Raw genomic sequence first — 144,179 nt, forward strand, 5'->3', positions numbered from 1 at the left:
AATGAAATATTGTCTGTCTCAGAATTGAATTTGTTATTACCATGTGATTGTCAAATGAAATATTGTCTGTCTCAGAATTGAATTTGTTATTACCATGTGACTGTCAAATGAAATATTGTCTTTCTCAGAATTGAATTTGTTATTACCATGTGACTGTCAAATGACATATTGTCCAATTAATTGTTAAATATACTACACAAGCACCCATACATCAATCACCAATGCATCAACACATCAAAGCAGTGGTATCATGTAGATATGATGGGAAAGTCATCTGTGTGATGAGTCAAACTAGTGTTATCAACATGGCTGCTGATGAGAATCATGAGGAGAATTACTAGTTGATTGATCCATTGAAGATGACAACATGCTAACAACAGAACATGCTAAAAAAGGTTGCACACGTTTCTGTGCCGCAAATTACAGCCAAAACAATAAAAGTTAGGCTAAAAAAATAATAGTCTTGGTTCTCAGGGACCACCCACATCATCATAAAGTTTGCCACATATTTCATTTTTATTTCCATTTTTAAAAAAGAAAAAGAATTCCTTAAATATTCCATGTCCAATGGTAGTCAAATACTGTATTCCAGTATTTTACTCATCAAGGAATACATTTATGTAGGTAGGCCCTTTCCAAGGTTGTTTGTACACAACTGTTTATTTGGTTACATACTAGTTTGAACAACCAGCAAAAAAAACCCCAAAAACACACAGCCCCCCTGCACAGTATTTTTAAAAGCCATTGCCCAAGAACCAATTCTTTTATTTTTTTAAGCATTACAAGTTCACTATGGATGCAATGTAGTGATCATGCACAGTATTTTTAAAAGCCATTGCCCAAGAACCAATTCTTTTATTTTTTTAAGCATTACATGTTCACTATGGATGCAATGTAGTGATCATGATTAAAACACAGGACATTTTAGTGAAATTCATGCATATTCATGGACAAACCACTCTTCGAGGATTGAGGGGGAGTTGGTAAATGAATATGCATGAGTTATGTTCATAAATGAATTAAGCCAAAAAGTCCTATGATTAAATAAACATTTCAGCACCATGCATTAAGTGGTACATGAAGTTGACATCATTACTGAGGTATCATCCATCTGGGGCAGGGTATAGAGGTCTAGAGGTATTATTATCATGAATGAGTGAGTGAGTTGGGTTTAACACCGCTTTTAACAGTATCCCAGTTATAATACGGCGTGTCGGCTTCATGTGGGAGGAAACCCGAAGTGATGCAGGTCTCAGACGTTAACCACTTCGGTGAAACCCACAAGCACGGGGTAAGGTGCTGACAAACCTAGAAACATAATCAGGGCGAACCGTGATTCGAACCCACAATCATAGGTTTCTGGCGTGCCCAAGGGATGCAACTCTGCACAGCGAATCACGGCACCTTGCACGACTGGGCCACCCGTGCCTCCTATTATGAAAGGTTACTTAAGGTAACTGATGCTCAGTGTAACAAGGTTATGTTAACAATAGTTTTCATTGTATTTTACAAAGGGACATAAAAGAATCAAACCATGCCACAAGCATTTTAAAAAAATTATTTGTTAACATACACACTTACCGTATTCGAAGTAATAAGCACCCCGCTCTAATAAGCGGCCATGTCGATATTTGCTAATATATTGGCTAGTGAACAATCCCAATCAGCACCCTTTCTGATTGATCTATGTACACAAGACTTATTTATTTGTGTACGCACTCATGTGTTATATGTTCACTTAATTATGTGCAATTAAATTCTGCAAAATATATCGGTCATGTATAATACGCACAGACTTTTCTTTTGTATCATTTCAGCATAAACCATGAAATTTACGATCTTTCAACTCTTTTGTTTTTCTCTCACCAAAATTATATTCTAATAAGAGCCCCCTATTTCTAATTTTGAGAGCATCCTGGGCACTTATTACGTCAAATACGGTACTTGATTTACTCATCATTGTGTGATAACAGCTGATGTTTGTAAACAATGCATGGAAAAACAGGTTTTTAATCCAGGTGAACAAGAAGCCCACCTAACCATCCATCAAATATATGTTCAGAACCACCACCAAACTGCCCATGGATACATTAATAGCTGAGTATTACATAAACTACAGAGGAAAAATTGCCTTTTCAAATTGGCTGATGTGACAGCAATGTTTAAAGACTGGGGTCGAGCCAAGTCCAGGCGTGTTTCAGTCTCAAGAGATCTGGAGTTGTCAGAGATGTTGAAAGGGTAAACATTTACACCAAACAGATAGTCTTCTGCACATCAGCACTCTTAAAATTACAAATCAAACTAAATTGATAAAAATTTTATTCAATATAATTTTCTTCCATGTTTGCAAACATCTAATATTTTTCACTATTACGTGTACTTTTAAATACAGGCATGACTCTCCTTGTGGACATCCACAAGGCTAAACACCTGGCTGCAGGTATGTAGCGCGTCCCCCGAACTGTCTGTCCTCGGACAATTAATCCATGTTACTGACACCATGGTGCTGATGGGTCTTTAATGAGTGCCTAGGGGCTTACTAAGACTGTGCATACCACATGGTATTATACACAATCCTGGGCAAGGGGACTGCGAGGGATTGAGGCCACCGAGCACCAGAGAAGGATAGTGTAAGGGAAAATATGTGAGTTATCAAGGACACTGAAAAACACTAGTCTTAAATTTATCAGTAACCCAGCTCTATGACCTTGAAGGATATTGGGAAAAGTTTGTCAAGGCCATGTGTTTTCTTGATCTTCCTACACATTTTCTTTTATCAAATCTTCTTTCCTTCATCTCAAACTAAAGACTAACATTAAGTGTGTGAAATGATTTTGCAAAATGTCTCATAAAATATACCAGAAAAGAGCCCAGAAAATGTTGTTTTCTGAAAATGAAGAAATCTAGACTTGCCAAAGTATTGTAGACTTTCCTCAGATGATCAGATATTTCATTTCAGGCTTAATCTACACTGAGAGACTACTGAAACTGTTATGAATCATCTTGAAACTCCCACCAGCATGTCATAGGTTTGGCGACCCTTTTGACAATTGACCTTGAAAATGAATGTTTATAAATATGAATGTTGGGAGTATGCATAGTAATGGATATATACCTGTGAGTGAGTTAGCTGTAACACTGCTTGGAACAATATTCAAGTTATATCATGACATGTGAGCCTAATGAGGGAGGAAAGCCGAAAGTGATGCAGGTTTCAGAGTGAGTGAGTGAGTGAGTGAGTGAGTGTTGAGAGAGTGAGTGAGTGACAGAGTGAGAGATGCTTTATGCAGCTACCCTCAATAATCCTGCTCCATATGTCACAGCACAGACATATATACCTACAAGGCCGGGGTCACAGTGACCGGTAAATAATCATGTCTCGGCCAGACAGACCAGTGGTCACTCGCATGAGGCATGACGAGGCCATCAACATATGACACACAATCATCCAGGTCACACATTGAAACCACTTGATCCCCATCATGGGATCATGGGATGGGGAGGGGGGTTCTAGTCATCACAGAATGCCCATAGGGAACAACATGGTTGCCATTTCCAGAGAATTCTATGCATTTAGAAACATCTGACCGAGCAAATCACTATGTATGTTCCTTTCTCTTTTTACTTGATGAAATACACTTAATACATAGTCCCACCAAACATATGTATCTCATGTAAATCACATCTGTTGACACTTAATGAAAACATATAGCTTGAACAGTGTGTTTAAAAATATATAAAAGAAAGTGCATCCCTCACATTTTGTAAAACAGGATGCTTATCTTATAACTAATAGTGACTTCAGCTATGTAACTTACTTCACAATAATAGTTTCATAACAACTTTCTTATCATAATTAACAATGTATCAATAAAACTTTCATGTAGCATTATCCCTCATTGATAGAACCCATACTATACTGAGTGCTACATAAAACTAAAGTTCTTCAAACAAATGACACTTTAATTGACAGTTTATTCATGAAGCAGACAGACATACGTCCTCATCTCCGAAAGAAAGGAAATAAAATACAGGGTTTATCATCTTTGATATTTTAAAACTATTCATTTCAACCATTTGCTGTTCCTTATTTCAAACAAAGCAGTAAACAAAATATTTACACGGAAGCCAGTTTTTGTCTCCAGTTCTTCTAGGAAAGAATTTGACAAATTATAAACAAAAACATACAAGTTTTTCCTTTCTGAATAAACTTTGCACAGGAACCGTTTCCTTTCCTGGTATATGGAAGGTAAGAGCCGTACAAATTGCTGAAATTCTTCTCACTGACCATGTTGGCCCACAAATATTTTGTTCCTGGCTTAAACAGAGAACTTTGCTTCCAAGCACGATTAGCACGAGTGAGCTAATCGTCCTTCAAACACGGCCTCTCACTTGCATTTAGTTAAAAACACCCCCATGAAGAAATGCTGGGAGGTTAAATATGGTCCACATGCCTAGAAGCGGACCTGGTAATGAATTAAAGCTTTAATTACTCTATTGATTGGCCACATGCTAGAGGATATTTAGGCAAACAATTGAGAGTAGCTCTGTCAATATGTGGAGCTTCTATTCAAATGAACAGATGTATAAGCACTTGTGCAGGAACAGTGTGGGGCTGGTCTCGCTGACACTGTGTTTACTGAATGTCAGGTTTGTATACCATGCAGGCATTTTCGGAATTAGTCCGATAATCACTTGTGTTCATTTTGTCTTCAGTAGTCTTAACATGCTGACCCTTTTGAACACCTGGTGTCATCACTGATTTTCAGTGATCCATTCATATAATTTTCACTTCTAATTTGCTATTTACGCCCAATGGAATCTGGGTACATAATCAAGGTTGGTTATTCTCTGACATTGACCTGTGAAGGAAAGGTTTTAATGATCAATGTTGTTTGTAGTCATGTCAGCTTGGCTATGATTTCTATTTTCACATAAGTGTACAACTGCATCAACTGTTAAGTATTACTTAATAAAATAGCTTCATTTGTACATTTCAAATATTCCCTTGCCTGTTTGATCTACCAAAGTGCATTGGTTGTGGTTCAGAATTCAGAATGAGGTGGTTCTCTTTGATGTAACATTTGGTCAGTGTAATTATTGGTTGCACAAAGTAATTGATTTCAAAAACTTTAGGAAGATTTGTAATTTTAAAAAGAAACTAATATACCAAACAAATGTTATTGACCAGATAGGGGTGGTCGGGTAGCCCAGTGGTTAAAGCGGTTGCTCGTCACGCCGAAGATCCGGGTTCAATTCCCGACATGACTACAATGTGTGAAGCCCATTTCTTGTGTCCCCTGCCGTGATATTGCTGGAATATTGCTAAAAGCGGTGTAAAATCAAACTCACTCATTCACTTTAGACCAGATAATGTTTATGAACAAATCCCAGGACCCCAAAGGTATGAGAATGGTTTTGCACTGCTTCCAGTAATTTTACATCTCCAGGAATGGGCTTCACACACTGCATCCATTTGAGGAACTGACACCTAGTCCTGGAAGGATGCTTCACTTTAACCAATGGTGTACCCAAACCCCCCAAATGTCATGTTTGGTCTTTGTAAAGAATGCTTGACCTAGCTGCATGAGATCTGACCTGAAAACTTGGAAAAATGGTAACAAAGTAGCTGTAATGGTAACAAAAGTTATTTATGGTAATAGTTCTTTTAATTTTTCTTTACCCTAAATGCCCGGAACTTTAGCCACTAATTTCTTTGATAGGCATTTAAAAGTTGGAGTACTAAATAGGGATAACAATTTATGGATGAACAACTTCTTTATTACAATTAAGAGCGACGTTTCTGTGTAGGTTCTAACACCGTTATCAAGCTACACCGAAACGTCCCTCTTAATTGTAATAAAGAAGTTGTTCATCCATAAATTCCTATCCTTACTTGAGCCCCTAGTCTCAAACCCAAGTCAAATAAATGTTCCTTCTGTGTGGTAAGGTCAGCCTAAAAAGATAATCCATACACTAACACTAAATTCAAGTGAAAATAAGGTCAAAAGACAACAACTCAGCATAGGCTGATAAACTATGCAGAACATGGGTGTACAAAATGGTAGTACTACCTAGTGTGTGCATAATTAATGTGTGCTTCTGTTATTCTCACAGGTACAAGTGCAAAGTGAGTGATGTGGTTTGTTTATCAGCTCAACCACAGCAATCCGTAAACAATTGAGTCTTGACCAGACAAACCAGTTGTGTATATATAGCGTGAGCAATGATACATACTGTTGGCTTTCAATGCAAGGAGTACAGGCAGAGGCCAAAATGAAGCCGTTTGTCAACTCTCATTACTTCGAAAAAGCAGGCCTTGATGCAAACAAATCAGAAATTAGCTTAAACTGATATCCCATCAATCTCATTAAAACCATCTTTCACTCTGACACAATATCTGTGTGTGTAGATCTGTAGATCTTTCACTCTGACACAATGTCTGTGTGTGTGTGTAGATCTGTAGATCTTTCACTCTGACACAATGTCTGTGTGTGTGTAGATCTGTAGATCTTTCACTCTGACACAATGTCTGTGTGTGTGTGTAGATCTGTAGATCTTTCACTCTGACACAATGTCTGTGTGTGTGTGTGTGTGTGTGTGTGTGTAGGTCCACAGATCTTTTACTCTGACACAATGTGTGTAGATCTGTAGATCTTTCACTCTGACACAATGTCTGTGTGTGTGTAGATATGTAGATCTTTCACTCTGACACAATGTCTGTGTGTGTGTAGATCTTTCACTCTGACACAATGTCTGTGTGTGTGTGTAGATCTATAGATCTTTCACTCTGACACAATGTGTGTGTAGATCTGTAGATCTTTCACTTTGACACAATGTCTGTGTGTGTATGTTTTTGTGCCAAAGCTCATGTCCACTTTCTTAAATGATTAGGTTTACTTTCGTTACCATCTTGATGTGGAAAATTGTAGAAAGGAAAACACACAACACAGATATTCCTTCGATGGTTCTCCCTTTTGGGTTTAGGTACCATGGCACTCAGAAACAACAGGGTGTATAAAAACATTCTCAACAATATATCATTTCTACTTTTGGGGACCCAGAAATCAGATATGCTGGTCTGAAAGCCTTACTCACTCGTACCAAGAATTTTGAGGAGCCTTGACACTCACGGTCTCATCAGAAAGTTAACCTGACTTAAACTATGGCAGTGTTGTCAGATACTCACGAAGGGAGGTATCTGATTGGAGTAAAAGATCTGAACTCAACATGCTCAATTACATTGTTATTCACTGGAATTTATACAAAAGATTACTCAGACGCCAGTTTCATAAATAAATACATTAACATTTATTGCATACATTTGAAAATGCCACAAACTGCTGACACTGAAAGAATTGCACTTGTGGAGATATACAAACAGTAACAACGTAGCTACATGTATTGTATAGCTTTGGCAAAGTTGGCATATTTAGTTTGCATGCATGAAAATATATCATCACAAATACATATGATAAACAACATATAGGTTAAGATCATATCTGGATTTGCAGCATCTGAATTTACATACACTTAAAAGACAAAAACAGCACATTTCACGGTTTGTGTTCTGCACAGATCATTACTAACATAGCAGTACATATCAGGGCAGACCTTGTTACAGGCTGTCATTAAGGGAGATTGTTCCATGGTCAGGGGCCCTGCCATTTCAAGTCTAAATCTAGATGCCCATTTGGTGATTTCTGTCAAACTGAGACATAGCTTGTGTAAGTAGGTTATCATTATCTGCCAGAGCGATGCATATGCATCATAAAATTTTAAGGTTTTGACAGATATGAATCCAACTCGTGAGTCCCACCAATCAGTGTTTGAAATAAAATAAATAGCCAGGCTGCCATCAGGACCCACAGACTTTAGAAGCTGCAAGACCTGACTTAACTAGACATACCCTCATTAAAAAAAACTGCAGCATATTGTGACAAATAAATCAGCAAATAAATTTACTGAAGGCCGTAAGTTCCCATACAAATTTGAAACTATGGGCCAGACACGATATCTACCTGAGCGGACTTACAGGCAGGCACTTATTCCAAACACTGCCGCAAACTGACCAAGCCTAGTTCCCCTTCAAGTTTTGACGATGTAAAGAAAAAATATCCTATTCTCTGAAATGTTGCAAGTTTGTCCATTACTAGTTGTTATTTGGTCAACTTCCATTTTCAGAGGTGTTTTTAGGGGGAAAAATCAAGTAGCCTTATAGTCAAGTAAAATGGTAGCCTAAATTTGTTTCATTTAAGAAGGAGTTTTACCAAATAAAAGCAAATAGCCACAGAATCAACAAACATTAAAAAAAAGGTATCCCAAATTTGTAAACAATTACCCCAATAATGAATTGATTTTTCCTGCCACAAAAAATCCTGTCATCCCTGAAAATGATTTCCTCCTGCGTTTTGGCATATATGGCTAGAATTACCGCAAGAATGGGAATTAATCCTTGGACTTTATGGTTATATATCATTCTCTTGAAAACCTAAACATTCCATTTGTTTCCACATTATGATTGCTAACAATATTAAAAAATGATTTAAGAAAATATATCATGTATAAATCTGATTAGTTATTCATAAAATACAATGTTAATGTTCACACTGGTACTAAATTAATACTGATTTAAATGACACTCAAAATACAATGGTATTTGGTATGGATTAACACATAACCACACATTCTCACAAATATAGTAGGCTTATAAGCTGTAATCATTTTCAGTAAACATCATTGTAATAAATATCAACACCTTCTAGAGACATATTCTCATAATAACAATGCAGGAATGAGAATGGATATTTTTTTTCAGCTGAAACTTTTTTGCAATGGAGCGGGGTCTATAATTTGGGGGTGTTTATGGGGGGAGCCATCAGATTTTAACAAACTTGTGGTCAAATTTTTTGGCGGAAATACGCGAATCTGGAGAAGATTCTTATCCCTGACAATGACAATCTGTCCTAACCAAATTAATATTTATCTAACAATGAACAACATTCTCCACCATGACGATAAATTTTTTAAGTTTTGATTTTCACGACTGGATTTACTTTAAACATGGAACTGTTGTGGAATTGAAAGCAATATTCTTTTATTTCCACTTTTCATTTTCAGAAGTCAACATAATCTGTGATCCATTTCAACAAAAATAAGTTAATATATATGACAATGAACACAAAATTTAGGACACTAGCTTAGTAATTTAGTCAAAATACTCTTATCATTACTTTCCAATCTGAAGTCTGTCATCCATTCTAAAATATTGCCTGGATTATGTATTATATATTATATATTCAGACAGAATAGGTCTGTGATCAGTTTCAGAATGATGGAAAGGTATGTCTGCAAGTGTCACAAGACCGGTCATGACATAATTTCACATAGGCCATCTGTCTGGTATTAGATAAGATTTGTTTCTGTTACTGATTAACCACAGTTTGTATCTATATTGGTCATATCTTAATGTAGGAATGTCAATCAGGGAAGTTCCTCATCTCATCACGATCACCTGAACTATTAGTGGTAAAATAACTATCTGAACTGAACTGCTGCTCATTTTACAAACATTTCTGAAAAGCATTGATAGGAAACACTGACTTACCTATGCCAGTGCTTTCCTAATATACAGCCTAGTGTCTACACACAAGCCACACATTCTCCTAAACCACACCACTCAAACTGTAGCCATGTACATGTAGCTGGAAAACACTTCTAACTATAAGTGCGTAAAACAACACTTGTACTAAGAATGTTCCGTCAACTTATTTCTTTCCCATCTACTTGTCATAGTTAGAAACTTGGAGTAACCAAAGACCATATGCCGATACAGTCTCTGGAGTAACAGAGAACGTATGAGTGGGGTACTGCTTCATAGTGCTACACTTTGTATTGAATTCAAAAATATTGTTGCATAACTTGTTCCCAATTCAATTCACTCATGCGAATGGAATATGTTTGCACTAATTTTAAGTGCTACACTCAGCAACATTACAGACATATCATGTTGGCCAGGGCCCCGTTCCACAAAGCCATCTTAGCGCTAAGGTGATCGTAACTTCCATACTTTAACACTGGCTTACGATAGTCGTGGTGCTAGGATCGGGACAGTGGGACAGTGCCCTGTATGTGTCTGGGTCAGACAAACCAATGAAGAATAGCCGTAGCAGCATTTCACCTTGTCTGTGTACAAAGAAATACACAACCAGTCAGGTCACAACAATCACCCCATCAATAGTGATACAATATATTCTGTCCCAAAAAGGTCTTCATAATTTTACATTTACTCTTCTCATGGATAAGGTACAATTTACATAAATCTGACCAGTAAGAATGTCTGTAGTCAGGGAGCATACAAATCTTGCAGATGGTTAATGGTACTTTGAGTAACATGAACCAATCTTTGTCGAGGTGTGTGAGCTAATATTATGTCATGGCAGCTTAAAATCTTGTAAAATAGTGCCACTGTGCTGTAGCTCACCTGGATATGCAGTCAACAGTTTAAAATGCCAACAAAGACAGACACGTACTAAATGTTGCTGTCAGCATTGACATTAACACTACCAACCACAAATATACTTAATTTCATTCCATATTTAACAAATATTGCAGAGTAATGGCCAAAATTAATTTTTTTCACATGACTGCCATGGCAGTCATACTGAATATCTAATTTGAACCTCTTGACCAAATTGGGTGTCATCATTCGATGAACAAGAATGTGAAGTTTCAGCTTCATTGGTCTAGTGGTGTCTGGGGAGAAGATGTTTACATCGGACACTGGGCAAACATGCCATAACACAAACTCACTTGAATTTCTGACAGGTGAGCTAAATTGGGTAGTGAGTATTTGTTGCCCACAACATCTCTCATAAATATGAACAAAAACATTCAAAGACTTATCATTGCTCTAATATTGCAGATTTGATATTAAATAAACATGACAGTTAAAATAAATGGCAGTTACTATGTATCATTGTCTCTTTTTTTCATTTAAATAAATCTGTAATCTGTTTTGTAGAAGGTATTTTCTTACTAGAAAACTTATAACAGAATGTGGTCATGAAATTATTTATAGCTAATTTTCCAACAGATGAACAGTTGAAGGGAGGCAACTCTTACTAAAAGTTGCCTGTAATAAATGACAGATTCTTTACAATGCTTCCTTTCACCAGCTTCATAAGGCAAAACCACAACACAGTCTTGTGATATCAGAGACTGTTTGCGATTACTGACATAATTTATCATCATTCACGAGTGACCAAACACAAACATGCCATGTCCCGCTGGGTGACAGCCGACCTTGTACCTGAATTCTACATGCATAGCACAAACACTTATAAACTGCATCCCCTTCTTTATCCATACAGCCAACCTTGTACCTGTACATGAATTCTACGTGCATAGCACAAACACTTATAAACTGCATCCCCTTCTTTATCCATACAGCCAACCTTGTACCTGTACATGAATTTTACGTGCATAGCACAAACACTTATAAACTGCATCCCCTTCTTTATCCATACAGCCGACTAAGGCATATCATTACATCACTTCTGTTACATTAAAATTACGTAATTAAAAAAATACATTGTAGCTTATTCACATGAACAGAATATTTATTAGTACCCACTCTCAAAATTATATTCTTGTTTGAGCTTTTTTAGTTGACTATATTAAGTCCACAAGTAAATTGTAGAAGTTTTCAAATTCAACATGGAACAAACACATTGAACACCAACTAAAAACATGTTATTATTATATTACTCTTTGAAAAATATAGTTGAACAAACTTAACAGTTTGAAACCACTTTTTGTCAATCTGCCCTTAGCGACATTCAGCCATTACTCATACATGTAACTGATCAAACACTAGTAACGCACTGCCATTGGTACAAAGTCATACAACAGAACAAACAAGATGATTCATACAAGAACAGTGAAAGTTCATTTTTTTAACAACAATGGTTTCCACTTTAAGTTCATGAAGCAACTTGTCCCACTTGGTTTCATGGTCACCATATGAGAAAGACCGTGGATGATGTCCCAGACGTCACTAGACAGGAAGTGAGGCAACAAACGTTAGTCACCTAGGACACATTGGACTTCATTTTTTTATTTTCCAATTTCTTGCTTTCAGCAATGTCATCTGTCACGGTAGAGGCGTCAGATGACTCCGACTACAAGATGAAAAGAGATTGTGAAACATTCAACAATTTGAAAGCAATTATACACACACACAGAAAAAGAATATACTTAGGACACATTTAACAAAGATTGCAGACATGCTTTGAGTGACACTTAGGATAAAGAAACAAAGATGAGAGAACAGACAAATTGGTGCAGTGTACATGTATGTCACTACCAGTAGCATGGAGGGGCTTGGAGCAAATGAATGTTATTTTATGCCAATCAGCACTAGTTCCGCTTTCTCATGACTTGTTTAATGCCTCGTGCAGCATATTCCGGCTAAATGTCGGCGGCCTGTAAATAATTGAGTCTGGACCAGGCAATCCAGTGATCGATATTGTGAGGAACGATCCACGCCACTGGGGTGGATGAAACACAGTCAACCAAATCACCGAGTCTGATCACCTGGTCCATTTGGTCGCCTCTTACAGCCAGCCTAGGTTGCTGGGGACCTATTCCAACTCATTGGGGTTTCCCATGACTGTCGGTGACGAGCAAACTAGTGGGTGATAGCATGGGCCAACAATCGGCACTGTCAGGTTACAATGTCACAGATTGATTTACCACAGATCCTCCTTTCAGTCAGGCTCTTACAACAAACCCAGAACTGGAACCCAGGATACCCAGAGGGGAAGGGCATTGACAATGTCACATGAAGAAAATCAACCAGATATAAGTTGCTCTTTATGTTTGGAACTACTTCTTACTATACAAACTGTGCATAAACACGTTTAATTTAAAACAAAACAAGGTGTATTTTCATGTTAAAGAGCCATGTGAAACACTGAACATACCAATAGAAAGCAAATAACTTGGTGCTTTCATCACTCATACTGCTTTTGGTACATGAATTTAAGATGCACACATCAAACATACAGGAGCATGCAAAGTAAACACAATCAGTAAACACTCTTTGTTCTTGATGACAATACTAGTGCATTGATTTCTAAGGGGAAAATATGGCTCTACATAAAAACAAGATTTCAAATTGTAACATCTTTCTCCAAATTCAGTTTCTTCTTTTTTATCAAAGTAAACAAAATCAACAAGTAAAAGGCATCTACTAAATAAGAAAATAAAACAATACAGTAATGTAACAATTACCCTCTTAAAGTCCAACATGACAAAATTATATATAGGCCTATCTAAAACCTAAGCGTATCAAATTACCACAACTTGAATGTACATTATTTTCATTTAAGGTATATCAGGTGGCATATGTATTGCAATGTCCTTTAAAATTAGCAGTGAAACACAATATTATTAACCATATGTGTTGAATGATCGTGTGTAATAACTTTCAAATATTTGCACATGAGCATTTTAATGATTTTCTCAATGGTGATTTGTTAATTGAAGACACAGTTCTTCATTGCAAAAACATATTGTCCCAAATTGATAACATTTACATCATCTGAACAATAGGCTGTCTTTATTCAATGAAGTTCCTCTGTAGCTTTGACATTCCATACGTTTTTTCTTAACTTTCTCTCTTAAAATTTCAATGAGTAATATATAGAAATGCCCAATCCAAACTCGGAATTATGAATTTTCTGTCCTGCATGAATGAATGCTGTAAATGCCAAGTCTTTGATAATCTGATATTCCTTATTTAATTGGAGAATCACTAACGGCTCAAGAATTATACCATTCATTCGGGACAAATAATCCATAATTACTCATAGCTCATAGGTTATTCTCTAATTATGACAATATAAAATTTATAAATATAAATACTGCACTAAACAAATATTCTTAACTTTCTTAGGCACAAATCCAATCAGCCAGAAAGCAGTTTATTTCAGATTAATCTATTTAAAATGTCAATTCCTGAAACAAGTTAAAATAAATTCTCTATTCCTTTTTTTAGTTTGAATATTCCTGAGAGAGTAGAAACATAGCATTCACATACATATTTGATTACTCTCCAGTAGAAACACACAACACTTATACTGATAAAGTTAACACACCACACATCAAACCATGCCAAGTTAGTGAAAATGGCTAACTGTAATTACCAAATATGGATAGAGGGTTGAACACTAAACAAATGCCTGGCGCTGGAATAAAGGGACACAACTCTCACGGTAAGTTATAGACAATGGACTCAATATAAGAACAGAGAGAACAACTGACACAATAAGCACTGAATGGCAATAAGTATGTTCATACACTCAAGATAGACCTTAAGTAGAGAGGCACGAAAAAACGAATATGACATAAAACTCTAGGCTGTATGTCCAATTAACGGTTGGGCACAAGTCTTCTGTGGCAACGATATAGTTCATAACCTTCCAATTGCTATTACCGGTATATAATACCCTTTTATCCATCCAGTAGTGTAGCCATTCTACACTACAGTGTATACAGTGAGATAGATGTACAATATACAATACATATGTCTTTCACACAAGTCGCAAATGCATTCCTTTACAAGTAAATGTATCTATGCTTTGAACAGTGGATACATCAGTTGAAGGATATCTAAAATAAAGGGTACAAATAGAATTTATGTGTTATATATTTACATCTCATAGGTAACAGCAACTTCAAATTATTACTTCTACTTGAGATGTTAGCTCTATTATAGCTTTATAACTACTCTCAATCAACTTTAGGCACCAAAGGAAGTTCTTTTTATCAAATATTTGACATTTAACTATGTCATGAACTAAAATAAATCAATTGGATAGAATTAGTTTTCAAGTGCTTATTCTGCCAAGTTTGCGAATTAATGAAACACCAAACAGACTTCGACTACATGACAGATGACACATACAACCAAATATAACAGAGAAAATGGAAACTTCTTGAAAAAGAAGACATCTAAATTAGTTTCATATATATATGGTCTTTGTTCTAATTCCTCAAACTTCTGAAGAGGATGCATATCTATCAAGTGAATGTTGAAAACATATTTCTCAATTTTTTTGGCAACCTAAAGGTTGTATAAGATCTTGATCACCATAAATAGGTACTATTTGCTGATGCAGCATTAAGGAATGCTGTGACTCATATTGACTATTCATGTCACATGGCTTATTGACTGACCTGAGACAGGCTCTTGTCATCTCTCTGCGCGAAGATGACAACAGGCCCTGGTGGCAGATTGCGGAACAGCTGGTAGGCATCCAACAGGGTAAGTTCATGCATCGGCTTTCCATTGACTCGCACCAACAGGTCTCCCTTCCTACAACACATGTATGTACATATTACTTTTATATTATCCTTAAGGAGCATGAGACTTTTTGTCTTAATTTCCGAAACCAATATTTGGTTAGCACATAAAAAATAAATGTAGAATAAAAATAATAACTAAGAACAGATTATTTGCTTCTCCATCATAATTATCAGTACTGAACAAAAAACAGCATGGGATATAGATGTGGGAGCAAGAATAGCTCTTTTACTTGCAATATCATTCAAAGAAGACCTCGAAGCAGCTGACAGACATCTTTCTTTTCCTTAGTTGACCCTACCAACAAACCTATTAGGTATCAACATTGTTTGCAATTATGAAGTTTTTTCATGAGTAAATGTCTATGTAATATCAGTGGTTAAAATTAAGTTTGACTGTCAAGGGGTTCTCATTATAACAGTAATGTTAAAGTATGTTTCATGTATAAGGGAATGAACCCCCTACACACACTTCATTTCTACCACTGAATAATGATGACAGTAGCTGACCTGAGCTGCCCCTCCCTCTCGGCCTGGGAGTTGTGGGTGATGTCCTGAACGTAGATGTTACTGATGCCGCCAATCGTCTTCCGCACCACATTGATGCCCAAACTCAATCCACATTCTGAAAGCATTGAATATTCACACGACAGTGTCACACCATTTCATGTTTCTGCTCTAGGAATACAAGCATGAACTGCAAAATGTTTACTAAAACACAAATTGAATAAAAGAAGAATAAAAAAGTCTTTGTGCAATGGAATTTGTTCAGAATATCAAAATCCTGGGCCCACAAAGTGATTGTAGCACTAAGGTGATCGTAACTCCCATACTTTAACACAGACTTACAACAGTTGTAGAGCTATGATAGCTTTGTGGAACAGAGCCATGGTTTCAAAGTTTCTTTGTTGCAGTTATGCCATTATTAGTTACCACTTGGGCATGAAAAGGTCCCTGGCACCCAATACTTGTCACAAAAATTGACCAAACTGATGACTGGTTGTGAAAATGTTTGCCCTGGCTGATGTGTCAGCCACTGGTTCGTCTATCCAGACTCACTTATTTATAGGACGCCATGATGTGATTGTAAAATTGCTTACTGGGACATAAAACAACATCAATTCATAAATAGTTACATCGTGACGTGACATGCAGCAAGAGGCTGCAAAGCATCCAACGTTCAACACCTCAATTGTAAAGTTTGTAAAAATCACTATATACTGTATGTCTTTGAGCATGGGACAGAAATAAACCTGGCAAGGCTACTAGCCTGAACATTTCACAACAACCTGAAATTCTGAAAACCCAGAGTATATACCAGGACACTGTTTCATAAAGCGACCTGATTGATGATTTAACTCCATGTTGTAACACAGACTCAAGCCATGCGTATTGCTAAGATCGCTTGCTGGGGCAGGCTCAGCCAATATGTACTGGCTTGTGCTAACCTGAAAGCTATATATATTAGATTCCTACCTTTCTGAAGATCCACTTCAAAGATTCGATTGTTACTGCCAATTTCACTTGTTAACTTCAGCACACTACCATTAGACAGGAATCCATTCTCTGAACCCATAGTAGAGCTCACTCGACTTTGAGAATACTCCAGTTTCTGAACGACTGACATAAAGTTTATTCCTTGATTTGTACTTTGTAAAGTTCGGAATTGGGCATTTGCCATTCCTCTATGAGATGAAAGGCCTAGCTCTGTGCTAGTATACTTCTGCTGAGAGACTTCTTGGCCCATATATGAAGTATGAGTTGCCTCTCTTTGCATAAAGTTTGTGTTATGTCCCGATATGGTGAAGTTGGTTCTATCTCCATGTGAGTGCAAAATGGGGGACGTGGGGAACAAATTGGTCCTGATTCCAGGCGTTCTTAGATTATGTGGCAATGTCTGTGTTCGATCTGTAAATGAAAACGGGGACACCAGTCCTGGTGTGAGAATAGATGCCTTGTCCAGGGGGGACAGAGGTGGTAGGCTGCTGTTGGGAAGAATGCCGAAGACTGAGGGGTCAGAGATGCTGTTGCAGGGAGTGTGACGCGGGGAGTGGCCGGGGGTGGAGACAGGACTACCTTCAGGAGACTCTCGGGGGGAGGCGCTCGGTGACAGGTGGGGGCTGGAACAAACAACTAATACTTACTTCAGTGTTGACAAATACACAAAAGACAAGATGACCTGACAGTCAAAATTTTATTCATATTTGATCATAATAACAAAGCTATTTGCCACAAGGTGATTCAAAAGCACTGTCAGATGTGCAATATACACTGAAAAATGAGAGAACAGGGTGAAATGTTTTTTTGTTTGTTGTTTAACGCTGGACTCAGCAATATTCCAGCTACATAGGGAAATGGAAGCACATGTATTTGTACATTCCACACTTACCCAGTGTTGTCAGTGTTTTGTCAGTGTTGTGACACACCAGATAATACTATTTCACTGTAGCTTACATTGTTAACAGAATTTCTTCTACTATATTACCATGTTCCTGTATTTCTTGCCATGAGTATAGATGTGAAATTATTAAAAGTAATCATCTGGCAGACTAGAGAACATTCAACCAAATCTAGTCTTATGGCATAATCTTCAAAAGATCTTGATATCAACAGATTTACCATAATTAGCTTAATTTACTCGAACAAAGCTTCACCAAAGTGTTAAAGGTCTTTGGCCCGTCACTCTGTCTGTTCCTCAAACACTGAGCTGACATATTACTCAAATATGTTCAAAGCAGTGCTAAATGTAACTCACTCACTCACTCACAAAAGATATTTGTGTGACTCACCTAGAGCTTGGTGAGGAGAGCCTGCTCCTATAGACAAGTCTCACCAGGCCCTTCCTGAGAGAGCGGAACTTGGACAGAACATCCTTGTGTGTCAGGCCCTGCAGTGGGGCTCCATTCAGCTCAACAATCTCATCACCTGAATCAACAACATATTAACAAATTCAAATTCAAATTTTATGGAACAAATATATATTACTCAAAAGAAAACAAAGAACATTCAATTCTTTCATATGACTATAGTTTATCTAGCATGCCATGACATATTAACTATAGTAATATGAAAGTAATATGAACGAATTGGGTGTTTTTTTAACTAAGTGAATAACTACAGTAATATGAAAGAATTGGGTGTTCTTTAAAAAGTATATAAGCTAAATATGGAACAAAACCTTTGCTCATTATCACTAATATATCACCATTCTCGACACATATAACTCTGCATCAAAGGTGTTAGCATTTATAGTTGCTTATTTTCAGACTACAATATGAATTTCCTTCTGATATCAAGATATGAAGACACAACAGCAACAGAGACTATAGGACTAGTGCCAAATTTCTAATGCTGTATAAAACCTACATAATAGAGAATATATTGGAAGAATTTCTATTTCTTATGCACATTTTTGTACAATCGACAGTCAGTAATCAAGGAACACTTATAAGCTGAGGTCAAAATAAGGGGCACAACTCTTGAATCCTTCTGAACATTTCTTTGCTCAATTTCTTTTTCTGAAGCCAGGGACACAATTATTACTAAAAGGGAAAAAAAGGTCTATTATTTGCATATCTCTACTAAAAAATATGTTACTTATGATTTGCAATATATTTTATTTATGAACATATTAGATGTGTCTGCAATAATCAAACTCAAATAAATATAAGTATTTCTCAAGTATACTACTCAAAAGAAGTTAAAGAGCACCCAATTAATATGAAAGAATCAGGTGTACTTTCACTTCTTCTGGGTAGTATATGGTACCTCTAACTTTCTACTCTGAATATATGAAAACATAGCAACAGAAAACTCTGATACCTTCTCTGAGCCTGCCATCTTCTGCGATGACACCGTTGGGAAATATCCTCCGTACAATGATCCCCATTCTCCCTCGGGGGGAGTCGGTTCCTCCCACAATGCTAAATCCCAGACCCTTCCCTTTGGCACCTTTGTTCACAGTTAATATCTGCTCTGGACCAAACTTTGGGAATCGATATTTATCAGGTGATTGGGAATTCTGTCCAGGCCTGGAGAACTTCTAGAATAAGAAAATCAAATTAACCTGTCATTATAGGGACAGCATTGGTGTGGTCCCTAGGAAGGGTGATGGCTGATATGAGAGCACCCCGAGGCATGAGGTGAAAGCTGATGGGCTAAACAGATCATTTGCATGTATTTATAGGTCATTTACATGTCTTTTCGGGGCTGTTTGATATGCCCAACACCACATTGCTTGCACTGTCTGTCTGACACACCTATCTGTGATAAAGGGTTTCCATGATAGGCTGTTATTGCAATTGCTAGACCAACAAACTGTGCATTGTAGTGTTAATATTTAAGGACACATGTCATACACATCAAAGTTAATCAAATATGAGATATTTATCATGTTTATTAATTATCAATTTGTTCATTTCTTTCACAAATAAATTCCAACAAAAGACCCATTATGTGATGTATTATACATACGCATAATTTAATTACCATAAATCTATGTTTACATTGCCCATATCATAACTGAATTGCACAACTGATTACTATGGATATTGAGCTAAGTAGGATATACCTTACATGTACATTTTGAAGGGCTTGATTTACCTATACAGAACACGCACCATTGCAACCTATTATTGATAAAGGCTACCTAATATTAATGTCTATGTGCATGTAAAGAAAATTCAAGTTTGTGTCCACACAAAATCGATCTTTGAACACACTCAGTAACATTTATTTACCATACTCATCACTAATCCCTGTGTTAAGCGTAATTTTTCGTGCAGTTTCTTTGGTATGATGTAATCAAACTGGATACTTCAAGATGTGCACATGTTTCTACTACGTTTAACAGCAATGTGTCATTAATTTATGTGACACCGGCAGCTGACCGGTCTTTGTTTTAACTTTGATACATTAATGGGACCAGAGTGCACCCAGGTTTTGTTTGGTGCAACTGGGTTTTCATGTCAATATGCACCCAGTGCAAGTTAAATTAAGTTCCTTTAATCAAGCACTGTGTTCTAACATATCAAATGTGAGAACAATTTTAAATATATAGGTGAATATTAATAATTCTTACATCAAACATTTCCTCCCATTTTAACACAGTCCCTGATGGAGTTTGCGCGATGACCTCTGGCACAGGAGCTGGTGTTTCTGATTGGAAGACAGGACCGGTTGACTGTGGAACAGGGGACAGAACTCTTGGACTTCCTGGAAACTGGGATGACAGCGTTGAGGCTATTGATGCTGATTTACGGATCTGGAATAAAACAGAAAGCAATTTTCTGCATAAATGTGTTTCTGAAACATCTGTCACCATACATATAACATTGTGAAGGAATTAATCAATTGAGACATTTAATATAATTGTTTTTGCCCTCCTAAATCTTTTAAGTGCTCCTAAGCGACACATAGTAGTAACTGAGACCCCCTCTCACCCCAATAGCCAATAAGAGCTCAGAACCAAAGGCCTCGTACAAAACTTGAACTGCAAAAAATGCAGAACCTATAACACTGGCATTGTTTACATGTTACTTCTTTGCCTTTAACTTACAAAAACAAGCAGGAAAACGTATTTAGTATGTATTGCTTGTGAAATAAAGTTCCCCATTTCAGATATAAATCTATTTTTGATGAATATGAAACAGACTGACAAAGACTGACAATCCAATCTCAACAACGATGACAAGCTAGAGGCCTGCACAACATGCCTTGATACGCACCTTCAATTTGACCATAAGATATTTTATATGTCCAAGTCATATTCCACTTACAAAATGACAAATCTGATTCTGCACTAGCACTGCAGGCATAAATGGAAACAGACAAGAACATAACATCTTTTTCTGCCATATCTCTTATTTAAGGACAAAGAAGGATATTTAGTCGAGAAACATTCCGAAGAAAAATCAATGTCTGCAATAGGGAGATCATTTCCTTAAGAACATTTTGTTACTCATTTTTCATACAATGTTCGTGATTTAGGCTCAATACATGCTTGTTGCTTTTTTCACTTCTCAACAAGGGCATTCGTTTTGAGGATTACTCCTAGAGTTGCCCATGTTTCTAAATTTCCCCCAAGCAGTGAATTTAGTCAGTGCTAATAGCATTACTAAACACTGCAAGCTTGAAACTGATTTAATTCAAGAGAATGGTAGAAATGACGACATTTCATTCATAATTCATATACGAATGGACACCCAATGGTTGAAATGCATCTCTTCGTGGACTGAAGGATCATCATTGCAACATAGCCAGTGAAACCCTCAATCTAGAGGCCTCAGATCAACACTACACAGGCCAAACTGATCCAAGAGCAGCATGCCAGGTGTTCCATGCAATTTGATATTTTGATGACATAAACGATAATGCAAAAATGATTGAAAAATCTGCCACATAGGCAGTTTATTCAGACACTGCTATCAGTTACTGTCTACCATAGCAGTCTGTGATAATGCTATCAATTACTGTCTAACATAGTAGACTGTGATAATACTATCAATTCTGTCCATTATAGCAAACTGTGATAATGTTATCAATTAAGGCTGGTACAGGTAACTCATGTACTCGGGTCGGGTGGGTCCTGACTAGGACCCGGGTACCTACAGGACTACCCAGACCCGTGTTTAGTCACATGATATTTTGTTTAATGACAAACTTTATCTAAAACTCTATGGTTACACTATAAGTCACTAATGTTTCCATTTCTTTCTGACAATGCAACCATTCCTTCTGACTTTTATATGTTTGAATAAAGATAAAACTTTAGTGTATATGCATGACCAGATCGTTTTACACGTGTATCTAAATACATTTTGCCAGGGCTAAAGTCAAACTTTTCCATATCGCACAGTTTGTACCTATCTCTAAATGTCTACAGCGGGTATCCGGGTAGAGTCGGGTAATAAGGCGATGGGGACGTGGGTAGTAAATTTGGACTCGTCCCAGCCCTACTATTTATTACTGTCTACCATAGTAGACTGTGATGATGCTATCAATGACTATCAACTATAGTAGACTGTGATGATGCTATCAATGACTATCAACTATAGTAGACTGTGATAATGCTATCAATTACTGTCTACCATAGTAGACTGTGATAATGCTATCAATGACCCTCTACCATAATAGACTGTGATAATGCTATCAATTACTGTCTACCATAGTAGACTGTGATAATGCTATAAATGACTCTCTACCATAATAGACTGTGATAATGCTATTAATTACTGTCTACCATAGTAGGCTGTGATGATGCTATCAATTACTGTCTACCATAGTAGACTGTGATGTTGCTTTCATTGACTGTCTACCATAGTAGACTGTGATGATGCTATCAATGACTATCAACTATAGTAGACTGTGATAATGCTATCAATGACTGTCTACCATAGTAGACTGTGATAATGCTATCAATGACTGTCCATTATAGTAGACTGTGATAATGCTATCAATGACTGTCCATTATAGTAGACTGTGATAATGCTATCAATGACTGTCTACCATAGTAGACTGTGAATATGCTATCAATGACTGTCCAGCACAGCAGACTCTGACAATGCTATCAATGACAGTCCAGCACAGTAGACTGTGATAATGCTATCAATGAATGTCCACTATAGTAGACTTTGATGATGCTATCAATGACTGTCCACTATAGTAGACTGTGATGATGCTATCAATGACTGTCTACCATAGTAGACTGTGATAATGCTATCAATGACTGTCTACCATAGTAGACTGTGATAATGCTATCAATGACTGTCTACCATAGTAGACTGTGATGATGCTATCAATGACTGTCTACCATAGTAGACTGTGATAATGCTATCAATGACTGTCTACCATAGTAGACTGTGATGATGCTATCAATGACTGTCTACCATAGTAGACTGTGATAATGCTATCAATGACTGTCTACCATAGTAGACTGTGATGATACTATCAATGACTGTCTACCATAGTAGACTGTGATGATGCTATCAATGACTGTCTACCATAGTAGACTGTGATAATGCTATCAATGACTGTCTACCATAGTAGACTGTGAATATGCTATCAATGACTGTCTACCATAGTAGACTGCGATGATGCTATCAATGACTGTCTACCATAGTAGACTGTGAATATGCTATCAATGACTGTCTACCATAGTAGACTGCGATGATGCTATCAATGACTGTCTACCATAGTAGACTGTGATAATGCTATCAATGACTGTCCACTATAGTAGACTGTGATAATGCTATCAATGACTGTACACTACAGTAGACTGTGATGATGCTATCAATGACTGTCCACTATAGTAGACTGTGATGATGCTATCAATGACTGTACACTATAGTAGACTGTGATAATGCTATCAATGGCTGTCCACTATAGTAGACTGCGATGATGCTATTAATGACTGTCTACCATAGTAGACTGTGATAATGCTATTAATGACTGTCTACTATAATGTCTGTCTACGATAATGTCTGCGATAATGCTATCAATGACTGTCTACCATAGCAGACTGCGATAATGCTTTCAATGACTGTCTACCATAGTAGACTGTGATCATGCTATTAATTACTGCCCGCCACAGCTTACTGTAATGATGACAATGTGACAATAAGCAACAAAGAACACATAACACTGAACAATCATAATTTTACAGCAGCTTAGTTTATACCACAGGAAGGTTTGTTCTGTTTAATAAATTAGCTATGATTTATCTTATTTTGTTTACCCATGTGTATGAAATAAATTGAGAATACTACACTCATTCTCGTTAGATACCATTTTTACGAAACGAGTGGACTTTCTATGGTATCTGACCGAGCGAAAGCGAGGTCAGATACCATAGAAAGTTCACGAGTTTCGTAAAAATTGTATCTAACGAGAATGAGAGTGGTATTTTATTTATTACCCACGTTAAATATATATTTAAGTGTAAATACATAACAACTTTCGTTCATTGACAGACCAAACTGAAACCGGTTGCAAAATCTGGTTGCGCAAGAATATTGATATATGACCAAATATGGGCATTGTTGACATGTTTATGCATACGCATTAACAACATGCGCCTGCTGTTCTGTTTGCAAACAAACCAGCACCGACGCTCAAGATCCTTTTGGAAGAAAGTCTTCAACTTATGGTAATTCAAGCGCCATGTTGTAAGTACGCAGGACACCGATAAGAAAATTTGAAATGTCACATTAGCGCCGCGCTTTGAATATCGGACCAACAGTCTGTCACACAGCCGGGGTCCTGTCTGTGCAATCAAAATGGTTCGGTTTCCTTGATCTATCAGCTGAATTTATATCATGTTCGTACCATTTTGGAAGAGGGAAATCAGACTGTTCGCCAAAGACATTCATGTTAACTGTACCACCCTTTACTGAAGACGTGAAAATCAACAAACTCAAGTCTGCTTGCATGACAGTGACAACTTCGAACGATCGAAGGGCAAGGTCGCCACCGGAATAAGAAAAGACAACCGCGATCCACTCACAGCGTTTTACGCTAGAGATAGGGAATATTACTGTTCACATTTGGGATGTTTGGGGCCACAAAATCAGAAGTCAGGCACACTTCAACGGAGTTTTCGAATGATTTTTATCGGAACTGTGAACTTTAAGTGATCTGGTCGTGCTGTCGTGTTCGTTCATTGATGAACAACACCTACCGAAACAGCGCCACAAAATACGCTTCAAAGGGGACACCGATGGCACAACCGGATCATCCCAAGTAAGTCTAGATATCTGTCCAGATAGTTTAAACAGACTTCATTTCACCACGCTTATCCTTTTACGTTAAATCAAATTGAAAGTTGCGAAAATGGTCGGGTGCGTCACGCTCAAGGGACGCGCTCGATCGGCAGTCGTACATTGTAAATCGATTTATAGATCTAGCTTGATTATACGTCTGTAGGAGCTCTATGCATAACTTATATAGAATGCAAACCGAATTTGATGCGTGTGACTATCTTGTTTGGTTTAATAAAGTGTTTGTAAATATCTCTCGTTCTCATGAATTTCTTCAGTTCTGCCTTGTAATCGCAAAATGAATGACGTCTCGCGATTTTTTATGAATGAAAAAAGTAGTCCCGGTGTGACCGAGGTCACGGTTGTCCAATCAAAACGAATAAAACGAGGTCAACCTTGTACGACACACGTGTGACGTACGGATTTAGTATCTTACCACCTGTATCTTCACCACGTGGGTAATAAAGGAATATATCTGCTAACCACTATTAAGCCAAATGTAGTACAACTGAATCACTGGATTACTGACAGACCACGCTTTCAAACTCTACAGCTTGTTAAATATAATTAGTTTTGTAAACAGCTTATCCATTTTACTAAGGAAATATTTTATCAAACAAAATGATCTAAGAAAACTCAAGATGTCCATTTATTTTGAGACGTAATTCACATCTAATCTTGGAAATCATTAACTGCAAGATTGACATACTTCCATAAAATTTGAGTTTGGAGATGAAAAAAATGAGAACAGAAATACTTGAGTCAAACTTAACATAAATACCAATTTGCCACAATCTAGTCAAATGATTTGCTTTAATCTTTGCAAGGAGTGTCACCCGTAGACGATATAATTAGTCTTGAAGCTCAAGCAGACTCTACAGATACATATACTTCTGTTGACAGTAATAGCTTTGCTCTTACAATAATAGTCTCCTAGTTCAAAGGACTGGATATCAAAGCACACATCCAAAAAACACCAACCAGGCCCCCCCACCCCCGAAAAGGTCACTGTGTGAATGTTCAATGATTTTATCACTAGCATCCCAGATTGATATATGTCAAAGGTAAACAGATCCGAAACTCACATAGAAACAATGGCTAACCTACACAATGTAACCCATAAACTGTGCTCTATGTGTTGTTCCCAAATTCTGTGGGTGAAATGCTAAATACATAGGCAAATATATTTCAATGTTCTTATTTAAAAGGCAATCACAACATACTGTATTTCATGTAATAAGCACCTTAGGCACTTTCAAAATTGACAAAGGGGAGATTTATTTAAACCACACACTACAAGTTAAATTTGTTGTCAGAGATTGAGTGGCAGGGAACTAACTTACAGTAAACTATGGTTATAACAAACACGCTTAAAACGAACTGACGGATATAACAAACTCACTTTTTGGTCCTGACTACTTGCTGTAGTCATGTTGTATATGTACTGTGAACTACGGTTATAACGAACTAAAATTAGTAGTCCCTTTGAGTTCTTTATAACCGTAGTTTACTGTAATTGGTTCAAATGTCGATGAAATGTTTTTGATAAAATTAATGATACTAGGCAGTTATACATTACTTTTATACCGCTGTGTTTTCTGTAAATAATATTAATATAAGCACTGTCATGTAACTTGTTGACAATAGTATTGTCGCTTTTGAAGATATTTAAACAATGGTATAGAAGTAGGTCAGGGGCACTTATTGAAGGGGAGTGAGTGCGGGGTCTTATTTTTGAGTTAAGAGCAACATAATGAAACATTTTGTACCAAACTTACATTTCATAGATTCCTAAGCATTATGACATTAATTCTTTTGAAAGTATGAAATTAATAAACATATAGTTTTTAATTGGAAATATATTCATTTTGAATAAATATTTGTTTCAAAAGTTCCTTTGGGGGACACAAATCAACTGACAACATTTCTTAAATTGCTTTTTTTCTCATTTAACCCCTGGCATCTTGGCATATCTGAAAACACCATCTGTAAAGCAAGAAAAATAAATCTCGCTTTATGTTGAAAAAAACCTAATCACTTTTAGGCACAGAAAATGTATGAAAACAATGTACAAATGTTCTAAATAGCCCAATCACTGAAGAAAACAGTTTTATAGGACTGCAACATGTCTGTATTCCAGAAGGAATTATGTATGTCCTTGTTGTGTAAAATCAATATACAAGTACATGTGAAAGTGGGTGTTTAAGAGAGGAGGATGAATGACATACTCCAGATTTATAATCTCTTTCATTTGTTCGTCTCCCTTTGCATTCACTTCATCACCTCTGCCCAATGAATTAGGCAATTTCAACCTCTGTGTGTTCTAGCATGGGTTTAGATAATGATCGTGTGGTATGCTATTGGCAAATTCTTTGTCCACTAATAGATTGTCTGCCCCTGTCTGATGTGATCAATGTAAGGTAATGCACCAGGCCTCTGATAATTGACCTAATGGTATCGCAACCATAACATCAATATTGAGCCCTGACAACTGTTGACAACACTGCCAGATTTCTTGGATGTAAATGGATGATAACATTCTGAATGACAAGATCCTGGTCAACCTTATTATGTGCCTTCTGCTTTAAACCTGTCTGGCTCAGAGGAAGTCGAATCCCATGATACCTTATATATTATGCAGAATAATGACCAACTTATAATAAGTCAGTTGAATGGCTTTACTTTGAAAATATGCAGAAAGCCTACTTGCATTTCATGAACACATACTGTGATTATCCTGTATGCCTTCAATTAGCATTAATGAGACCGACCTTTTACATATGACTAAAAACACTATTCCACTGACAATCATTTGTTTGTAAACAAAAGCGACATCACCCTTTACATAAGAGATCTCTGCTAAACGCAAAGTTAATGCTATGATTCCAACTATATCAAGAGCACATGTTCATGAATGAATCTCAAACAATGATAAAACCGCTTGTTCGCAATGAGTCATCCTGTCCCACTGTGGCACCTATTTCAAACACATGCAAAGGCAAGTCAACTGTTGAATGTTGTTTATGCAACAGTCAGCAATATTCCAGTTGGTTCAAAGCAGCCTTTAAATACTGTGTGGGCCAGGGACATCATTGGTTGATAGTTGAGCAACGATAGGATATGCTGACAGACTATCAACAAGGTCACACATTGTGACTTACCGCTCCTCATTATAATTGGCCCCGATCTTAACCACATATCCATTGAATAACTGGTGTATCCTGGCATATCTAAATCCTGTGTAGCTCCAGTTATCCATATATAATAAAGCCATATTAACTGACCTAACTTCATTTATGGCTAAAGTGAATTTTCACAGCTCATAATAACCTTTTCTCATTGTATTTCAGAGATCTTTGAGTGGCATTCATAGATTGGTTATGTAACTCATGACAAGATATTATGAGTGTAGTGACATTTCACGTAGTTTATAACCATGCTATCATATACTTAGGAAAATGTTCATTGAAATGTAGTTACAGTTGTAGTAACAAAAGTAAAGAAGTGTGGTCATCCACACTATCTTGTCATAAGCAGCCTACAATTAGGAGGAATGTTGCAAGTGACCGATGGGTCAACAGGTTGTACCATGGTTGCTTTCAGACACAAACACCTAGCATAAGGACAAATTACCTTGGAGGCCACAACCAGCTGTACCAGTCTGGGTGCTGTTCGCAGACAGTCAACAGCCTCCTGATGCGTCATCCCAATTAGACTCACTCCATTGATCATAAGCAGCTCGTCTCCCCGCTTCAGCCGACCATCTCTGTGAATGTATCACAACACATCTGAATACAGTGAAACCCTGTTAATCTGGACACCCCATCTTCTTGATGGTTACAGTTGGAACTGTCAATACCAAATGACATGGCTATTACTTATAATGTACCTATGACTCTTCAGCTCAAAAACTTGTTAATCAGGACAATTTTTAACAGAGCCTGTATGGTTTACGGAGTTTCATTGTATATTATTTGTAAGATTTACAAGAAATTACCCAGCACACCTGGTATTCCTGAATAATAAGCAGCCATGTCAACAGCTTGGAATCATGTTTATTCATATATCACAAAAAACATTTATTTGACAAGACTTGTGGTTGTATGGCTGTTAACATGTGAATATAACAGGCGTGCAGAACATTCCAGACGGACTGTTTGAGCATTTCAGCGCTAATGCTGATTCAACAGATACATCACAATATTTAATTTACTTCTGTTCTTCAGTTTCAAATATATTCTAGACTAATTGATAATAACAGAGAGAATCAAATAATAAATTACCATGTGGGGACACTTTCAATGTTAAAGACAAACTGTGTCTTTGGTCCATCTTTTGCGATAAGTTAGAGAATGTGTTTTATCAATAAATCCTTTGATCAAATCACACATTTCAAAAGCATCATCATTTTTATGTTTAATATCATTATCAACAATATCATAAACAATATTGCAATCTTCATCATAAACATCATCAACAATACATTTTCACCATCTTCATCATCACAATAAAACATCATCATAAACATTTACAGCTGCAGTTGTTGGAAACAATATCAGAAACATTAATAGACATATGTATCACCATTATCCCGATTGTACACCTGTCAGTGAGAAAGCGCCAAAATGTCCCAGCAACTGTACCCACCTGTGAGCAGCGCCAGACTCTGTTATCCCTGCCACGAAGATGCCAATGTCTCCTTTCTTGGACCCTTTACCACCAGCAATGTGGATGCCCAGACCATTCCCATCCTTCAAGAGGTGTAACTTGGCAATGAGGCGACGCTGAAACATGCAGTTCTTCATGATATTTGCTGACTTTTATACATACAGATGTTCTTGATCAAACATATCTGAGAAGTGTGACATGCAGAACGTGCACTTCTGTATAGAATATTTGCAGATGTCAGAGACACATGATGCTTCTGAAATCCCTGCTTTATGTAAAATAACAAATGGGGTTATGCACGAAATGCCCTTCAAAAGAGTAAACTCTTCCTAAAGGAGATCTTGGTTAACACACTCTGCTTTATGGGCTATACTCCTTCAATGCATATCAATGTAATTGGTCATGTAATTTTTTATTGCCCTTGGAGATAATAGGCACTTATTGTCCAAGCAGCCATAACAAACATAGACATAACATAGGTCACAAGCTGATCCACCGAATGAAGAGAGAGCCACCCTTCCATAGTTGTCTCCAAGCTCTATGAATCATGTGAACCATGGGTTGTGATTAATTAAGTAAAGTCTAATCAATAAGTACACAATACATGAATCTAAATGGAGATTCCTATGTAGGATTTGACTTTTCACAAACAAAAAATGGGGAAAAGAAACTTGCTATTTGTTGTGGCTTTGTTTACAAGTGCTGCCCAAGTGCTGTAGGGCTACAGCATTGTGTAATCTATTACATACAAATGTACAGATGTTTCCAACACACTGCGGTACTGAGTCACTACCACCACATTACATACATTTAATTACTCAGGGGTGAGTCATATCTAGCATAAAACAGTTTTAATAACAGATGCAACTGTTTGAAAATCAAATAATAATAATAATACTGATAATGTGCATATTTATAACGCACCAAATCCACACCCAAAAGCATGCTCAAAGTGCTACATTTTCATCCTATCAATGGATCAGTGAGCAGGCAATTTTCATTTTCAACTCCCTGGGGATCATACAAGCTAAGCTGCTGTGAGGCACTGGAAAGTTAACAGCCTCAGCCTTACGGGTTCCTATTCACTGCTGGGTGAACACAGAGGCATATTTTGAACAAAGTCACTTGCCTGATGGAGACACATGTGCTACAGATAGAGCATATGTTTACGATGCATCATACTTTATGATCCAAGAAAATGTAACTAATTTGTCTCACATTGAATTCACTTCACGAGATGGTACAAATTACTTTGTTTATAGCATAAATCCATTTACTGGTCTTATCCATTTCACTAATTCGTGGAGTGAGTGAATGAGTGAATCTTGTTTTTGCCAAAGTCTGGGCCAGGAAAAACAGTGGTAAGTGTCATGAAGGGTAAAGTCAGGCACAATCAATCAGATCAAACTCTTAATCCGCCTAATCATCAGGAAGAGAATTTATGGATGTCAACTTCTTTATTATGAGGAACACGACATTTCGTAGTTTATGCTTACTCCTTCATCGGGTGAATAAATGCTATGAGGCAAAGAGCATATATGTACCAGTAAGAACAACAAAAGTATTACTTTCTTTTTACTTTTGTTGTTCTTTCAGGTACATATATATGTTCTCTGCTTCATAGCATTTATTCACCTGATGAAGGAGTAAGTATATACTGCGAAACATTGTGTTCTTCATAAAAAAGAAGTTGACAAACAGAGAGCCAGTATTAGAACATAGTTGAGACAAACAGAGAGCCAGTATTGGAACATAGTTGAGACAGAGGGCCAGTATTAGAACACATAGTTAAGACAAACAGAGAGCCAGTATTGGAACATAGTTGAGACAAACAGAGAACCAGTATTGGAACATAGTTGAGACAAACAGAGAACCAGTATTGGAACATAATTGAGACAAACAGAGAACCAGTATTGGAACATAATTGAGACAAAGAGAGAACCAGTATTGGAACATAGTTGAGACAAACAGAGAGCCAGTATTAGAACATGGTTGAGACAAACAGAGAGACAGTACGTATAAGCAATGATAAGAACATAGCTGAGACAAACAGAGAGCCAGTATTAGAACATTTGTTAAGACAAACAGAGAACCAGTATTGGAACATAGTTGAGACAGAGAGCCAGTATTAGAACACATAGTTAAGACAAACAGAGAGCCAGTATTATAACATAATTGAGACAAACAGAGAACCAGTATTGGAACATAATTGAGACAAACAGAGTGACAGTATTAGAACATAGTTGAGACAAACAGAGAGCCAGTATTAGAACATTTGTTAAGACAAACAGAGAGCCAGTATTAGAACATAGTTGAGACAAACAGAGAGCCAGTATTAGAACATAGTTGAGACAGAGAGCCACTATTAGAATAGAGTTGAGACAGAGGGTCAGTTTAAAACATAGAGACAAACGAAGAGCTAGTATTAGCCTAAGGTTTGTCTCAAGCCATGTGCCAGCATTCGACCTTAATGCCAATAATGTCACTGCATGGAACAAATAGTTAATATCGATATCAGGGTTAATAGAGTGTGAACTTCACAGCATTTAATCAGTGATGTTGTATGAACATGGAGGTAATTTGTTTGATGCAAGGTGTAAAGGAAATCATTAATAAAATGAGAATCAATTAACAGTGTACACTCGAAAATCAAGGAAAAAGACATTTCTTTATTTGCAATGATAAAAACTGTATCATCAAATACATACAATATTTGAGATCTTTATATCATGGACTTTATAATCACTGTCTGGACAGCTTGTGTGTTAACTGATAAATAATCCCCTGTGAACATGGTGAATAAGGAGATGTGGTTGCTGTTATCACATGTTAATTCAGTCGTCTAGAAGCCATTGAATTACACATTTTGTCAATGATGCATAACAATGATAGAAGCACATGAGAAGTTCACAGCCCTAATAATGGAAAGGCATTTTACACATGATTGGATGAGCCTAATGGTATTGCAGTGTTCTTTATCCTGGCAACTGGTCATCGGGTGTATGATCATGAAAATACATGGAGAGAGAAATCAAACAGTGTACTTCACAAGTGAGTGAGAACTCCAAATAAGCTGTGTATTTCACAAAGTGACAGTGAGAACTCCACATAAACTGTGCATTTCACAAAGTGACAGTGAGAATTCTACATAAGTTGTGTACTTCACAAAGTGACAGTGAGAACCCCACATAAGTTATGTACTTTACAAAGTGACAGTGAGAACTCGACATAAACTGTGTACTTCACAGAGTGAGTGAGAACTCCACATAAACTGTGTACTTCACAAAGTGACAGTGAGAACTCCATATAAGTTTGTACTTCACAAAGTGACAGTGAGAACTCCATATAAGTTATGTACTTTACAAAGTGACAGTGAGAACTCGACATAAACTGTGTACTTCACAGAGTGAGTGAGAACTCCACATAAACTGTGTACTTCACAAAGTGACAGTGAGAACTCCATATAAGTTTGTACTTCACAAAGTGACAGTGAGAACTCTACATAAGTTGTGTACTTGAAAAAGTGACAGTGAGAACTCCACATAAGCTGTGTACTTGACAAAGTGACAGTAACAACTCCATATAATTTGTCTATTTGTGAAAAATGTGCAAAATAGATCATTACAGAAATAATTTTGACTTTCTTCCGTAGAAATACAAATATGTTTTCAGAAAACAAACATTAATTGTAGAACACTCTACTAAATTTGCCAATATATCTTTTTCACCATACATATGTGTATTTCTTTACAGATCTGTCTCTTATTGATTGAATGCAGGTATCGCATACACATGAACCTCACAGCAGTGAACAATGAACAAAAAGGCGCTATGTCTTGCTTATTGGTAATTATGTGACACGTTACACACTTGGGACAGCATCCTGCTTAACAATATATTTTCAGTCTGTTTTGAAAATAAAGAGTTACATATACTTCATTGTTCATGTTCTGTTTCCCTTGGGAATTTCAGGGCCTAGTTTCCCCTGCTTATTGTAAGGGGGGACTGCAATAAGGATCGGTTATTCACAATTTGTGACCTGGATTATTCTGTGTCATCTTTTCCGCAATGGTGTGGATCGGTGCCCTTGCTTCAAACCACTGGTATGTCCGGTCCAGATTGCTGACACTGCTGTACAACGGTCACTACTCATTTGCTCACTTCATATGCATTACCCACTGAATCTCAAGTCATTCCTAACATTGCTAAGAAACTTTGAATTTCGCAGGAAATGGAAACCACAGCAACCTTTTGACCTAATTTCTAAATAAAATATGTCATCAACACCGATTCAGCTATCTGGGGCTATACTGTTAACTGCTGACCATGATGCCTCAAGCAAACTTGAAACCACTAATGGTCATGAGCCTGTGTGCTTTCAATGAATTGTAATTACAAAATACCTGTTATGGTTATGTTCACTTTAGTAAAGAAGATTATAAGTTTGTTTTGTTTTTTCAAATTTATATAGCACAGGATAAATATTGACATGTCTCAAACTCCACAATTTAGAATAAAGGACCTAGTAGCTCACCTGCATCACTGAAATCCTCACCGTATATAATGCCAACAACAAAAAGTCTCCGAGGCATGATTAATGAGAAGCATATTCAGCTTTTGGAATTTTATCAAAGTAGCAAAATAATGTTTTTAAAGTGTTCAAGCTAATTAAATAAATCTATATCCCTTCATGTGCAATTCACCCAAAATGATACTTGTCCATATGAAATTTCATAAATGTAGTTGTATGGACTATGAGCCAAGACACAAGGTCACAAGGACGCATTGAGGAAGAGAGAACCAATATGATAAAGTGAACATAACATGACCTTATTTGGTCCATGTGAGCTACAACTGGACAGAAACCAATCAGACCCTGCAACTTATACCATGCTTGTTTTGATGCAGCTGGTTCCACACTATGTGGGATACCTTGTGAATATCTGAAACCTCAGTGTTCCCTTAAACACAACTATGGATCATCACAAAAATCTTCAAATTGACTCTTCCTTTAAGTAAAAGCTACAAAGGAAATATGCTGTGTCTATCTCAGATAACAATCATTCACGAAATGCTCAAAATGTATGATGGTTTTTTTTTAGTTGAACACTTTGCCATGTACACTTTGTCTTTTGCTGAACACATCTGTTTTTGTAAGTTATCAATCATCATGTCTTGACACATTCAAAGGACAAAAAATAATTCAGCTTGCTTCAACATGATTAGTTTCACCAAATGTACTTTTTCAAGTTTCTCTGAGGAAATACATTGCTTCGCCTTCAGTATGTGAACCATAGTGTCAGCATGACACTGTCAGCTTTTTTTCTTGTGAATCATGCCTAGCCATGTATCACTTCACAGGCCTTAATTCAGCTCCACCATGGAGTGCCTAAGTCTGAATGGCAATTAGGCTGGTCCTTCCCCACATTCTGGATTTCAGCAGTGGTTGTTTGGCTGCAGTAATGACAGTTGACATACAGGAATAATTTTCTGCAAAATTCTGACATGTTTTCTGCCAGCTGAAGTAACCCAGGTCCCACATCACCAGCCCCATATAATCTTGTTCCAAGAATGGCATGTCAGGCATCAACCAGCACTCAATTCATCAAGGCAGTTCTTACAGCCTTTTCTACAAGATAAACTGCCCAGTTGAAAACTCCCTTATCTGCTTCAGCAGAATGGTGGTGATTAACCAAAATGTCACAGCAATAAACAAAATATATGTCCTGCTTCCTGATGCCCCTTATTTAGATGTTAATACATTGCTCTAATGTTGCTTTACTGAATATTACACAATATCAATAACCACCTTGCATCCCAGGATCAGGTGATCAGGCTCGCTGACTTGGTTGATGCACGTCATTGCGTAGATCGCTGTAGATCAAAGCTTGTGATGTTAATTACTGGATTGTCTGGTCCAGGCTCGCTTATTTACAGACTGACATAGTATGGCTGGAATATTGCTGAGTGCGGTGCTAAACAACAAGTAAGTGAGTGAGTGACTAAGTTGGATTTTACGCCAGCAGTATCACGGCAAGGAATCAGTTTCACACATTGTACCCATGTGGGTAATCAAACCAGGGCCTTCAGCATGATGTGCGAATGCTTTAACCACAAGGCTACCCCCCCTCCCCCGTTAAACAACAAACAAAACACCGCAAAGATACGGGATGGCCCTTACATTTTTGGAGAGTTGGAATTCTACTGGAATTTTCCAGAAAGAAACTGGCTAAAATAAAATAAGTCAAGAATGTATTTATTTTGTTGACTTAAGGATGTACCTCCTCTGCAGGTTTCCAGGCCAGGTACCCCTGATGGTAAATTGGAAAAACGGAAAAAATGTGAAATTGTCAGCTTGATTTGTAAAGAAACTGTGTCAGGAAACTTATCATGATTGGGATCCCTTTCAGCTATTGTAGGCTACAAAAACAAGTAATGCTGCTCACCTTGCCCACTGATGAAGGGGAAGACTTGTTACTCCCACCTTCAGAGTTGCAGCTACAGAGGCTCCCTGAGGAGGGGGATGCACAGTCAGATCGGTTGTATAGTCCAGAGTTCTTCAGAAGGTTACGTTCCACCAATCGTCTGATTGGTGTCACATTGCCATTATGTTGGCGCTGTTGGTACTGTGGCATGGTCAGAGAGTCTGTGCTGCCACCATACATACTACTGTCTGGCACGAGGGTAGATGTGGAACTTTGGCGCTGAAGGTCCATGATTTCATGCCCATTGGTCATATGTCCTTTTACTCTTGGATCAGCAGACCAATTAACCACATCTTCAACAGCAGATGTGCTTTGAGTCCTCTGTCCACAGCCATCATAACAATCAACATTATCAACAGATGCAGCAGGCCTCCGAATGTTGTGGTTCAGCCTACCATTTAGATATCTACTTTGAGGTAAATTCACATAAATTATTTTATCATCTGGAGTTGAGGAATCAGCAAAGACGTCGTCTGAGGAGATGCTAAGCTCATTGTTTGAGGTACACAAATTGCTGTTGAGAAGTATACCACCATTAGCATATCCACCATTGTCACTACTACACTCTGTAGGGAGGCAGGTGAAAGACTGGGAGATTCCATGAGAGTAGGGGCCAGTCACACCTGTAGGTTTTGAGGGCATGTCCTGGAGAGAGGGTGTGTGTCTAATCGGCAGAGGAGGGGGAGGTGCAGGCCTCTTTCTGCGGCGGCGGATAGTCATCACAACACGTCCTGATCGAATTGCATTGCACATCAGTACCCTGAAAAATCATTCAATATTCTTAATCTTTAATGATTTAACAGAATAATCAGTTGAATATTTATTCCAGAAAAAGTTTGTTTGTATCAAGTTACAATTTTCGACACACATGTGTGACTAGGTCTTAAAAATGACAAAACAGCATTTTCTGAATATTTCATCCATACATCTTAATTTCTGTTTAATCAAATAATAATTATGAACACACAATGCATTTTAGCAAGTGTACATATGTCAGAGGGGTACACAAAGTAAGTGATCTAGACTACCATTTGTCGGATTTCCATTATTCTGGAAGCCTCGGTAGCTGAGTGGGTTAGATGGCTGACTTTGTGTGCTGGCAATTAGGTGCCTCACTCTGAAAGTGTGGGTCTGAATCCTGGATGTGACTCAACCCATCAAGTACTAGATTTTGTACTTAACCAAGAAAGTGTTATCCCAAATAAAACATTTGTTAAATAATAATTCCTTTTATGAAACAATACAAAATGTTTATTAACATGAACACAACTGCAGTTCTGTGTATGTAAACAACAATTATGTAGAGTTCACTAAACCTAAACAGAAACAAGTTTCTTTTCTACAAGAAAATCAGCATATATAGCATTTAATATTTTTATATATTTCTTCACAATTTAAGTTGATCTAATTCCTCAATATGTATTCATTGACTTTGTTTTCCCATGGCCTCATCTGCTAGTGACATTTAGGCAGCATGACCTTGACCTCTGACATTTGAGCAATGTTGGCAGCAGTAGGCACTTCCTCATGGTTCTCGTAAGGAGGCGGAAGTTGGGAGATATAACAGATATACTAGTAACCCAGTTGATAGGAACATATATAAATCAGTGGGGAACTCTACTGAACTATTTAGTGATTTAATAGCAAATATACATATCTTAGTATCTTTGATCAACAGTATCTATAGAACATGCAAAGTATCATATTCCAAATGAAATGCTATATGCTCATGAACATATCATAAATACATTCTTCATATGCACCCCATACAACGCTATAGTCATAACCATTCTTAAACTTACAATCAGGATTGGATGTAAATGTCCTAGAATATCTTCAGACTGTGTTCTCAAACATTGGTATTCTTGATATATTGTAATCTTTATATGTTCTAAAAGTATTTTAATTTTTCATATGCATTTTCAAGAATGTTCACTCTGTGCAAAGTGTTAACAACTTAACATGTATGCATTCTTGGTGAAACAATGAATGAATGGATAAGTAGAAGCAATGTTTGAAGGGTAGCTTTGAACATTAATGGATGTGTTGATATGATTGATGTAATCAATTCCTGTGTATCTCCCCTATTGTCCCCAGGTGCCAGAGCTCCTTTGTGTCTAGCAGATGAAAAACAGTTTGTGGGAACCGAGACATCCTAAAACAGTTTTGCTATCTGTGTCCGTCTTCCCTGTCTGTATATCCGCTACAACCCATCACAGCAGTATACTGTTACCAAGACCTTTACCATATGGCATCCCCCATGTGCACTGTACACAGCATAATGGCAGTTGATTTTATCACAAGCTGGTCTTAAATAACTTAAATCCAACTTCTGTTCCACCCTGCAGTTCCTGATGTACAGAAATAGCCTTTAACAATACTCATTTTATGTTGAAAATAGCTCTGGAATCAACTTCATGATTTTAATCGTGGACATTAGTTAAATATGGAATATCTTCCTAACTATATGTGTAAATGGCAAGTCAGTTGCTAGGTGACAATTCTGTCATACTCAGAAAAATAATTTTATCCCCATTGTCTGCTTTTGTGCCTCCTGAATCTATCAGTTCCCTCAATTAGAAGAATATCAATGTGTTCCTTGAAGGACTTTATTTTCAGACATCAGTTGCAGAAAACAGACACATTAACTGAAAGTTTGTTAAAAGACTCTAAGCAGGAATGACGCACAAGAATGTAACTTGTAATGAATGCCTGTCATCAAAATCATTGCAGGTTTCATAAACACTACTTTGTGAAGTCATGTTCAGAATTCAAATGGAATGTACTTTGTGAGGCAACTATTATCTCTCAGTTACTCATAAAAAAAGTAAAAAGCAATCTTATAAGTAACAGAAGTATCACGGAGATGATAAAAAAGCTAATTTTTTTTCTTTAGAGAGAAGAACTCTTACTTTAATTAAAGCCTTATGACTATGACAAGAGGGATGACTTCAACTTTCCAACTGTCAACTTTCCCTTTACTTCGAGCAATATGCCAGAAGCTCCAGCCTTTGGTGTTGACACTTTACAACTTTTTAGGTACAAAAAGCATACTCTTTCTATGAAGATTTCAGAGAGTGTCATACAGCTCTTGCTCAAAAGTTGTTTGATGAAAGTAATAACCTTCAAGGCCTTAGTATAGCTTTCAAAAAGATTTATGGTAGACATGTGGTGGACATTTCAAAATTAGATGCACTAGTGACAAAAATTATGTCTGATGCAATTCCCTATTTTGACTTATACCATATAATTTCTTGGGTTTTTTTCAGATGAACAATTCACATGCCTTTACAAGTGTTTGTGACAGGTGCCACTGATGGGGCATGCTATGCTCAACATTTCACAAACACCTGGTATTATCACTATCCGAGAGCGATTCATACATGTGCTTATGGTATTGGCGGAATCATACAATGAACTCCAATCTAGATTATGTAAGCAGACTGCATCAACAATAATATTAGTAACTTAATGTCTTCTCCATCTCACAATTTTAGATGAATATGAACTAAAGCCTGAGCTAAAGCCAATCATTACACATCAATCTCTGGCATTACTGCCAAGCTGGGAATCATGTCATAATAATGACCACAGGGGCCACAAATAATTGACTAGGAAGCTCTTAGCCACCTATTCACCAAGTATGATATGAAATGAAATAAGATATTGGACAGGATGCCTGGCTATTGAACAAGCCTGTAGGTGTTTCTTGTACTTTAACAAGGCTCACTCACTGTACTGTCTAGTCCAGACACAGTGGTTTACAGGCTGCCATAGTATGGCAGGAGTATCCTGGCTGTGGCAATGGACAACAAACAAAGACTTCTTTGAGTGGGGGTTGATGCCAGTAGAGCAGGATACGGTTATTTTTTAATGAGCACCTGGTGTCATCACTGATGTTCAATTACCCATTCATATAATTTTCATCACTATTTTGTCTTTTACTCCCTATGGTCATGATGGTATCTGTTTCTGCAGATAATTGAGACTCATTTTTCTCTGGCGCGGAATTCTTGAATAATATTGGTGATCAGTGAACAAACAACATATCCATGAGAAAACATTTTGATAATCAACTCTAAACCAAAACCAAAAACAGAAATTCAAACTGTGCTATATCACAAATTTGTTCTCTATTCAACTGATATTTTAAAACAAAATAAAACTGTCATTAAATCATACAATCTAGCGATGTTACAAATTCAACTTATTAGGACATATTTTCCCTAGCATCTAAAGTCAACGAAAGATTAAGAGAGAAATGTGACATTAATCAATCTTTATTTTCATCCATCCAGCAACAAATCCTATAATAAGCTCCAAGCTCGAAATACATTTGACCATAAGTAATGACTCACTTATTTTTGGTGCAAGATATATATCACACATACATATTATGTGCACCTAGATCTCTGTTAACAAAATGTCAGAAGAAATATGATATTAGGCCTGCACAAAACATAACTGTATATCCGGGGACCTGGCTGACTCACCATTAAACCTATGACCAGAATGATTATCAGGTCCATTATTAGTTTGTGGGAAAACATCTTGTATGCTGAGAAATATAATCATAACTATTCCTGTTAAGGTCACTTTAGTGACTTGCAAATTTGAGGTGAAAAGCACTAATTTAGTCATCAAAAATGCCTATGAAGTAAAAAGCATGGCATAGGTCATCATGTCCTGTTCTTGGCAAAAGATTGAAATTATCCGGATGATATAATCTAATTCACAAAGGGGCAGCGGGGTAGCCTTGTGGTGAAAGTATTCGATCGTAACACCAAAGAATCGGGTTCAATTCCCCACATGGGTACAATGTGTGAAGCTCATTTCTGGTGTTCACTGCAGTGACATTGCTGGAATATTGCTAAAAGCAGCACAAAACCATACTCACTTACTCACATACGTCAAGAATATCTCATTCTATTAGCCCTGTGGAGAAGACTACATTTGCGTATACACAATATCAACTGACTTGATTGTTCAATCCCTGAATATCCCCTTTCCTTAGCATTTTAGAACTTCATAGGATCCTTGCATTTATATCTACAATTTCCATGCACAAAGAGTGATGTTGTGTCTCCTCTGCTCTGTAAACTAAAGCTAGCTATGCCATAATCAACATGCTTTCATAACACTTGGGTTATCACTTTGAGAGCTGGTGAAGACAGATGTGCTTCTATACGTATGATACGGCCAAAAATCAACTGTGGATTACTTCTTAAAGTGGTGAAGCATTAAATCAAGCTGATATCCAGGACAGCTGATGAAAGTAAAGGCTTGATTACTACTCAAGTGGAAATTATTTTGCAAAACAACACATTTTGCTTTACAGCTACTGTAAGCATTTCAATCAAGTTTTCACTATCAAAATCCTGGTCAAGTTTTATGGTAGACATTCAGAGGAATTTACTTGTCATCATGACTCTCAATGCTGTCCAATATGACCTTTACAGGGAGATTTCATTCCTCCTTACTCTCTGGCACTTACTTTTATGAACTGGGTGGTCAACATAAAAGACTTGGTTGACCATGTGGCATCGTACCACAATGTTGTGGATCATTGCCCATGATACTGATCACTAGATTGTTTACAAGCCACCATCATATGGCAGGGGTATTGCTGCATGCAGCGTTAGGCAACAGACAAACACTTCAGTGAATTGTGTAAGCGGCAGGCGGTACCGACAAAGCAGGACATGCTCACCCTTATGTCATCACTGAATATCAGTCATCCATAGGGAGGTCAGGTAGCCTAGTGGTTAAAGCATTCGCTCGTCACGCCGAAGACCCGGGTTGAATCCCAACATGGGTACAATGTGTTTAGCCCAATTCTGGTATCCCCCGCCATGATATTGCTGGAATATTGCTAAAAGCGGAGTAAAACCAAACTCACTCAGCCATCCATACATATCATTTTCATTAGTATTTTGCCTTCTACTGCCTATGCTGTTTTGGCATTGATGTTTTGAAATAAAAAAAACACTTGTGCTACCTCTCCCTATGACCATTTATTAATGAGGTTCTTAACACTAAGCTGACATGGTATGTCAGTCCACCAACATATCTGTCATAAACTAACTGTCAGGGACCAATGTGTATTGTGTCAAGTAAAGTGTTTGCATTGCATGCAAAAACAGAAGCAGCTCTTGCTCTAAGTCACAAATGTCACAATGTCAATACAGAAGAGCTGAGGACAATCTAAGGAATTAACTGAGCATGACAAAGGTTTCAGCAATCTGAGTTCCAAGGCTTCAGATACTTGATCAGAAACGCTCCAGATTCATAAAATCTCTTCAGAATTTATTTTGTTCTGAAGCAGACCCAGCTGATCTTGTTGAGATATTTGAAACCATGGATGAGCCTTAGATACACCACTATCGACTAAAAACAATACAACAGTCAAAGCAGTGGAAACACCTAACATCTCCTCTTACTCTTCAAAAACTAGGCAAAGTCTGCTCTGGTTTTCTGGAATTCCAAGGGCGTCCTACCATGGACTACCTTCCAAAAGGTCATGCCATTAATGGCCAATATCATGCTAATCTGCTTAGGCAACTGCATGAGAATATCAAGGCTAAACTCACTGTAAAGGAGTGTTGTTCCACCAGGACAATGCACCTCTGCACAAATCTGCTGTCGCCATGGCTGCAATGCATGACTGTAGCTTAGAACTCATTGAAAATCCTCTGTATTCACAAGACATGACACCATCAGACGGGGGCGCCCCCTCTTCAAACATTGAAGAAAGGACAGTGTCGGAAGTATTATGTAAATTGTGATGATGTCATTTTACCCCGCCCGGAAGGCAGGGTAACTCTGTGGAGCTCATTTGGTGCTCGGAGGGATAAGATTGGCTTCTTTTTGTTTTTAAGACACACTGTTAAACGATAAGAGATTAGATAATTTAAAACCCACATATTTCATTTATAATCACCCTTATCTAACATTGTATGACTAATTTCTGCTGTGGTTGATGTTTAAACCACAAGGAGAAAGTCTTCTACATCATGTTAAGTAAAAGATAAATATATCTTATAAATTCCACAGTCATGGCGCACGACTACAGCACAATATCTGTGCTCACTTTATTGTTTATAATACAGTGAGCTGATATGGTAATATATTATAACTTAAATAGATCTAAAACTCAAAACAGCATTAAACCATACTTTTTCCCTCATACTATACTGAATTCGAACCGATTAGATAACACTGAAGGATCAATTTTAACAAAACATTTCACATAAGGTTCTACTTCATCACTCAATTATTCAACATATTCTCTACAAAAGACATTGTTTTGACTTGTACTGGCATCAACCATATTCTACTTTTGTAGAGGCTATTCAGTTGATATTTTGAGGTGTAATGAAGCGAAAGACGTGACATTTTGGGAAAAGTATGGCAGATATTCCACAGATTCTCAAACAAACAGCAATAACAGCATGTGTCTTTTATTACTTAGATGTGTGTCAACTAGACTTTCAATATATGACCGAAGCTTACTTCGTAACAAGGTTACAAAATTGTTTTTAGGTTATAACTTTTTAAAACATAGTGAGAGGACTTGGGCCTTTTTAAAAACTCCTGCAGCATGCAACCACTAATTGAGGCCAGAATTATATTCCGCCATTAAAAAGAATAAGCAAAATGTTGGTAGCTCCTGAGCAGCTAAAATATTTGTATATATTCATTATAACCTTCACCTATGTGCCTATGCTGTAGTATGCAAGGTATGGCAATACAGAGCTCCACAATAGGTGCCACAATACAATCGATATGTTGCAACAATCTCCTTACATATTTTCTATACTTTCACTGCAGCTACTTTTATTAAAATCCCAAGTGTAACCTGCACTAACAGCTTCAACATAGATTTGTGCTGCTTGTGCAGAATACATCAATAGATTCCATTTGCTGTACTGGAAGTACGTAGATGAGACACTTCATCATATGCATTGTGGTCTTGTGTCAAAAATATGAATGTATTGCAGTAGATTTATCAAGATTCACAATGATAATAATATCCTTTTCATAATAAATAAAACTCCTAAAACGTGATACATGTGTGTGTTCATATCAAATTGATTTCATATTGAAACCTGAATTGATTTTCTGAGGTTCTAGTAATGATTCACATTATCACAAAATCACAATAGTTTTTCATAAACATTAAAAATATCAATAACCATATAGTATTTGAATCTAATCACAATCTACAAAATGCTGAAAGTACAATTCTGTACTTGATATATACATACTACATCTTTTGCACTGTATACAAATGATGTATGACTGAAAGCCAAACTTGCACACAGGATTTTACTGAACATGAACGTGACTTTGGCCTCTGAAACCACACATATGGATATTTATTATCCACGTGGTGAAGATACAGGTGGTAAGATACTAACTCCGTACGTCACACATGTGTCGTACAAGGTTGACCTTGTTTAATACGTTTTGATTAGATAACCGTGACCTCTGTCACACCTGGACTACTTTTTTCATTCATAAAAAATCGCGAGACGTCATTCATTTTGCAACCACAAGGCAGAACTGAAGAAATTAATGAGAACAAGAGATATTTACAAACACTTTATTAAACCAAACAAAATAGTCACACGCATCAAATTCGGTTTGCATAATATATAAGTTATGGATAGAGCTTCTACAGACATTATATAATCGAGCTATATCCATTTACAATGTACGATTACTGATCAATAGAGTGAGGGCCCCCATGAGCGTAACGCACCCGACCACTTTCGCAACTTTCAACTAACGTAAAGGGATAAGCGTGGTGAACTGAAGTATGTTAAAACTATCTGGACAGATATCTAGACTTACTTGGGATGATCCGGTTGTGCCATCAGTGTCCCCTTCGAAGCGTTTTTTGTGGCGCCGTTTGGGGAGGTGTTCATGAATGAACGTACACGACTGCACTACCAAATCACCAAAAGTGAACAGTTCTGATACAAATCATTCGAAAATTCCGTGGAAGTTGCCTGACTTCTGATTTTGTGGCCCCAAACATCCCAAATGTGAACAATAACATTCCCTATCTCTAGCGTGAAACGCTGTGAGTAGGCCTGTGAGTAGGCCTAGATTCCGTAGGTGACCTTGCCCTTCGATCGTTCGAATCTGTCACTGACATGCAAGCAGATTTGAGTTTGTTGATTTTCACGTCTTCAGGATAGGGCGGTACAGTTAACATGAATGTCTTTGGCGAACACTCTGATTTCCCTCTTCAAAAATGGTACGAACATGATATAATCCAGCTGATAGATCAAGCAAACCGAACCATTCTGATTGCACAGACGGGACACCGGCAGTGCGAGTGACCGACTGTTAGTCCGATATTCAAAGCGCAGCGCTAATGTGACTTTTCAAATTTTCATATAGGTGTCCTTCGTACTAACAACATGGCGCTTGAATTACCATAAGTTGGAGAATTTCTTCCAAAAGGATCCTGAGCATCGGTGCTGTTTTGCTTGCAAACACAACTGCAGGGGCATGTTGTTTATGCGTATGCATAAACATGTCAACAATGCCCATATTTGGGCATATATCAATATTCATGCGCAACCAGATTTTGCAACCGGTTTCAGTTTGGTCGGTCAACAAACGAAAGTTGTTATGCATTTACACTTAAATATATATTTAACGTGGGTAATAAATAAAATACCACACTCATTCTCGTTAGATACCATTTTTACGAAACTCTTGAACTTTCTATAGTATCTGACCTCGCTTTCGCTCAGGCAAATACCATAGAAAGTCCACTCGTTTCGTAAATATGGTATCTAACGAGAATGACAGTAGTATTCTCTATTTATCACCCATCATTTGGGTGAGATCAAGCAATGACAATGAAACCGCATCACAATGCTTTGCAGACCATTGTGACATCATCAGTTACCATGACATCACAATCAAATGACATCACTGATATCGGTGTCAACATCAAGATCAATGTTGATTCAGTTCAACAAAAAGAATGATGATTAAAATGATGTAGTGAATAAGTGATGCCACTCAGTTAGCTGGGAGGTCAAGTGTGTTTCCAGACTGGGCTTTTACATGATATTGAGTGGTAAATCAGATGGCCATATTTAATCATATGTACTGATAATGAGCATTAAGACACTCACTGCTTCCTGGACTGGGCTTATGGCTTGTTAACTTGTTTCCATGTAGTAATAATTTTTGAGAGCCAATAGAATACATGAATATCCCAAAACTTTTTTGACTGTATAGCCTAGCTGGTAGCTATGCATTAAATAATCCTGAAAGCGTGAAAGTAAACTCAGCAACATTGTCAATAAAAATTATGTCCTAAGAGAATTTTAACAAGCATGAAATACTCACATCACCCGCCAATATGACATGTCCAGTTGTGTGCAATGCATTAGCTCCTGTGAACTATTTTCACTGGACCTTTTAGTAATGGCCTCATTGCAGCACTAAAAAAGTTATTACTGGTATTGTTTTGCCATCTGCAGATTATGATAGAATATGTAACTGTATTTGTAATGAGTAAGGATGAGACATATGGACGAACAACTTCATTATTACAATTAGGAGCGATGGTTTCAGTGTAGGTTCTAACACCGTTATCAAGCAAGTGAAGTACAGAGTATGGTTGACAAGAACATATAGTGTTTATACAGTTGAGTAGGTTTAAGATCAGTTACACTGTTGTATTTGTAATGAGTTGTGTTTCTGCATGAAGTTAGTCAGTGAATGCAACAACTGTGTCCAAGACACTTTTGGAAGAACATACACTAAAGCAATCCAGAACTTACCAACAAGAAAAGGAAATGTATTCAATACTGTAAGATGACATTATGTGCCAAGTTTTGTTGCCATTGAAACTTGAATTTTTTTATTTTTTTCAAATCCCAAACTATCAAAAGACACCAGTTCACCACTAGACCTATCTATGTGCCAGGTTTGGTGAAGAAATATGGTAGGGTTTTCAAGATCAGCTCCGGAAATGAGGACTACCGCCATTTTCAGTCTAAGTCAAAGTCGTTGCCATGGAAACTTGAAAAATAACGTTTAAAAAAAATCCCAAACTATCAAAAGGCACCAGTTTACCACTAGACCTATCAATGTGCCAAATGTGGTGAAGAAAACTGGTATGGTTTTCAAGATCTGCTCCGGAAATGAGGACTACCGCCATTTTCAGTCTAAATCAAAGTCGTTGCCATGGAAACTCCAAAAATATATTTTTTTTAAATACCAAAGTATCAAAAGGCACCAGTTCACCACTAGATCTATCTATGTGCCAAGTTTGGTGAAGAAATATGGTACGGTTTTCAAGATCTGCCCCGGAAACGAGGACTACCACCATTTTCAGTCTAAATCAAAGTTGTTGCCATGGAAACTCAAAAAATTTTTTTTTTAAAAAATCCCTAACTATCAAAAGGCACCAGTTCACACCTAGACCTATCTATATGCCAAGTTTGGTGAAGAAATATGGTACAGTTTTCAAGATCTGCCGGACTGCCGGACGGAAGGACGGCCGGACAGTACCCATTTCTATATCCCCCTTCCACTTCGTGGCGGGGGATGATAAACATTCTATCAACCTGTTCTGCAATTTCTAAGGTACCAGGCAACTACATATTCTATCTGAAGTTATGATACCAAAATCATAATCTGAATCACCAAAGTGCAACCAAATAGATTCCATCTCAGGAGCCATAACTTTCCATCAAAGGTATGTTTCTAAATGATTACCATAGAGGACACACACCAAGATATAAAGTAGACATTAATCAAGAAAAACAAGGTAAAACATCAGGTAAAACTACATTTCATTTCTTTTTAGCAATTCCTGGGAGATGCTATGATAACCTTTGCCATGTGTTAACAAGATTACTTCCTCAGGTGAAAGCCTAAATGTATTTACTGACAGGAGACATTGCTTCTCTCTTTCTATACTCATGTAAAACAATGCTTGCATTCTCTATTCTGAGTGGTAAAAGAGCTGTGACTTACTCCAGTAGATCACTTAAAAACTTCCCACATCATCATTGGTAACCTGAACAGCCAACAGCCTGTGTAATTTGAATGCCAGGTAAACGGTAGACTTCAACGTCAGGCAAATGATGATCCTTATCTAGTAGTTTTTTTCCTTGCTAGTAATTGTATGGATATTTGTAATCACAAAAATTACAAGTTGTTTTCCAAAGCCGGTAAATTATGAGTCTCCCATCATGCTCGCAGCAACATTTTCATACTTGTCTACTCAGTTCTGAGAGACAATGCAACCTTAATATATGGTTACTGAAGCCCTGTTGCAATTGTTAGGCTTGAACCCAGGGATCGAAATACGAAGCCATTGCAGATACATCATAGTCATAACATTGGCAGTTTTTTCAATGGTTTACTACTAAGACAGTTGAAGTGAAAGTCATTTAGTGGCCGGATGATAATTGAATTAAAGAACACTGAATATCAGAATTTTCAGAAATTGTAAAGAGATATGCACACACACATGTACACTTTCAAACACATATATTTGCAACACACATGGGAATGCATCATGTCATATTTGAGAAAAGGATTACCCAGTAGCGAATAAACATTTGCATGTCACATTGCGTGAATGATGGATGATCTGAAATGTTACAATGGTGAACTCAAATCAAACGTTGATAGAACTAGAAAAGGGCTGGCAGCTGTTACTTGCACAAACAGATGCTAGCTTCCCTTCACCAACTCTCCCGATATGCTAGTAATAGATATCATTAAGTACAACATGTATTTTCAGTCTGATTATCTTTCATTTGGGGAAATACATGCATACTTCAACTTCAATCAAAGTACCTTGGCTCTCACAAACATTATGAAGAACCAAATTCTGACAAAACGTATGGTCTGAAAATCATCACATGACCAAAAACCTGAAAGTCCTGCTCTTCTTTTTACTTAAATAACAAAATTATCTATAATTCCATACTTTCTATAATTCTATAATTTTTACAAACATGTCACACCAACACAAGGGGTAGGTGTGGAACAGGAAGACTGAACTACCTTATAATTGACAATTGTAGAGCACTCAGAATCATACAACTTCAATACTCTGATGTAAAGAGGAACCCAATTTCATTCGACTACAGATTACAAGTTTAGCATAAGATCGATATGTTGGAGTGTATGAGTATATGACGTTAAGCGTGAATTTGACCTACAAAATCAGTGACAAGTATTTCAAAAGCATTCCCAATAGACAGCATATACAGCATCATGTCCCAAGTTAGAATTCAATGTAGTATTGATATAGCATATGTCATTCATTAAAGGTAGGCCACTGTGATCTACAACTGTTGTCATAAGATTGTCATTACTTGTCTTCCACAAGTATTCAAGTCACATACCAACTACATGTACAATATTAGAACTGAACTGTTTTTGTGAAAATGAAATACAGCCTGCCCCAAGGATGACACTGAACTACAGCAAATGCTGATTGAATTAAACAATATCTAATTGTCTTCGGGTAACCTTAAGAATGCCATTCACCATTGATCTTAATGTCTAAAACCAATTTCCTGGGCTATAGAGGAGAGATACTTGATATCACTGATATGTGCAAGCACAACCATGGTTTCAAAATATAAATGCAGTGTCAGTCAATTTCCGACAAAAAACCTTAAGCATTTGCATATGGCTGCTTCAACATACATAAAAAACATCAAACAAGAGTTCTGTACATAAAGCGTAAGATGTGAAAACACTTAAAATAAATCACATTCACCATGATTGTTTCACATTTGTCTGACTGAAAGATAACAGCCTTCAGACAGACCTGAAATGCATGGAGAGAGGACACCACATTAACCCAAGAGGTAATTTCTGCCAAAGAATATCAATAATGTGCTATAATACCATAATATGGAATTCAATACTTCCTGAAATTGAATGAACTATTGAAATTACAGCATGGCCTGTATATTGATTGGTGTAAGTTAGCATGAGAGATTGGCTGGGAGAGTGTGAAGCATGGCTTGCCCTGTCAGGTGGATCCGGGCTCCTCCTGCTTCACTATCTGCTGAGAGGGTAGAACAGCAAATAATTCATCCTTGGGAAGCTTGCTTACATTAGCTTATCATGCGTTAGAGGAGTGGTGTATATGATGGAATTATCCTCTCTATGCCTCTGCTGTGTTTAAGTGCTCCGACCGTTAAAAGCTTCCATAATGCAGACTGAAACAACCATGACATTTTCAAATGTTACAACAGCTTTATTTTCTACTTATCTGTAGCAAGTAGCTTGGAGCAACTCTTCAATGATAACATATCCCTCCAATATTGGTCATGGATAATGTTCAGATCAACTGAGATACTCGTTTCCACAATACTATCAGTGAATGGAGAGAACACGCTATTGTCTTATCCACTTAGTACAGCCACCAAATTTGTTGTATCAAGTTATAAAACAATATTTCATTTTCATGAGTGGCACAGTGAGTGAGTGTGTTATCTAGGCCATAGTCAGCAATATTCCAAAAGCATGGATGTATTGCAGTTGTCTGTCAGGTGTGGATTTGACATACAAATTATCCAGGTCACACATTGAGACCAACCAATCCCTACTTTAGTAGACCCTTAAGAAGATATGGAGTGTTGGGAGTCCCTTTCTGCCTCAGAATATGCACAGGTGAATGTGCATTTCAGCCTCTTAAAAAATGCTTTGTACAGTATTTAAGTTTTGTGTAGGAGGAAAGCCTGAAGTAATGCATTTACAAGACATTTACCACTTTGGGCACAACCAAGAGCATGGTCATGTTACTGACAAATCTAGAAACATTATCATAATCGAACCCACATCCATAGACGTCTGGCACACTTAACTATGCAGAGTGATTACAGCACCTATGACTCCTTGCTACTTGTGCCGCCGCACTTATGAAAATATAAAATGTCTGAGGCTACAAAAGTTCTTATAAAAGCAAATGAAACTGAACTCTTTGAAACTTCAAATTTTCTCTGAAAAAAGGGTCTTTTAAAAATATTCAAGGTGTGAACAAAACCATGCTTTTCCCCCAATTTGCCTGAACAGGCACTTAATTGCCAGAAAACCCAAGATAATCCCTTTAGTTTTTCTCCAGTGTTACTGGACCTTGCCTGCCAGAAGCACTTAGCAGAAAAACCTAGATAAATCCCTGTGGTTTTTCTCCCAAGTGTACTGTATCTAAGAAGTGATGCAGTGCTCTCAATTTGATTCTGAGCCTGCATTTGAATTATTCCTTTAAAAGCAAACTATTCAAATGAAATTCCAACAGGTGCTTGTCTCAGCAAAACCACATAGCCTGCAAACTCATTCAAGAACATGAAAACCTTCCTGATAAAATACAAGTCAAATGTTATCAAGGTTCAGAATTTTATCAGTAATGATGATAATTCTGAACAGATAGATTTCATCAAAGGACATAGCCTCCCCTTCATCATACATATGTGATACAAAGTGGTATACAGCGCTCAGGACACACCAATCATTTCTCTCTTGCTGGGCTTGTCCAGACTTTCAATAAAAGAGTGAGTAGGTTGTTTATCTCATGGCATGTCAGCTCAAGGGGGAAAAGTGACACAGGTCATAGATGTTCACCCTTTAGCAAACAAACAGGTGGGGATGGAAGGATCTGTAATTTGAAACAATGATCAGCAGATCCTGGCACAACGGAGAGAGGGAACTCTGCATAGCAAATTTGAACCCCCTCACAGCTTTAGAATCTGGCCTTATAACCCTTGACTATATGATGATAACACATAGACCTATTGCATATTTATGGTACTGCCATGTTATCATAATGTACATGTTTCGTATCAATATGACATGTTGAGTCACTACATTGCTACATTGCTGAGTCTGGAATTGTTGAGATGGATAGGGCTGGGATATATCTTGTCCTACAGCGAGTTTTATTTACTGAATTTAACGCCACACTCAGCAATAATCTTGCTATATGACGGTGGTCTGTAAATAGTCGAGTTTGGACCAAACAATCCAGTGAATGATATCATGAGTATTGATTGATCTACGTAATTGGGATACGATGACATGTATCAACCAAGTCAGCGATCCTTACCACCCGATCCCATAAGTTGCCTCCTACTACATGCATGGGTTGCTGAAACCAATTCTAACACAAATCTTCTTTGGGCCTTACAGAAGAAGCATATGGGCAGTACGCTGTTGCTGAGATAAATATCACTCCATCATCCTCTGACACAGTAGTATTACTACCCAGGGAAAAGCACTGCTTATAAAAACTAGTGAATGTAAGCAAGGATGACACTGAACTACAGCAAATGCTGATTGAATTAAACAATATCTAATTGTCTTCGGGTAACCTTAAGAATGCCATTCACCATTGATCTTAATGTCTAAAACCAATTTCCTGGGCTATAGAGGAGAGATACTTGATATCACTGATATGTGCAAGCACAACCATGGTTTCAAAATATAAATGCAGTGTCAGTCAATTTCCGACAAAAAACCTTAAGCATTTGCATATGGCTGCTTCAACATACATAAAAAACATCAAACAAGAGTTCTGTACATAAAGCGTAAGATGTGAAAACACTTAAAATAAATCACATTCACCATGATTGTTTCACATTTGTCTGACTGAAAGATAACAGCCTTCAGACAGACCTGAAATGCATGGAGAGAGGACACCACATTAACCCAAGAGGTAATTTCTGCCAAAGAATATCAATAATGTGCTATAATACCATAATATGGAATTCAATACTTCCTGAAATTGAATGAACTATTGAAATTACAGCATGGCCTGTATATTGATTGGTGTAAGTTAGCATGAGAGATTGGCTGGGAGAGTGTGAAGCATGGCTTGCCCTGTCAGGTGGATCCGGGCTCCTCCTGCTTCACTATCTGCTGAGAGGGTAGAACAGCAAATAATTCATCCTTGGGAAGCTTGCTTACATTAGCTTATCATGCGTTAGAGGAGTGGTGTATATGATGGAATTATCCTCTCTATGCCTCTGCTGTGTTTAAGTGCTCCGACCGTTAAAAGCTTCCATAATGCAGACTGAAACAACCATGACATTTTCAAATGTTACAACAGCTTTATTTTCTACTTATCTGTAGCAAGTAGCTTGGAGCAACTCTTCAATGATAACATATCCCTCCAATATTGGTCATGGATAATGTTCAGATCAACTGAGATACTCGTTTCCACAATACTATCAGTGAATGGAGAGAACACGCTATTGTCTTATCCACTTAGTACAGCCACCAAATTTGTTGTATCAAGTTATAAAACAATATTTCATTTTCATGAGTGGCACAGTGAGTGAGTGTGTTATCTAGGCCATAGTCAGCAATATTCCAAAAGCATGGATGTATTGCAGTTGTCTGTCAGGTGTGGATTTGACATACAAATTATCCAGGTCACACATTGAGACCAACCAATCCCTACTTTAGTAGACCCTTAAGAAGATATGGAGTGTTGGGAGTCCCTTTCTGCCTCAGAATATGCACAGGTGAATGTGCATTTCAGCCTCTTAAAAAATGCTTTGTACAGTATTTAAGTTTTGTGTAGGAGGAAAGCCTGAAGTAATGCATTTACAAGACATTTACCACTTTGGGCACAACCAAGAGCATGGTCATGTTACTGACAAATCTAGAAACATTATCATAATCGAACCCACATCCATAGACGTCTGGCACACTTAACTATGCAGAGTGATTACAGCACCTCTGACTCCTTGCTACTTGTGCCGCCGCACTTATGAAAATATAAAATGTCTGAGGCTACAAAAGTTCTTATAAAAGCAAATGAAACTGAACTCTTTGAAACTTCAAATTTTCTCTGAAAAAAGGGTCTTTTAAAAATATTCAAGGTGTGAACAAAACCATGCTTTTCCCCCAATTTGCCTGAACAGGCACTTAATTGCCAGAAAACCCAAGATAATCCCTTTAGTTTTTCTCCAGTGTTACTGGACCTTGCCTGCCAGAAGCACTTAGCAGAAAAACCTAGATAAATCCCTGTGGTTTTTCTCCCAAGTGTACTGTATCTAAGAAGTGATGCAGTGCTCTCAATTTGATTCTGAGCCTGCATTTGAATTATTCCTTTAAAAGCAAACTATTCAAATGAAATTCCAACAGGTGCTTGTCTCAGCAAAACCACATAGCCTGCAAACTCATTCAAGAACATGAAAACCTTCCTGATAAAATACAAGTCAAATGTTATCAAGGTTCAGAATTTTATCAGTAATGATGATAATTCTGAACAGATAGATTTCATCAAAGGACATAGCCTCCCCTTCATCATACATATGTGATACAAAGTGGTATACAGCGCTCAGGACACACCAATCATTTCTCTCTTGCTGGGCTTGTCCAGACTTTCAATAAAAGAGTGAGTAGGTTGTTTATCTCATGGCATGTCAGCTCAAGGGGGAAAAGTGACACAGGTCATAGATGTTCACCCTTTAGCAAACAAACAGGTGGGGATGGAAGGATCTGTAATTTGAAACAATGATCAGCAGATCCTGGCACAACGGAGAGAGGGAACTCTGCATAGCAAATTTGAACCCCCTCACAGCTTTAGAATCTGGCCTTATAACCCTTGACTATATGATGATAACACATAGACCTATTGCATATTTATGGTACTGCCATGTTATCATAATGTACATGTTTCGTATCAATATGACATGTTGAGTCACTACATTGCTACATTGCTGAGTCTGGAATTGTTGAGATGGATAGGGCTGGGATATATCTTGTCCTACAGCGAGTTTTATTTACTGAATTTAACGCCACACTCAGCAATAATCTTGCTATATGACGGTGGTCTGTAAATAGTCGAGTTTGGACCAAACAATCCAGTGAATGATATCATGAGTATTGATTGATCTACGTAATTGGGATACGATGACATGTATCAACCAAGTCAGCGATCCTTACCACCCGATCCCATAAGTTGCCTCCTACTACATGCATGGGTTGCTGAAACCAATTCTAACACAAATCTTCTTTGGGCCTTACAGAAGAAGCATATGGGCAGTACGCTGTTGCTGAGATAAATATCACTCCATCATCCTCTGACACAGTAGTATTACTACCCAGGGAAAAGCACTGCTTATAAAAACTAGTGAATGCAGTCACACACACATTTCCTATCTATTTCACCGTTTTCTGAGTTGTAAATTGCTGGCTTTGTAAACACCGAGTGTTCTAGTGACAGGAACAATTATGGTCTCATATCAGATAAGTTCTTGTGTGTCACTGTAGCCAAAATCTGTGATAGAGAGGGTACACAATTTACCTCAGGGATCTTAATAATAAATCATCTTCTCCACTGCAAAAACGAATTGTAATGACTTTCAAAGTATTTTCTCCTAATTACACACATTAAAAGAAGCTCTCTGTTTTCTGAAGGAGACAACATATGATTTCTTACTCCTTTGCTCCTTCTCAAAGTCATCAGGGAAGAAAGAGAAAGTTTTTATGACCATTTTGGAAAATATGAGGCATGAAAATCTCATTTTTGCAGCTTTACCGTTGATGTAAAATTGCTCCAATGTTTAGAAGGGCTGCATGCTACAGCAAGAAATGCATGTCTGTGAGGTAGACTCATCACCCACAGTGAAATCTGTTGTAATACAAGGGAGGGGCATGCTGGTGGGCTCACGAACAACAAACAAGACAAAGGATTGCTTGCTTTGAAAAAGTCAAATGTTGTCAGAAACAGATAAACCATGGCTGCGGGAAAGAGAACATAATGGTGAGGATACAGCGTGAAAGTTCAACCTCACAATCCAGATGTACATAGTCTGATAGTATTGCATGTTTTGGTGAAGGAGTAGCCAGGCAGGCGATATTGGTGTTGTGGGCTTATGTTATGATGAATACACCCATATCACCATGACAAGTGGCCATGGTTTACAGACTGCCACATTTTCCAGGACTGACCAGGCTGACTCTTGTCCATATTGTCTTAAGAGTTTTCAGAATTGGTAAGGATAAAAATGAATGCCCTATAATAATTCCTGAAAATACCCTAGATTGTCAAAACAACATTCTTCTTTATGAAAGTCACTGGTGTTGGTGAATATGCCATCATACCTCCTGGGGTGTATTTATATTAATGGTGCAATATGATGGTTTCCAAGGATACAAGTGATACAATCAGTTAGGCACGATCTAATGTTTCACCTGCAGAAAGTTAGACAGAAGCACTATTCACCACCAGAAACTAAAACTACACACTTGATGATACCCTTGAAAACTTCAATCAAGAACAACACACTATCAATGTGTACACACATGCTCACAATTAGTATTGAATGACAAACACTGAGGTGTTTCACTCAAGTCAATTTGCACTGTTGGCTACAAATGCACCTTTAATTTGTTATCAATACACTGCTTTCCTTTCATCATCATTATCCTGCATCAGTTCCAGGGCATTGCTGGAATCAGTTACAAAACAATGCCTTATTGTCAAAAAACATGGCAGCACTCATTTCCTGAGATTTTAACAGCAAAACTCAATGCTCCTAACATGAACTCATTTATTTTACATCCATTTTCTTCCTGTCGTGAACTGTCATTTACATACTGACAAGAAACTATCTCCCAAATTTTCTGTGGCAGCAACTTACTCAACCAACAAGAACCATTTGCACTTAATGTTCAGCCTGTTAGTCATGAAGCTACACTTTCTATAAATTATGATTCACTAGAACCTTCAAGCTCTAGAAATCAATCCAAACACAGCAAATGGAAATAAATGCATTTGTAAAGTTTATCATTATCATATGAAAGATAATTACCCAATCAGTCTGACAACACCAATGTAGCTGCTTTAGAAGGACATCCTGAGAAATGCAAACCCCATAAAACCACATTCAAAGTGCCAGCGAAAAACAATTTCTTTTAAGAAATCAATCGAAAAGAGAAGGTCCGAGACACTTAATATGTGGTTAAATACCCCTGCTAAAGCATGTCTTTATACATAATTCACTCAATTCTTCTGCCTTATGATTTTCATTTAAAGACATAAAAGCATGCGGATGACATTGAAGAAAACATGTTCTAATGAGCAAGTTTGGCTCAGTGCTTCTTTGAACAAAGTTACAGATACATAACGCTGCAGCAACAGTTCTAATGATGAAAGGCTAAAGTGATGCAGGTCATTCATAGTGTTTAAAGAAACCAAACAATGTGGTGCTGGATGATCACACACAGGGAGAATCTGTGAAAATGATATAATCAATGAAACTGCAGAAAACACATACTGTATGACACCTTACAAAATGAATGCGTGAGTGAGCGTGTGAGTTGGGTTTAATGCCGCTTTTAACTGTATCCTGACCATTAAGCATTTTATCTAATCCAAAGAATCACATACATGTCATATTTCTTTTGGAGGTGAGTATACATACGACCAGATTATTAACTGAGTATATTTTCTGCTAAGTCAATATATTCTACTAAAATAACACGATCCTTTCACATTACAATAATTCATTTTGAAAGAATTGGTGTTCTTTAACTTCTTTTGACTAGTATAATGACACATACAGTGAGAATTGTTTTGTCTGGACTAACTTCAACCGTCCATGGTATTCTCTGATGCATAAATAAACTGCAACACAATACATATAACAGATCAATATCCTGACAGGCCGGAAGCAGTGAACAAGTGACCTAGTGGTGAACTCTGGACATAACTGGATGAGATAAGCCTATTCCTGTACCTACATCCACAACTCCATTGTGTGTGAACTACGGTACTTGCTCCATGAACTCGGTGATGCATGGCCTCATTGTCATAGCACACCTCCAACTTACTGCAACAGACTTTCACCTCCATCAGCATACCTTCCTTGTTGTCCTCTGTGTACTGTACAATTTAACACATACTTCACTATGGCTTGTAGTCAATTCAATCCATGACATAATAGGCCATTGTTAGTGAAATATTTCCGATTTAGCTATCAAAGGTCATCTTATTGACTTCATAGTCATTGAATGAGTAAGTGTAAGTTCACATCATGTCTGAAATATGGCACTTACATCAACTGCATATAGCTGGTTCTAAACATCATAAGAAATTAAGGTCTGCAAATCTTGCAATGTATGTTTTCTGTTATTGTATGGACTCTTCACTGTGCAGTGCATAACTACATAAAACATAAATCATTCTACAAAGGAACCTATGAGTGTTAAATGAACCCCCTAGTCTCTTAATCTCAGACCTGAGAAGGGATGAGAATAAAATATAGGGGTGACTGTTTTATTAAATACATATGCTCTAAGGTTTGTAAGAAGGACAACAATCATAGTGTTTGCAGTGTTTCTTAAAATGACAAGTCAAATAGTCACTTCCCCACCGGTTAGGGCTTGAACAAGTCCAAATTTAGTACCCGGGTACCTGACCCACTATTTTTGATTACTTGGCGCCAACTGGTACCTGCTGTAGATCTCAAGAACATTGATACAAAATATCCGAGTGGAAATTGTTTTACCGAAGCCCTGGCCAAAACTTTTTAGAAACACATATCAAAAGATCTGATCATGCATACATTGAAGCTGACTGAAGCTTTATCTTTACTCAAGCATATCAAAGTCAGAAGGAATGCAAACATTAGCAACTTGTAGTGTAACCATGAGTTCTGGTGATATTGTCGTTAAACAATACATCACATGACTAACCATGGGTCTGGGTAGTTCTGTGGGTACCTGGGTCACACACAGGAAACACCAAACCCGAGTACCCGAGTTACCCATCCCAGCCCTACTACTGGTACCCATCTACTCTGTAAGTTTGTCATTACTGAAACAAGAAGAAAACGTACATAAACAAGTGAAACTTCGAATCATGAGACCTGCCAACAGAATAATAAAAAAACCAACAATTTCTAACAATGCATACAAAGTTTGTCTAGCAAAATAAGTTTGCGTTGAAGTCTCCCCTTCATGTCTGCTGTGCCAAGAGCTGCAGAAATGTGACTCCCCATGGGTATATTACCCTCCCCTGCCCAGCTGAGTCACACAAAATCTGGCAGTGTACATGTATGCAATCTCAGGCCATGCAATACATATGCCAGCCGATGTCCTACGGAGTTCAAATTAGCATATGGTTCAACATAATCATGAAAAGGACCTCAGTGGCACTATCATCTAGCATATTCATCTTGTACAACAGCGATTGTTGGATTTGAGTAGCTAGATTCAGTTCAACCTCCCAGCAGCTGGAATATCATCTTGCGGGGTTGAAATTCCTTGTAGCACAGTTGATATTACAATGGCATGGTTAAAATATGTTCTCAGCGCCTTAAGGGCACACTTAGAAATGACATATTTTTGAAAATGATAATAAACTGGACAAAACATAAGGAAAATAATGAATATTTGAAAGGCATCCTTCTTGTTGGACCACTTCCAAAGGGCACACATAAGAATCTCTATCAGTGCCCTGTGGCACACATGAAATAAACTACAATTCTATGTTGTCTTCTTTTAAGGATATAAGAAGGTTTGAATAGAATTTGGGTATGAAATGTTCACATAAGAAGTTAAAGGTGAACCTCTACTGCCTCCCACAATTTTTTGTAACTCTTAGAACCCTATATCATACTACTGATTTGATTTATCAATCTTTTCTACTTTTAAATACTTTTTCTAACATGACAGGCAAGCAAGTTTTACCAGTAATACCCCAAGCTTGACATATGACTTTAGTGAGGATGAGGTATTCATAATAGGAGGCCTGGCAGATTGTGTGTCATTGTACCCCAACAGCATGGGTCTTTGCTCATACCATCAACCACTAGTTCACAAAAACATGATCTGGCTGGAATATGGCTAACTGCTGCATTTAAAATTCGCTCACCGACTTACAGCTACAACTGCCCATAGCAATTAAGCTTGTCACCACAATTCATGTTACTGAGTTCAAACCAATCTTTCTCCATACACAGGCTTCCAGATTGGTTCACATTCCAGAAAATGGATTAATAATGTCCCCAACATAATTTTCAAGTATTATATTGACATAAAATAACATTCTATTAAATTTTTGAAAATAAGTAACGTGTTCTAGCACAATTTGAAAGTAGTTTTATATACAACCTGGGATATTCTAGTTGTTATATACTGTCAATCATCAATAGGTTTTCATAAACTGTACATGCAGACCATATTCTAGTCACAATGTGTCTGAAATTGTGCCAATGTGACCACAATTTTCACTCACTCACTCGGATCATTCACATAGACCATATTCTAGTCACAATGTGTCTGAAATAGTGCCAATGTGACCGCAATTTTCATTCACTCACTCGGATCATTCACATAGACCATATTCTAGTCACAATATGTCTGAAATAGTGCCAATGTGACCGCAACTTTCACTCACTCACTCGGATCATTCACATAGACCATATTCTAGTCACAATGTGTCTGAAATAGTGCCAATGTGACTGCAATTTTCACTCACTCACTCGGATCATTCACATAGAACATATTCTAGTCACAATGTGTCTGAAATAGTGCCAATGTGACCGCAATTTTCACTCACTAACTTGGAGGCCCTCATCGCTGATACACAAGCAGTGTTATGTTTGGCTGCAGTATCTGCAGCTAGTCTGACTCCTGTCGCATCTGGTGCCCACCTACCCCTACATCAACTGTCCTGACATTTGAGATTGTTGTGTTTAGCTGGCCTTGCTGCACAACAATCATACATGCAGATGGTGGCTGTCAGAGCCTCAGGTCACAACCCATTCACAATTAATGCCATGTATTGCGCCTTATTTTTCACAGCCTCATAGAAACAGATGCAATATCAAAACTGCTTTAAAATATAAAAAAAATTCAAGAAATTTAGACTGATATAATGTGTGATAGCAATATTCAGTTTAGGAGATTCTTAACAAGCAGTACATCAAATGTTGGTAGATGCCTCTCAACATCTATTTCTAGGTTGTTTTCCTTACAAACACAAAACATTATTTCTAAACTTTTTCTCACAACATATGAAATCAATAGTTTTAAAAGGTTAATTCCACAATCTGTGACAATATCGATGTAAGAGACCTTAAGTGTTAGAAATCCAATGACTCGTCAATGTCAAAGCCTGAAGTCCCCTTTGCATGTTTTTCTGATACCAGGCCAATAATATCAAAGGTTATGGGTCAATTGATCCACATGTACTTAAATCAATGCGGAGCTCTGAGCCAATAATTTGTAACATAATGTTTCTCTGAAATCTCTCCCTAGGAATGTAATCAATCAGGAAAAGGCATAGGAAATGAGGCACCCACATATTCAGCAATTCATCAGACCAATGTTGTTAACATATGACACTGGATTAGACAAGTTGGGCAGTAACATCAAATCAGTGACAGTGCCACTATTTGATGAGTATTTTAATATGTAATTATTCTACCTTGTAGGAACAAACAAGATAACAACACCACACATCTTGACATTAACCCAATTTTGTACCTGACAAGACAATAACGATGATGGAGAACATTCCTTATTATTTCTCTGTGATGAATTACTGTTACTGTTTTTATATATTTGTCACAATAAATAACTGTAACATTGCTGACATGGCACTATTTATTGGCACACCTTTGTCAGGTGTGTGAGTGAATGAAAGAATGGGGTTTAACATTATTTTTATCAGGATCAAGCAACCCCTGAGACACAAATTGTTTGATAGGTATTCCTTAGAAGTTGATGGATGACAAAATAGACATAGTTTATGGATAACAACTTCCTTAATATACTTTTAGCAACATTTCAGTACAGATCCTTATACCATGGTTAAGCAATGTCAGTTTGCCAACCATGAACAATATCATGATTGCCTGCGAATAATCAAGCCAGAGGCAGGGCATGGCAAAGCATTCGCTGATAGATCAATGATCCATACCATTCGGGTATGATGACATACTATCAACCACTTCACACAAACACTATTGTTGGTGTCACAATTTGGTGATTCAGTTATGGCTCATCCTGTTCACACAGGAAGGGTCACTCCTCCTTGTATTATTAATCATTGGTTTGTCTGGCCCAGGCTTGATCACTTACACCCATCAAGACATTGGGGAAAAAGCGGAAAGTGTAATCAATTTTGCAATAATACTACCTTCTGGAAGGAACCCACATCTTCTGTGTGGAACAAACATTTAACCACTTGGCTAATGTTTCAGCACTTTCCGCTAACAATGCTGTCAGCATCATGTCAAACATATTCACTGCATATAATCCTATAATCCTGTACAGACACTCTGATTGCTGATAAAGACAAAGCCCCCAAATTACAATCATACTTTCTAAATAAGCCAACACGAACCAAATTTACCACACACAAAAAATCTGTTTTCAATTTACTGTATTAGGAGCTTCTTCAGATCAAAGGGTCTGCATGAAGACTAAACATCAGTTTAATCTGATTGTACTATTTCTAGACCTGGTTGAACTCTCATTTCAGTAAAAGTTTGCTTTCAACTAATACCTGACACTGATGGGCATTGGCCATACAACCAGTACGGATTAGGCTGTTTTTAAGTGTACTGAATGAGATATGCTCCTGGTGAACTGGATAAACATACCCTGACCACTTCAAGCTGATACTTCTTAAAGTGAGTGAAGTATTGTCATTTTGCACTGAAGTAAGTGATATTCCAGCCAATAATATCACAGCAGCTTGTACATATTTTATTCTAGGCAAAAAAGCTGTAGTAATATCAGTGTTTGAAGATACATAACCAGGCAGGTAAACTCATTGTAACCACTAAATCCCCATTAATATGATCTTCCCACAGGTTTTTCCCTCAATGTAACCGATCACTCTCATGTATGTTGTTGGGAAATAAGGCACATAATTTGAGCAGTTGTATTTGCCCAGCATGCATACAAGTCTCCTCCAAGAAGCCAAATAACATAAATGCCATACATAGTGAATGACTTGTAACATAATCCATCCATCAATGATTAGGAGGCATTGGTCTTCTTACTGTCAATGGCATACTCACATACATGTATATATTTATGAGTTTCTTGATGAAAGTGTGCCTCCACAAGAATGTTCCCTGATTGCTCCTATACACTTAAGTGCCATTCACAAATATTCTATATATTGTGGTAGCAAAACTAAAACTCTACTTAACCAAATAAGTAATCATTTATAGGACATATTCAAATTAGCATTTACTACATATATCTTATAATGGAGTTCCATCAATAACTCGAGTTTATGTTCCTCTGATGAAACACAAGAGTGAAGCCTCATCATGCTCATTAACTCTGAAGTTCTCAGGACCAGCAAGAATACATCAAGTTACTGGTCATTAGAGTCAAGCACAGAGCTGATATCAGATCAGGGTGCCAATAAATAATTCTGTCGGATTGATGAAGCTGCATCAGCCGCAAACAGTACATTAGTAAATTGAAGGTCGAGTTAATGAGGGTTTCAATGTATGAGAACATGCAATTCTGTGACTTTCCCACAGCCTTTCCTTTTTGTACTCACACTGTAGATTTCTGGGCAGAATAGGTAGATCCTCATTATCTCATTCTTGTTGAAGGAGAAAAGGGTACTGAGTGGTCAGACTCTGTGATGTGGCTGATTGGGTCATCATACCCCAATGGGTCTGGACATTAATCTCATATATGGCAAGGATATTTTGAGGCTGTGGTGATAAATAGAATATTGCTGACATATTGCAGCATAAAACAGCAAATTAACAAGTAACCTTTTGAATTATGATCATGCACGTGAACTAAAAGCATTAAACTTTAAACATAAAACATCAAAGCCAGAGAATAACACAGTTATTTGGGGGATGCAATGCATGAGAACATGCAACTCTGTGACTTTCCCACAGACTTTCCTTTCTGCAGATTTCTGGGCAGAATATATAGGTAGGTCCCCAATATCTCATGTGTCAGGGGATTTTATTGTATGAGAACACACCATGCCAACACAGGCCATGAATTTCCATACTGACATGGAAACAAACCCGACAAACATTCCAGCAATCAAGCATGAAACTGAAAGTCATGGCCTTATTCATCCTAAGGTTCTAGAGGTGTTCTGCTATTGTATGATGTTCCTTTGTTTGTTGTTTAACACCACACTCAGCAATATTCCAGCTGAATGACATCGGTCTGTAAATAATCGAGTCTGGACCAAACAATCCAGTGATTCATATCATGAGCATCAATCCATGCAGTTGGGATACAATGACATGCATCAACCAAATCAGCTAGCCTGACGACCCAGTCCAGTTAGTCGCCTCTTATGACAAGCATATGGCAAGCATGGGTTGCTGGAGACCTATTTTATCCCGGATCTTCATGGGTCCTATTATATGTTAATCAAGGGACCCATCAAAGATGTAATTTTGGTAAAGACCAGGAGCTCTTGACCATCATTCTTGATTTTGAACTCTGCGACACTAATCTATGTATGGTGTCACACCAAGGCTTTGTGCAAATGTTGTGTGGTGGACAAACATGCTAACCGCTTATGTACTCAACTGACCCAACACCAATTACTCTAAGACTAAGAGGAATGTACAGATAATGTGTAACTGGTAGCTGTATAAATACCAAAATTACCCATATACAAAATCCAGTGTAAGATTACATCACCAAACTTCTGCTCATATTGATCTGAACTCTACCATGCTTGACAAACTTAAAAATTCATTTTATATGTTTATTTTATATAGTTATTGTTTTAACTGATACAAAATGATTAAAAGTTTAATGTTTAAAATCTTGGTATTTTGTTGTTGGGTCAAGGGGAATGTGACCAATGCTAACAACACTCAGTATTTTATTACCTCAAATATAACAGAGAAGAAATATAATAATTATTACACTAAATCATTGGTAATGACCTTCACATTTTCATAGGGCTCCATCCAAGTTTGTGACAATAAGTCCAAATGGACCAACAGGAGGGAGCTAACTGGATTACAGGCATAGCTCGTACCTCTGGGTCAATGACCACCCCTATGACCACACAATATGGGTTTACTGTATCCTTGACTTCCCTTTACAGAACACCGTTAAATATAGTCATTAAAGAAGTCTGCAACAGAATCTAACATGTTCTACACATGTTTTCAACCACAAATCCCTATGATATATACATGCACCATAACACTGCGTAAGTTCAACTATAATGAACAGGTTACAACCACTTTTAATGGCTTTAACATACAACTGTGATTACTTCCAAAGTAGTCTGTCTTACAGACCCTGATACAAATATATATCAAATACAGCCCATGCAAGTCTATAATGTTTGGCAAGTCTACATCACTGCAGTATCAGGGAAAATGAAGAGAGTTACTGGGCTCCTTTTTATTTTATTTTTATTAAGATAACTGAACAACTGTTTTTTTTATGCAAGATGTGTTCATTTCAGAGACTAGATGTTAGTCTACTTCCAAAGTTCAAGTCATCAAATGGTTTCAGTGACTATGAAGATTTAATTTGTGCTTCAGGACATGGTACAGTGCTTCTTTCTATCCATGAAAGGAATATTCATTCATGGAAGGATTTTAATCCTGGCTAAAACATTCATCCCCTCAGAGAGATAAGAGTAATGTGAGCGGCAGTGTGTAGACTGAGGTTGTAGTAGTGCAACGGCTGATTGAGGAGGGGTGTTGGAAGTCTGAACTTCCTTTCATCAAACAGTTCAGAATCTCACTAGCCTTTGAAGCTCTCAGTGGGATCAACATGATGGATGCAAGATGGACTGGTCATGTAGACAAACACATAAGTAAAATCTCCCAGCTCGGTAATGTGATTGCATGTCTCTTGATGTCCGTGTGGTGATTGCAGGAAGTCACCTGAAGGATAAAGCTCAACATCCAGGCTAATAGCCAGCCCCAGGCTCAGAAGTAGTAATCATTGCCTTCCCTCATCCACTGTATTCTCCATCCCCAACAGTATCCACACCGGAGAGCGGAAGATATAGTGGGTTTGATACCAGTCACGTCATACCAAACAACATTAAAAGATGACACTTGTTGTTACCCTGCTGTCTCTCGGTATTAAAGGGATTAAAGGCATAAAATAAACAAGGACTGGACAACTCATGTCCGAGTCGATCATGATATATCGGTAGGTTAGCACTATAAAATTGGCATTATTTGTGACTAGTACAAGCAGCCACACACACATCGCTAAAAATGCAATAACCTTGAACGCGATGTTTCACCACACCTCATCTTACTACCAGTATATTCATGATGGCTATCCAGAACAAGAACTTGAGATTTGAAGAAACTTCCATAAAAGCTGTACAGTGTTGATGACGATTTGGATTTGGATTTGGAATTGTTCCATGATGATTCATAGAGAAAAAACAATGGTAACGTCCGAAGGTCAGTTGTTTCATAATGTCATCATATTGTTTCAATGTAGACATAAAGTCTATATATTGCTTCATTGGTGAGATAACATAATTCCTTCAGTTTGGAGGTAACCCAAATGTCTCATTCTTGTTCAGTGATTTTCAAACATAAACCTGTATAAAGGTCAATGATTTGGACTCAAGAATTGTAACAAGTCAATGGCAAAAGTCAATACATCTGAAAGTTCCAAAAAGATGAACCATAACAACAAATCGATGCAATAGCATTTGTGATTGGATGAATACATACGATATGGTCAATGAACGTCGCGATGAGAAAAGCGCTTGACTACGTCATCATAGCTCCTGACAGCGTTTCCCTGTGATTCAGAAAGTACAATGCAAAGACATGCATTGCTCAAAATATTATTTACGTCTTTTGAATGCTGTGCATTGTTTAACAAAATTGATACTGTAGGTGGGACTAATCCTTACTATTTACTTTTAACTCATGAAATTATGACATGTGTGATGCCTTGCTTAGCATTTCTATCAGTCCATCTAATTAAACAAACCATCTGTCAATATATAATTTTATCGGTCTATGACTGGTGACCCTTGGTCATCTGAAACAGTTGTAGTTGCTAAATTACTTAATTGGGTTTAGTGTCACCTTGAACATTATTTCAGTCACATCACTGCATGTCAGCTTGAAGGAGAGGAAAGCCCAAAGGTGCACAATGTCCAAGACATTTACAAAATTGAGGATCATAATCAGGTAAACATTGGGTTTCCAAACCATTCTCATTGGATCTTGGCACAGTCTGGACTACCCATTCCTCGGTCATTGTATCAGTTCATCATGAGTGAGCGAGCAAGCATGGTTTTATGCCGCTTTTAACAATATTCCAGCAATATTACAGCGGGGGACACCAGAAATGGGCTTCATAGACTGACCCATGTCAGGAATTGCACCCGGGTCTTCGGCATGAGGAGCGAACACTTTAACCACTAGGCTACCCGACCGCCACTAGTTCATCATGAAGTTCACAAGAGGCAAATATCATAGTGCTACAACAATACACTTTGTCACAATACTTACACATACAATTTATGTATCTGGTGTAAGGATCTTGAGATTTACTTCAGGAAACAGAACTTGATGTTCAGGAGCCAGTCACTGACAAGACATACATCAGAAATGATTAGTTAAATTAAATCAATTAAACTAACACTAGCTTGAAAACAGTAAAGCTGAATTTTATTTATTTCACAATTCATTTTCATGCGAAATAACATACTTCTTATATAAACATATATGGAAATGTTTTGAAGCAATAACAAAACAACAGTTTATAACGCAGGCAATTTTCTGCGAATCCTCACAGCTGTACACAAAATAATTCAATGTCAAAACTCATGTGTTATTATGGCTAAAACATTGTTGAATGTTATTTATTTTGCTGAAAGAATCATATGACAACCGATCCTATAATCAAAGAAGCAGTCAGTTCATCAAGGTCATGACACTATACTGTCAAAGTCAGTTATCAAGGTCTTCAAACTTCTGTCAAAGTCAGTTATCAAGGTCTTCAAACTTCTGTCAAAGTCAGTTATCAAGGTCTTCAAACTTCTGTCAAAGTCAGTCATCAAGGTCATCATACTTCTGTCAAAGTCAGTTATCAAGGTCTTCATACTTCTGTCAAAGTCAGTCTTCAAGGTCATCATACTTCTGTCAAAGTCAATGTGCTATAACCATTATCTGGAGCCTGATTCACCATATTGTTTTCATGGGGGCAGTGACAAGAGAAAACCAAACTGAATTGATCAAAACAGTTCTCATAAAGTCAGATGGAAACACAATCACATTCCCCAGGTGGCACCAACATAAATTCTGGTTCTAAATCTAAGTCCATCAAAATAACTAGATCACACATTAGCTTCAGATATCTGATAAATCGATATTTATGGGCATTGTAACATATTATCTGTGAACATAATGAGCCTGGATTCAGAAATATAGGGTCAAGGGACCCATATTTCTCACAACTTGAGAGTCATGTGTGTCTCATGAATCACTGATTCCTGACAATCAGAAGAACTTGCTGTTTGTTTTGAGATATAAAACCTTTCTATCTGTTACAATTGTTTTTTATGATATTGAAACATAAAACATTCTAATTCAAGTGTTCGCCAAAATAAACAGAGAATTAATGCTGTAAGTCCCTCACCAAGTCTCTGCACTTACAAAAATAATTCACTCAGCAGATATTATCCAGTAACTCAGAAGGTTTATCACATCTGTATCCTGCAACCATCAAAGATTTCTTAAACGAAGAGTCCTTGGAATCCTAAAACACTGGCTTTGGGCTCCCATCAATTTACCTCGAGTCCTTCAATGATCTCCAATAACAAGTTCTGGGACCAGACAATAGGGACAGCCAAGACTACCATGTGTGTATACAAGTTAGTAAGCATTACTACATACATTTTGACATATGTGGTAAAATGCTACCAGTTGTAAAGGAAGTAGTATTTTGTCATGTTTCACATGAATGGCAACGACTGTGGACATATCTTGACAAATTCAGATGACACTGTTCTGAATTTTAACTAAGACCTTTTTCTAAATAAAAGCAACAAAACCCTTTCCATAATCATAACAATTCCTGAAGCCCATTTCACGATTTCGACTGTTATCAGCATGTGTTTACAAATCACTAATAATTATATATATTTGATGTCTAAGTAATGTGCTTCTATCATAAAAAATATAAAAAAATGTTCATAATCACATATCAAAGTACAAGGATCTAAAACAGTAAACAGAGTCAAGTAAGTATTTTTTTCAATAAGATGTGGAAAAGGCTTTCAGCAAACATATTTTCACAAATGAATGAAGATATATGACACCCATTATCTTTTTTTTCCAAAACACTTTTCCTCATATCTTAACCTCATCATTTGGAGTCCAGTTCCTTTTGAAGGTGACTTGAAGCGCTTCTCTGAAAGCACCTTCTGAAATGATGATCTGCATAATGTCAACTACATATTGTCAAAAATCATGTTCATACGGGGTTACCACCTATTACAAATACCACGATCATTCCACTTGGACTAAAAAATACAAAAGGATCTCAAAACACCAGCTTCAAAGAAAGTCAGTATTTTCCATTGTCTAATGCGTTCAGATAAATCTTTTTTCAAAGGTGTAGGAGAAGTCAAGTTCAGGCAATTCCTGCTTGGATCAGCAGGATAAAAGAGCCATGCCCCTTTCAAGTCTTACTCGTTTCAGTGTTATATTTCATGATTTCTTTACTTTAAAATGCTGCCTTCCTATAACTACCATGAATTTGGGTTACATCAGCACACGGTCTCAGCTTATTGATAAACACATATACAAATAAACAAGAGCTTCACAAACAATTAACATTAAATGTGGCACTAGCTAAATAAAAAAAAATTCAATAGTCAAAGAATGCATGGATAAGCATAAAAAGTTATAATATTTTGTAAGGCTTCCTTACATATAAGTACAAAGACTGGTAATAAGGTTCTTGAGACGGTTACATTTCTTGCATACTTTCAGTATGTGGTGACTATTCTTAACTTGCATACCACCAAGTTAATTAGCAAAGAATGAAATAATGGTAATGGAGAGGGTTTTGTTGATGTCATATATAATTCTATTCCCATGAAATATTCTTGATAACTAGTAATGTTCATCGTGCAAAACTGTTGGTATTTGGACATCTTCCTGAAGCAAGAGAGTTAACTGAATTTAAAAGTTCAGTTTCCTCCCTTGCCCAACAAGATTGGAATTCCTGAGCTTGATCATAGCACCACCAGTGGCTATTATGAGTTATTTCTCCCTTCTATGCCTTTCCAATGGACCAATCAGATTCCACCTCTCATATAATTTGCATTTGCTTCAAACAAAATGACGTTGCTCAGTCAAGACGATCTGATCGATCATCAAGATCTATATTGTGATAAACAGGTCTTATATCAAGAAGTGCATCAAATCAAATCTGCATGACTGTTTACCAACTGGATTTTGATTTCATTGTGAGAATTTGATTGGACTGTGCAAAGACCCGTTAGTCCAGTCAAAATATAACTCTATATAATACCAGCCTCGTTTGGCAAGGGTGGAAACTGAAGTTGTTTAGTCAGTTAACTCTCTTGCCTCAGGAAGATAGTATTTGGAAGGAAACCTGTTTGCCTTAATCCTTAAAAACAAGTGAGTGAGTTAGTAGGGTTTCACACAATACACCAGCAATACCATGGAAGAGGACACCAGAAACAGGCTTCACATATTGAACCGAGAGGGAATCAAATCCTAGTATTCAGTGTGACCGGTCCCATAACCCCCACCCCATCCAAAAAGTTGCAAACAAACAAATCGTGTTTCCAAAACAATCACTGCATAAGGCTGTTAAGGAAATTGTTAATCTAAAAACTTACTAAAGACAAATTGCATCGAGCTTTTCTGCAATTATAGAAAGTAGTAAACCCATTCATAAACACAACCCTACCATCATGCCATTATGTGGTGCTATATTTAGATATTCCTAAGTTCATGCTCAATTTATAATGTAGGTCGTGTAGATTTAATCACTACCATGCACTAATTACACTTTCAATAGCCGTAGTGAAAGTTCAAAACTCTGCGCTATCAAGTGTTTTGTTGCAAACTAACAGGCCTTGGCAAATCAATTGCCTCAAGATTGGTAAATAGAAATCTGGCAAGGCAGAAAATCACAACCACGTGCCTGGGCCCATCTGCCCTGGAGTTATTGCCTGTATATCTTATATCACATCCCTCCAGTTATCTGCTGGCAATTACAGTAATTGGGAACTATGGTCATTATCACAAGCAGGAACACATGTTTTGCGCCTACTTACATGGTAAGAATCAAGAATCAAGAATTTTATTGTACAGAACACCCTCGCAGGGCAGGGTACAAACTATCTATATATGGAATAAATATAACTATCAACATGAGAGGTAGATATACATAATGTACATTATGTATATAAATATTTCATATTATTTTCATTCATAGTGTATAAACATGTATATATATATATATCATGAGGTGGCTGGCAGCATGGACTTTAATGATGCTGATACTGTATAGATAAGACTTAATAACCATAAGGTCATATCTAGATGTTGTCTATAAGAGAGGTTTCTTTAATAAACATGTCAGAGATAATTTGTGAAACATATTTCTCCTGGTATTACTCCAGTTTTCAAGTTATTTTAAGTACTCTGACCCCAACAACACCCAACTCCCCACCAAACTAGTGTGAGAACAAATGTCTCATTACATTACATTGTTACATCAAAGAGCCCACAATTATCATGTTACAGTTATTATTTACAGTACATAAAAGATTACTCTCAGCATAAAATATTTTTAAAAATCACATTCTATCTACATGCCAACAAAACTGCATTTTTCTTACCTTCATCACACTTCAGTATAGATCATTATACTGTTGCCAAACAAGATTGACCATGGTATAAGGATCTATGCTGAAACATCACCATTACATTAAAATAAAGAGGTTGTTATTCATAAATTGGGTTTGTGGGGAAAATAAAGAAATTTATGGGAGCCCTGATAGAATAGTGAAGGGTGTTATTGTTATGTTAGTTGACACAGCGATATTTGTTGATGAAATGACATAATATTGTTGGAAGTACAAAATTAAGATTATAAAGGATAAAAAGTTATATTCAGCTGCAATCATTTTTAAGTTCTTTAGAATTAATGGCCCATTAGTAAGAAAACTGTACGACTTTATGGATAACAAGTTCTGCAATAAACCAGAAGTTATCCATAAAGTTTACGTTTTTCTTGCATATTTGCCAATTTCTAGAATGCCAATCAAACAGTTATGGCCCATTGTAATTATCGATAGGCCATGCCATGAAATGTATGGTCCATACTTGCCAAAAAAGGCCCATAGAATTTGTAAACAAGGACAATGAAGAAAATGTCATTCACTATTACAATACAATACAATGGGTAACTGAAAATAAGAAATATAATGTGATCTATGTATATAATCTTTGTTGACTTCATACAACCTTCGACCCATGAAGATTCGGGTTAGCATAGGTCTTCAGCAACCCAAGCCTGCAGTAAAAGTCGATTGTACTTGTAAGAGGCGACTAACGGAATCGGGTGGTCAGACTTGCTGACATGGTTGATACATGTCATCTTTTTCTGATAGTGTGGATTGTTGGTCATGATGTCAATCACTGGATTGTCTGGTCCAGACTCAATTACTTACAGACCATCATATACCTGGAATATTGCGGAGTGCAGCGTTAAGCAAAAACAAACAAACAAACGTACAACCTTCACTGGACCATTCAAACATACACTAGCTCCAAGTGTAAATTAATGTTCTGCAACCCCATTAATAAAAGTATTTAATCTCAAGAGTGTTTGGTTATGTTATGTCTCACAGTGACTTCAAGTCAGTCTATTAGATTACATAGTGATAAATGCAGAAACAGCATGTGCTAAGTCTGCAATGAGTCTGTAGAGACACTTAGCTCTTGGAGATATTTCCTGCCCACTTGACGGATGACCTTGGCTTTGTGAACTGACCCACTCCCAGTGGGTAATGAGATGGCCCAGCTGCTCTCATCATCCCTCCAGCTATGGCCTCTAGAGACAGGACACCTTTCCCAAGTGGATGAGAGGTTTCATATGGAAGTCTGAAGAGCTTAGTGTATATGGTTTATGTCACTTCTAATGTTACCAATCAACATCAACACTATCATCAAACATGCTAAAACCACAGATCTTCAGACTGGTGTGAATACGCAGGTCAAGTAACCTATTGCCTGAGGAAGGTCAGGTATCATGTATATGGTGCCAGGAATATTTTTTCAGCGATCAATGATTAGGACCCCCTGGCAAAATAAGAACCTACATCTCTAAACCTTCTATTCTAAATAATGTTAGCCATCATATTCCAATGTAGGATCAAGTCTTTATGTGTTAGGAAAGGCACAGCAGCGGGAGTTTTTCTGAGGGTTTGACTTTTTTAAAAGGTATCTTATCTTTTCACTGAGGATAAATGTAAGGCCATCAATCACAGGCAAAAGTGTACTCCATGGTTCTAGGTCAGCATTGTTTGGGTACGTGGGTCCAAACTTTAAAAAACCCAACACCTTAAAAACACCTGAATACCCTAGACTAAAATCTAGTCTCTGAAATGAACATATCGGACATAAAAACAGTTGTTCAGTTATCTTAAAAAAAATATAAGAAAAAGGAGCCCAGTGACTCTCTTCATTTTCCCTGATACTGCAGTGATCTAGACTTGCCAAACACTATAGACTTGCATGGGCTGTATTTGATATATACTTGTATCAGGGTCTGTAAGACAGACTACTGAATACCCTAGAATACCCAGATGAAAAAGGAAACACCCGTATTTTTTATTTTGGCCTTACGATGTTACAATGATAAAAACTGGTGCTTGAGAAAATGAGTGAGCATAACCTGTTCTACTGTGTAACCTGCCATGACCGAAGGTCAGTTATCAACATATGTACCTATGAAGAGCATATCAGGACAGCTTTGTTTTCCTTATCTGAACCAACTTGTATCAAAGGTACATTCCCAAAAGGTGCCATATAATAACAGGGTGCTCTGGAGACTCATGGAAACACGAACACACTATATCAATAATTGTACTGATCGTCTGAGCGTCTTCATTCCAAATGTGCTGCTGGCCATTTTCCTGGAGATCTCTTTGAAGGGAATTCCAGTCCAATTGCTTTCTCACAAATGACATGTGACCAAGGTACCTCACTAGTGATGATTCGAAACAGGCCATTGAAATCCCTGGAGAAAAGCTACTGGATTGAGCAGCATATGCTGACCTTTGGGCCCAGCTGACACGGCCTGTAATTGCTCTGTCAGAGATTCCTAGCATAGCCACAGTTTCAGGTTGGGGGATGCAATGTACAGAATTCTCCCAACAGGATGGATATCTGTCAGCTAACTGATGTCAGTGCTGTCAGAAATAATGCCTATTAGCATCTTCGATCAGTTGACAGTGAACCTGTCTCACTTCTCTGCACTCTTGGGACTGTCTATTGTTTGGACTATTTATTGACTGCGAAGGCAAATCTAGCAACAATGAAAGGGGATAATAAACTTGACCAGTTCGTTCACCAATACACCTTTATTCAAAATGTCTTAAGACTATTTTCTTTCAGAACCTATTACAAAAGTTACTAAATTTTGATAATGTCCTAATTGTTTCTTGCAAAATGATACTTTGTGGTACCCGCAGAATATTTTCCACCTCTATGGTATCATATTGTGACTATAACTAAGGATAACTCAACACCTTTCTGATTGGTCATCCAGACTTCAGGCTCTTTGGAACTGTTTCTGGTGACAATTCAGTGACAAATGTATATAAAATAGATACAACATGACTCTCTAGATATTATATGATCTAATAGAACATGAACACAAATTACATTAATATCCGACACCTTTACATATCAATTTAGTTTTATTTCAGCTGACTGATGTCAGAGATGGCCAAAGTTTTCACTACATATATTCAGCATCTTTCAATTGTCAGTGAACTGATTGCCTCCTATATATGCACTGTATGGTACTCTACTGTTCATATTAACAACTAGAACCAAATGAGTTATCTCTACAGAGACTATGCACAAAACAGACATTAATGTCAAAAGTCCCTACATACAACACCAATCATAGCTCAACCTTTTTACACTGTTTGGGCAAAATGACATGGACCATTCATCACTCACAACCCTGAAGATGTATATCATCATAGCAACTCTATGTTATATATCCTCCTCATATTCTGAAATGTCAGTATTTTCTGCTACTCTTATTAACATGGTTAGACTTGGTCTTCAGCAACCCATACTTGTGTATGGGGTGACTAATGGAATCAGGTGGTCAGGCCCGATGGCTTGGTTGATTATGTTCCTTGGGTCCTGAGGGTTAGTTCCAAGTTAAGGTATGGGTGAGCTATCTCTTTTAACAAATTAATCCAAATTAAATTGAGCAAAATCCATACAATATTTATCAAGTTTTGAGTTTCGCGTGAAAACATCAAATGTGCGTGCGCATAAATAATGGTGATGAGCACTTGGTAAATTAGCACTAACTATTTGTGACAGTGCTTGTTGTCTTGCGGTAAAGTGTTGGCTAATTAGATTAACTCATTAGCCTAGCTTAGCTCAAGCTGGCAATATGAGCACAATCCTCCCTGTGGCGCTAATTGAAATTCGAAAAAGTGCATTACTCCCGGAACCATAAGCATGTTAAGTGTTCGTCCCTTAAGGTTCAGATAGAGGAAGTCTACTGTACATGAACATGATGAACAAATCATTCAAGCATTGACAGGAATGGTTTAAGCATAATCTAAATTCTGAAACCTTGCCCCAAATGGGTCGTTCTTGGAAAGAAACAATATCAATTTTCACAGTAAAGAATTAACAGTCCTTCTATTATGCAATAGTATTGTCATGGTATTTAACCAACTTTAAGGCTTGGTAATTATATCAGTCAATGTGACTATGTCAAAGTCGACCATTTCCCACCTGTCGCTCCTCAAAACAAAGAGAAGTAACTCATAATCCTTGCTCAGCAACACAGGGCACATTTGAAATTGTGAGTTTTCTGAGGCCTAGTTTGTTTTATTTATAACCAATTGCCACTATTGGCATGATTGGAACTATCTATTGTTATACACGCTATCAAAATGCTATTGATGTCACTGTTTTTTAATTCCAATTGACATAGTACAATTATTGTAGGGCAAACAATTGCAATACATCGATAGTTCGATATATTGATATACCCATATTAATACCATAAATACATGTATCCAGACAAATTACCAACACAGCAATGAGCAACTAGCCAGAACATTTTCATGTGTTAACTCCTTCATTTAATAATTAATGTGAACACTTGACAACCACAGAACACATAATCCACACCAAATCTATGTTTCTCCACAAACTGTATGCCTGCACAGCACAGCACAGCACAGTTGGACTAGTTCATCCAGCATCTGTTTACCAGCACCTCTTGAACCTCGTTTGACTCCAGACTGTTTGTATAATGTTTACTGCAGACCCATCAGCTGACACCTGGAAGGATGCAGCTATCATATACTCTACCAGACACCCACTTGCACACATAGAACTGACCCTCCTGCACAGAAGTCTGTCTCACAGTCACTCAACCATATATTTCCCTTCTTACCAGCATGTATACACTCTGGAAATATACAATTTTGATAGAAACAAATAATTCCACATAAATTGAAAAGGAGCCCCACTAAGATGGGAGAATCCTGAGGAAATGGGATTGTATGGAAAACTGAAAGTTTTATTCTAGATTGATATAAAATATTAGTGTGTAGATCACAATAATGGTACTGAGGACCTTTACATTCCTATACCTGTTTTCTTTTTGAAATATTCAGTGTTTTCCTTGTAAGAAATTATAAATAGACCAGGTTTGTGTTTGCCAAAACACAGGACATATTAATGTGGTCTTAGGAGCGAAGACTAATGCTTAGTCTCAGAAAACATATAATTTTGATAGAAACAAATAACTCCATTTAATTTGAAAAGGACCCCTGTGAGATGGGAGATTCCGAGGAAACTCAAGACTTGATTTATTTAGGGCTGTTGCATTACAGAAAGGTCTGAGCAGAAGGGAAAATAATATGGCTCAGGGACTGTGAGACAGACTAGTGTGGTGCGGACAAACCAAGGATAAAATCAGGCCAAACCTGGAACTCAAACCATTGACTATCGTATCCTGGCATATATAAGTAACACAACACTGTACAGCAAACATTTTTGGGCTTTAGACTGCTGAACTAAATGGATCTCCTATAAGGAATTATATCAAAGTTATGAATTTATTGATTGAAATCATAGTCAACTAGTAGGATTATCAGTTCATAAAGCCGGATGCCATTTATAATGTCTAAAATATGAAGCATCATGCGAAACATTTTGACAGTGAAATTAACTGTGACAAGACTTGTAAACTATTCCATGTTCAAAACTGCACATCTAACAGCTACGAGCAACCTTATCATGTTGTCTTGGTTTTCTGTGACCTGTTAATCTGTGCCCCAGACAAAGGTAATTAATTCAATAAGCAGCCATGTAAATGAAGTCATCAGAGGACATTCAGCTGAAGGCTGAGCAATGCGGAAACCAAGTGATCATGGCCATTACCATACACAAGTAGATTCCTGTTACCATTAGATATCCCTGTTCATCCATTTATTGAACACATGCAACCTTCAGTCAACTGAACCTGCTGATCCACTCTGTGACCACCTGGTGTCATTGGTCGATTGAACCTGTTCATCCATTTATTGAATACATGCATCCTTCAGTCAACTGAACCTGCTGATCCACTCTGTGACCACCTGATGTCATTGGTCAACTGAACCTGCTGATCCACTCTGTGACCACCTGGTGTCACTGGTCGATTGAACCTGCTGATCCACTGTGTGACCACCTGGTGTCACTGGTCGACTGAACCTGCTGATCCACCTGGGGTCATTGGTCGACTGAACCTGCTGATCCACTGTGTGACCACCTGGTGTCATTGGTCGAATGAACCTGCTGATCCACGCTGTGACCACCTGGTGTCACTGGTCAACTGAACCTGCTGATCCACACTGTGACCACCAGATGTCATTGGTCGAATGAACCTGCTGATCCACGCTGTGACCAACTGGTGTCACTGGTCAACTGAACCTGCTGATCCACACTGTGACCACCAGATGTCATTGGTCGATTGAACCTGCTGATCCACTGTGTGACCAACTGGTGTCACTGGTCAACTGAACCTGCTGATCCAGTCTGTGACCACCTGATGTCACTGGTCAACTGAACCTGCTGATCCACTCTGTGACCACCTGGTGTCATTGGTCGACTGAACCTGCTAATCCACTCTGTGACCACCTGGTGTCATTGGTCGTTTGAACCTGCTGATCCACTCTGTGACCACCTGGTGTCACTGGTCGACTGAACCTACTGATCCACGCTGTGACCACCTGGTGTCACTGGTCGATTGAACCTGCTGATCCACTGTGTAACCACCTGGTGTCATTGGTCAATTGAACCTGCTGATCCACTGTGTGACCACCTGGTGTCATTAGTCGACTGAACCTGCTGATCCACTCTGTGAACACCTGGTGTCACTGGTTGTCTGAACCTGCTGATCCGGACTGTAACCATCTGGTGTCATTGGTACCACCTAATCCTGTTAGTCACCTCTTATGACATGCATCGGTTGCCTAAGACCAACCAGGATCTTCATGGGTTGTTATGATGTGTTATTTATAACATTTTTGCTTTATTCACAGATAGCTTTCCTTTCTCACCAGTCACCAGACAATGAAGCAGGATGAAGAGTACTCATGCTAATAAAACAAAGGATATACTAAACAATGTTATTTTTAGTTTCCTCAAAGCAACAAAATGATTCTTCTTCAGATGTTCTTAATGAATCACCATTTTTAATTATGAATTTTCTAGAGTTCAAATTAAATGTAATATCATGGACAGTAGATATATCATTACTTGTAAAGTATAATAGTGAGTTTCTAGTTTCTCTACTAATTACACTGCTTGAACTGTACTGTACTGATCCTTACACCCAGCCACAAGCAACTGTCTTTAGTTTCTACATCAAGAATAGATATCCACTCTAAATACTCTTTGATTTCACATTTTATTTATTAGCAAAGAATCTAGCATGTCATGGCAGCATCAGAAATTGATGCTAGCAGTTTGTGAGCAAAAAATTCAAAAGGTTAATGGGATCCAGGATGCATAAAGCCATAGGCCCTTCTACTTAGTTCTAATACATCATTGTACATAGAAAACAATATTCCTCCACAGTGCTCAAGGGGCCAGGGTTGTTGCCCATTTGAAGAAATACCTTTGAAAGTGACTTCCGATGAAATGAATGACAATGTGTACAGCATTAGAATTGGCAATAGTCCTATAGTCCTTTCCAAACTGCCTAATTGTTAAGGCTTCATAAGGACTTGTAGAAATTTATTCCAACACTGTTATCAAGCATGTCCTCTGGCCATGACTATCTAAAACAGGAAACACAAGACTTGCATATTGTTATCATCAAGACTGGTTTTGATTATTTTAAATGCATATATTCCACAGTTATGGTACAGGACTAGCCTGTTCATATTCATCAGGGATTGTAAACATGGTAACTAGACTACAAACCCATGTCAGCCTTTTGTGTAAATGTCTAATGCTGCATGGACGTACTTGGTTATTCCATGCCTCAATAGCTATCCAAGAGACAGAATGTCTTCTTCAATGAGCAAAAATGCAGTCAAAGAAGTAATTTTCTACCCCCTAGAAGCATCCAGTTATAATAGTGCTAAGGCACACACAAACATACAATTCTGATTAACATCATTTCCATACAACAGACATAAAGCTAGTGGTATCTGTAAAACAGGATTTTTTGGGTCAAAACCAGTCATTTTTACAATCCTGGCACTTCTCACATTGAATGACATGTATTTCATATTGATTATTTTTGTAGATCATGGCTGACACAATAAATGCATCGCACATCACTGGGCAAGTTATATTACATGTATTAACTTTGTATGATCAATTATTAACATAATTGTTGCTTGGGAACTTGATAAAAATGATGAATATCTGAACCACATAAAAAGCATATCCAAGCAAGTAGAATTTAGATGTTTAGATTATAACAATTTCCAAAGTTTTGCTCATTTCTTATGCAGATCCTATGGTCCAAAAAGGTCTTTATCATAACTTGTCAATCATAAAATAAAAAAACATCAATGCCAGAATATAATCAATTTCTAATCACTACAGAAACAGATTTCATTTGACGGAATAAAATAGCTGTGAAAATTATATGAATGTATCCCTGTATCTCAGTGGAGCACACAGCACCACAGTTTAACACCTCAGCAACTAAATATGGGTCCTCTTATTCCAATGACATCTTTTTGATTGCTCAGACTAATCACTAAAAGATAGTTAGCCTACAATTTCACAACATTTCCTATCTGCACATCAGCAGTTTATTATTTTGTTTCACACCTTCAAACTACATGCACACACAGTAGCAAGTTACTTCCTGGGTTCCTGGGCGTTATGATAAATAACATCAAGATAAGCACCTTTGCACAACCCAACATTATATCAATAATGTCAGTTTTCCATGGAGCATTTCTCTCAGAACCCTTTAACCCTAAATTGCATCTGTTGTTATTGGAATTTCAAGAAGCAGAAAAGAACTTGACAGCAAGCCTGACTTCTTTGTTAGCAACACCTAGTTTCTGCTGATGTTGAAAATTCCTGGCAAATAAGCTTGGAGTCTGAATGGGTTTTCCCACGTACCTCACCACTGGAACAGGGCCAAGTTCTTCCTTTCACTCATTATCGCTTAGTCATGACTAATTATGTCCAACATTTATAGGTGTGGAACCATTCACTAGACTATATCAGTGCATTATGATTCTCATCTTCCCGAGGTAAGGGTGTTGGCCACTTTAAAAGTCCAGTTTTCACCATCATTTTGTAATGTTGACTATGTTGCACAGTTTGAATCACACTGTTAATATTTATTTGCTTATTAGCAAATTGAGGGTTACACAGAGCGAGTTTTTCTAATAATTATTGACATTTGGGTCCATGTGATTCAAACAGCAGTTCGCTATATTTTTACTCACTATACAGAGTTATAAACATAGTTCTACCATAGAGTTGCAGGGCTTGTTAAGTACATGTAGTCATTTGTCCATTTGTTTGTTATACCTGTTTGTTCACATATCATGTTCTAAACATGTTCTACTGCACATAATATTTCTTCCAGTACGATACAACTTTCAATCTCATTAAAAATGCTTTCTGGAAAGTTTGTTCTTATACCTATCAAGAAAATGACAGATATGAGATTTCTTCTCACAGGATAACCAGAAGGCTTTTCCATTATGTCACCTTTCCTTGATAGCAGATTGCTGACAATCCACTTAACAGACAGTCATCAGCGCCTTCATTAGGAGTAACATCTAGCATTGGCAACCATGTTTCTCCCAGGTACTGTTGAGGAGGATTCAGGGCTTGGTTTCAAACAGACGCATCAGCCAGACATAAAACTGTCTTTCGTTTCACCTTCTGACATTTCCCACACAAAAACTTCTGGTACACCTACCAAACAGACAAAGAAATGACTGAGTGCCAGATGTGTAGGCGATGTGCATAGATAACCAGCTATGATCATTATATGCACATCAACGGTGCACTGCACTGAAAAACTACCTCCACCCTAATTGCCAAGATGAATGAACTCTCCAAGCAGCTGGTCTATCACTTCATACTTGCTGTGTTCATGAAGTATTAAACACATTTGCAATGATCACAAGTTACAGTAATCAAACAGTAGAATATCCAGTTTTCTATTCTCAACCTTCCAATAATGCGTGATAAGAAACATTCTAGCACTACTGATCTTATCTTGTCAACTTGAGAGCATGATTTAAATGTCACTATAAAATCACATCTACCCGTATATAGTACCTGTTTCATTGTCTCCCCAAAATCAATTTGTTTGTGTGGGTTTTAAAAAAAAAGATTTACCTCAAATTAACTAAAAGTTCATAATTATATTTTTTCCCCTGTATCTTGACCATGTTGACAAGAAAATAGGCAAAACAAGAAAACCTCATTTTCTTGCATTTGAACCTTCGAAAAACATGCTGCTTATTTGTCAGCAATATTCCAGCTACACGACGGCGGTCTGTAAATAAATTGAATCTGGACCCGACAATCCATTGATTGACATCATGAGCATCGATCCACACAATTGGGATACAATGCATCAACCAAGTCAGTGAGCCTGACTACCCGATCCCATTAGTTGCCTCTTACGATAAGCAGAGTCGGCTTTTATGGGAAGCATGGGTTGCTGAAAACCTATTCTACCCCTTATCTTCATGGGTGGAAAATCATGCTGAGTCTCCTAGCCTGGGACGACTAAATTGTGCTGAGGATAAGTACAAATCTAATGATGGTAGTGCTCACAGACTAGTAGCATTGGAGGTCATTCTTACCTGTTCTCAATGCTTCATTTGGCAACAAATTGGAACTGAATAATACTGATCATGCTGATAGAAAGTGTACACATAGTATACAGTTTTGTCTCATTCACGCAGGACTAGCTTCAAACTCTGAGGACCAGAGAATGGAAATTTCCACTAGTCCTTTGGACTAGTCTTTCAAAAACATAAAATACTAAGGTTGGTTTATGTTTTTGTGATCCCTTCAAATGTGCCAAACCATTGAACATTTGAGGTAATGTTGCTGGGTGCATTTAGAAATTCACTAATGACAACCATCCATGTTAGCCTGTACTTCTGCGGCTTCCAGGATGGTACTTCTTGAAGGTTTCATTTCCCTTGAACATACACATCCTGATTCCATCTTCTTCAACCAATAGCAGAGCCTACAACCTTTGGGTGCACATAATCCTGTAAGGGAGTGACTTCAAAGGGGAGCACTTCATTTGAAATTAGCTGCCTGATAAAAAAAAAATTCTTTAAAAAAAAGATACTTGATGTTAACATATATTGAAGGAAACAGAATGTATTAAGTTTCATTGCAGGGAAAAAATACATACTCTTGGGGAAACAGTTGATTCATTTCATAATGCTTAACTGATTTTAGCTCTTAAGATGAAAGATATATCTGAATTTGTGACATAAGCAACCAAGCTAATTAACCTTTTCAAAACAAGGAAACATTTAATGACAGAAGGTTGACAGGTTTGTCACAACTAATTTCATCTTGCCATGTGTCAGAGAATAATAGAGTAGGTGCACCTTCACAAACAGAATGGTGGATCCAGAGTGAAGAGGTCAGGGTTTTTGTCGTATTGAAATACAGATGTATTCTTCAGTAGCCCCCACTGATGTCTGATTATTTGTCTGATCTGAACAACTTCCTCCTCCCCCACTCCACTACAGTTAAGAATTAAAAGATTGACATGCACACACCCCACACACTTAGCTCTGCCTCTGAAATGAATATGCTTTGTTTATTTGCTAAGAGCTGAGGCAGTCTTATTGAATGCAATGCTAAGAAACCTCAGAATTTAAGAAAATAAGGTCTGACAAAATATCAAAATCTCAAAGAAAATATATGCTCTCATCTCGATTTGCAGAAGATGTGAATGCTGTTTTAATATACTCAAATTCAATTATTTATCTTTTGATTCACTCCTTTTGATGAATGTGGAAAAAGTTCCCTTCACACAATTTTTTTTAATGCATTTATTACATCCTCCAGTGGTAAGAACTTGTGGTGCTTATAGTTACAAGAGAACATTCCAATTGCAGGCTCTGTACTTCGCTTTATACCAGACCATGACACATGGTAACAGCTAATGGCACCTATGGTAAGACTCTTGACTGTCGGATGAAGCTAACTGTTCCCCTTGGAGTTCACCTCGCTTCATAATATTCAGTGCCTTCAGACTAGATGACATGGATGTTGTTACAGTTTTGTCTTGTAGGGGTCAACCTACTGTACTTGAGAAATTCAGCTAGAACAGTTTTACCTTCAGGTATACACTATATCCTCCAGTAGCCAGAATTTACTTGTAATTACTTGATACTGTGGTGTTGGAAGTTATGAGAGTACATTCCATTTACAGGCCCTGGTCTGGCCCTTATGCTAGACCATGTCACATGGTAACAGCTAATGACTAATGACCAACAGATGACTCAAGCCGACAACACATTTTTGATTTGAAAGAGAAATAAACAAAAAGATTAACATAAATAGATCTACTTGATTATCTTTCATCAATAAATAAGTTTTGAGTTTAAAACCAAACATTAAGATTTCAAATTGTATATAAGGTAACGAAGTTGTAAAATTTGATTGTGTTTATTGGTAACATATTGTAATCTTACTATCAAGATATATATCATGACATGACAATGTCAATGTCTCCAAGGACACTCATAAAGATGTTTTGTTGTGCCCTAAGAATAAAATTATTGACCCATCTTTGATCTCAGTGAATACCATTCCACCTATTACCAACACTATCGTAATGAACAGGTATCACGTTTACCTGTTGATGAGCAACAGGACTACTGTGATCTCTGCATATCTAACAATGCTATGTAGCTGGTATCATTGGTTTGTTGCATAAACCATCAATATCTAGCTTATGTAATACCGCGGTTATCTCATCATTCCGTCTTTCCTGATAGCAAACGAACACAATCAAGCAGGATGTCACTGTATCAGCATCAATTACATAACAGAGTGCCTCATCCTATTTTAGCATGGTAATTATCATTCAGCATGTCTGAATGGATTCCAGATGCTCATCTGTGCCAGCAGAGAAGTTGTGCCAGTCTGGTCAAATACCATTAATAACCCAAACATATTCTTCTCCAGCTATTGCCATGGAATTGTTAGCCCTTGAAAGATATTTTCATTGGATGCTCTGATCAATGTAATTTTTAGTTTCATGTTATTTGTGTTATAATAAACAGAGACTAAATGACAGTCTAGGCCTACTCAGCAAGGAAGAATGCTCCTGTTGTACCCAACATATATGGATACACTTGACCTATATATACAGCTAACCTTCTCTCAGTCCTTGCAACACATTTATATACACAATCATCCACACTGGCTCAGCCACAGTTATCATATACTGTGTGAACTTTCACAGGAGGCAGGAAAAAGAAAATATACACAAGGCCTCCTAAAATCTGTCAGTTCTGAAGATGGCTCTTAATTTGAAAGATTAGAAAAATATTTTTTTCTTCTTTTACTAAATGCTAGTGCCAGGGTACTGCAGCTCACCTGGTTATACATTTAACAGCTGACAATAACAGCACTAAAGCAGCCACTACTAAAGTTTATATACCGCTACAGAGCTCCAGATAAGCTGCGTATCTGCGTGAAATACGCATCAGAAATGCAGAAATATGCAGTAAAATATAATCCAAGCGTATCAAATATGCAACGAACATTACAGATATGCTACAAAAATAAGATTTGTGCGTATCATCAAAATATTGTGAAGTTACCCTGCGTATTCGATTAGCAAATCAGCAACTTATTTTGAAATTATAAACGGGCATTCCGTCAACCTTGCCAAACTCCACAATGACAGTCACATCATGATCAATTGCCATCACACTTTCGTGTGGAAGTATCGTGGTATTTTTGAGTCCTATTAAGCTCTCGAACCCACAAGACACCAGTTTGCAGGGACTAGATGAATAGTGTTTTTAAATATTTAACTTAAATACCCACATGTGTAAAAACTAGTGGGTAACAGAAATTTGAATAAGCAGATAGAATTACTGATACCCAATGATTTTAAAATGCATGGGTAAAATACCCACAACACCAAAAGCTTATCTGGAGCTCTGCCACTACTTCAGTAACAGGTGTCCCCAAAGTGAAAGTTGTTATCATCAGTTTCCAGGGCCATGTTTCAGTAACAATTTATTAATGCTAAGAGAATCGTATTTCTCACCCTTCAGCACACATTGGTCATCTGAAGAGTAAATAACTTCTAAATTTAAAAAAAATACATCATCAAATTTTCTATTCACATTTAGCTGAGACGCTTCTATGTGGGATAGCATACCTAATTTCACATTCACATCTTAGGCAAACATAATCAGACTAGTGAAGTACATGAATTGCAATCATATCTAGTAGTGTATCGTCACCACATATCCTTTCTTTCTTACTTGAGGAGCAGTCGGGTAGCCTAGTGGTTAAAGCATTTCATTCTCATGCTGAATACCAGGGTTCGATTCCCCATATGGGTACAATATGTGAAGCCTATTTTTGCTGTCGACCGCCGTGATATTGCCGACATTTTGCTAAAATAAAAATACTTTGTTCAGTAAGCACATAAAAATAATATTTTGGGGGGAAATAATGCCTTCATACATCAAAGTAACCAAAAAATAAATCTGTAAGTTAATGAGTATGGGACTTATGTTTTAAGCTGCACAGTCAGCAATAATTCCAACCATACTGTGGAGGCTGATAAATAATCAAATCTGGTTTATGCAAACCAGTCTGTGAAACACCTAGGCATATGATGATATGAAATTAGACACGCCACAGATGCCTTTGTCAGTACACAGTAGGTTCTTTGGACAAGGAAGAAGTACTGGGGGCATATTCTGAGCAAGCATTCACACAGGTTTCATCTGTAAAATCTATGCCTAATGTAGTTGACATGAAACATACACCAGCAGTACTAGGTGGCAAATCATATTCTAGCTGATTCTTAGGGGTTATCCTGCCCAAATCTCACATGAATGTTTTAAAATATTTTGTTTCATCATACTATTTACAACTGCTGCCGACTATTTAGTCACTACATTGGTTAATAAAGTATAACGTTTTGTCCAGTTATCGTATGTGGTAGTTCCGTTTTAAAAAAGTACAGAATTTGGTGTATTTGTTAATAATCTTTCCATCTAAAGTCTCCTATGCAAGATAGCTAATGAATAAAAATGTCATGGGAAACTCCATGTGTTGCTTGTGTACGTTGTATTAGTTTGAATACAGAATACAATATACATCATACAAACTCATCCACATGAAGTTTGATAAAAAATACTTTTTTCAGAAGCACAATTTCAGTGCAAACAGTACAGAATACAGCATATGTTTTAACAATAGGAGTTTTCTAATGAATTATAAGTAAGTGTGTGTTAGCAAAGCTGGAGTATTTGTGTTCTATACATGTAATACTGAATAAATGTCACAGACCACCTGATAATTTCATATTACAATAGTTAATCTGTCATGCCATGACAGATTTCCTTTAAAAAAGACATATTCTCTGAGGTCAATGGAACACAATATACCCTGAAAAGCCACAACAGTGTGAGACATCAATTTCAAAACACTGACACATTTTAACAGATTTCATTTTAAAAATGCATGTATCTGTAATTTAAACATTCTACGAAAAGGCTTGGTATGATGCTCACCCGCAGATCCAGGGGCAGACATATGGGGCACACCCTTCTTTTTCTCAGGCACCCTCAGCTGAGTAATTATTAGTATTATGATATGCAACCCCCTACCCCCTCTAAAAAATCCTTGATCTGCCTCTCATGCTTGTTGAGTATTTGTCCTGTGGAGACACCCCTGTATCTGATCTACAAAGTTATCTACCAACCAATACTTCCTATTGCTTCTTATTAAGCAGGCAATATAAATCATCAGGAACTTCATTTAATGCTTTCAAGTTAACGAATGAAAATAAACCTTTTATCTGTGTGGCAGGCTTGAGGCTTAGAATCTTATCAAAGGTTATCTTCACAAGTGACCTTTGCTGGAAAAGGAAGATAGGGGATATGACACCTCTTTCTAAGGAACTCAATCCGCCGAAAGGAAGGAATGTCAACTTACCTCACGGATTCTAGAGTCTCCTTTAAGAGTGATCTTCCGTTGATATCAATTATTTCGTCATTTATCTTAATTCGACCGTCAGCATACGCCAAACTTCCAGGTTTAATTAATACAACCCGGAATGCCGAGGTCTGGGTGGAGCTGACTGTAGGCGCCATAACACCATTGCTAGACCTATAACTTTCATTCCCACTATCGCTGGCTGTTCTTGGACGGGCAAAAACAATGGGAACACTGTCGATAACGATGCCCAATTCCTTGCCCCTCGGCTGGTAAAATTCTACACAGAAAATCTGATCCTTTCGAGGGGGTTTAGTAGGAGGGGGAGATTTGGAGAGTTCTTTATTCCTGGATTCCGACATGAACGTCGCAATTCGTCTGTCCCTGGGTAAATCCATATCGTCATCCGTCTCCACCTGGGATGTGGACGCTGCGCGTGCCGGGAGGGTCCCTTTTCTAAAATCATACTGAGATTTACCACCTCGACTACGGTTCTTCAAACTACCCCTTCTTCCAGTAGAATTTGGGGGGAAAATTCGACTGAAATATGACTTCAAGGTATCCATATCTTTGCTTCTGACACAAGTTATTTCTTCCCATAACCCGTTTCGCAGTCACAGCTTTCTCCTAAATTGCAGCACCACATGCCAGGGTGGTCACAAGAAACTCAATCCTACTTTTTCCACTTGGAGAATATGCCTGGGAATGCCACACACAAGAAGCGGTCTGGCCTATTTAACACAAGGCATCACCTGGTTCCCCAATGAACACCCTTTTCCTGCGACCGACTAAAACATTTTTGGGAAAGACCTCTTCGGCGACATTTCCCATTCTTTTTACGTTCCAACTATCCTATCCACGCAACAAGTTAATCGCGTTCCCATCAAAATCGAGTTCACCAGTAATTACTTCACGATCACGGTAAGCAAAGTCCGCATAACACTAGCTCCGTTGGCTTCCCAGGAAGTGACGGCGATTGTCCTCGTCAATTTGGTTCAATTATCATCAAACAGTTTACTCACATCGCCCCTCTCTGCATGACATGGAAGTGCACTTGTTGCAACTGCCCACTGGTGTCGTCTGCCTCGGGGCACTGTCATGCTCGGTGCGTGTCTCCCGTGATATTAATCTGTAGCAGCCGTGTACTGTGACTGGCGATGGATCTTTCCTTCATGTGACACAAAATTTAAAACAGCGTTCCTCCTCAAGTATTCTAATACAGGTATATACTATCGATCTTCGCGAGCTCATTACCCGTCTCGGTGAAGGCGTTCGTAGCCCCCACGTGCTACTGTTTATGTAACTCTCTCGCAGTAGCAGACGAATTATTCTCCCAAACAATCACGTGGCTCAGCTGCCTGAAGTTGACAGATATACACACATAAATTGGGTCACATGCTTCAGTAATTCGTGAGAAAAACGACGGGTGATCGTTATGTATACATTTTGAGGTCACAACAGCTGATGTAGATTCATAAGTCCTTTATCGAACAGTTTCCACGCGTATGTGATACTAAAGCATCAGGGCGCTAACATCCTATGCAGTTCAGCCAGGGGTGCGCTGATTGGATAATTACCCCGTGGACTGGCCAATCAAAATGAGTAACTCGTTTCTCACCCCAAGCGCTGGACATATGGAATCAATGTGTTCCCAGAAAACTTCAATTTGGAGCATAGTTGAGAAAATGGCGGTATGTGTAGTTTTTATGCAGAAACTTAGATAAGAAGTATATGTGATGTCCTCCTTACAGAAATGCATCCGAGTGGGATTTGAAAGAAGGGTTGAAATCATGTAAATGTCAGCTCTTGCTTTTCGAATTGTGTGGAAACGATATTCTTGAAACAGGATATTTGGCCATCAGGAGACAAGTACCCAACAGCCCAGCCATAGGAGGAAGGATTAACAGATCATGGGCACCGACCCGCTGTGGATAGGCTGACGTGTACTGCATCGTGTGGGGCTCTTGTCGTCTGGGACTATTCTCTCATAAACGATGAGAGTCTTTGCAGGCATTTAGATGTTGGATATAAGAATGACAAGGAATAGTGTGGATAACATCTTCTTTATTATACATACATAACTTATGAGGGAGCAAGAAGTAGCCCTGGAACGTTGTGATTTCTCCTGATGAAGGGGCAATAAGTAGCCCCGAAACGTTGTGGTTTCACCTGATGAAGGGAAATAAGAAGCCCCGAAACGTTGTGATTTCACCTGATGAAGGGGCAATAAGTAGCCCCGAAACGTTGTGGTTTCACCCGATGAAGGGAAATATGAAGCCCCGAAATGTTGTGATTTCACCTGATGAAGTGGCAATAAGTAGCCCCGAAACGTTGTGATTTCACCTGATGAAGTGGCAATAAATAGCCCTGAAACGTTTGTGGTTTCACCTGATGAAGGGGCAATAAGTAGCCCCGAAACGTTGTGATTTCACCTGATGAAGGGGCAATAAGTAGCCCCGAAACGTTGTGGTTTCACCCGATGAAGGGAAATATGAAGCCCCGAAATGTTGTGATTTCACCTGATGAAGTGGCAATAAGTAGCCCCGAAACGTTGTGATTTCACCTGATGAAGTGGCAATAAATAGCCCTGAAATGTTTGTGGTTTCACCCGATGAAGGGGAAATAAGTAGCCCTGAAACGTTGTATATGTATAATAAAGAAGTTGTCATCCATAATATTCCTTCTCATGTCATAAACAATGAGTGTTTTTTCCACATATTGTGAAGTAAACCATTGTTTCAGGTTACTAACCAGGGCGATAACCCAAGCACGGTGTGTCAGATTAGTGTCACAGAGTTAAGTCCAAAGTTACGCAGATCTTCCCCTTTCGAAGAGTAACATTTAGTCCCCGGTATAAAGTTACCTCATTAAAAAATACATATCCACAAATTAAAAAGTTAAATCAAATGGAGCCCAAAACTATGCTTAATTTCAGGAGTTGGGACAATCTAGGTTTGCCAAATCATTCTAGATTTGAGTTGGATTTCTTTTTTGATATATTATCAAAGGTCTGGGAGACAGTCTACTACTTCCGTGAAGCCAACAAGTACGGATTTAAGCGTTCCACAAAGCTTTCCTAGTGCAGCGGCTATCACAAATATGGAGTTACGCCACTCGTAGAGCTAAACCCGCATGTGGAACAGACTTATGAGTGCGAAAGATCAATCATCACAATGGTGAATCTCCTTATCGGTATATATTTGGTAAACCTAAAATATATATAGCATCAATCTTCTGGCTGACAATAGACATCAGCAATTTACACTTAAGAGGTAACTTCATGTTATCGTGCCACTATTGCATGGCGACTTATAAATGAAATGTCATCTGACGCAAAATTACCTTTCTTACCTAGAAGAATATTTTAGGATGAGAATTTATGGATGTCAACTTCTTCATTATCAGGAACACAAAGTTTTGGAGTAGATGCTTACTCCTTCATCAGGTGAATGATGGCACATACTCCGAAACGTTGTGTTCCTCATAATAAAGAAGTTGACATCCATAAGTTCTCTTCCTTATGTGTATCACTTCAAGATGCCATTCAAAGACTTGAAGAATATTTGAGTTGGAGTAAAATAATTATGTTGTAAAATAACTTATAAAGAATTATCTCAAATAAGAAACATACTGTCTTTTAAAACACTCCAGTCTCTAGTTATATATTTTCTGATGTTGACCCTCATAAGTTTCTCACCCTATTCTGCAAAACGTTCTGCTTTACGGAAGCAGTTTAAGGTTTAAACACATGTGTCTGTGAAAAAAGACCCGTTTTGACAAAAGCAATACCCAATTGTTTTTTAATGCATCATTTACTCAAATTTTGAAAAACTTCACCGTGTACTGCCTTTTTCCTATGAGTGTCGGGAACGTGACTGATGAAAGCGCCAGACTGGTTTAAGTCGGAAAACCAACTCCCGACACGTGAATGGCTTTTGATTAGACCGTGAAAACACTAGTATGTAGACTCAAGGCTGTGAAACAATAGCCAGTAGACGGTTATCCGGCCTCTGTTTGTTTAGCGTGAGTCACTTGTAGGGTTGTCTTAATTGTCATTCGAATGCTGTAAAATGCAACATAAATAAATCGGCCGTGCCGCGGTTCGCGTTCGAGTCGTTCAACAGTGGTATCTCGCCCATGTTATGCAACCCTACTCCGCTTATCTCCCTTGCACATAGATAATGACTGAACATGGAATGCCTCGTCTAAACTAGCAAATTGTTTTAAAACTAACGTTATCATCTGGATCTTAGCAAACTCCATGTTAAGTAAACTTCGAGAAAATAACGAAATGCTCAGCGATAAGCACAGTTAGGTGTATCGCTAAAAAAGCTGCACAGTAACTGTTAAATTATTTAGATCGTGACGTGTCAGAGGAAACTTAACACTTAATGTCAGTTAGTTAATGTGCGACTGTATTTAATTACACAGAGACAACGTAGAGGATGTTTTGATAATGTTTATAACTTAAGGTACATTATTGTGCATGTATACGAAATATAATTGGGACCACATCCCGACATAGGTTTCACAGGGTGGTGGTGGAATGGGGTTTAACGTCGCGTCCAAGATTATTGCACTTATATAGCGACGTGCATGTACGTGTGTGTGTTTGTTTGGCTGCTTGCACTAGTCCGGACTGATGCCGATTTATAGTGCTAGCTCACTGAGATACCATGCCGCAGTTTAACATGAATACCCCACTCAGACACAATATACTGACACCGAGCCGACCAGTCCTTGTTTTAGCCCCTTAATGCGGAGCGCCAGACAGGGTAACAACAAGTACCATCTTTTAACGTCTTTTGGTGTGACGCGGCCGGGGATCGAACCCCGGACCTTCCGCTCTCCGGGCGGACGCTCTACAAATAGACCACGGAGGCGGTCAGGTTTCACAGGGAAGACTTCCATACCATACAACTCATATGCTGCAAATGTCCTCTGTTCCAAAATAAACTTATCATATCCATTAACAGGCATGCATTATCAGCAATATTCAAGTTATGATCAGATAATCCAGGGTTTGACATCAAGAGAATCGATCCACGCAATTGGGATACGATTACATGCATCAACATATAAGTCAGCGACCCTGACCACCCGATCCCGTTAGTCGCCTCACATGACAAGCGCAGTGGGTGTGTGGGATGTGGGTGTGGCGAATAGCCTTTTACGGCAATCATGGGTTTCTGAGGACTGGGACTAACCACTAACGTATAAACCCAGCAGGCGTGGACATGTACCTAGCCACGTATTTCCGCTCTCTGTGCGTATGCTGGACCGCCCCCGTGGTCTAGTGGATTGAGCCTTTACCGGGAGATTGGAGGTAAGTTGTTCGGTACCCTGGCCGCCTCATGTCAAAAGACGTTAAAAGATGGTGCTTGTTGTTACCCTGCCTGCTGCACGTGATTTAATATTTTTGAAAACGAGGAATGAACGGCTATAGTATACTGAGTGGGGCATCCGTGTTAAACTGTGACAGGTTTTCACAGAGTGCTAACTGTATAAAAACGGCATTAGTCCGGTTGGTTTGGTTTGTTATTTAACGCCGCACTCAGCAATGTTTCAGCTATATGACGGCGTAATTGGGATTGATAACATATATCAACCAAGTCAGCGAGCCTGACCACTCGATCCCGTTAGTCGCCTTTTACGACAAGCATAGTCGCCTCTTAAGACAAGCATAGTCGCCTTTTATATAATACAAGCAGACCTAATACAAGCACTCACACGTACACAGACGAACACGCACACGTTTTTTGTTTGTTTACTCACTCTGCAATGTCCCAGCTCGATGAAGGCGCCCTAAAGTCTGGACCAGACGGTCAGTGATCATTATTGTGAGCAACGCTCCAAGTTGTAGAGTCATGATGTCACGCAATCAACCAAGTCACTGAGCGTGACCACCCGATCCATTGGGGCTCCTATTACGACAAGCATAGGTTGCTGGAGACCATTCCTAACCTGGAATCCCTATGATACAAATTCACTTATCCAAACACCCACCCGCACACTTACTCGCACCCATGATGATCCGGTAAGATTAAGGCTTCAGCAACCCCTGCTTGCCCTAAGAGGCGACTGTGCTTGTCCTTAGAGGGATCGGGTGGTCGGGCTTGTTAATTTGTTGATGCATGTCATCGTATCCAAAGTGCGTAAATCGATGCTCATGATGTCAATCACTGGATTCTCTGGTCCAGACTCAATTATTTACAGACCGCCGCCATATAGCTGGAATATTGATGAGTGGGGCATCAACCAAGTCAGCGAGCATGACCTACCGACCCCGTTAGATGCCTCTTACGACAAGCATAGTCGCCTTTTAAGGCAAGCACAAGAGGCGACTAAATGGATCGGCTGGCCCGGCGGCTGGGTTCACAGTATGTGATTGTACCCAGATAGCGAGGATCGTCGCTCACAATATCAATCACTGGATTGCCTGGGCAAGACTCGATTATCTACAGGCCGCCGTCATACAGCTGGAATATTACAGAATGAGGCGTTAATCAATATGCAAACAAACAACAAACAAACAAACAGAGGACATATGACATTGAACACAACGACACGCTCATTGTCACTGCCACAGTTACATGTGGTATGTGGCCTTAAGTGCTGTATTGTAATACCGCTGTACTCGGGATAATGAACGATTGCTTGTTAGGGTGAAAAGACAGGAGGTAGTTTAACAATGAGGATGAAGCTTAGCATAATGAAACAGCCATCATCAGCCATAAATCTGCCTCCGATGATGTTAATCGTACAATCGTGCAGTAAATGAATCAATCTTCTCTTCTGCGGTTATAGGCCGTCCATATATAACAGGAGGTGGGCAGCGAACGTTCCACAGTCCACGAGTACTGAATAAAACAAACAGGGGTAATGAATGAAGAATAATCAATTTAAGAATCTCTCGTGTCGTTTTTACCATTCTGCATTCAGAATTCAAAGGCATGAAATGAAGGATGATTGATGCCTCTAGCTGAATGCCCCCCCCCCCCCTCCCCACCCCTCCCATCATCATCTTCGTCTTCCGCTGCACATCTGCATGCAGTCTGCATTCACCCACATCGTCTCAGCCTCAAGTAATCATTTTACAATGTTGACATGACTTATGATGTAAAAATCACTGATGATGAGACTGTCAGCGACGTTTGCAAAAATGTTTCCTTAAGGGGTAGGTAACGAGGACTGCAGATATACTTGGACTGTTCATGTAATTCCATCGCTCATGTTATACGTTCATGGAATTTTGAAATCCCACATGAAAATCGTTAAAGTTACACTTTTCCTATTCAATTTCAATATTTGTTTGCAAATATGAACAAACAAATTGCAAATAGAAACACATATGCCTTTCCTCCTCGAGTTTCAATATATCTAAAGGAAAATTTATATTGAACTTTATCAAAAATACACTGATATAAATACTTTCAATATATGTGTAAAGAGCTTTGAAATACATATTGGAAATCATTAAAAAGACAAGGTGCATAAAAAAGAAAGAATTTAAGAGGTTATTGTTTGAGTGTACATTTTGATAACAAAATCGTCAGTGCTTGGATGCACGGGCGTTAAATGAGTATGCGTAAAGCAACTCTATGTAAACGAGTTCTCGAGTAGATTATACCTTGTGTACCCCAGATGCCTATCAAATCCTTTGTTCAAATCTCCCCGACAATCGTCCCCTACAGTAATGTCCTGGTGTATGTGTGTAACACGAGACAGCTGGAGAGATATACCGCGGCAGAGAGACAGCCTCTGACATTTCATGCAGGCTGTAATCCAAGCCACATCCATATGCTATTGTACAGATTGTCTCATCACCGCCTAGCTATGCGAACAGGACACAATAGATGGCTTTACCACTTTCAATCTCTTCCTTAATCAGTTCGAGAGTCTTTGAGGGAATTCTTAAGGCTTCAGTCGCGCGATGGGCATCAAATGTCGACCACAGAAGCTCTGAAGTGCATCAAAGTCGACCGGGCGTTGTTGAATGTGTAGCCGTATGGCTTTCTTACATAACGTGTGCTTTCTGGCGGTCTGTAAATGACGACATATTTATTGGGTTTAGCAGTTTGGGATTCCACATTAAGACTGATACAGAAACAGATGAAGGGCGTACACTTGGAGAACTGTCGACATTCATGACGGTTTTTATTATAACATGTAATACTTGTGAAACCGCCTTCACCTTTTTCACACGACTCGAACATTTTAAGAACCATTTCTTACAGAGAACATATTCGTGTGGGTTTCACCAAAGTGGTAAACGTCTGAGACCTGCTTGCCTTCCTACATCAAGATGACACGCCTGGATATAACTGAAATACTGTTTAAACCCCTCACTTACAGAGTTCAAGTCCAAGTCTAAGTTCAAGGTCAATATTCAAAGTCCAAGCCGAAGGCCCAAGTTCGTAGTTTAAAGTCCACGTCGAAAGTTCATCGTATAAATATGCACATTTTAAAGCAAACAATTGCATCCATGAAGACCGATTACTTGTCATAACCACTGCCTCAAAAATGCTTCTCCACATTACCTTAAATTTGCTCAACTCCTTGGGGATTCAGGCAGAATCCCTAGCACACCTTCTTGTCTTAAACAAATTGACTGAGGAGGATTATGTAGTTGCAAAAAATGATGACGATCATTACATGTGTTTTCGTGCCCGACCGCAATTGTGGTGTTCATGCAGTCAACCATCACTTTGCCTGGTCCAGACTCGATTATTATTGGGCCGTCGGGTAGCCTAGTATTTAAATTGTTCGCTCGTCACGCCGAAGACCTTGGTTCGATTCTCGACATGGGTACAATGTGTGAAGCCCGTTTCTGGTGTTCCCCGCCGTGATAGTGCTGGAATATTGCTAAAAGCGGCATAAAATCATACTCACTCATGATTATTATTACAGAACCGTGGACCGTCGTGGTGTAGCTGGAATGTTGCAGCAGCGGTGTACACCACTCACTGACATCCATTCAGTTAAAAGGCTGTTTCCGAACATTAGCGAACTGAATATCTCGAACCCTTTTAAACAATTTCAATATGTTACTAATATTCACATTAACTTTTGCCATTTTCAACCAATGGTTGACGGCTGGCGATAACAGAAATATTATTTGGATTTAGGATATTAAAATGGTATCGTTTGAGGCCAGCATGTGTGGATCTTCTCATCCTCAATATCCTTTCCTCTTCATCTGTTTTTGCTGTTTCCTTCTTAAATACTCATTAAATACCAGACGAGGCCAACTACTTCCGGTACGGCGAAAGGTAAGTGTATTCCTGCAATTGGGGTTCGGCTCCACTTGCCACCTGTGTTCCATGACAAATGCTGATATATTTGCCACAGTTAGCTTTCATCCATATCTCAGTTTCCCGAGTACCAGTAAATGGACAAATCGGTCGATTGCAATGTCTCGAGGGCCATGAAGATGGTGGTAGAACCATTTTTGTGATGGGAGTCAGGTCTCTTGATACGATTTCCTATGTAAATAGCGGCAACTTTAGAACCTAACCAATGTTTGTTCTCTCGAACAACTTACAGTACTTATTCTTTAACTGAGCCCCAATCAAGACACTCGCACCTAAACCAGCTCTCGGATCCCTTTGGTCTACCAGCTTTCATTATAACGAGAAAGTCAAGAGGATCGATCGCCCAAAAAATGTGCGTCTTAATCATTTCAGGATGTGAAACTGTCTATCACTATGTCTTTGAATTAACTGATCTTACAGAAAAAAGTTAAATGGTTTGTTGAGACAGAACACGCATATCGGCATGAGATGTTGTTTACTTGTGCAGACACCATTGGGAAGGATACGTCTTCAGGTATCTAAACCAATCGCCATTTGGAAACTAGACAGAATTCACAACCTCAATCGGCTTTTCGGCGAATTGACATAATTTTGGATTCTCAAAATATTGAGTAAGTGAACGATCTTTGCAACCGCATCTTGCGGAGACTGCAAATAATCGAGTTTTGACCAGGTCCACCGGTCGTTGAAGGCTACCCGTTAAGACCCGGCCCAGATAGGTCTACAGCAGCCCTTTCTTGCCCTAAAAGGCGACATAGCTTGTAAGAGGCGACTAACGGGATCGGGTGGTCGGGCTCGCTGACTTGGTTGATGCATATCGTCGTATCCCAATTGCGTGAATCGATGCCAATCACTAGATTGCCTGGTCCAGACTCGATTATTTACAGGCTACCGTCAAATAGCTGGAATATTGCTGAGTGCGGTGTTAAACAACAAACCAACCAACCAAACCAAATCATAATAGACGTCAATATTTATAAGATCAAATAAATAATGACAATTTTAGTTATTGGGAAAATAATTAATCTACCCAGGAACAATAGGATTATATATTGTATTTAACATTCCGTATAGATTTAAGTAATGAACCATTTGATCGTGGAATATTGCTGAGTGCGGCGTTAAACAACAAACAAACAAACAGACAAGTGGTTGGAGGCAACGTATTCACGCTGTCGGGAACAATGGCACACAATCGATCTATGGAACCATCCGATCCTCATTAGTCGACTCCTCCTAATGCATTCAGAAATGATGTGTACCTTTTCTGCCCCGGAATCAATCTACAGTAAATTACGGTTATAACGAACTAAAAGGGGCCACTAAATTTAGTGGCATACATACAGCATATAACAACAAATGACCGGGACCAAAAAGCGTGTCCGTTATATACGTAGTTTACTGTTAATTAAAATCAGATCTTTTAGCCCTATATGTTACGTTGTTCTTGCAGAGAGGTTTCGGATCGAAGTGAGAGACGTCTGATTTTAGTGGAATTGCCCTAAGATCCACTTGGGATGTAGACACAATGCTTGCTGTACTCGGTGTGTGCGCATATCCACTATTCAGACGTTGTGATATATTTACCTACAGGCGAACATATGTCACGATGTTGTTATTGTCAAGGTTAGGTTTGTTCGGACAAGGCAGCAATTGCCACGTTAAACACAATGTCACGTTTCGTTAAATCTTGGTGCAACAGTACATAGTACTTTAAAATGATGTGTTTCTCTTAACAGAGCAGCGATGTTTTGCGATAATCTCAAAGTTACGTTTCCCTAATACATGCATGCTACTCACAATATCATCCGATACAATACACTTGATGTGATCATGCATCAATACGGCACACTTGATCTGACCCTGCATCAATACAGCACACTTTATCTGACCCTGCATCAATACAGTACACATGATCTGACTCTGCATCAATACAGCACACTTGATCTGACCCTGCATCAATACAGCACACTTGATCTGACTCTACATCAATACAGCACACTTGATCTGACCGTGCATCAATACAGTAAACATGATCTGACTCTTCATCAATACAGCAAACTTGATCTGACCCTGCATCAATACAGTAAACATGATCTGACTCTGCATCAATACATCACACTTGATCTGACCCTGCATCAATACAGCACACTTGATCTGACCCTGCATCAATATGGTACACATGATCTGACCATGCATCAAAACAGCACACTTGATCTGACCCTGCATCAATACAGCACACTTGACCTGACCCTGCATCAATAGGGCACACATGATCTGACCCTGCATCAATACGGTACACTTGATCTGACCCTGCATCAATACAGCACACTTGATCTGACTCTACATCAATACAGCACACTTGATCTGACCTTGCATCAATACAGTAAACATGATCTGACTCTTCATCAATACAGCAAACTTGATCTGACCCTGCATCAATACAGTAAACATGATCTGACTCTGCATCAATACATCACACTTGATCTGACCCTGCATCAATACAGCACACTTGATCTGACCCTGCATCAATACGGTACACATGATCTGACCATGCATCAATACAGCACACTTGATCTGACCCTGCATCAATACAGCACACTTGATCTGACCCTGCATCAATAGGGCACACATGATCTGACCCTGCATCAATACGGTACACTTGATCTGACCCTGCATCAATACAGCACACTTGATCTGACTCTACATCAATACAGCACACTTGATCTGACCTTGCATCAATACAGTAAACATGATCTGACTCTGCATCAATACAGCAAACTTGATCTGACCCTGCATCAATACAGTAAACATGATCTGACTCTGCATCAATACATCACACTTGATCTGACCCTGCATCAATACAGCACACTTGATCTGACCCTGCATCAATACGGTACACATGATCTGACCATGCATCAATACAGCACACTTAATCTGACCCTGCATCAATACAGCACACTTGATCTGCCTCTGCATCAATACGGTACACTTGATCTGACCCTGCATCAATACGGCACACTTAATCTGACCCTGCATCAATACAGCACACTTTATCTGACCCTGCATCAATACGGTACACTTGATCTGACCCTGCATCAATATGGTACACTTGATCTGACCCTGCATCAATACAGTACACATGATCTGACCCTGAATCAATACAGCACACTTGATCTGACCCTGCATCAATATGGTACACTTGATCTGACCCTGCATCAATACAGCACACTTGATCTGACCCTGCATCAATAGGGCACACATGATCTGACCCTGCATCAATACGGTACACTTGATCTGACCCTGCATCAATACAGCACACTTGATCTGACTCTACATCAATACAGCACACTTGATCTGACCTTGCATCAATACAGTAAACATGATCTGACTCTGCATCAATACAGCAAACTTGATCTGACCCTGCATCAATACAGTAAACATGATCTGACTCTGCATCAATACATCACACTTGATCTGACCCTGCATCAATACAGCACACTTGATCTGACCCTGCATCAATACGGTACACATGATCTGACCATGCATCAATACAGCACACTTAATCTGACCCTGCATCAATACAGCACACTTGATCTGCCTCTGCATCAATACGGTACACTTGATCTGACCCTGCATCAATACGGCACACTTAATCTGACCCTGCATCAATACAGCACACTTTATCTGACCCTGCATCAATACGGTACACTTGATCTGACCCTGCATCAATATGGTACACTTGATCTGACCCTGCATCAATACAGTACACATGATCTGACCCTGAATCAATACAGCACACTTTATCTGACCCTGCATCAATATGGTACACTTGATCTGACCCTGCATCAATACAGCACACTTGATCTGACCCTGCATCAATACGGTACACTTAATCTGACCCTGAATCAATATGGTACACATGTTCTGACCCTGAATCAACACAGCACACTTTATCTGACCCTGCATCAATATGGTACACTTGATCTGATCCTGCATCAATACGGTACACATGATCTGACCCTGCATCAATACAGTACACTTGATCTGACCCGGCATCAATACAGCACACTTTATCTGACCCTGCATCAATACGGTACACTTGATCTGACCCTGAATCAATACAGCACACTTGATCTGACCCTGCATCAATAGGGCACACATGATCTGACCCTGCATCAATACAGTACACTTGGTCTGACCCTGCATCAATACAGCACACTTGATCTGACTCTACATCAATACAGCACACTTGATCTGACCTTGCATCAATACAGTAAACATGATCTGACTCTTCATCAATACAGCAAACTTGATCTGACCCTGCATCAATACAGTAAACATGATCTGACCCTGCATCAATACATCACACTTGATCTGACCCTGCATCAATACAGCACACTTGATCTGACCCTGCATCAATACGGTACACATGATCTGACCATGCATCAATACAGCACACTTGATCGGACCCTGCATCAATACAGCACACTTGATCTGCCTCTGCATCAATACGGCACACTTAATCTGACCCTGCATCAATACAGCACACTTGATCTGACCCTGCATCAATAGGGCACACATGATCTGTCCCTGCATCAATACGGCACACATGATCTGACTCTGCATCAATACGGTACACATGATCTGACCCTGCATTAATACGGTACACATAATCTGATTCTGCATCAATTTTGTACACATCATCTGACTCTGCATCAATACCGTACACATGATCTGACTCTGCATCAATAGGGTACACATGATCTGACCCTGCATCAATACCGTACACATGATCTGACCCTGCATCAATACGGTACACATGATCTGACCATACATCAATACAGCACACTTGATCTGACCCTGCATCAATAGGGCACACATGATCTGTCCCTGCATCAATACGGCACACATGATCTGACTCTGCATCAATACGGTACACATGATCTGACCCTGCATTAATACGGTACACATGATCTGACTCTGCATCAATTTTGTACACATGATCTGACTCTGCATCAATACCGTACACATGATCTGACTCTGCATCAATACGGTTCACATGTTCTGACCCTGCATCAATACGGTACACTTGATCTGACCCTGCATCAATACAGCACACTTAATCTGACCCTGCATCAATACGGTTCACATGTTCTGACCATACATCAATACAGTACACTTGATCTGACCCTGCATCAATACAGCACACTTAATCTGACCCTGCATCAATACGGTACACATTATCTGACCCTGCATTGATATGGCACACGTGATCTGACCCTGAATCAACACAGCACACTTTATCTGACCCTGCATCAATATGGTACACTTGATCTGATCCTGCATCAATACGGTACACATGATCTGACCCTGCATCAATACAGTACACTTGATCTGACCATGCATCAATACAGCACACTTGATCTGACCCTGCATCAATACGGTACACATTATCTGACCCTGCATTAATATGGCACACGTGATCTGACCCTGCATCAAGACGGCATACTTGATCTGACTCTGCATCAATACGGTACACATTATCTGACCCTGCATTAATACGGCACATGATCTGACCCTGCATCAAGACGGCATACTTGATCTGACCCTGCATCAATACGGTACACATGTTCTGAACCTGCATCAATATGGTACACATTATCTGACCCTGCATTAATAAGGTACACATTATCTGACCCTGCATGAAGACGGCATACTTGATCTGACCCCGCATCAATACGGTACCTATGTTCTGACCCTGCATCAATATGGTACACATGATCTGACCCTGCATCAATACGGTACGCATTATCTGACCCTACATTCATACGGCACATGATCTGACCCTGCATCAAGACGGCATACTTGATCTGACCCTGCATCAATACGGTACACATTATCTGACCCTGCATAGTACAGCACATTATATCTGACCCTGAATCAATATGGTAAACTTGATCTAACCCTGCATCAACACGGCACACATGATTTGAATTATCATGCGAAGTTAAAAAATAGGAAGTATTTCAAATAACATAGACATATTTACGTGGCGGTGAAGGAAATGACTTCTCCATTACACTTTATGAAAACAGGAAGGCAAAATATAATTCTTATCTACACGGCAAAAATGACACACAAACTGAATAAAACACACATTCCAACGCATCCGCAGCACTTGCTGTTTCAGACTGTTTAGGCGAAATGGAGAATCCCCTCCCGTGCGAACGATTTAAGGAGCGTTTCATTGACTTCATCTTGATTGGTCTCCAAACGTCCACGTGTCACGAGACAATAAGAGGCGAGCGTAAAATACTCATTTGGTCCGCGGAAGCGCCACAGCAATGATGTTTTAACTGATTCGTTTCTCATCAAGGTCCCCTCAGGATCGATTGATCGATCTGTCTGCCTGTCTGCCCGCCAGCCTGCTTGCCTGTCTGTAACCGGGCGAGACAGCGGCGAGGTTGTTTATCAGTCACGAAGTTCCATATAACCGGGCGAAAGAGCAATGTTTGTTGTCGGTCACACTGTTACATATTTAATCGGGTGAGACACCGGTATTAATCACAATGTTACAAATATCCTGTGGAGAAAATGATGTTACATGTTAATCACAATGTTACATATATCCTGGTGAGGCATCGATGGTACATGTTAATCACAATGTTACATATATCCTGGTGAGGCATCGATGGTGCATGTTAATCACAGTGGTACATATATCCTGTGGAGACAATGATGTTACATGTTAATCACAATGTTATATTATCCTGGTGAGGCATCGATGTTGCATGTTAATCACAATGATACATATATCCTGGTGAGGCATCGATGTTACATGTTAATCACAATGATACATATATCCTGGTGAGGCATCGATGTTACATGTTAATCACAATGAAACATATATCCTGGTGAGGCATCGATGTTGCATGTTAATCACAATGGTACATATATCCTGGTGAGGCATCGATGTTACATGTTAATCACAATGAAACATATATCCTGGTGAGGCATCGATGTTACATGTTAATCACAATGATACATATATCCTGGTGAGGCATCGATGTTACATGTTAATCACAATGATACATATATCCTGGTGAGGCATCGATGTTGCATGTTAATCACAATGTTACATATATCCTGGTGAGGCATCGATGTTGCATGTTAATCACAATGAAACATATATCCTGGTGAGGCATCGATGTTGCATGTTAATCACAATGAAACATATATCCTGGTGAGGCATCGATGTTACATGTTAATCACAATGAAACATATATCCTGGTGAGGCATCGATGTTGCATGTTAATCACAATGTTACATATATCCTGGTGAGGCATCGATGTTGCATGTTAATCACAATGTTACATATATCCTGGTGAGGCATCGATGTTACATGTTAATCACAATGAAACATATATCCTGGTGAGGCATCGATGTTGCATGTTAATCACAATGTTACATATATCCTGGTGAGGCATCGATGTTGCATGTTAATCACAATGATGCATATATCCTGGTGAGGCATCGATGTTACATGTTAATCACAATGAAACATATATCCTGGTGAGGCATCGATGTTACATGTTAATCACAATGAAACATATATCCTGGTGAGGCATCGATGTTGCATGTTAATCACAATGTTACATATATCATGGTGAGGCATCGATGTTGCATGTTAATCACAATGTTACATATATCATGGTGAGGCATCGATGTTGCATGTTAATCACAATGAAACATATATCCTGGTTAGGCATCGATGTTGCATGTTAATCACAATGATACATATATCCTGGTGAGGCATCGATGTTACATGTTAATCACAATGAAACATATATCCTGGTGAGGCATCGATGTTGCATGTTAATCACAATGAAACATATATCCTGGTGAGGCATCGATGTTGCATGTTAATCACAATGATACATATATCCTGGTGAGGCATCGATGTTACATGTTAATCACAATGATGCATATATCCTGGTGAGGCATCGATGTTACATGTTAATCACAATGTTACATTTATCCTGGTGAGGCATCGATGTTGCATGTTAATCACAATGAAACATATATCCTGGTGAGGCATCGATGTGGCATGTTAATCACAATGAAACATATATCCTGGTGAGGCATCGACGTTGCATGTTAATCACAATGTTACATATATCCTGGTGAGGCATCGATGTTACATGTTAATCACAATGAAACATATATCCTGTTGAGGCATCGATGTTGCATGTTAATCACAATGTTACATATATCCTGGTGAGGCATCGATGTTGCATGTTAATCACAATGAAACATATATCCTGGTGGGGCATCGATGTTGCATGTTAATCACAATGTTACATATATCCTGGTAAGGCATCGATGTTGCATGTTAATCACAATGTTACATATATCCTGGTGGGGCATCGACGTTAACCACTAAGTGTGAATGATAATAATCCATTTGCATTGCGCTTTCCCATGCTAAATACATTTGACCAGTGTCCTCTCGATGTTCATTCTCAGCTCCCTGTGAGGCGCTCGAAGGTTAACAGGTTAACATTACCATCTCATCCTACCGGGTACCCATCCACTGCTTGATGAGACATATTTGGAACAAAGTTACTTGTCTCAGGAGACATAATCTGTGTGGGGCACGCCCGGGGCCCTAAAACCTCTCAAGAGTCAAGCTGCGGAGCACGGTCACTAAAGGCAGTTTTGCTATGTTTTCATGTTTTATTTTCTTCCGATCGACCGTTCCTCCGAAACTGAGGATGGGTATGCGAAACACACAAAAGAATATGGATGACTTTACAAACAGTTAGCTTGCTACAAGTCCTGAAAGTTGAATTGTTTATTGGCATATCTAAAAAGTGATGACAAAGTAGACATCAAAATATGGATAACAATTTCTCTATTGTACTATAAATGAGACGTTTCGGTATAGAACCTTATTGCTTGGCAACGGTTCAAGGGTCTACACTGATAAGTCGCTTTTACAGTTTTATAAAGAAGTCGTTATCCCTATCTTTTTGTCTACTTTGTGCCAAAAAAATGACCTGAGTGGGTGAAAACATATTCCGGTGTTAAACAGTAGGATCTTGAAGGCGTGAGTCATGTGTTTATATCGCGTTCCTGGCTCAGGTCCAGCTCCATTCCCATCAGCTGTTCGGCAGTACAATGCCTCCTATGTTATTTCCGCTAACGACAATTCCTTCATCAAAATGAAATTCCGTTTGAGTTAATCACATCGTGCAATCTACTAGCCTCTTATACTTTCAGAAAAAAGTGACGAATAGATAAATTAATAATAATTATGATGATATGGACCACACAGCTTTCCAGATTAATCTTATACAAGATACATAACATATCCAAAATAAGGTTATACCACAAATGCTAGAAATATCGAACTGGGAATTCAAAGTAGCCAGATATGTTACCATAACTTTTGTAAATATAAAACGTAAAGGCAAGAGAGTAACCAGTCTCGATTACCCGCCGAAACAGATTCCATTGGGCGTAAAAGGCAAAATTGCGGTGAAAATTATATGAATGGATCACTGAAAATCAGTAATTAGACCAGGTGTTCGCGTAAATGCTAAACATGTTTCTCCAAGAAACAATTAAATGAAATAATTTTTCTAATTGGAATGAATTTTATTTTCATAGAGGGCGGTCGGGTAGCCGAGTGGTTAAAGCGTTCGCTCGTCACGCCGAAGACCCGGGTTCGATTCCTGACATGGGTACAATGTGTGAAGCCCATTTCTGGTGTCCCCCGCCGTAATAATGCTGGAATATTGCTAAAGCGGCGTAAAACCACACTCACTCACTCACTCACTATTATCCTAGAACTATATGGGCTGTTTCCGCGCATACAAATTCCAACGCACAGATGGAAATCTCAATGTATAAATAAATAACATAATCATACCACCATGTCAATGATCAGATCTGATTGGTCCACGTGATCTTGATAGAATACTGTGTATCCCGCGTTGGAGGGGACTAAATTTCTCAGCGGGTAAAAAATAAATCCCTTATACCTCGGCACGAGCAACCCAGGCTTCACGTGGTTTTTTGAGAGACAAAATAAATCCCTTATACCCTTCTTCAAAGCAAAAAGACCAAAAAGCCTCACGCTTTTTCCGAGTCAATGGAAGTCACATGACCTAGCACAAGCTAACCTCCGCTCAACCAAAGAGCTGTTTTCGATCAATTTTGAATTTGTTTGAATTATTTTTCAATGTCATTAGACGAGTGGTATAAAATCTAACGAGGGACGCATGAAACCCCATGTACCCCTAGTGATCCTGCTACAATTTATAATGGTGAGTGAGTGAGTGAGTTGGGTTTAACGCCGCTTTTAACAATATTCCAGTTATATCACGGCGTGTCAGCTTAATGTGGGAGGAAAGCCCGAAGTGATGCAGGTCTCGGACGTTTACCACTTCGCTGAAACCCACGATCACGGGTATGGTGCTGACAAACCTAGAAACATAATCGGGGTGAACCGGGATTCGAACCCACAATCATAGGTTTCTGGCGTGTCCAGGGGACGCAACTCTGCACAGCGAATCGCGGCGCCTTAGACGACTGGGCCACCCGTGTCCCCCAATTTATAATGGAACAAGTTGCCTTAATGTACTGGGACAGGGATACTACTTTCATACAACTACTGGACCTCACCCATGGAAACATGTAGTAATCCCATGCAAGTCTATAAAAATATGACCGCCTCCTTGGTCTAATGGTAGAGCGTCCGCCCGGATGGTGGAAGGTCCGGGGTTTGATCCCCGGCCGCGTCATACCAAAAGAAGTTGATAGATGGTACTTGTTGTTTCCCTGTCTGGCGCTCGGCATTTAGGGGCTAAAACAAGGACTGGTCGGCTCGGAGTCAGTAAACTGTGTCTGAGTGGGGTATTCATGTTAAACTGCGGCATGGTATCTCAGTGGGCTAGCACTATAAATCGACATCAGTCCGAACTAGTACAAGCAGCCACGCAAACACACACACGTACATGCACGTCGCTATATAAGTGCATTAATCTTGGACGCGACGTTAAACCCCATTTCGCCTCACCTATAAAAATATAGCAAGTCTTCATTTCTTCATCGTAACGCCGACATGAAGATATTCTCTTGACAACTTTTTGTTATATTTTAAGAGACGAAGAGAGATTCTTGGGAATTCTTTCCGTACTATTTTTTTTTATAACTATTAATATAACACAACAACTACTACTACTACTACTACTACTACTACTACTACTACAACTACAAATACTACTACTACACTGCTGCTACTACTACTGCTACCACTGCTACTGCCACTGCTACTGTCACTGCTACTGCCACTGCTACTGATATTGACATCTTCCCAAGGCCAGGGAGTTAACTTACTTTAAAAGTCCAGTTACCTCCCTTGTCGAACTAGCCATGATCTTAGTGCCACCAGTGCATGTTACTAGTGGCCTAGTGGCCTGGTGGTTTAAGCGTTCGCTCGTCACGCCGAAGACCCGGGTTCGATTCCTGACGTGGGTACAATGTGTGAAGCCCATTTCTGGTGTCCCCCGCCGTGATAATGCTGGAATATTGCTAAAAGCGCCATGTAAAACCATACTCACTCACTCACTCACTCCTTGTTTCAAACAAAATCGTCAAGACCATCTCATGGATAATACAGATTTCTAATTGTAATAAAACGGATTTTACCTCTCGAAGTGCATCAAATCACTTGAGCACCCTGATTAAAAGCATGAAAAAAATGGGAAAATATATGTCGACGCCCAGTTAACGGAACGCATGCTATGCAAATCCTGCAGTCGAACGAATTCGGCACGTCATTTGCCATGTCATTTATGAGTCGGAGGTCGATTTCGTTAGGGGAGTTTGATTGGACTAAGCATAGACACGTTACTCCATCCAAAATATAACTCCATAATTTCAGCCTAGTTCGGCAAGGGTGGAAACTGGACTCTATACGTCAGGCAACTCCCCTGCCTCGTGAAGATGTACTACTAGAAGACGGTGTTTATTTAGACGTTATATAGGACAAAGGATCGGGTACACATCCAGAAGTACAAAGTGAGAATGTATATTACAATGAATGCTGTCTCGCCATACAAACTGATAATCTTTTTTCAGATGGTTGCATTTGATGATAGTATAAGCATATTAAATCTGTGGATTGATGGATATTCATAAAAAAAAGTTGATGAACATAAAAACGTAGTAATACTGGATATATGTTACACATGAATAAGAAGTGATATTCAACTACTGTATACGGTAGACAGGCGAGGATCAGGGTTAGAATAGGTCTTCGGCAACCCATGTTTGCAGTAAAAGGCGACTATGCTTGCCTCCCTAAAATGCAATATCAATACCACTACTACCACCACTACTACTACAACTACTACTACTACTACTACTGTCTCTGCTGCTGCTGCTACTACTACTACTACTACTACTATCATTAATACTACTGCTACCACCGCTACCACTACTACTACTACTACTACTACTACTGGTGATACTGCTACTACTACTACTACTGCTGGTGATACCACTACTACTACTACTGCTGCTGGTGATACTACTACTACTACTACTGCTGGTGATACTACTACTACTACTACTACTGCTGGTGATGCTACTACTACTACTACTACTACTATTACTACTACTACCTCTACTACTACTACTACTGCTGGTGATACTACTACTACCACTACTACTACCTCTACGACTACTACTACTACTGCTGGGGATACTAAATCTACTACTACTACTACTACTACTACTACTACTACTACTACTACTACTGCTGCTGGTGCTACTACTACTACTACTACTACCTCTACTACTACTACTACTACTACTACCTCTACTACTTCTACTACTACTATTGCTGGTGATACTACTACTACTACTATTACTTCTACTGCTGGTGATACTACTACTACTACTACTACTACTGCTGGTGATACTACTACTACTACTACTACTGCTGGTGATACTACTACTAATACTATTACTTCTACTGCTGGTGATACTACTACTACTACTACTACTGCTGGTGATACTACTACTACTACTATTACTTCTACTACTACTACAACAACAGATACTCGTGACACGACTGTGACCCTTCATCTGTCAGCACCATAACCCTGACTTCACAAAAGTGGTACACGTCTAAGACTCTCTCCCACGTGAAGCTGACACGCCAGGGTCTAACTGAAACACGACCTTTAACCCAACTCACTCACTCACACAAGTAGTGCGCGACATGCCCTCGGCAGCCTCAACCCCTCCCGGGTCCGCATGCATGCCCTGGGTACTCAGCACAGCTATATATAGCTCGACGCCATTGAGAAACCGCAGTATCATGTCCCCCTCCCACACGCTGTGTCACGTGACCCAAACATTTCCCATTGTGAAACACAAACTTTCTAGATGCCTATGTCGTAAGGGTGGTGATATCAGCACTTTTTGATTGGGTTCAGTTGTATTCTACTGTTACTACGCTAAACGTTACACATGCCTGCATTTATTTATTCTTCTTGAAAATTCTGTTTATCATCGTTAGGGGTGAGATTTGTTGGCAAGGGTATAGTCAAAGAGAAGTGGACGTTGTAAGGTGCGTTGTTGGGTATTCTATTTCTGCTATATTTATTTCCGAAAAAAAATAACATGTTTATTTAACCGAGCCGATATTTTCAGGAGTGGTGAGCCACGTGTCGATTTTTCAGGTCTCGAAAAGAGAAAAAAAATGAATATATTTGTATTAATCATAGTCTTATAGATTTCAATATGAATGATTTCCATGAAAATCTTAGTGTCATTGAGGCATATTCAAAGTAGTACCGTCATAAAGTGTTATTTCCCTCGAATAAAATATCGATTTCATATGTGCAGATTAATGAAATATTTCATCCTGGATGCATAATAAATTACTAATATATATGATGGTTTATGTCGTATCATCATCCCCACGCCCATTTTGATATACGTATATTAGCCACGGCATTACTTATGATATCTTGCCAAATGACATTGTTTAAACAAGGCATCCCGCAATCTTTATTCTCATGTTAATTAACATACATTATTTTATCTATCTTATCACATTTTCTATTTTATCACATGTATGGATAATTTAATACTGTGGTAGGTGTGGTTCCTATGACTAATCCCTTTTTAACATAGTATAGTATGAAATTCATGTGCCATATTTTTCAGAAATAACAATGTATTAATCAGAATTAGTCAAGCAGAGAGTACCTGATTGTTCCCATCCCTATTGACATACGTCAGTAACAAATATACTGTTATGTGCTGTTATATACTGTAGGGTGCTGACAAACCTAGAAACATAATCGGGGAGAACCGGCATTCGAACCCACAATCATAGGTTTCTGGCGTGCCCAGGTGACGCAACTCTGCACAGCGAAACGCGGCGCCTCAGACGACTGGGCCACCCGTGCCCCCACTTTGAAAAGGCTATGTGAAGGTTCAAAGGAGCTTTCCATCAGAGAGCTGACAATATGCATGCTAATTATGATATACATGTATTTGTGTAACTCTGTACTCTGGTCTATTGCCCTCATGTACAGAATCAGAGCCTTAAAGTAATGTTTCATACAACATAACCGACGTACAATGTCAGTAGATATTCCAGAGGAGACTCTAGATCCTTCCTAAGAACTTTAACACTGGGGGTTGTTTCATACGGAAGAAATATTCACTGAGAATTTGCAAATCATCCATTTGTGAGCTACTTTTCAGTGTGACTTGCACAAAACCTGTTATTAACCTTGAAAATATTAACAATTCAGAATAGTTATTGCACAACAGTACCCATAATGCAACGGTGTCTTTATTCGCAATGACTCATTTTCACACGATAAAAGCTCACCGCTTTGCCGAGGCCAGTTCAAATTCGGAAACACTCGATAACTTCCGTGGCTCCGAGGTATGTATGGTTGTACTTACTTCTTGTTTGTACATCTATATCTCGGATAAAATGCTCACTGTTGAGTTAATTAAGAACTAGTTATGATATATGAACCGAGAATCATACACCTACATACTCTGTTTTTTATCACTTAGGATGGTATAACATTAGCAGATTTTGCCTGTGATTTAGATCGTTTTTTTAGTGGAACTGCTGAGTTAATTATCAAATGCTTAAATGATTTTGTCATACATGTTTAATTATTCAAATAAAAACTATAAAAGCATTTTGGGATTAAATAGTGTTTCAATACAACTGGCATACTTTCTATCGTGCAAATTATGTATGTCTTGGAAAGGAAAACCGTTATATAGCTTATCAGCGTTGTGGGTGTGTTCAGCTTCTGCGGCGAGACGAATTAAAGAAGCATTGATCAGTTAAAACGAGTCCGCGTTTAAGATGCTAAATATAGGCTTAAGTGTTAGAATACTATATTTCTTGCTAATGGTAAGAAAAAAGGGTCTCTATATATAAATCTCCCCAGCATGTTAACTGGGTTCACTGTTTGACAAAGCCAGCACGATGTAACCACATGACACTGGGTGTTAAGAAGAATGTTGTGATGTGTTATTTTAGGACTGAAATTGCTGAGATTAAAACTTTATAAATAACAACTATCCAATTTTAGTATATTATGTTTGCATGGAAATCAGCAGGTATGCCGTTTCATATTCATCAAATAATTAACAATAAACCACAATGTATGCGTTGTGAACAGATTTTCGTAAGAATAATTTAAATAATAAATGTATTATTTATATAAAGATTTATTTCCATCATCCACCCATCTCATGTGGAAAATGAGAAAGAAAAAACCCAATAACATATAACATGCTAAACCGTTAAACAAATTACACAAAATAATATTTGGTAAGATTATCATTCCGACCTTAAAATATTTTAAATGTCCCACGAGGTGATTTTATAGAAAAGTGATCAGGCTCGGAGACTTGTTTGACTGCCTGTCAACGTTATATATATAAAATGAACTGTACTTGCGCTTAATCAGCACTCAACAAAAATTCATGGGTTTATTTAAACAAATATAATTCAAAATTTTTAAAATTAATTATTTTTTTCCGCATAATATGCAACTGCTGATTGGTATAGTAGACATCTTATCTTTGAAAATCGACAATTCTGCCTTTATCACTATTTCTAAGTACTTTTTACAAACGGCTGTTGCAGGAATTAATGATGGTTAAATAGAAATAATCAAATTTAACAACAAACAAACTCGGTATACTGTCTTTTGTAACAATATCGTGATATAGTCATTATAGGATCATCACTATAGCATACCCTGTCTCCTCTCTGACCTGATACGCCCGTGAAGATCTGAGATAGAATTGGTCATCTTGTTTCAAGACTTACACATAATTAGATTATTTTCCAGAAGTTAAAAGAAATGGGTCTTTTTACTCCATAAAAATTCCATTTTTGAGTAAAATACAAAATACATGTGGCTGGATGGTAGTTGTTAATATTGAAAATAAAAATAAGGTCTTCAATATCATGTCTTTTGTCATTAAAGCATTTATGTCGGTCTACAGCATATGATAACGAGCCACGATATGCACGAAATCGTGACGGGTACAAATTTATCACAGAAATCCCACTTGGAACACACTAACGAAGCTGAACGATATATAATATAATTTCATTTGACTACTTACCTGTGAAGATTCCGGGGTAGAATAGGTCTTCAGCAACCCATGCTTGCCGTAAAAGGTGACTATGCTTGTCGTAAAAGGCGACTAACGGGATCGGGTGGTCAGGCTCGCTGACTTGGTTGATGCATGTCATCGATCCCAATTGCGTGGATCGATGCTCATGATATTAATCACTGGATTGTCTGGTTCAGACTCGATTATTTACAGACCGCCGTCATATAGCTGGAACATTGCTGAGTGCGGCGTTAAACAACAAACCAACCAACCAATCATTTGACTACTCAGTTTTCGTCGTGATGTACTGACTGATGATTCAAACTAATTTCAATTTATGTTGTTAAGAGCTCAGAAATGTAAAGAAGCTTAAAATATTAGATAATTTGAACATAACCTTCAGCTGTGAACATATCTTATATGAATGAATTTATGACTTTCAGCATTTATGCTATTCTATAAGCAAATACCAATACGCGTCTTATTTATCACTGAGACATACACAGCATGAATTTGGAATTTAGTTAAATATAGGAAATTTGAATTTGAGTAATTGAAAAAGTTTGTTTTTTTAAAAATGTTTTATTAATATATAAATTGACTATTTGAATCCCACATTGTCATGGGGTGTCGTGTTTGTAAATAAGCTCGGCGTGGCGTGCATCCAACAGAGCGTCCGCTGAGACAACTACCGAGCTATTTCAGTCTTCAGGTCATGCCCAGTTTGTCAGATTAACGGTTTTATTGAAACGGAATACATTTTTAATCCTATAGAGTGAAAGCAAACATGATGAGTTATATACTAAATATAGATTTGTATCTACAAATATAGTAAACAATGGTTATAGTTTACAGTATAATGTCAACTGTTTAATCCTTAGAAATAACGGGAAACTAGTAACAGTGTTGGTTGGGTGTAGTAAGATTTGAGTTGGTGACTTTGGTTTAACGCGGATTTAAATAATATTTTAGTTTTATCAAGGCCAGTCAACTTGGCTTGAGAGGAGTACGGGTATAGTGCTGACAAAACTAAGAACAAAATGAAGGCGAATCGGGTATTCGAAAACAGAAACATGCGAAGACGAAGCACATTATCAGGACAGCCATCAACTACAATAGTAATCATTTATGTATCTGCTGAATATTTGAAGCGCGAAAAGGTTTAAGACCTTAGGACAACGTGTATCATGTTTAATCCTCGCAAAGACATTTATTATTAATAAACGTGACATTTGTATAATATTTTTGTAATCTTCACAAAGAAGGACATTTACAAGTTGCATTATATATAAAGCTCACTATACATTTGCATTAGGGGATGTGCTGAATGTATTAGTTGCAGATTTGTACATGTATAGGACATTCGTTAGGTACACTGTAACTACACCGGACAATTTGTGTGCCATTTCACAAAAGAGACATTTATAAATTGCGTTTTAGGTAAACAATTTGTAAACTAATTTTAATCTCCACAAAACTAGGATGATCTCATATTGCCTTATGAATAAATCTCATGAATTGCATTCGTTCCTTTTCATATATATGTTTACAAGTCATGTACAGTGTGTGTGTGTGTGTGTGTGTGTGTGTGTGTGTGTGTGTGTAATTAGATAATCGGGTTCGGTTTCTGTATTTTAATATTTGTGTGTCACTTTGAAGCCTAAGGTGTTTCCACGGAAAATAAAACTGGGCATTCACCTGATATAAGGGCCAAGAAGTAGCTCTGAAACGTCACGACATAGAATAAAGAAAGTGTCATGTATTCATGTTCTTCACACTTCTAAATGCCTATCAGAGACTGGGTGTTAACTATTTAAAAAGGCTTTTCAAAACAGAATTTTACATGTGACTAAGAAATGCATAACTTATATACTTCCACAAAGATATATCTGCAGGATTTGTGCGTACTTGATGTTTACAAACCAATGTTGGAGCAGTGTGTTTATGCTATTGAGATGGGTTTTTTAAATCATTATTATTATTATTATTATTATTATCATCATCATCATCATCATCATCATCATCATCATCATCATCATTATTATTGCTATTTTAAGCTTGTGATCCCCGTACAGTGTCTGCGTTACTTGTAACCATGGCAGAATATGTGTACAATGATCAAATAAATGACATGCTTTTTCACAGCAAAACTTAAACAGATAGTCATATGCCCTTCTAACAAGGCACATTCATACCAACCATCTTAATATTTTTTAACCGGGCCGTCACAAAATAATCTGTCGACTTATGTTATACCAAAATGTGAAGTGAGGTGGACCGATTTCGTTCTCGCACCTTTCTTGTCGGTGTATAAATGGATTATTCTGAAAAGACATGTTGAATGAATTCCCATTTATCATCGAACACTGCCCGTCCCCGTGATCAAATCGACCTCCCGTCAACGGACAAGGTCGATATGTTTCATGAACACCTATACGACCCATAGACATCCGACAGTTAGCGCATACACACGTATCTCAATGTATTCATATTAATTGGCTGTGGTTCTTTAAAAGTCCTGAATATGTTGACCTACTTTTGTACAAAAATCAAGAAGAACCGGATCTTTAATGGACTTCGTTAAAACTAATTTCATGCCAATATATCCCTTCTAGCCAAAATTCTAGATCAAACGTCGGCGTCTGTAACGAACCTACACACCAGCACGTGACCGACCCCAGACTGTGACTATACAAACACAAACGCCCTAGCCAGAGCGGTATTCCACAACCAATAGATAATCTGTTTCCGTCTAGCTCAACCGGGTCAGTTCGTCGTCGCTCGTACACAAGCTCGGACGTACAGTGTGTAGTGTTCTCTGTACAGTCTTTTCTGTACCCACTGTACTGTTACTGTTATTGATCGTGTGATTGGTTTGCTGAGTCATGTTAATGGCTGTCGACACACAGAATCAGGTAGGTGTAGCAAGATTATACAGACCGCCGGTGAAATTAGAACCAGAGCATGATTTACGTAATGTCGGGTCAACTTGTATCCTTGATCTCGATTTGTGTTGTTATGGCGTATGACAACAAATCGGACTGGTTGTGTGTGGGACGGTACTATAGTGTGTTATGATATGACAATGTGATCACACTAGACTATAGATGTCGTTCTTGTTGCTAGCCACAGCGATTGCCATGTTGTGCGACTGTTTGTGTGATAGGTCTACAAACATTCCTTTACGCCAAACCCGATACCGCATCAAACACATTCTTGTATACGTAATATAACTTCTGGTATACACACTCTACAAACAAGTATATGGTACTCACTAAAACGACCATGTAGTGTGTGAGTCTGTGCATTTTTGTATGTCAAAGTTCATGTTCTCTTCATTATATAAATTGCACAATATTTGTGTGTAGGTATCGGTAGTGTCGTAAAGTCAAGGATATTTAATGGTGTGAATTTATTGATTGAAACTGAATTACGCGTACAGCTATTTCTCGCGCTCGAGTGGGTCTGGCTTAACGAGCTCCAGTTTGCTAACATTAACAAGGCACATACTGGAAGATAAGCTTTTCAACCTCTGTTGTTTTCAAGCGGGTTGACTGCTTACCGCACATCATTGTCACACTGTAGCTACCGATCTGTCGTGACTTATTTATTATTAAAGTGAAAGTTGTTAATCACCAAGTTGTTATTGTTAGCAGCCGGATTGGAAATGTGTGTCACACCAGGAAGGATAGCACTCGATGTGGCCGTGACCTTTGAAAGGAGTCTCCGATATTTGTAACTGAGGCTAAACCTAAACCTACCACGACCCGTATGTAGTAAATGACGATGTGCAGTGATGGTCGCGTGTGCAAGGTCGATCCTCAAACGGATAGTGGATGTTCAGTGACCAAACAATCGATTGTATCCATAGGGATTTTTGGCCGTAAGCGCGTTTACGATAATGAAAATAACAATAAACATTCCCATCCGAAATAGTACAGATTTAGTGAAATACTCATGTTGGACGATAATAATGATAGCAGAACTAGCGAATAATAATAATAATAATAATAATAATAATAATAATAATAATAATAATAATAATAATGAAGGTACTACAACAACAAGTGTAGTATGTACGTGTTTGTGTTTGTGTGGCTGCTTGTACTAGTCCAGACTGATGCCAATTTATAGTGCTAGCTCACTGAGATACCATGCCGCAGTTTAACATGAATACCCCACTCAGACACAGTATACTGACTCCGAACCGACCAGTCCTTGTTTTAAGCCCCTTAATCCTTTTAACGTCTTTTGGTATGACCTCTCCGGGCGGACGCTCTACCATTAGACCACGGAGGCGGTCCTTAATAATAAAGTCAATGACATACATTATAACCTTACTGAATGCCGGTATAAGCACAGCTTCCCTCTACATTCTGCTACATACGTTATATGAATATATTGTTTGATTGTTGTTTTACGCCGTACTCAGCAATATTACAGCTATATGACGGTGCTCTGTAATTAATCGAGTCCGGAGCAGACAATCCAGTGAGTGATATCATGAGCACCAATCTACGCAAACGGGATACTATATGACATGCATCATCCACGTCAGCGAGTCTGATCACCTGATCCCGTTAGGCGCCTCTTACGACAAGCTTAATCGCCTTTTACGGCAAGCATGGGTTGCTGTAAACCTATTTTAGCCCTGATCGTCGCAGGTCTGCCATATATAGAAGATGAATATCACTCGTTACTCATTTGTAAAAAATATCCAGTATTGCGACGTTTGTACGTTCAAGTAGTAGTAGCAGCAGTAGCGAAGCGGCGAGCCTGACAGCCCGACCCCGTTAGTCGCATCGTACGACAAGACCCATCAATTATGTAAAATAATAGAATATCCACATAAAGAGTTGGGACTGGGTTACTTTTATCACAGTTTCCAATTAACCCCTGTTATGTAAAGTACAAAATATGAATTGTATGAGAATGGCACGCTGAGGCAATGTGATTTCATATTGAAATGACACGAGGCCCAAACAGAGGCCAAGAAAGGTAGTCATGAAAGCCATCAAGTCTGTCTTACAGACCCTGATACATTTATATCAACTACAGCCCATGCAAGTCTATAATGTTTGGCAAGTCTAGATTACTGCAGTATCAGTATCTGAAAATGAAGAGAATCACTGGGCTCCCTTTTTATTAGATTTTTATTTTCTGTATGATATGTTCATTTCAGAGACTATATGTGAGTCTAAAAGCCATCAAACGTACTAAGAAGTGATCGTAATTTGCTTATTATGTTTTAAATAATTGTCTTCAACGCGTTTTCTTACAAACTGAGAAGTAAGACAATATTGCGTATGTCTTTTTTTATCTTTCAAGGTCACAGGCAGTTGTTATCAGTCGTTAAGGGGCTTATCTGTATTGCGAAATGTACTCAAGGGGGTTAAATGTCACGACGTATTTTGGCGTTTTTTCTCAAGGTCCGGGAACCCTGTTCTGTGTTTTATGCTTTATTGATGACATGACAAGTATTGCTTTATGTCGATTCAACAAGTTTAAAGGTAATGGAAACGATAGAGCTAATAAAAACTATTCTTAAAAAATTATAAGTGCATGTTGCGACAAGATTGTTCGTCATGCGACGCTTGTTCTTTGTACCAAAATAGACGGAAGGGCAAACAAGAACCCGTAAACAACCTAAAATACGAGTTTATAAATGTTTACGTCGGTGTAAAGGGAGCTAATAAATGTGACATATATATGATCATTCTTCTCTACCATTGAATGTTCTAGTTGAATGTTTTGAGTGGGGAAAGTGGATATTGTTAGGGTTAGTCTCATTGTGTTTGATGACTAGTTTCGTTGATAAAATAACGTTGCCATTTATTGACTGATCACAAAAAATATTTATTTAACTGTTTGCTGTTTCGCTGGGGGCTGTTCTTTAAGACAGATTTCCGAGAGGGTCTCAAGGAATAGTCCCTATCGCCTGAGTGATTAGAGTGAGTGAGTGTGTTAAAACTTAACGTCGCATCAGCATTATTTCAGCTATATAGCGACGAGAACAAGTTTATAGATATACAATTTAGTCATGAATACAATGTTATATTTAAAAGCAAATTTGTCAAACATAATTTATCATTTCATTATTTACAACCGTTTAAAACACGGGCTACAAGCCACTAGCATCCAAAGCTAGGTCACCTCACTGGGGATCATGCTTCCTGCAGGATTTACGTCATCACTTTAGCTACCGGTGTTTGTGCACAATACTAGCTAATATTGAAAAAAATGCTCAACAATGAGTGGGGTAAAGTGGTAATTTTCCGTGGTTAGTTGTGCGGTGTTGCGCCCCATGGCCGTGCCAGTCACGTGTTTATTTCGCATGAAAGCTCGTGGCCCATAAACATGATATTTGCATAAATATATATACGAAATTTTAACACTTCATGGTAAATGCATAATTTTCAGTCTCTTATAGCTTTGGCACACGAATTAGCAAAATGTTATGCATCTATAGCAATATTTTGCAATTTCCATAGAATAGAATTTGAAATTTATTCACGATTGGTTATTGACAATGAATTTTCTGTCAATAATATTCTCTAAGGTCACCATACTAGTTAAAGATTAAGACAAAATGTTATTCATCTTCTATTACAAGTTTGTGATAACGTAGTGATAACTCTATTCATTATAACCATCAGCCTTCTTTACCTCCCGTTTTAACAACCCGGCTCTAAATCTAATAATCATGTTACAATGTCTCTGACCAGAAACCTTTGATCGTAGATTTTAATCCCTCATTATGATTCTGGGCTTGTGGGGTCGTTGTGGCCACATGGCCAAGTGGCCTAATGGCCCAAGGCGCGACAACTTCTTGTGCGGAGTTGTGTCCCTTAGCCCTTCCGGGACCCGCTAATCGTGAGTTTGCATCCTAGATTCAACCCGATCATGATCATTGGCATATCAGCATGCACATGGTCATGTGTCATGTGCTTAACATCTACGATCTGTTCTTTCCCGGGTTTCCTCCCACGCCGTGATAAAAACGTACATGTTCATGTCGCTGAAACACTACCGAACAACCGAGACAAGGTCTCTGAACCACACACCCACTGACAAAACCCCCAGCCTATATAAAAGCTTTTAAGCACTTTACATCAAAATAAATGTTTAGGATCCGATGTACCCTCGGGTCTGAGGTAGATGGAAATGTTCTGCAGCAGGGCACGTTCACAAAGTCGTGTATTTACATTTTGCTAATCTGAACTTCACGTGGGTCTGCGTGGGAACGAGCCAGAAGTGAGCTACCATTCTGAACCAGTAGGCGTCCGCCCGGGCCGGTGTCGCAGGTCGACTTCACAATACTTTCGTATTTTATATTATTTATACAGTAAGTATAGGAAAAATAATAAGTTACTTGATATAGATAAAACAACAACAACAACAACAACAACAATAATAATAATAATAATAATAATTCATTTGTCAGATGATCCTCTTGTGAAGCATGTCAAGACTCATTATGAAAACAAGGCTTTCCACAATTTTCTAAAACGGGGCAAGGATGTGGGACATAATCTCAATGTCAGTGTTGATTATGTTGGTGGTTCTGTACTGCTGGACGGTACAGAAATGAGTGTCAACCAAGCGAAGTGCCATATCAAGTCGGCCCAGACTCAGTGTTTCAAGGAGAGGCTTTCTGAAAGACCACTGCATCGAGTTTATGTACAGTGTGTTGAGAAGGTCAGCAACCCTGCAGAGTCCTTCGCTTGGATGAAGTCGGCTTGCCTGAAAAGTGAAACACAAAGTTTTCTGTTTGCTCCTCAGGACCAGCCAAGGTGTGATTTTGCATCAGAATGTAAATATGGAATGTAGATTATGCAATGAATCTAATGAGACTGTCCAACACATTGTCAGTGGATGCCCAGCTCTGGCACAAACACAGTATGTTAAGCGAAAGGATTTGATTACTGCCTTCGCCATGCTTGTGGTTTTGACACATAGGTCCATCCATGGTACAACCCACAATATGCAGAGGGCGTCATGGAAAATGATAAATACAAGAATGTTTGAAATAGGCCCCAATACAGCCTCAAACCTATCCAAGCCAACAAACCTGATCAGTTTTATCATTGAATTCTCTGTCCCTTTTGACACGAGTGTGATTGACAAGATTCCGGGAAAACATGGCAAATAAAAAGTTGTCCGACTCCTCATTGTTCTCGGTGCCTTAGGTTGGGTACCTCCCAATCTGTTGTCTGACACTGGGAGAGTAGGGTTTGCTGTCAGGTTATATAACCTTTCTGACAATCTGGGTAATGCAGAAGGCTGCAGTGTTGGGGAGTCTTCACATTCTCCAAAAAAGTTCTGGGTCCAAAAGGGCCCTAAGCTGATGATGAGCCTTACCAGCCTGACTATGCCAGGGTCAACCAAACCCTCGTCGCTGCATTTATCTATTTTAATGTGTAAACAACAACAACAACAACAACAACAACAACAATAAATAAAATGAAGGCACACGGTGTTGCTATTTGAATGACTAAAAGTATTTAACTTTTCCAAAATGAGAACCATTTTTTTCATTCTCGAATCACTTTAAAGGAGTATTACGGTCTGTAAAAGAAATCCAAAGTCGATCCTTATCTAAATGATAATAGAAGCTGAATCAGAGCTAGCACACAGACGTCAATCGGTTCATTTGGTTTGCTGATACACATAGACGCCGAAGTTAAATATATGCAGTAAACTGAACGAGACCTTGCTGTATCAATGCGCATGCACGGGGTTTGAGGATAAAGCTTGTGTTCGGGTAGCTTTTCCCTAGGTTTCCAAAGTGTACCTAGCTCATGAAGCTTTACTGTTTCTACCAGAACACCAGACATGCTCTGGCATACCAATGACTATCATTCACCACGCATGTATTTGCTATGTATGTAAACCTGCGACCTTTAACACGTGTGTTTTTGTTTATTCCAGCCATCAACGAGTGCAAAGCGTGACATATGACATTTTGTTAACGCATACCGTCGGGTGTAACATTTACCATTAACCTCACACTGTAATCAGGGAGGTTTGCGAGCTAGTAATCATCCAGCAGTTTAATCTCAACTCCTATCAGTACTTTGAGTATATAACTTTCCCGTGGCATCCGTTTCCGACATATGATAGCAACTGCAACATGTGACGTCACATTTGAAAACAGCCACGTTTTCACGGACATTGTTATTTTAACCTCACTGTCAGACTAGACAGAATATAGTGTCAAGAGTAGACAGTATAGTGTCAAGAGTAGACTACAGTGTTCCTGGTCTATACTGTAACTTGGGTTAAAGAACAGGCTCCGTCGAAGACGACGTCGGGTGACGTGAAGGCGACGTTTTTTCTGTATTAACATCCGGTCAGACTTAACGTACCCGCCGGAAGTTGTTATTCAGCATATAAAACCATCTTGTGTGACATTTGTCTGAGTTGGGAAATCTCTAATACTATACCACTGACACTGACTGAGTCATCTCCGGTGCAACTGATTCTCAAGGACGTCTCATACATTATGTGGATGTGAAAACTGAAAAAAGTTTCATTTTCTGTAACACTCGTGTCGTGTACCTCGAACAACTTGTGATTTGGTTTCGATTCATATTCATCATCAACAATGTCACTTCAAACGACCAAGCTGTACAAGAGCATCATAAATGACGACCTGGACCAGATTGTACTCCAAATGTTGAACTATGTGCGTGGTGGAGGAGACATGAACGTGTGTGACGGCGTGACGGGAGAGACGTTCATGCACCACGTCATCAACCACGTTCACAAGTTCATGGACCCGAAGACGGTCTCTCTGTTGTATCTGCTGGCCTGTAAACCCATTGACCTGAACGCACAGGACTCGGATGGAAATACGGCCCTGCACAAGGTGGTCAGAAAGAAGGGAGCATACAGGGCAATGGTGGCCCTCATCAGGTGGGTGTGGTCTACTGGGAATGGGGAACAATAATAATAACAGTAATATTGATAGTAATATTAATAATGAGCACTTTAACAGCGAATTACTTCACACGACATGGCATTATTGTGATATTATCGTAAATGTGTGCAACTCTTATTGCATTCTCAGCATCCTTGGGATATAGTGATTGTGTTAAGGACAAGACATATTTTACTTCCAGAAGTATATATTAGAAGTAGAATAATGGATAGAGTACGTAAGTCCACAGATGTTCATGCATTGGCAGCATATATGCATTTATGTCCTGACTGAAATAGTGTGGGAAAAGGCGTATGTGGTTTGACATTGAAAGTTAACTTTATTATATCCATATCACAATATCATATTGGGAACAAATTCATAACAAATTCATGTAGTAGAACCCTTACTTGGATGTCAGATTGAACTAGACGAAAAACTCAAAACGATATTATGTGAGAGTTCCCACATTTATCATGGCTTAAATTCTGTATCTTCTGTCAGGTGTGGCGGTAGTATGGACGTGAAGAACAAGAAAGGCCACACCCCTGAGGACATTCTCCTGAAAGAGAAACCAGGCGGTTGGGAGGAAATGCTGCACTGGTACCGGAAGTTCAAACCAGGTTAGTTCCCCTTGTATGTCGTGGCATTTCGTCATCGTTCTCCTCATTTAGGGTCTTGTCCAGGAATGGCACGTATGGTCGTGAATGACGCAATGAGCATTGTTTGTTTTGTTTTTATTGCATATCTTTCTCAATTTAGAATTATTTCAGGCTTTTAATCAGTTAAACGACAGGCGCGGCTACTATATCTAAATGTCATGAATGGAATATCTATTTTGACTAAAATGTCTACCAAAAATATATTGTGGCATCTGCAGGTACTCTCATGAAGGCCAAACAATCGGAAAAAAACAATGTTTCATAATTGGTACCCATCATTTTATAAGATGAGGAAAGACACGGCATTTCCTGTTGGTTCTTCGCTTATAACACTCCTGTCACTTCAACCGACGAACACGTATTGAATTCGGCGTGTAAGGTCGGTGGATTCAGCCATTGATATGTATTTGATGAAGATAAGTCCTAGAAAGGTTTTGGAAATTAGGTTATGGTCACCATCAAACAAAGCTGATGGATAAATCCATTTGTTTATCAGATCACCATGGAGATGGAAATGCTAATACGTATCGACTCGCCTTCTACTGACATGACAGTACATGATTGTGTGTAGGTCCTCTTAACGTTGTCTTGATCTGAAACAGACATTTCGCCTTAGGAGAAATGTGTGCAAAGTTGCGTTCCTTTGGCGTGCTAGGAACCTATGTTAGTGGGTTCAAATCCCTGTTCAACCTGATTATAGTTTCTGGGTTTGTCAGCGCCACACCTATGCTCGTGTGTTTCACAATCTCATTAAAATCAGATCTTAGTTCTCGCTACCGCTAAACAAAGATCTGAGGACATCCCATTACGGGTCACGTCAGACCGACCTTGCGCGAACTTTGACCGACCACTTGAGTGACCAATCAGAAGGTAGCTTTCTCGTGCTTTACGGCACTCATTTCAAATTGGCGACTACGCTTCGAAACATATTTTGACAAATTCTCGATTACAAATTTGACACCTGAACAATAGAACATTCTGGAATGGCTAATAGATGGTCTTGATTGTATGGATTCAGTCGTTAAACCCGTAACTATCGTTCGGAATACTCCGTGTTAAAGTTTTCGAGGTTGCATGATTAGAAATCACATTCCGACTGTCTCTTTCATAATCTGGTAAGCGACGCTGTGATTGGTCTGATGAAAGGTCGTTCTGACGTGACCCCTAATGTTATGTCTCCAGATCTTTGTTTAGCGGTTGCGAGAACTAAGGTATGATTTTAATGAGATTGGTGTGTTTCACAGAGTGGTAAACGACTGCATCACTTCACGCGTACCCTTATCAAGTTGACACGCCCTGGTGTAAGTGAAATATTATTCAAGGAGGTGTTAAACCAAACTCACTCACTCACCCAATCCGTCTTGTCATGTGGTGTCATGTCATAAGATTTGAATAACATCAAACACAGAGTACCTAAATGGGTACTTCAGTACTCCGTGCCAGTGCTAATGAACGACTAATTGACGTCTTCGACTATTAATAATTTGGGATGTGAAAAGATTTTTCCATCATGGCTTAATAATAAGGTGTTCGTCACGGGAAGTCATGTTATTATCTAGAAGGCTTAACGAAGGGAGATCTTTGGTCTTCAGCAACCAATGCGTGTTGTAAGAGGCGATCGGGATCGGATGGCCAGGCTCGCTGACTTGGTTCAGGTAGATCATTGTATCCCAATTGCGTAGATCGATTCTCAAGATGTCGATCATTGGATTAGCTAGTCCGCTGTTATATAAGTGGAAAACTGTGTGCGGCATTAAACAACAAGAAACAATAAACAGACTTATCTATAGTAAGATCTAAATTTGAATACCATAAATCATTTCAGTAAAGTTTCTTCAGCAAAATATAATAAAGCCACAAGACCAGTCTGACGCTACCTCACCCCAATAACAAATTGCCAGTCCCTTATCAATATTAATGTAACATGTGTCGTAGGTATAAAACAAATATCACATCACGTTAAATTAATCAGCTAGGAGGTTATAATGTCGGCGAAAAATATAACCATTATTTGTATCTATAACTTTCGAATTAGTTTAGTGTACGTCGTTTGGAAACATGTCCTGATCGTAAAATAAAGTAAGGCAAACTAGTGCTGAGAGTGTAACTGATCTCGCTGGCTGAGCTTTGTGACCAGATCATTGGAGGCTGAAAGGACAGCTGGCATTCAAGCAGGCAGTGCTATTTCTAGCCACGGTGTGTACAAACATGCCTCGCAAATTCAAAGTGTGTCAATACCACTGACCTGGGAGGACACGATAAGGTATTAATGACTGACGTGACCTAGATAGCCGCTCCAGATACATTACCGTAATAATCCTAGTATGTACACTTTGGGGGAGGACTAGCCCAGTCATCGAAGGTGCTGCCATTTGCAGAGTTGCGTCCCTTTGGCTTACCAGAATCCTATGATCGTGGGTTTGAATCCAAGATTTGCTCTGATTAAATTTTGTGTGTTTTTTTTTAGAATATTGCTGAGTGCGGCGTTAAACAACAAACAAATAAATTATCGCATTACGTATGCTGAAGTACAGTGTGTGGCATGTAATAATTAAAGATATTAAGGTTATTTTTCTAAAAAAATCGACCCAGTGAAGCGATTAACGAAATGTTACGAGATATATTTAATGTTGATCAATCTCCTGTAGCAATGAAATGTATTCTTTATATCAAAAACATCAAATACTGACGTCTGGAACACTTCACCTACGTTTTCTTAACAAACTAACAAACACATCCTGAGTATGAACTGTTTGTTTGTTTGCTTAACGCCTCACTCAATATTCCAGCTATGTGGCGGCGGTCTGTAAATATGTTATCGACTCTGAACTAAACAATATGGTGATTGACATCATAAGCATCTATCTACGCAATTAGGATACGATGACCTGCATCAACCAAGTCAGCGAGTCTGACCACCCAATACCGACAAGGATTAGTTGCTTAAGACCTGGATATCCACGTGTGTGTGTGCGTGTGTGTGTGTGTGTGTGTGTGTGCTGGGGTGGGGTGTGACGGTGGGGGTGGAGTGATGACGTGGGGCATGTAAAGGACATATAAAAAAAACACGGGACCTTTTCTTGTAACGTGACTTTCATTAACTCGGAAACAACGTGGTGGTTTTTGCTTCGAAGTGGGATATAAGGGATTTATCCCCCCCCCCCCCCCCCCCCCTCCGCTCAGAAATATATTACCCTCAAAGGCGAATGCATATCACCAAGATCACGTGAAATTCTGACAAGGAGGTAAGATAAGATTATTTACAGGCCATAGTGTTCGAATAATATCGATGACCTCCTAACAACAGTCGCTGACTCATTATCTATTTGTTAACATGCGTTCGGAGATGACTTCGGCGTAAAACAATATAAACTCACTCACTCACACACTTAATGAAACGTTGTTCCTCCAGGCCTTTGGGCAGCAGTGTTTGCCCCGAATCCAGACAAACGTGTCATAGAGCGCCTGCTGAAGTCATGGTGTCGGGTGACGGTGTTTAAGAATGGTAAAGTGACCAACATGAAGTGTCTTGCACACGCTAAGGCTGGACAGCTGGACATCGTCTATCTGCTTGAGAAATATGAAAACACCATAGAGTTTGCCCTTGGGGTAATGGCGGCGGTACAGAGACTGTGTGGGATGTGGAAGGATCTCGGTAAGTGTCATCTCAAGGCTGTTTTGTATCGGTTCACAAAACAAAGATTCATTTAGTGAGCAATTGCGTCTCTTCTACATGCACGGTTGGGTAGCAATGTGGTTAATCCTTTCGCTCTTCACGCCAACGACCACTCTTCAATTCCTTAGTTGTCAACAATGCAATCAGTCTCCTGTGATATGGGCAAACTATTAAAGAAAGGCGATCACGATATCAAGTTCGTGACTGTAACAGGCCGCGCCCTGGGCCTGGGTTTCGCAAACACCTTGGCCCACTTGCACAATGCGAGCTTAGCTCTAAGACTATCGTAGGCCTATGTTAAAGTATGGGAGTTACGATTATTATGCCAAATGGAATCTGTATTTGCGGATGATCGAGACTGGATATTCTCTGACGTTTTTTCCTATCAAATATGTGTTGTGGTCCCCAAAAATTGTTTGCCCCCTCCTTTGGCATGTCTTGAAACGCAGACGGAATAATATCCTATCTTCAACAAAAAAACAAGCCACTCCCAAAATGATCGGTCAAGAACCATCTCTTCTGTCCATCCTAAAACCATAAACCTTTCTGCAGGTTTTGACAGAAACACCGTTGACGTGAACACAAAGGACCACTCGTACCAGTTCTCGTACCCAGACTTCCCTGAGGAACCACAGCCATTGTTGGCAGCAGCTTGGGAGAAAGACGTGTTTGAGGTGTTGGAATTCGTGATGACGTTCAAACCAGACACCAACGTGCTGTACGCTCCCATCTCAGACCCACAGATGTCGCCCAATCCACTCTTTTTTCATGTAATGTATTTATTTCATCGGGTTTCTAAAATATATGTTTTCGTTCTTTGTTTCGTAAGGAATCTGAAATACATCTGCAAAAATAGTTTTCTTTACTCTGTTTACTCTGCTTATCCGAGATTCGATACAAGCGGTTTTATACTAATTGTTTAGGGAGAAGATTTTATTCTTCATAATTTCAGTTGTTTGTGAATACTGCATATGTCCATCCTCACACGTAATATATTCAATATATACCAGAAAAAAACCAATGCGTTTATTTTACAGAAATATTCACAGAAAACACCGTCTTCGTGTACACATCTCTACATGCTTTATGCATGTTTAATTATGTTTTCACATTGGCATTTTGCTTTATTTCATGGTTAGGTGAGGAGTGGCTGCTTGTACTAGTCCGGACTAATGCCGATTTTACAGTGCTAGACCACTAAAATACCATGCCGCAGTTTAACACGAATACCCTACTCCGTGCCGACCAGTCCTTGTTTTAGCCCCTTAATGCCGAGTGGCACTCAGGGTAACAACAAGTACCGTCTTTTGGTATAACGCGGCCGGGGATCGAACCCCGAACTTTCAGCTCTCTGGGCGGACGCTCTACCACTAGACCACGGAGGCGGTCTTCATGCTGTTGAAATATATAATTGTATACGTATTTTTCGTATTTTCGTGCCATAAGACCTATCATTGATCTTGGGTTCGAATCCCGGATTGTCTGATAATGTTTGTATGTTTGTTGGCACTATATCCATGCGATTTGGTTTCGCCAAAGCGGTAAACATCTACTGTCTGCATCACTTAGCTTTCTCCCAAACCAAGGGAGCGCGTGGTGAAATACTGTTAAAATCGGAATCAAAACCCAACTCACTCACTCTTCCCTCAGTGTGTATTTATGATATACATTAAACTACGGTTATAACGAACACGCTTATAACGAACTGACGGATATAACGAACTTACTTTTTAGGTCCCGACTATTTGCTATAGTTATGCTGTATATATGCTTATAACGAACTACGGTTATAACGAACTAAAACTAGTTCTCCCTTTGCGTTCGTTATAACCGTACTTTACTGTATTTCCTTTGTTTAGATGTTCTCCGGACCGGGCGGACCAAAAGATGAGCGGATAGTGCACTGTGTCCTGAAAAACTCTGACTTGACCGCTAGGGGGCGCCAAGGAGGCACAGTTCTGTTGACCGCCATAACGTCCGACCAACCAGAACACATTATCAGAGCGTTGTTCGACTATGGTGTTAACGTAGCATCGCGTGCACGTTGTGGACGTACAGTACGTGACATTGCCCAGGGAATGGGGAAATCCAATTATGTGCAGATGATTGACGACCATGTGATCGACATTATAAATACCTGTAACATTGAACGTCTGGACACTATGATCCTTCAAGCGTATGACCATATTCTAGACATCACGGACGAGAAGGGGAGGAATGCTCTTCAGCTTGCTCGGAAACAAGACTCAAAGCAGTTGGTGACCATCCTACAAAACATTGTCGCGACTCAGGTAGGTCAATTTCTACTTTCGGTTTGGCCGCCGGAATAATCTACTTACGTAGATTCCATTGTGGGACCAGTCATCTTACCCGTGAAGATCGGGGTTAGAATTCGTCTTCAGCAACCCATGCTTGCCGAAAAAAGCGACTATGCTTGTCGTAAGAGGCGACTAACGGGTGGTCAGGCTCACTGACTGGGTTGATGCATGTCATTGTATCACAATTGTGTGGATCGATGCTCATGATATCTATCACTGGATTGTCTGGTTCAGACTCGAATATTTACAGACTGCCCCCATTTTGCTGGAATACTGCTGAGTGCAGCGTTAAACAGCAAACAAAGAAACAAACTAACAAAACCAATTATCTATGGCTGGTGGCCCAGTAAGTCCGAGCAATTCGCGTTGCAGTGTTGACTCCCTTAGGCTTGTCAGGATCCGATAGTCATGTTTTTGTTTGTTATAAACACATCTTATTATCAGAATAGTGACACGGATAAGGCACACGTTGTCCGACTTAGAACACACGGTAATACAGATAGAGAGAAGGGATAGGAGAGCGGAAGGAAATAATTACGAGTGTACGTGTGTCAATTTTGACAAGTATAGAGCTGGGTTACCTGTAGATTTAACCGCGCTAAATTAATCATTTGAAACCTCACGCTGCACCTTCTCGGTGCAAAACACGGTTAAATAAACAGGTAACCTAGCTTTGAGTTACATACAAACACAAACTCATTTCGGCCAACTACTCACCGCAGATCCAAATGCACCTGGATACATGCATACTAATTAGGAAAATTGAAATTTGATGTAGTCCCACTGTAGAATAGATACCTCTTTATTATAATTTTGAAACGAGCGCTTTAGCGCGAGGTTCCAAATTATAATAAAGAGGTTTCTGTGATGTTGTTTCAGTGAGGAAATAGCTTAAATTGTTCCGATTCTGGTATCCACAGAACATTTCTCTAACCGTTTCATAAACATTTCATTTGTATGCAAAAGATATGCCTTCGTTAAATCTTTTAATGTCATCATCGAAGGAGTCAGGGTTGCGGCCTAGAACGCCCCAAACATCCGATATCAAACTACCGTATTTCCTCTATTTGACACTAAACGCCGTCTATTAATTTCGCGAGAGCCCTTGACTCGGCGTGTGTTAGATACCTGTCTGGTATCAGAGACCCAGCGTGTATTAGAGGAAATATAGATATGTTTTACAGTTCATATGGGGGTGATCGATCGGCAGCCATTTTCTGTGAATCGATACGTAGGCTATCTATGTATTCATACGCACGTTTTTTGTGTGAAAAGGCTTAATATATTTGAAAGGGGTTTCCGTAGCAAAAAGGAAACCTCTTTTAACCAATCAGAATCAAGCATTCATCAATGTCATGGTAGAATATATCGCAACGTGATGGTTCGTAATGGAACATGACGGTACAAATGTACTCACTTGTATGTATTTGGTAGCGTTCGAAGCCTCTCAGTACACTGTTGGTTGTTTATGTGTTTTGTGACAAAGGCTTTTCTTTGATGGACACACACACACACACAAGCTTATTTGTGAACGGTCGAGGGTTATAGGACTATGTGTAGAATATGGATCCAAATGACGTGTTGTCCTTTCTGTCTGTATTCGAATGGGAGTCATTCTCCGACGTGCTTCAGTGCAAGCGTATTCACCACTTATGTGAAACGCGTGGGTGACAAAGGGAGGACCCGTTGAGGACATTTCGGAAAGTCTATTTCTTATGACTATGGAAAGGTTTTTTATTTTTTTATTTATTTATTTATTATTATTATTATTATTATTATTATTATTATTATTATTATTATTATTATTATTATTAATCAATTTAAGTGATTTTATTTTTAATTTGGAACAGAGTCAATTTATATGTTTATTTACGTTAAAAAAGATAGGTGCATGTACGCCTACCAGTGAACGTCTGGGTGTGTATTTGAGTGAAGACTGAATGTTTTTCATTAAATATGTGAGTTGGTACTTAGTGTCTTGTTTTTTTACAATTTGGCTTTTATCCCACCATCAGCGCTATTCCTGGAAAATATCACGAAGGATGAACACCAAATAAGGGCTTCACATCCATTGTGTAGTTCAAAGCACACCAGGCTCTGGATTAAAAATTGGAAACTTTCGTTTCTCTTTGTGGCGTCGCTCTAACCACATCCGCACTCTCTGTTGCCACTACTCAGCTTACATCCCTTATGAGCCAATGACATGAAAAAGAATATTTTCCATAAATCAAAGAGTTAATTATTTCCTTTGGATTGAGTTTATGTTAGCTTTCTGTACACCTTTAATATGTCACCATCATGCCAGAAAGCCATTCCTTTAATGCGCATTCTCTGTTGCCTTTGTTTACATCCTTTATGAACCAATTATACTTCTCAAAATAAGTTAAGGACCACCCGCTTATTTCATTTTGCTGGTCACCCGTGAAGATCCGGGGTAGAATAGGTCTTCGGCAACCTATGCTTGCCGTAAAAGGGGACTATGTTTGTCACAAGAGGCGACTAACGGATTGGTCGGTCAGGAACGCTGACTTCGTTGATGCCTGTCATCGTATCCCAATTGCGTGGACCGATGCTCATGATATCAGTCACTTGTTTGTCTGGTACAGACTCGATTATTTACAGACTGTCGTCAAATAGCTGGAATATAGCTGAGTGCGGAGTTAACCAACAAACCAACCAACCAAGTTATGATCAAACTCTTTTGACGTGTATGAGCTACACACTCGGGACCTTTCCTGGCCATCAGTCCCAATGTTCCTTTTGGATCTTTGCACTAGCGAGATCAAGACTTCTTTAGAGACTTCTACTCTTCTACTCTGAACAGGATCATGCCAAGAAGGTTTTCCTGGCCATCGACAGAGGCAACAAGCCCATGGTAAAGAAGTTGTTGACGAAGAAGTATGCCAACGCCCTGGACAGATGCAGTCGGACCGTGCTTCACCACGCCCTGCTGCACCGCCAGGCAGACATTGTCCGCACCCTCCTTGAGGACTACCCCCAGCTCATCAATAAGTTTGATTGTGTAAGTGTACAACTGCATGTAGAACTTGTCACGATGTGAATGCCTGTTACCGGTCGAAGATAAATGTATGTAAGTATCGAAACATTCATGTTGAGATCCTAAACGATGTTTAAGGTTATACGGTTGTACATAAAAGTTATTATTATGCCTCAAAGTGAGATTGACCAATCAGAGATCAGAACTACTGACCCCACATAAGCCCGTATACCGTCAGTAAAAATCCAAAATTGTTGTTACCGACCTAATATGAGACCGTATACCATCAGTAACAGCCATTAAGAATTTTTCCAAAACCCACCTCATATATTTCACATGGAAATTCTGGTACACGCCTCGCCCAATATTTTGCTGCTAACCTAATATGAAGTGTTTCACGTCGCATACCCAATGTAAGCCGTTCTACAAACACGGGTGGTCCAGTCGTCTAAGGCACCGCGATTCGCTGTGCAGAGTTGCGTCCCTTGGGCATGCCAGAAACCTATGATTGTGGGTTCAAATCCTGGTTCCGATTTTCTTTCTAGGTTTGTCAGCACCATACCCGTGTTTGTTGGTTTCACCGAAGTAGTAGACGTCTGAGACCTGCATCACTTCGGGCTTTCCTCCCACATTAAGCTGACACGCTGTGATATAACTGAAATACTGTTAGAAGCGGCGTTAAACCCAACTCACTCACTGTACTTATTGCAGTCGTTAACTCTACGTGTCATGAACAGAATACCCACCCTTATTGTAAACAGACTAGAGGCATACACGATGATGGATGTGTCGATATTTTCACTTTGTGTCATCAATTTCACGCATCGGCGCGCAATATGGATTCATGTAGGATGTTTCCGTCAACTAGTGCCTGGATGTGAAACAACTTCCTCATTGTCAACACATTTGTACTTGACAAGCGGGGACATCCTTTATAACGGAAGTGATTTGTCCCTTGTGGGTGTCGAGAGAAGATGTGAAAATTCATGATTATAATAACTAGAACAATTGTTGTACTATATAAGGCAAGGTTTGTGATAATAAGAATATTTGATGGATGACACACCAACAGCAGCACCATAAAAAACAAGGTCTACTGATACTACTATTACTACTGCTGCTGCTGCTGCTACTACCCCAGCTGCCCCGTGAAGATCTGGGTTGAAAAAGGCCTTCAGCAACCCGTGCTTGCCATAAGAGGCAACTATGCTTGTCGTAAGATGCAGCTATGCTTGTCGTAAAATGCAACTATGCTTGTCGTAAGATACAACTATGATTGTATGGACACTGTTTTTGTCGGCATTCTGCTTGTCTCAAAGTACGAGTTCGACCTAACGAAGTGTCACCGTACGTACATAGTTAATGGCGTCTAATGTTGATGTGTATGTTGTAGATGGGCCGTACACCTCTCCACTACGCCAATCTGTTCATGGACCAAGATACTATTGATTTTCTGCTGAAGAAAGGCGCAAACGAGAACACTAAAGATACTGTAAGTACGGGCAATACGGTAATTAAAGCAAACATGCCCTAAACACTAATACAAACAGTGACCTTTGAGCTGGATCATTGCCCTACATATACAAGTATTTTGCTTATCGGGTAGATGAAAAGCATTCAGTACTTCACAGGTACAGGTGTATAGGTTTCGAGTGGATTATAGTTTTATAGTTTTTTTTCTTGGCTAATTCACACTCCTTCATCGAATGAACTATGACAGGTGAAATTCATATTTCTAAGTTTTATTTATGATTTCCACCCACGTCAAGATCCGGGTTACAATGGATCTTTAGCAACCCGTGCTTGTCGTAAGGGGCGACTAACGGTTGGCAGGCTCGCTGACTTGGTTGATGCATAGCGTATCTCATTTGGGTAGGTCGATGATCATGATGTTAATCACTTGATTGTCTGGTCCATACCCGATTATTTTATGACCGCAATCATATAGCTGGTGTAATATTGGGTTAAACACACATAAAATATACAAAAAAGACACAAATATTTATGATTTCCACACATGATTGATGGATGCACGTCATCGTATACCAATTGCGTGGATCGATGCTCATGATGTCAATCACTGGATTGTCTTGGCCAGACTCAATTATTTAAAGACCGCCGTCATTTAGCTGGAATATTTCTGAGGAGTGAGGCCTTAAACAACATGCCGCCCCATGTATTAAATGTTTGCATGTGTATTACAGCAAGGTTTGACCCCCCGGGACTACAGTAAAATTGCGTGCAGCCCTCACGAGTTCCAGGTGCGACAAGCCGATGTTCAGGATTTCGACCTGGAAATATTTCTTGGAATGACCAACTTCTTCGACACTTTCTACCACGCGTGCAGGGTCAGTATTCGGAAGCCTCACAATACAAACCAGAGCAAATGGCAACGTCATTGAAAACAATGTACTATTTAAGTGTGTGTATAAACAGGGCTCGATTTAGCTATAGAAAACTAGCACCATTGCAACCTATTATTGAACAACCTAATATTTATGTCTACATGTGTGATGAAAATAGTTCATATTTGTGTCCACACAAAACCGTTCTTGGAACACGCATAGTACTTCTAAAGTTGATTTACCATTCCACATCACTAATACCCGTGTTGTGTGTAATTTGTCATGCTTTCTTGGGTTTGACGTCATCAAACTGTGCGTACTTCAAGATGTGCATGTTCCTATTACGTTTCCAGTAATGCATAACTAATGTATGTGACACTGGCAGCAAACCGGCCAATGTTTCAACTTTTATAAAATTATGGGACCAGGGTGCAGTCTTGTTTTATTTTTGTGTGTGCAACTTCGTTTTCATGTCAACGTGGACCTAGTGCAAGTTAAATCTAGTCCCTTAACTCAGGCCCCGGTGTAACACGAAGGGATAGGGAAATGAGGTGTCCCATAAAGAGGATCGAATGTGTCTTGGCAGATTGCCTGTAATTGTGCCCCGACGGTGTGGAGGGATCATTGCTCATACTTACATTCACCCGTTTGTCTGGTACAGATTATTTAAAGTCTTGTTGAGCACGGCGTAAAACTACATTCACTTATCAATTTCCACCTTAAGTAATGGTAAGAGGCTTCTTCTGAGCACACCCAACATGGACGGAGTGACCACTAAATTGAAATGTGTAGCCTTGGATAGTTTATACTCTGTCCAGAAATTAGAAAAAATAGAAAATATTTTCGAAGGAAATATAAGTTATCTCATGTAATTAGGGGGAAGTTACGTTAACTCATATATCGCTCTTGGCGTCTGCAGACCGGCGACTTGGCGACGGTGAAGAACCTAACGCTTGGTCTGAACGAACACGGTGCCCAGCATAGGTTCAGCAACGCTTTGTTTGATTGTTTGGACCATCGCCAGTATAAGGTGGCAGAGTTCCTCGTCAAGAATGGCTTCAGTACAGACGTCTGGAAACAGGTACAGTAAACATATATTATTAGTGTGGAAACAGGTACACTAAAGATACATTAATAGTGTGGAAACAGGTACACTAATCATACATTATTAGTGTGGAAACAGGTACACTAATTATACATTATTAGTGTGGAAACAAGTACACTAAACATATATTATTTGTGTGGAAAGAGGTACACTAATCATAGATTATTAGTGTGGAAAGAGGTACACTAAACATATATTATTAGTGTGGAAAGAGGTACACTAAACATATATTATTAGTGTGGAAACAGGTACACTAACATACATTATTAGTGTGGAAACAGGTACAGTAAACATATATTATTAGTGTGGAAACAGGTACACTTAAACATACATTATCAGTGTGGAAACAGGTACACTAAACATACATTATTAGTGTGGAAACAGGTACACTAATTATACATTATTAGTGTGGAAACAAGTACACTAAACATATATTATTTGTGTGGAAAGAGGTACACTAATCATAGATTATTAGTGTGGAAAGAGGTACACTAAACATATATTATTAGTGTGGAAAGAGGTACACTAAACATATATTATTAGTGTGGAAACAGGTACACTTAACATACATTATTAGTGTGGAAACAGGTACACTAACATACATTATTAGTGTGGAAACAGGTACAGTAAACATATATTATTAGTGTGGAAACAGGTACACTTAAACATACATTATCAGTGTGGAAACAGGTACACTAAACATACATTATTAGTGTGGAAACAGATACACTAATCATAGATTATTAGTGTGGAAACAGGTACACTAAACATACATTATTAGTGTGGAAACAGGTAAACTAAACATACATTTTTAGTGTGGAATGAGGAACACTAAACATATATTATTAGTGTGGAAACAGGTACGCTGAACATATATTATTAGTGTGGAAACAGGTACACTAATCATACATTATTAGTGTGGAAACAGGTACACTAACATACATTATAAGTGTGGAAACAGGTACACTAAACCATTATTATTATTGTCGAAAGAGGTATACTAAAGATACATTATTAGTGTGGAAACGGGTACACTAAACATACATTATAAGTGTGGAAAGAGGTACACTAACATACATTATTAGTGTGGAAACGGGTACACTAAACCATTATTATTAGTGTGGAACAAGGTATACTAAAGATACATTATAAGTGTGGAAAGAGGTACACTTACATACATTATTAGAGGGGAAACAGGTACACTAATCATACATTATTAGTGTGGAAAGAGGGACACTAAACATACATTATTAGTGTGGAAACAGGTACACTAAACATATATTATTAGTGTGGAAACAGGTAAACTAAACATACATTTTTAGTGTGGAATGAGGAACACTAAACATATATTATTAGTGTGGAAACAGGTACGCTGAACATATATTATTAGTGTGGAAACAGGTACACTAATCATACATTATTAGTGTGGAAACAGGTACACTAACATACATTATAAGTGTGGAAACAGGTACACTAAACCATTATTATTATTGTCGAAAGAGGTATACTAAAGATACATTATTAGTGTGGAAACGGGTACACTAAACATACATTATAAGTGTGGAAAGAGGTACACTAACATACATTATTAGTGTGGAAACGGGTACACTAAACCATTATTATTAGTGTGGAACAAGGTATACTAAAGATACATTATAAGTGTGGAAAGAGGTACACTTACATACATTATTAGAGGGGAAACAGGTACACTAATCATACATTATTAGTGTGGAAAGAGGGACACTAAACATACATTATTAGTGTGGAAAGAGGGACACTAAACATACATTATTAGTGTGGAAAGAGGGACACTAAACATACATTATTAGTGTGGAAACAGGTACACTAACATACATTATAAGTGTGGAAACAGGTACACTAAACATAAATTATTAGTGTGGAAACAGGTACACTTAACATACATTATAAGTGTGGAAACAGGTACACTAAACATACATTATTAGTGGGGAAACAGGTACACTAAACATATATTATTAGTGTGGAAACAGGTACACTAAACATACATTATTAGTGTGGAAAGAGGTACACTAACATACATTATAAGTGTGGAAACAGGTACACTAACATACATTATTAGTGTGGAAACAGGTACACTAAACATACATTATTAGTGTGGAAACAGGTACACTAATCATACATTATTAGTGTGGAAACAGGTACACTAACATACATTATAAGTGTGGAAACAGGTACACTATCATACATTATTAGTGGGGAAACAGGTAAACTAAACATACATTATTAGTGTGGAAACAGGTACACTAAACATACATTATTAGTGTGGAAACAGGTACACTAACATATATTATTAGTGTGGAAACAGGTGCACTAAACATACATTATCAGTGTGGAAACAGGTACACTTAACATACATTATTAGTGTGGAAACAGGTACACTAGTCAATAGCTCCTGCAGATTTGTGACACTAGACGCCCGTGGCCATAACATGTGCAAAGGAATTTGAAATTCAGAAAAGAGACAATGATGCCGTTACCGTATCTTTCACAAGATAAAGATTCTGTACACTTCCTCAACTAATGCAAATACTAGAAATATGTAGTGGATGAAGTGTTCGCTCGTCACGACGAAGACCCGTGATCGATTCCCAACATGAGTAAAAATGTATTAAGCCCATTCTGGTGTCCCCCTGACTGATGCTGCTTGAATGTTGCTAAATGCGGCGTAATACTATACTTACTTTACCCATTGTCCTTTGTATGTCCAGTATGAAGAATGTGACCCCGATGACCCCATGTGCTCGATGATGGAATGTAGTCATACGGTAGTGACACTCCGGCAACGAGCTGTCAACGTTGGTGCCAAGGACATCGTCAAGCTCATTGACAACGTCGCCAGCGGAAAGGTACACAACATTTATAATACATTAGAAGTCCCTGGACTTATTTGTCTACTTCTCAAAATACTATTGTCAAAATATGCATAAAATGCTAAAATCAATTCGTATTACAAAAACATACCAGATGCAAACTTGTTATTATCAAAATAATTATTATCGTTACGATAATGAAGATGATGATTATTATTATTGTTATTATTATACTATCAGTTTATTATTTTTATATCATTTACTCAATTTACAATGAAATTGAATTAATTCAAACCCATATCGTTTTAAGAGAGGTCCCATATATTCATATTTAATTTTAATAGTCCTAATTAATAACAAATATTGTTTATTTCAGGTGAAAACATTGAAGCCCTCGACAGTGTTCCACTGTGAAATTGTTCGTGTGTGACGGCGTAACATTATTCTTCATATATATCTGTTCACGTGTACTCGTGTCAAAACTCCCTCTGTGCGACGGTGTAACATATGATGTTCTAAGTGTTTACGAGGGCTAGCATTGTTTTAGGTTGATCGTGTCAAGATCACAAATGTTTCACAAGAGTTGTATGCATACGTTATTTGATAACATGATATGTTTGCGCAATATGTACTACTGGGGACGTGACTGTGCATACATACTTTTGATATTCGAAAGCAAATGTGTTTTTTTGTCATAAATATTGGCTTTAAGAAAGTGTCCCCCCCCCCCCCCCCAACTGTAAGCTAGAATACATTTCTGATGGCATTAACAATTAAATGAAAGGACATATCTCCTTTTATGTCATATAACTTACATCAAGTCTCTCGTGCGTTATTTGAAAATATGTTAGGGAAAAGGGCCGATTTGTTCAACTTCAAGAAAATATCTGCCTATGTGAAAGTCCGTGGTTTACGATATCTTTTACCGTAAGTGTGTACTGTCCATATCTACATCTCCAACCAAATTCAGTTTGCGTCAAAGAATTGTTCATGTTTAAAGATTAGACGCACACTTCCTAAAAGCCTCAGCTTTTTTTTACACATTTTCAATCTAGATTCGGTTTTGTATACATCCAAAACATGCAGGTGATGCAAGGAACATGGTCTCATTCACATTCATATAAATATTTGATAAAATGTATAACGTCATATTCCCATGGACCTACACGAACCTTTACCATACAATGTCCTTTTTACAATTTTAAGCGTATAGGCCATAACATGTGAATTTCTAATTATTATTTAAAATGAAAATCATGAAAATGTTTATCAGATACCAGTACGGGTACATTTCTGGAAGAAGAGGGGAAATTTGGGTAATCAAAATCTACAAATCTAACTATTATCCAAAATAATATATGCACAGTTACTTTGAAGTAAGACGAGTTCTATGGATGAACAACTTCTTTATTACAATTAGTGCGACGTTTCGGTGTAGATCCTAACACCTTTATTAAGCAAGAGATAAAGGTGTTAGGATCTACACCGAAACGTCGCACTAATTGTAATAAAGAAGTTGTTTATCCATAGAACTCTTCTTACTTAATCACTCCAACTTCTAAATGCCACTCAAAGAAATCACAGTTACTTTGTCCAACATTGTATATAAGTCTACCCACTTGTGTTACATATTAGTCTTAGACGTACCAACACTTGAACCTGTGATGTCATTCGGGTGTGTCATACCCCCCTGTCTTACTTCATCATGGGCGGATACAGAGGGGGTGGGGTGCGCACCCCCTCCCCCCTTTTTATTTCGGAAAAAATCTTTATTTCTGTATACATTACCACCAAAGACAGTAAATAGATCTTAATTGTGCACCCCCCCCCCCCCCCTTTTCAAAAAAGCTGTATCCGCCCATGCTTCATCATCAACAACAAACAATATAGATCAAGGATATAGACAGCCTCACCCACAGCAAGTGCGTCAAATATATGTCTCCACAGAAATGCTTTTAGATCATTTTCAGGTGCTAAGTTGGAATTGTATCCAAAAACAATTTGGAAGATCATCTAGTTTTAATTTTAAAATCCTTGAATGTGTGAACCAAAATCCGCCCAACAGTCCATCTCTTAACACAGGCATGTGATAAAAAAAAATATTTTTGAAAGAGACTGTTATACGTGAACATTTTTAATTTCCCTTTGTCTATTTTGTAGTGTAGATATGTTTTGAAATATGTATCATGGCGTCAGAGGCACGCCGTTTTATAACTGCCACTGTTGATTACTGGTTCATAATATATATATATATATATATATATATATATATGTACTGATGACCTTGAAGGTACTTACTGGAAACATGCAAGCTTTGCTTTGTCAGGAATGGGAACCCTTTACAGCTGTTCATTTGACCAGTCGCTGTCTCAAGCGTATTCTGATGATAAGGCCATGACAAATTGATATCATGAAGTCGAAATAACCGTTACATGTTTGTGGGGGAAAAAACCCTGATTCTATATAAGCAAAAATTTCAATATCGATGAACTCTGATTATTAAGACTCCATTGGACCATGCCTTGTTAAATACGACCGGGGTAGTACGTCTACATCACATACATCTACTATGATATTGCTAAGTGTTCGGCGTTAAATAACAAACAAACAAACAAACAAACAAAACATACATCTACTAGAAATTATTTTTTTTATAAGGATTTGTCATTTTGTTTACTGAAAACAAAACTGCTGTAGACCTGGTTTAACGTTTACATGGGGCATGTGTGGCGCAGTCGTCTAAGGCGCCGCGATTCGCTGTGCAGAGTTGCATCTCTTGGGCACGACAGAAACCTATGATTGTGGGTTCGAATCCCGGTTCGCCCCGATTATGTTTCTAGGTTTGTCAGGGCCATACCCGTGCTCGTGGGTTTCACCGAAATGGTGAACGTCTGAAACCTGCATCACTCCGGCCTTCCTCCCACATTAAGCTGACACGCCGTGATGTAACTGGAATACTGTTAAAAGCGGCGTTAAACCCAACTCACTCACTCACTCTAACATGTACAGACATTGTTCCTCACATGACCATGTATATGGACAATGACTGGGTGTCTGTGATGTATCATTATTCTGGTTAAAGCGGGGCGGTCGGGTAGCCTAGTGGTTAAAGCGTTCGCTCGTCACGCCGAAGACCCGGGTTCGATTCCCGACATGGGTACAATGTGTGAAGCCCATTTCTGGTGTCCCCCGCCGTGATAGTGCTGGAATATTGCTAAAAGCGGCGTAAGACCATAGTCACTCAGCCGACAGTTTATTATATTAATCAGCTGTGCATGACATCAGTATGATAAATATGATCAGAATGTACGGTTTAGGATTTTATGACCAGCGGTGTTGAGTTATTTTTGGTGCCATAGACAAACCTCGTAGATCTCATATGGTGTTGGTACGTCATCCCACAAGACACGTGAAGATCCGGGATATAGTGTCTTCAGCAACCCATGCGTGTCGTAGGAGGCGACCAAATGGATCGGGTGGTCAGGCTCGGTTACTTGTTTGATGCATGATGTCAATCACTGGATTGTCTGGTCCAGACTCGATTATTTACAGACCGCCGTCATATAGCTGGAATATTGCCGAGTGGGGTGTTGAACAAGCAAACTAACAGACAATATCCCACAACGTCATCCAATACACGCATATCCCATATGAATGAAGATTTATACAAAATAACGACTGTACCCTTGATGAGAATCGAACCTGGACCAAACGAAGGACGTACCTGGGCCATACCCTCTTGGCTACTGTTAATGTCCTATAAAATACATTATTCTCATATATATATATATATATACAAAAATGGGGTAAATGTTCACTCGGTGTACATGTAATATATAATAAAATAATAAAGTCAACGTTAGTCCATCATCTTCTTTATATCAGTTTCAGACATAGTACTTTCGCCGTCTCATGACAGCTCTTCAGTGTAACTGAATATTTATATATTAATATATATATATATATATATATATATATATATATATATATATATATATATATATATATATATATATATATATATGAGAATAATGTATACAGCGAACTGCTTCTATCTCGAACCTGAAG

At 38.5% G+C, this 144,179-nt stretch overlaps 2 protein-coding genes across 4 annotated transcripts; one reads left to right on the forward strand and one right to left on the reverse strand.

The window, feature by feature from the left end:
• Nucleotides 1-7,338: 7,338 nt before the first annotated feature.
• LOC139479485 (inaD-like protein) lies at nucleotides 7,339-89,716 on the reverse strand. 2 transcript variants are annotated; one of them, XM_071262341.1, is made up of 12 exons: nucleotides 88,231-89,716; nucleotides 36,239-37,037; nucleotides 29,772-29,908; nucleotides 28,758-28,890; nucleotides 20,450-20,632; nucleotides 19,192-19,411; nucleotides 18,159-18,294; nucleotides 16,846-17,489; nucleotides 15,880-15,994; nucleotides 15,244-15,382; nucleotides 14,211-14,252; nucleotides 12,113-12,182 (listed from the first exon to the last, which is right to left on the reverse strand). In XM_071262341.1, the coding sequence occupies exons 1-11, from the start codon at nucleotides 88,794-88,796 to the stop codon at nucleotides 14,235-14,237; spliced, it is 3,090 nt and encodes a 1,029-aa protein (XP_071118442.1). In that variant the 5' UTR covers nucleotides 88,797-89,716; the 3' UTR covers nucleotides 12,113-12,182; nucleotides 14,211-14,234. The 2 variants fall into 2 exon arrangements, with proteins under 2 accessions (XP_071118436.1, XP_071118442.1); XM_071262335.1 differs by lacking the exon at nucleotides 14,211-14,252 and having other exon boundaries at nucleotides 7,339-12,182.
• Nucleotides 89,717-112,444: 22,728 nt separating this feature from the next.
• On the forward strand, nucleotides 112,445-141,538 carry LOC139479502 (putative ankyrin repeat protein RF_0381). Of its 2 annotated transcripts, none has more exons than XM_071262357.1 (12): nucleotides 112,445-112,527; nucleotides 123,168-124,154; nucleotides 124,663-124,781; nucleotides 128,233-128,475; nucleotides 129,049-129,266; nucleotides 130,356-130,787; nucleotides 133,639-133,836; nucleotides 135,206-135,304; nucleotides 136,017-136,160; nucleotides 137,077-137,238; nucleotides 140,010-140,147; nucleotides 140,488-141,538. In XM_071262357.1, the coding sequence occupies exons 2-12, from the start codon at nucleotides 123,844-123,846 to the stop codon at nucleotides 140,539-140,541; spliced, it is 2,118 nt and encodes a 705-aa protein (XP_071118458.1). In that variant the 5' UTR covers nucleotides 112,445-112,527; nucleotides 123,168-123,843; the 3' UTR covers nucleotides 140,542-141,538. The 2 variants fall into 2 exon arrangements, with proteins under 2 accessions (XP_071118458.1, XP_071118452.1); XM_071262351.1 differs by lacking the exon at nucleotides 112,445-112,527 and adding an exon at nucleotides 116,934-117,151.
• The last annotated feature ends 2,641 nt before the right edge of the window (nucleotides 141,539-144,179 follow it).

Source organism: Haliotis cracherodii, unplaced genomic scaffold (genome assembly GCF_022045235.1).
Source record: "Haliotis cracherodii isolate W230 unplaced genomic scaffold, xgHalCrac1.p SCAF_1, whole genome shotgun sequence".
NCBI lineage: Eukaryota > Metazoa > Mollusca > Gastropoda > Lepetellida > Haliotidae > Haliotis > Haliotis cracherodii.

Coding starts and splice junctions, on each gene's coding strand:
- LOC139479485 (XM_071262335.1), bottom strand. CDS start 88,796: ATGGATACCTTGAAGTCATATTTCAGTCGAATTTTCCCCCCAAATTCT. Junction 29,909..36,238: donor CCCCTTCATCAGTGGGCAAG/GTGAGCAGCATT, acceptor TGCATGTTTCAG/CGTCGCCTCATTGCCAAGTT. Junction 19,412..20,449: donor AATGGGAGGAAATGTTTGAT/GTAAGAATTATT, acceptor TTCTTATTCTAG/AAGTTCTCCAGGCCTGGACA.
- LOC139479502 (XM_071262357.1), top strand. CDS start 123,844: ATGTCACTTCAAACGACCAAGCTGTACAAGAGCATCATAAATGACGAC. Junction 130,788..133,638: donor AAAACATTGTCGCGACTCAG/GTAGGTCAATTT, acceptor TACTCTGAACAG/GATCATGCCAAGAAGGTTTT. Junction 133,837..135,205: donor TCATCAATAAGTTTGATTGT/GTAAGTGTACAA, acceptor TGTATGTTGTAG/ATGGGCCGTACACCTCTCCA.